The 144179-nt window shown below is 43.0% G+C and overlaps 1 protein-coding gene across 1 annotated transcript; it reads right to left on the minus strand.

Moving 5' to 3' along the window:
- Nucleotides 1-44878: 44878 nt before the first annotated feature.
- On the minus strand, nucleotides 44879-112752 carry KCNU1 (potassium calcium-activated channel subfamily U member 1). The gene is made up of 28 exons (XM_067568425.1): nucleotides 112582-112752; nucleotides 110644-110769; nucleotides 109462-109523; nucleotides 105572-105662; nucleotides 103854-103965; nucleotides 102325-102400; nucleotides 101398-101473; nucleotides 100077-100247; nucleotides 98340-98431; nucleotides 97679-97789; nucleotides 94929-95034; nucleotides 93872-93954; nucleotides 93256-93325; nucleotides 92072-92227; nucleotides 90313-90419; nucleotides 89881-89949; nucleotides 86842-86928; nucleotides 86603-86703; nucleotides 66823-66914; nucleotides 62948-63172; nucleotides 62586-62763; nucleotides 54997-55074; nucleotides 51868-52007; nucleotides 47781-47975; nucleotides 47176-47327; nucleotides 46926-46947; nucleotides 46141-46235; nucleotides 44879-45106 (listed from the first exon to the last, which is right to left on the minus strand). Exons 1-28 carry the CDS (start codon nucleotides 112750-112752, stop codon nucleotides 44920-44922), a joined length of 3231 nt encoding a protein of 1076 aa, XP_067424526.1. The 3' UTR covers nucleotides 44879-44919.
- Between the last annotated feature and the right edge of the window lie 31427 nt (nucleotides 112753-144179).

The following is a 144179-nucleotide window of genomic DNA, read 5'->3' on the forward strand; positions in this document are numbered from 1 at the left end:
CTTGGTCCCGTGAGGCTCAGCTTGGGTGTAAAATTGCAATAGGAGCTTTTGTCACTGCTTGTCCTTTGGGATGCATCACGTTAGGCTCCCGGCATTTCCTAGTCTTACAGCAGGTGGCAGAATTCTCCCCTTCTCAAGGCTTCAGAAGGAGACGGCAGGCAGCATCCTGGGCTCTCTGCAAACCAGAGACTTTCAGCTAGCAAGGAGGTGGCAGATCTTTTTCATTTGATTTGTTTTGTAACAAACCAGTGGCGTGTGTGCCCGTGTGAAGCACAGACAGAGAACAAAGGCAGGGGAGGCTTCTTAGCAAACCCCAGACCCTTGGGCAGGCCTTAAAATGGAAAAGCAATGGGACCCTGATATTTCCGATCCAGTGGTGAGTCCAATGCAAATGCCATGGCCAGCTGGTGGATGATCCCGCCTGGGAATCAGTGCTCTTGCAGTCACCAGGGCTAATGTTCTGCCTAACGAATAACCCACATGCAGGTTGTGAATCCTTCTACTCACATTGGTGAAGTGCTTCTCACAAGAATAGCCGAGCCATTGATGCCAATACTTGGGAGGTGGTGCATAGCCAGTGCTCTTGGACGCAAATACTCGCTGGGGCCAGTAAAGTCAGGGTCTGATGCTCATGCTTAATAATGCCTTAGTCTGATGGATCTCGGTGGATCTCTTCGCTGCTCTCTGTGAGCAGGGGGAAGCAGAAGTGAGACTTCCCCAAATAAAAGGAGGTGAAACTTTGCACTAATAGAGGCTTTTTTAAAGTGAAACAGGGGAACCTGACAGCGTGTGAGTTATTGTGCAATAATTCACAGCTAAGTGTCTTCCCAGGCAGCTAGCAGGACATCTTCACAGCACATAGGTGTGAATTATTTAGCGCATGGGCAATGATTAATTCAGCCATAAGTCAGGCTATGAGGCATTGTATTCAAATGGCTTCCAGGGTGAGGCAACTAAAGAAGATTAAAGAAAACCCAAGCCACTTGTTGTGCTATATTTTTAAACCAGAGAAGTGAGGAGTGCAGTGTTCTGAGCATAGGACTGGGAGCTCCTACCCTGGGGCTGCAGCTACCACTGTGACCTCTGAGAAGTTACTGCACCTCTCTATGGCTCAGTTTTCTCATCTGTAAAATGGTCAGTATAATACTTACCTACTTCACAGGGCTGTGGGTGAGATGAATTAGCTAAATGTGAAGGATATACAGCTTCGAGGATGAAAGTGCTGTTTAGGATTAGTATTATTATTAATGCATGCATATGCTTTCTGCAAAAGAGCAGGATGGGTGAGTGGTTATTGTTCCAGCCTAGAAGTCAGGAGTTTGGGGGCCATTTCCCAGTTCTGCCACGGGTTCCCTGCGTGACACTGGGCAAATCACTTAGTCTCTCTGTGCCTCAGTTCCCCAACTGTACAATGGGGATAATAGCACTGTCCTACCTCAAAAGGAGGAGGCTAAATACATTAAAGGTTGGGAGGCACTTGCATACTGTGATCATGGGCTCCATATAAGAACCTAAGCTAGATCCACAAAGCATGGATAAATAGCAGAAGAATGGCATCCAGCGGCAGACGAAAAAAGCCCATTAAGAAGTCAATAGGAGTCTGTCAGTTCAAATGAGACTTTATTGACATGGCAAGCTATACCAGCAAGAAAGCGACAGGCTGCTTGGGTATCTGTGAGAGGAGGGTGTGACCACCCTAACTGAGAGGAAGGGGCTGCTGACTATGAATAGGAGGCTTACTCTTATGTTTATTGGGTAGAACTGTACCAAAGATGAACTCTGCCCATCATGTTTCTTTATGGAGACCAGCCAAAGAAGCATGAATGAGGGTAACCCCACATTACCCTGGAAACAGAGCAATATATTAATTTCTCTCCCAAAGGAGGGTGAGCATAAGTCACGGACCATGAGACAAAACACCATTTGCAAGGCTGTGTCTGCAACCGAGAGATGGTCAGTGGCCTGCTGTTCCCCTCGCCATTTGACTGTTGCTCAAGTTCACATTCCCCGTACCCCACGCAGACATATGAAACTCGTCACTCAGACATCAAAGGCACTTTCCCCTCACCCTGCTGCAGCCGTGACACATTTTTGGCCAAGCATGTCACATCAATAGACCTCGCTGTCAAGTCGGGTTTGCGAACAATGGAAGGATTGTGCAGAGTGCAGCGTGGGTGATGGGCAGATCACCAGGTAACCTGATGCAAGAGCTATAAAATATCATAGAGATACAAGCAACAGGCCTGGAGACCAATTTTGCAGAGAAACTTGTGGTTTATAGCGATTTTTTAAGTATGTATTTTGGAACTGACCCTGGCACAGGGTTGTTTTGGGTTTCCAATCCTGGCCTTAGCTTAATGTGTAGATTTCCTTAAACGGGTGCTGTATGTCCTTGTTTTCTCCAAATACCTCCCTCCCTGCTACATTCTCTCTAGCCTTCCCTTAATCGTTCAGAGACAAATGGTGGCCCAAGTTCTGCTGCCCTTAGCGGGGCCAGACTCACCCTGATTTCTGTAGGGATGTGTTAAGAGAAGCCCGCTTTGCTATAACAGTTTGCCATTCAGCAAAGGATCTCAACGTGCTTTTCAAACATTAGAGAGAGGAAGTCGCAACATCCCCTTCCGGTGAACACTAACGTCCCAATTTCAGATATGGAAACTGAGGCACCAGGCGATTCATAGAGATTAAAGCTAGAAGGGACCATTAGACCATCTAGTCGGACTCCTGTATCTCACAAGCCCTAGAATTCCACCTGCTTACCCCTGTACGGAGCCCAGTAACTTGTGTTTGCCCAAAGCTTGTCTTTAAATGTTTTGATCCAATTCAAATAGCAGAGCCAGGAATAGAACTCAAGAGCCCAGTCACCAGCTCTAACCATTAGACCATAGTCCTTTCTGCTATGCTGTGCTGAGAGAATACCCAGCGTGGGCGCATTGCTGCATGGAGAGCTCTGTGCTAAGACTGAAGAGAAATAGCTTGGAGAATTAGAGCTGGGCTCTAGACTTTTTAGGTCACTGGTTCGATTGCATCCAGGGTCAGCGGTAACTGGAAGTTATTAACCGCTAACGTTTTCTCCAGAAGATGCCCCAGGGTCATAATTTGCGGGAGTCAGTCCATTTCGGGGGGTGGAAGAACTCGTGTCATGTTTGAAAATGGCACTCATTAGCCCTTTTATTGTCACCTCAGCAGAGAGACTGGGGAGCAGTCAGAGAAGGGCTCCCCCTACCCCAAACGCTCTTCCCCTCAGAGGCAGATTTTCCAGCCCAGGACTGAGCCACGGCCCATTTCATAACTGCTTAGGCCATTCGAAAGGGACTCCACTCCCCCAGAGCTATTGGTGCAGCATGCTTCACCGGCATGACACTCACTGAATGACCTGGGTGTCAATTGTGCCTTGAAGACAAATGGTAGGAAGGGGCAAATGAAGCACTGCTCTGTTCCACGGAGAGCACAGGAGACATTCTACCTTAGTGCCTGCTGGAGCTCACCAATTGCAACAGGTGTGGTAGAACAATTTGTCACACACCTTTCCCTCCTTATCCCATTTCACACTCCCTCTGTTCCCAGCCACTGCTCCGGCTGTTTACCCTCCTTCAGGGGATCCCTTCCATGACAGAGCAAATCAGTAGCAGCCTCTGAACTCTCCCCAATAACAGAGGTTATTTTTTGCAGCTTTTTCCACAGGCTGCAAGGGCTTTGTGAGGGGTTGAATCCACACACAAGGAGTAAGTCACTGCCCTGAAGAGCCTACATTTTAATAAACAGGAGAGGAAGAGGGTCAAAGTGACTGAGATCACCCATGGTTTCATTCATACAAGCCCAACCCTACATTAGATAGTAATGCTTTTCATCTCTAAACAACCTGGGCTGGATTTGAACCAGCTACGTGAAGGTCAAAAGGTGAGATATCCCAGTAGCTGCTCCTTCACAGGGGTGTTGTGGGCAGTTTTGGTGGGATCCCATCGTCTGTGCATCCTTCCATACCTCTCTGGGAATATTACAACGATGCCAAGTATGAGTGGCTAGAGATGAAGATATTAAGCATGTGTCTCTGTCAGTTATGGCCATTATCATTAGCAGACTAACTACTATTCCCTATATATTCCTTTTAGAATCGTTCACAGCTGAACCATTTATAATGGCTCAATGACTATGAATGCAACATTTATAACCATTTATACATATGAGAGTTTGGGACACATACATCTTTCATTGCAAGCACACAACTTCCCATTAACACAGTGTTACACGGAAGCGCATGGGGGCAGGGGGAAGACGACCCCCAGTTTGTACTGAAAGATTGGGATATTATTCCTGTCTGTTTCCTAAAACCTATCTTCAGAAATCTCTCCTCTTGCCACGGGCAGCCCTTTCTCTCCAGACACGCACCTCTTTAAACTCTTTATTCTTTCATTAACACTGGAAAAATGCAGGCTGTTACATCTGTTAGCAGAGATAATTTTAGACAAATACAACTTCTTATCAAATAAGCCTGCAATAAATGTTTCATGAACAGAACCCTTCAATAGAACTCCCAACACTAATTTAATGAGAAGTATCAAATGAATTTTTTTTAATTCTGATATCTCCCCAGAGACAAATGATACTTTGCAGGCCTATTTTTAACAAATGAATTATTGACTTAAACTGGCACAATTAATCACAATATAATGGGATCAGGGGATGTTAGAGGCTCATTCATCACAGCCGATGATGAGTACTGACTCTTCCAAGAAATGAGGCTCTTTAATCACTCCCAGATTAACAGCTACATGCTTTCAAATTTCAATCATAGGGAACTGGCAGTGTGGAATGAGAAAAGCCCACTTCAGAAGGAAGAAAGAAGGTCCAAGGATTCCTCACGCCCTGACTGAGCCATTGTACACAGTCAGAGAGAGGCACCTGACTTCCATTGAGAAAAAAAAAAAAGGAGAGATTCTAAATTATGCTCAATTGTTAAGAGCTCACGCTTGCCGCCGTTACTCAGGCAAGCAGTTCTGCTGAGTTAATGAGCAGTGAGCACACTCCTGCCATAGCATGCTGCTCATCACCACCCCTTATGGGAAAGCCCTATAGAAATTAATAGAAAAGCCTCTTAATTAATCCTCTCCTTACCAGAATGTCCTCTCTCTGGGTGTTGGGAACTACCGTGTAGGATTTACTATGGAATTCTATCCCCTGTAGTCCATGTAACACCTCTGATGTGGGGGGAGGGGGAAGCTGATTTACTAGATACCTCCCCATAAATGTAAGTGGCTCTTCTCTAAGCAGTAGAGGTGCACAAATAGCCCGTTCCTTATGCTTCTTCAGCTTTAGCCTTCTCTGACCTTTGCTCTCAGGAGCTTCTGCAACACCATAACATACCAAATTCCCCTGCCTTTGAGGTAGGTGCTCACAGCCCCCCTCTGCCCACCCTCCGGTGTAAGGCTCCCTGCAGCCCTCCTACTAGGAACTGCTGTTAATCCTTTGTGGCAACAGCATAGCAGAGCTTGGTCCCTCCCTCCTTCCCCTGGGTGCCAGCCCCAAAGCTCTACTAAGTGAAGCAGCAGCCTCCTTCAGCTTCTATATCTGTGCACTTGTCACCCATGCAACTTCCTTTCTATCCCCTGCGGGCTTTTTCCACTGCTCTCTATCTAATTCTCCATGCTGCACCCTGAGGGTGCCATGGATAGCTATTCTTATACTAGGCATTGCATCACATGACCCTCAGTCACCTGACTCAGGCACAGGTGCACTCTTGGGCCTTACCTCCTAATAGACTGAGTTCTCATTGCAACAGGATGGCGACATCTGGTCCTTTGTAGGAGGGGGACAGGGCTTTCAGGCTGAGATCCCGTGGTTCGTAGATTCCTAGATTCCAAGGCCAGAAGGGACCATTGTGATCATCCAGCCTGACCTCCTGTATCACATGCACCACACAGAACTTCCCCCCAACTAATTCCCAGTGCAGATCTTTTAGAAAAACCTACAGTCTTGATTTAAAAGTTGTCAGGGAGGGATACTCCATCACAGCCCTTGGTAAATTGTTCCACTGGTTAATTACTCTCTCCATTTAAAATGTGTGCCTTATTTCCAGTCTGAATTTGTCTAGCTTCAACTTCCAACCATTGGATCGTGCTATACATTTCTGTGCTAGATTGAAGAGCCCATTATTGAATATTTGTTCTCCATATATACTTACAGACTATAATCAAGTCACCCTTTACCCTTCTCTTTGTTAAGCTTAATAGTTTGTGCTCTTTGACTCAATCACTATAAGGCATGTTTTCTAATCCTGTAATCATTCTTGTGGCTCTTCTCTGTTCTGTACATCGCTGAGCATAGCATCAGCCCCCTGCAAATATAACAATGAATTCAGCACTGCCAAGGTCACATTTTTGGCCCAGGTTCAGCAAAGCATTTAAACCCATGGTCCAATCCCAATGAAGTTCCCTTGCACTCCCTTTTAAATGCTTTGCTGAATCAGAGTCGAGGCTAAGATTTCTAGCTTTTGTGATTGTATCTTAATAAAACACCTGGAGGTAACAGCAGGAGCACCCCTCCCAGCAGGGGTGTGACATGCGGTCATTTCACAATGCTGGGAACTGCAAAACCTATCCACTCTGCAGACATCATTAGAACCAACTAAGTGGAACTTCTATAAGAAATATTTTAAAAGACCTTTTAAGTTTTAAACCTTTAGTGGCAGAGACAATTAAATTAACAGCAATGGCATTGAGCGCAGACTGAAAATTCAGAGAAAGGCAAATGTTATGGGAAACCAGTTCTTTGTTTCACTTCCCTGCCATGGCTTGAGCTCAGGGTTCTGTGTTTTCTCAGAAACAGCTAGTGACATCCCAAACACCTCAAGTCGAGCTGTTTCCTGCACTCTGATCTGCTCGAGGAGCTCGTGATATGATAGATTCTTGCAGGGGAAACACAGGGTAGTCAGCTTGGGCCTTCACAGGGAAATAATAGACAAATGAATTCTGAGCTATCCGGCTTTAAAAGGAAAATTCATTTGTATTTTGGATTTACGATTCCACTCTCCTTCCCCCAGTTCCTCTCTAAAACATACATAGGCACATAAAAGTTGCCAGACTGAATCAGACCTAAGGTCAGTCTAGTGACATCTCTGACAGTGTCCAACATCAGACGTTTTGGAGGAAGGTGCAAGAAACCCACACCAGACAGAGCTGGGATAATCTACCTCCCATGAAGGTCTCGTGAGGTTGGTTTAAACCCCGAAACATGAGATTTTATCTCCCTTCCAGCACTCTATTTATCATTGTTCATTATTCCTCTTATTCATATAAACATCCAGTTCCTCCTTGATTCTTGCCCCAAATCTTTTCCCACCACCTTGGTTAAGCGTTAGGAATTTATGGATCAATCACCCAACACCGAAACCAGTGGGATTTTACCACGGATCTCAGTGGGAGCAGGAATGGTCCAGAGCGCTGGGGGCAAGAAACCACAGCATTTGGGGCCCAATAGAAGGCCCTTTCAGAAGACTTCTGCATCATTCAGAACTGCGAAGGGCATAATGGCAAATGAACTCCATCCCACAATGCAAAGGAGCACGTGATTAAATGAATGGCTGGCACTTTTAGAACCAATAAAAGGAAAAGTTCCTATAATCTGTAAGAACAGCCTTTTTATTGGGAGGAGAGTGGGGAAGGGGCTGGGAAAGTTCACAGAGGTATTGGATTGTGTCAGACTTTTCCAAAAGATGTCATTGTCTGCTAGGCAATAAGCGCAAATGGGAATGAACAGACACGGCCCATTTGTAATCTCAAGCATGCTGGAACCCAGCTCCTGGGTCTCTCGTGGCTTTCTAGTAGCCAAAAAAGTTCTCTTTAAAAAAAAAAAAAAAAAAAAGCTAGGCCTGTCACAAAGGTAGAATTGATTGGGAGGAGGTCTTTGTTTTATGGCTGGTGGGAGGAAATGGACTGATATTAACAGCAATGCTGGGCACATTATCATCCAGTGGTTCCATTTAACAACTTCTCACAACACATGCAGTTTACATTATACTATCCTGCACATGTAGCCTTTGGCTGGATCTATCCTCCAGAGCTCAGAATTTATGGTCATGCAAATACTCATAGAAGGGAGTAACAGGCACACTAAAGAATGAAAAGGGAAAGCTTTCTTTGTTTCTGCCTTTAGATCATGTTAACTCTACCCTTGCTGGGATGCAGAGGGACAAAGGCTGTTGGTGTTTCCCCCACCTCTGTATCAGGGAATGGAATTTCCTGGAAAATCATGATCTATGCACAGATGGACATGGCTTTGATGGAGGACTGGAGCTTGGCCTCTTAGAAAACGATATGCTTGCCACAAGCATATGAGATCCACAGAGCAGAGCAAAGGGCCTCCTTCTTCTCCTTCTATTATAGTAGAGCCTAGAGGATTCGAATTGGCGCATCATTGTGCGAACACATGCTGCGAGTCAGATCCTGTCTTGAAGAGCTTACAGTCAAAATCAGCAAGACAAAGAAAGGACTGGAGAAGAAACAGAGGCGTAGAAAGAAGTGGCTTGCAGAACAGGGTTAAAGTCAGGGATAGAATCCAGGTCTTCTGATTCCCAGTTCAGCATCTTATCTGTTAGACCAGACTGCTGCCACATGGACTATACAGTAAGCCTCTGTAGGCCACATTTAGCCTGTAGTTATACTTTGCCTATTCCCAATATATAGGATTTGGCTGCTGGTAAAATTATTTAATCAGAGACACTGATACACATAGCATCAAAGAACATGGCTCAACCCATGGCATTGTGGAATTGCAGACTTAATAAAGGAAAGAAAAACAAACAAAAAACTTTGTTCAAAGACCTCCATTTCACATTAGGGCACAAACAATATATATATAGCCATGCAGCAATCTGTCAGCTGTCAGCAAAAGCTTTGCTGGAAATTAATTTTCAAGTGCAATTTCAGTAACCAGTTGATTTAAAGACCTGGAACAATGGAAATGAAACAGATGTGAAGTGGACCTGGACAATCCTTTATTGTGTGTTTTCCATAGCAAATTCCAGTCAACCAAGAGAAAAAAAAAATGTACCTAACACATGTACCTTTAGAGTAAGTGGGTGTAATTTCATATTCTGGTCCAGATTCTCAATTGCGGTAAATGGACATAGTTCCACTGACTTCAATGAAACTATATCAGTTTACACTTGCTACGGATCTGTCCTTCTGATCCGAGGAGTAACCTGTTCTGAAAAAAGAGTTAAGACAGCAAAAAATGGGATGCACTACATACTCAGGTCCTACAGAGATCGCCATCAAAAAAGGGTTGGCATTTGTCAAAATAACCGTACCGTGACAGCAGTTGTTCCCTGAACTTTAAGCACATGTAAGTACCATTGAAGGTGATGGCAATATATGAAACACGTTTAAGTTCTTTGATGACTTTGATGACTCAGGGCCTGGGATAATTGCATGGTATCTATCACCTATGTCGAGGTTTTAGTGACAAACACTGTAAACTACTATGTATTTTTGGGGTGAACTTTATAATACAGGAACATTAACCACAGTGCGGTTTAACTATTATTACAGTGTAGTTACAGCAAATTCTAATTTTTGTTTCATTTAATTACAACTTTGTATTACTAATTCGTATTACCAGAAGCTGAAATTTTACCAAAATGCTCATAGACTTTTGTTTGTTTACGAAAAACCCAGTTGTTGGTCCTAGCCCCATTCCAGTTGTGTTTTTGTGAGAAAAAACCATGGAGAAAAGGTACGGCCGTTTTTGTGAAACATGAAAACTTTCAACAATGGCAACAAAAAGTTTGTTATTGAGAAAAGATTTGTATTAGACACTTTTTAGTTCACAGCATTTTAGCCCACTCTACTTCCCATGTGTTTGTACAGGGCTTAGCACAATGGAAAACTGATGTTAATTGAGGTCTTTGGCCGGGAGGGTAATATAAATATAAATGAACATATTAATAATGATGATTAGCTAAGCTGTTCACCCAGTCATCTTAAGTTGGCTATCTAGGCCAAATTCTCTGGAACTCATAAGTGAATTTTTTTACTTTTAAAGTGAACTCCTGAGTTCATAGTTTGTACTTTTGCCCTCAGACGTGCGCATTCAACTCAGTTCATTGGGATATACTCATGCATGTCTTAGTGCAACGTCTGAGAAGATCTGGGATGCCCAACCTGAGAAGCCCTTTAATTCCATATCTTGGGTCTGGGGCACTGTTTATGGAAAACCTTCAGCCTGACAGGACTCATGGCCCTGATTCTGGTCGTATTTATGACTTCAGTGCAGTTATTCCTGATTTATGGTGGTATAAGTGAGATCAGAATTGGGGCTCAAGTCAGTTGACCTTCTGGGCATGCTGCAAAGTGTATCTGGTCAACCATGCTCTTTTCTGTGGGGAGCGAGTTGTGAGGGGGAGGTTGTATTCTAAGAAGATCCTACTCGTTGGCATTTTTGCCATGATCTGAAATTGATCTGTTTTTGCATGTGAGTTTTTAATTATTATTATTTATGCCTCCTAAAGAGATGAGAATAAGGCGAATTGTAGAAACACTGACAAATTAATTTTATCAAACCGAATGTATCTGAGAACAGAATTTAGCCTGTGAAAACACATCACAGTCCCTAAAAAGCAATGTAGGAATCAGGACCTTGACATAATTTAGAGGCATAATAGTGATCAATAAAGGCAACAAAAGACAATTGGAAATCGTTGTTAAAGTTGCTGCTACATGATTCTGGCAAACAAAGGAAGGTCTCCACTGTCAGCAGTGACTGACACTGACACTGTCTGCTGCTAATCGATACCCCCCTGCATACATTCTGTTCTGGCCAGGAACCAGCTGTCCCTTTAGGGGTAGCTGTCCAGAGCCAGAGAAGAGATTGGTTGAAGAATTAGGCAAACAGGACTTAAATTCATCTGTAAGCAGGTGTTAAGTGAATCCCTCGAAAAAGGACAAGCTCCATTCCTTTGCTGGCTTTGGGATGAATTAGTATGAATTCATAATCCATAAATCCTGATGGCAGCAGAACAGCATCCCTCCTGTTGTTATTTATTTTGAGATTTTCACTGGGGCAATAGCTTTACGTTTGACATTTATATAGGTCACAATGAGCTAATAGCCATCTGCCATCTGGGGACTTTTATAATGAACATTGCAGAAGACTATGAAACAATCTCTGGCATTTCCGATTTGAACATAAGCTGAAATAGGGTTGATCTTTACAATATGCTCCGCTGTCGCTCTTCGGGTTTGCATTAGTCATTTGCCTGGCCTTGCTACAGACGCACGAACTCACGCAGATGGGAAGTGGTGGGCTACAGCATTTTGTACTATCGTTTAATCGCTACTGGGGTGAAATAACACCACCTTGTGTTCCTACCTCGCACCTCTCACTTAAGGGGTCCCCAAGTGTTTCACAAATACTAATTAATCCTCACTGCACCCCATGATGTAAGTACTACAGGACACGCTTTGAAAATGAGATGCATAGAGGTTAAATTACTTTTGCAAGGTCATACAGTGAGTTTGAAGCAGAGGCCAGAATATAACTCAGAGATCCTGGTTGTCTGAGCTAAGTACTATGGCGATGGACACACCATAAAACACACACAGAGAGAGGCACAGGCCATTGTGGAAGCTACTGAACACAGCCACACTGAGCTAAAGGGTAGTAAGTGACAACTTCATCTTAGGCTTGCTAGTGTAGGGCCCAACTAATCTTTCCAAAGTTCCTTTAACTTTAGCAGCATGACTTTCCTTCCCAGTGGCATCTGCCCACTATTTTCCAGCCAGTTGGTGAATTCACCTGGTTGCATTTGCATCAGAAATAATCATATAAACCATCTTTTGCAGGAAGAACAGAGCTGTGTGGAATGTCATCCCCTGAACTGGACAGCCGACTGAGATACGGAGAATTACATCCTTCCCTCACAAAGCGCACTAGGCAATGTTTAATGATGGTAAGTTGCTGTGACAACGTTGCTGCTCCAGCATATTCCCTTGTGTTCAGATGTAGTGTGGCAGCAACTTTGCCTCAGCTTCCCCAGTGTTTTGGCCTACTCCAGCCCCCTGGCCGGACCCCTTTATAGAGTCCACCCACTTTTGGGACCTCAGGGTCTTTACCAAAATCAAAAAAAAATATGAAAATAATCTCACCTTCAGCCTAGCTGGCCACCACCCTGTCACTTCTGCTCATCTAGACTGCCCTCCTGTCTGACCACAGGCTTCTGTGCTTCCATCAAGCCCTGGCTCAGAGGTTGGCACACTCCAAGGGTTATGCCTGGAACTCCTCAGGGCCCTTGTCTCCAATCAGGTTTCCAGATCTTCCCTGGAGAAACCTGTCTGCTCCATTCCCCTTCTTCCTCCCAACTTCTGGGCTGCAGCCTTTTTGAAGTCCTGCACCCGGGTCTGACAGTCAGTACAGATGCAGCCCAGAAGAGGTTAACTGAGTCTCTGGATGTAAGTTAATGCCTTTCCAGCCAGGACAAGGTTTATACACCCAGTCACATTGATTTATGTATCTCATCCACAGGACAGCACTGCTATCTACCAGGTTGGAGAAGGAGAGTTGCTATTGCCTTCCTTCCTCTCCATAATGTAATGTATCTCGGTATTTTTCTAACCTCTAGTATCAGAGCACCCTGAAGAGGTGCTGTCCCATTTTACAGATGGGGAATTGATATACAGGGAAGGTTACGTAACCTGCCCAATGTCATACGCAGAGTCTGTGGCAGAGACAGAAATGGAACTCACAGCTCTTCAGTCCTAGGCCAGTGTCTGAATGACAAGGCCATCCCTTCCCCTAGTACAGGCTGTTGTCAGTTGTTAGTTGTTGGTGTAGGCTGCGTGCGTGTCTCCCTCGCGTAGCTGCCTTAGCTCTGCAGATAGCCGAGACAGCGTTCACGATCGAATGAATCAACATGACCACGGATTAGCTGAGCAGCGAAGGCACCCGGGCCAGGTTTAGTGCAGTTGAAGCACAATGAGAAACAAGCTATTGCGTATCCATGGGTACACTTCAAATACGAGTGCTCCGTTACAATCGACTCAGCACAACTTAACGGCGGGACTTTCCGTTATCCCCTAGGCTGGACAACATCGTTCCCTCCGACACCCTCCTTTAAAGACCGTTACAGACAATTTCGCTCTGCCCCCTTCGACATAGGTTGTTGCCACCCTCTTGACATCGTCTAACACCACCCCTCACCTTGTACTGGATGGTTCAGGCAAAATAACTCTTTTGTCATCTTCTCAGACATTTCTGGCCGTCAGAGTGTCATTTCAGGGGGTCAGATGGCCCTTCTTGTCTCTTTGGCATGAGGCTGTCTCGGTCGGTACTTTCTGCACGGCTATATATTTTTAGTAATGGGTTGATATTAGTAATATTTTGGAAATATGTGTGTTTGCAGTATCAGCTTTTTCTCCATGCCAGTTTCAGTGAGGTCGTAAGTTTACAGCCTGTCTCCTGTTCCTGGCTTTTTCCACTTAGGTGTTATGTCTCCGCCTCTTCTGCCAGGTTGCAGGCCTCAAGCTCTCACTTCTTACTACACAGGCATACCCTTTATTTACAATACAATTGTGCAAAAGGCCTCAAGGTACTCAAACAGTTGAGAATATCCCATCTCGATTAGTCCCTTTCCAAAAAGCGTTCTGCGGGCCAGGCCTCTTTTAATGCTGCACGCTCCCTGTGAGTTCCCTGAACGTCAGCAGGCCTCAGGGTAATAAATTACATTTGTCTCTGTCTCAGCAACAGCAGCCTGACCAAATCCTCCGCACCACGATTCACCTCTTGATGAAATGCCTGTTTCCTGGTGCTGAGATCTGTGAAAATTGGTCTTTTCAGTTCTCCCTCCTGAGGGACGTGCCTCAGCGAAGCAGCCGGGAGCGCTTTTGATCAGATGCACATTGCTCCCTGCTCCAAACCGACGCCTGATCCTAGGGTGCCACTTCTTTGAATTTTGTCTTCTAAGGATGACTGAGGAGAACATTAGAAATCCAATCCTTCCTCATGGGGGAGGGAGTGAGGGGAAGTCAGGGCGTGACTGAGCACTGACCGTTTTGACCCAGTCCAACAGGAACTCAGGTTACAGAGCGTCCTGCGCTGGCTGTGATAAGCATAAATCTTCCATGCTTCAGCTTTCTGTAAAGTTCAGGAGGTGACAGCTTAACTAATTCAATGCTTGGCTGCTGCTCACTCATGTTCTGATTCTATACGATACAGAAAGAAGCCTATCCTCCTTCACCCTCCTGCACCCCTCCTGTCTCCCCGTTTCTGACTTGAGTGGAGTTCTGCCTCATTTGCACCAGCTGGGAATCTGGGCCCGGGGAGTTTATTTTGGATTCACATTGGTGTAAAGAGCACGATCTGGCCCACTCTGCTGAAGTGAGCGTAGTGACTTCAGATTTACTCTAAGTGTTGGATTTGAGAAGGCCAGAAAAAGATATGTTAGATTTACCCCCACTGCCTTCCCCACTGTAGAATCTCAAACATACACAGACCAAGGTTATTCTGTGAAATGATGTTAGTTCCTTTCAGCATCTCTGGTAATGAAACACAGCTAGGCCTGAGGAGCGCCTCTGGTATTGTTATTAATGTCCATGTCATAACTGCTTCCACAGGATTTCCATTACACCCCCGGCTCGCAACGTGCAGAAGATGCCAGAAGCTGAATCTCGGCACATTTCCCCCCAGCTCTGTCTCTGTATTACCAAATGGGGAAGGAAAGGGACTGCAAGTTTCAAATTGTTTCACTTCATGAATTTAAAAAATGATGTGAAGGCCAGGGGAGTGGAAGAGAAGAGAAGAGAAGGGTAAATTCCCAGGTCTGACCATACACCTTTCGTCGTAGTTACTCCTCAGTTTGCTATATTCCCCTTTGTTCTGCTCTCCATCTTGGCCCTGCCCTGCAGACACATAGGTGCTCTCCTGCTTTCCCATCTTCTCACCATGCTCCACTCTCTTGGCCACATCTAACTTGCAGCTTTACAGGAGCAACCCTGGTCCTCCACATCCTTCACTGCCCAGCCCAGCTCTGCTTTGTGGCATTGGAGGGCAAGCCTTGCTGTCCCTTAGCTCCTTGGCCTCTACTCCCCTGTTCTGCATCACAGGAGCTCCCATTGTGTACTTCCCACACTTAGCACTGGCTCTCCTGTAACGCAGCATCAATCACAGTTATTCTAACGTGCTGCCTTTCTGCATTTCTGCTTGTTCCGACGTAACAATCTGCTTCTTTGATCAGTGGAATACAAGCAAAACTAATCTTAAGAAAACAGGCCCCTTTGCCTCCCCCTCCCATCACACAAACCCCAGCAGCCCTCAGGCTTGCTAAACCAAAGCAATTGTGATATTTAATTTTATTTCCTTTATTTGCAGACTAACTGTTAGGTGCTGGTTCTGATTAGGGACCTTCTGAGCAGGAATAATAATTTTAAATAAAAACATGTTGCTCTTTGGAGGGGAAAAAATCCCCAACAACAACCCTTAATGATTTTGAAGCAAAGTCTTGGTCAAGGGAAGCGAGAGGCCCTGACGTTATGGAAAAGGCTGTGTTAAGCCAGGTGACTTGGGCAGAAGCCTTTCTTTTTAGTCTCATAGCTGCGTCTGGCTTTGCAGGAGATCAGGTCTTCATTTGTGGATAAAATTAGTTGGCTGTATAGTATATAAGGAAAGATACAGGGTGAAATCCTGGTCCCAGTGAAGTCAATGGCAAAACTCCCATGGACTTCAATCAGGAAGGATTTCAGATAAGTGTTGGGAAGTCCCAACCCAGAGATGAGTCCAAGTTGATGTAATTTATAGCTTCTTCTGACCCCCTCAAAACCAAATTGTGTTGTCCCTGAGATTAGGGTAAATCCAAAGTCATTGTACTGACTGCAACGGAGCGGGATCTTTACACCAGTATAAATCCAAAGTAACTCCATGGGCCAGATTCACAGCTGGAGCAAATTAGGCATAACTTCAACGTAGTCAGTGGAACTATGCCACTTTATACCAGCTGTAGATAAGGACCATTTATTGCAGTGGAATTACTCCAGATTTACAGATTTGGCCCAGTGACTCTGGAATTACACCTAAGTGAGAGTAGAATCAGACCATCAATGTGTAAATTAATACTACTTTAGGTTCTCTTTAACTTGATTTTGATTAATTTCCATTCATGAGCACACCGCCTTTCACCTCTGAATTTGTCCCACTGAATCTAAGCAAGCTGGTGTAATTTACATATCCAGGGTCCGTAAGAAAGAGGTGCAAAAATAATTAATGCCTTTCTGCACTCGGGATTGGCCATGATTTAGCAAGTGGTGGCCAGCAATGGATATAGCTGAACCTATGCTGACTACTAAGCGTAGGCAAGGACACGTGCAATGCTTGACCCCCCAATAAACTCAGGGAATCAAACCCTGTCTTGCCTTTACCTATATTTTGGGTTCTGCACTGATTGCTGCTCACCTGGGCTATTCCTGAGTGCAGATAAGGCCCAACAGTTGTGGTGAGAAAACGCTCCTGCCTTCTTCCAGCCCTATTTGGTGTGTAAATTACACATTAAACTGACCTCAGTAGCACTATACCAGTTTACACTGCTCACACACTTGTTGTGTTGCCCTGATGAATCACATCACTGGTGCGTGTGTACAGAGCACTGGGCACACGTGGCTCCAGGAGGACACTGAGCAGTAATATTTCCTTGTTGGATCTGGGGAAAGTTCAATATCATTTTTTAATCTGATTCAGTTTGGGCATGGAATCAGCCACGTCCAGCATCCTGACTGCACTTCCCCATTTAAGGCAGCAGCTCCTGTCTATCGTGACTCAGGGTTGCAGAACTTTATCTTCATTTTCATCTCTCTGTCACTCTTGATTTTACTTCTTTCCATGTTTTTCCTCCCCCTTCAACTCCTTCTAAGTCCTCAAGGCTTCTAGCCATTCAGTGTCAGAACTATGTCAGGGTTTAGCTCCCGTTTTTCAGGAAGGAGTTACTAGCAGCACCTTACATGCTTTGGGGTCAGATTAAGCAAAAGTGGCAGGGAGATAAGAGCCAGCCAGACCTAATTCTTGTAGCAGAATTCAAAAGCTGCTGCTGCTGACACTCTAATGGCCTGATCCAAAGCTTGCTGAGAAGTTTGATTCCATACAACGATCTTGAGATTGGGCTGCAATATCCCGAGTTAAACCAACACAGCCAACTGCCTGACATGGTTTTATTATGCCTTGTTTTGTTCCTCTTCTTAAAGTAACAACGCTGTATTGGGGTCATTATTTTGTGGGATGAATGTCAAGACATTTAGGCTCCACTTCAAAGATTTTGTTAATAGGACTAAAAAGGATTTCATGAAATGGAAAGATTTGGGGATAACTCGACTAGGGCTATGCCAGAAGAGAATTTGGCCCCTTTTTATCATGTCCAACTTTCATATAAAAATAATGATAATTTATGATTTGCATTGCTGTAGCACCTCAAAGCCTGAGTCATAGCACTGTACAAACACCAAACAAAAAAGGTGTCCCTGCTCCAAAGAACTTACAATCTAAGTAGCTTTTCGAAGCACATTTCTATTCCTGCCCTTGAAAACTGTCTCTTGCACAAGCCAATTTTGAAATCAGCCTTTGCTTCAAATTTTTCAGTATAATGTGATTTCACTGGACAGATGTAAGAAACCTTAACACTGCAACACATTCAAGAAAGAACCGTAGCCCACTGAAGTCAATGGAAAAACTCCCATTGACTTCATTGGGCTTTGAATGGAGCTTTTATCTCATAAACCAATATTCTCGTCTAATTAACATTTTCAGAAGTTCTAGTGGGGGACTTTAATATTGCCCCACAGAATCTGAACACACGAAAATGAATATTATTTATTTGTGTGTGTTGTGGTAGCACCTAGGAGACTCATTCCAGGATTAGGACTCCATTGTGGTGGGCACTGTTCAAGCACAGAACAAAAAGATGGTTCCTGCCCCAGAGAGGTGAACAGACAGTCAAAGAGACAAGCATATTTCTGTTTCCAGCAATGCTAAATGCAAATTTCTTAATTTTTTTCAAATGGCATAAGTGATTAAAAGCCTATTAGATGCAAAGAAGTATATCAGTTTTTGTAAGCCAAAGCACTACAAGAAACACAAATTATTAGTTGGATTTCTTTGTTCAGATAGGGGTCAAGATTTTCAAAAGCGACTTTAGGTTACTCTATTTTGGAGGCTCAGCTTGTGGCATATTGAAAGGGCCTGCTTTTCAGAGAGCAGGTGCTGAGCACTCACTGAAAAATCAGGCCCCTTTAAAGTGTCTCCGGTTGGACACGCAAAAAATTAAGGCATCCAGAATTAAGTTACTTTTGACAGTCTTGGCCAGGATGTTTATCTCTAGTCGATGCCCCTTTAATGCTACTGAATTTGCCTTTATTCTTGTATATACCTGTAAAATTCAGAGCTCAAATCCATGAGCTCCAGATAAGAGGAAATCTGGGTACTGCACTACTGCTTGTGTTATTGTACCTCTCCCAGTAGTCACCGCACGAGTATGACCACGGCAAATGCTGATCAGTGAATAACCTAATCAAGCCATTAAAAGAAACAGAAGCCCTCTGCCCTGTTTGATTTCTTTCCATAATGATGTAAAGTGCAGTTTAATGAAGTCAAAGTGGTCCTGGGCCATTCTTGTTAAAGCCGTTTGATACAGTGCCACTGCTCTTGTTCATTACCTCCCTTCAGGTCCCTCCTCTGTTGCATTGTAGTGCAGACTTTCCAGCATCGTTCTCTGCTGCGGCGGCCCCTTGCCTGCATTTTGTCTACATAAATTAGACCTTGTGAAGCATATTGGCCTGTCAGGGGACTAGGAAGAAACTGTATATTGTTTCTGGCATTCCCGGGCCCTTCTGCCCCTGACATCTGCTGTGTTTGTGACAGGGAATACATTCCTGACTCATTATCCTGGCAAGCGGAATCCCACCCTGACAGCACCATTAATCAGAATCAAGCAGTCCGGCAAATAAAAAAAAATAATAATAATAAAGAAAGAAAGAAAAGAAAAGAGACACTTTCTAACTTTCACTTTTGTGTCATTCCAGTGTCTGGACAAGTAGCAATCTATCTTTCTGAGTGACAGATGTGATGGATGGCATTATTTATGCTTTTGTGTATTAAAAGACAGGTCTGGCACTGACTTGTCACTCTACCAGAGGTTTGCAAAAAGTTTAAATTTAATTGAGAGAAAAAAGAGGGCAGAGATCAGATGATGCTGGTGAGAGTACATCGCCTGAAAGAGACAGGGATTGCTCTGTGTGCGGGTGGACACAATGCTTATATGGGTGACTGTCCTTACGGGTATGGAGATTTATATGCATCATTGTGTCCCTGTATGGGTGTCTTGTATATGGGTAGGTGCAGATGTTGGCATATAAGGGCATGGTCTTGGGAGGGATGAATCAGTTAGAATGTGAATTAATTTATATATAGATGTGGGCATGCACGTCTAATTGTATGTGTGCATCTATATATATGTACACACACAAATGCATACACATAAATGTACAGCTATGTATGTATGTGAGTGTGTATTTGTGTACATTTAATTATATGTGCATGTGATTGTATAATGTGAATACATACATATGCACTATTTTATATGCGTGGGTATTCATATGTATATGTAAATTAACACAATGTAGATTTGCTCTTGCTCTTATACACACATACTTTAACTGATACATATATCCAAAGAATACACACACCCATAACATATACCCACATCCACATTTGCCCAACTATATGGAGAAACCACAATGTTGGGCTATGTCCATATTCTTTTCCCTTTGAAAAAATCTCTTATCTCTGTGCCTTGGAGTGTGTTAAATTACCAAACACTGACACAATTCTTTAAATGTAATTTACTTTTTATCATTTATGGCATTTAAAAAAATAAATGTGCACTTAACTTGGAAAATTAAACTCGACTGGTCAGTCTCGTTCTATTCAGTTTGCATACACACAGACAGAAAGGCACACACACACAGAGTTTCAGGTGGTGTAAATCAACTTAGCTTTCTTGACTTCATTGGAACTATGCCGATTTACACCATCTAAGGATCTGGCCCATATGTATGTATACTACATCTACAGTACTCTGTGTATATGTACACATATATGGAAGTATGTTTCCAGATGGGTACTATATACAATGGTGCGGCCATGAATATCTAGGCTAAATTCACTTCAGGAGTAAGTGGGTGAAAGCCCATAGAAGATTTGGAATGAGCTCACTTTTGTCAGCGGTGAACTGGGCTCTGAAGGCACGGGGGAACTTGCCTATGTAGATGTGTTTGCAGTGCCACACCACATTAGTGACAGAAAGAGTCTCTCACAGGCTGCCTTTCATTGTGCAGAGTGAAGGGTGATGATTTAGCTGGCCCTGAAGACCATAGGCTGGGATTTTCAAAGGTGCATAAGGGAATTAGGCACCCCAAACCTTTTAAATTCAATTTGATTTGTCTGTCTAACTCCCTTAGGCACATACGAAAATCCCACCCTGGAGCACGTATACGAGATGGCTGAATTCAAAGTAGGAGTCCAGTTCTTCTCTGATCTAACTCATTAATTACAGTGAGCTTAGGCCACAGATGAATTTGGAACCCATTCTTCACCTCCCTGTGACATATACTGGGATCACACCGATGGGAATCGCCTGAATTCTGGGATACTGGCTGCAAGGAAACTTTCAGATTCACAAAGGAGCTCAGACAAGCCACAGCTGCTGACTGTATGGAGTTTCAGGTAGGGAATATAAAGTGGGAGACACACTCTGTGCAGTGAGGCAGGTGTTGTGTGCATGGCGCTGTCTAGAGAGGTATGTGAATATGGGGGGACACACGTATACAGTTCTTGGTGGGCACTGTCTGAGTGACTGGGTCAGGAAGTACATTGATGAAGACATGTGGCTCTCTGTAGTGTACATTACAGTACAGCATGTTTGTTTGAACATGACACGTCTCACACCAGGATATTTTCCAGCACTGGATGACACATGGCTCTGACCTGAATAAACATAAAATAACAGTAACATATATTTATTACCCTCATTATTTATAACTTTTTGCTCTTGGCTATTTTTATTAACATCTGCTTCGGAACCTGCCAGCCAACACACAACATTTGCTTTTAATTAATACAAGCTTTCTTCCTCTCTGCATTCTGGCTGGTTTCCTTTTCCCCCTCCCAGACCATTGGCTCCACCAGCACAGTGACCGTAACACCCTTAGCAGCCACGACAACACCCACTCCTGTGACTGTAAATCCCGGGGCAAGATCCCAAAGTCTGATAATTGATCCTGCAATCATGTTGAGTCCTCGGCCCAAATGGCTAGTTATCATCTGCCTTCTGAAGTCTTTTTCCCTTCCAGAAAATAAAACATTTACGGGACACGAATCCTTTCCTTATCTCCTGGGATTTCCCAATTTGTCTTTGTTACACTTCTCAGGTGGGACATCATATTTCCAGCTCGTGGTTTGAATGTTGGAGTGTGACAAACAGGCATGAAAGTCATCAATACTGATGAGTGCTCCCCGTTGACATTCTGAACGAGGGTGGGCCCTGCTGCCGTGCGTTGACCACATCCAAAGAAGTACCACTTATGGGATGACATCACAGAAATGCTAGCCAATGAACAGTCCTCTTGCGATGGCAAGTTGTGATGGCAGAATGGCTCAGTTCTTTCAGGAACCGGAGCTTAAATTCCAGCTGGAGTTGGTTGGGCTCCTTTGAAAATCCCAGACTATGTTCTCGGAGGAGAAGCCCATTCCTGCATCCAGATCCTCACGCAGCAGGAAGACGCCTGACTGACAGATGCTTCTGAGATATCATTCAGCAGAAGTTGGCTGGCCTGAGGGGCAGGCTGTGGCTGGTGGAATGATGTCTGGTGGGACTCCTTCCCCCTGGTTCTCAGCAACAGAAGTCGGGCTAGTTAATGAATGTTAAACAGGAAAATACAATAACATTCCTGGCTAGCGAGAACAGTCAGAGATGGAACAGAGATGAGGTGAGTGAGGTAAGATCTCTTATTGGACCAACTTCTGTTGGTGAGAGAGACATGCTTTTGAAGGCTCTGTGTGGAGAGAAGTTGGTCCAATAAAAAACATTACCACAAATGCAAAGGCTTAATATTCTGGGACCAACATGGCTGCAGCTACACTGCACAGAGAATGAACAGGGCAGCGATAGCTAGCTAGCTAGCTAGCTCATGTAGTCATAGCTGGAAAGGATTCTGTCTCTTAATCTCTAAATTCAACCCTATCAAATCTCACTTTATCTATCCCACTTCTCAGTCTCATTATATCTGACTTCTTTGGACTGTTTCCTGCACCAGATACACCTGGAGGTGGATCCAGAGCTGGTGTAAAATGTCACAGCCCCACTGAAAACAATGCACATGGGTTGAGGAGCTGCCACACGAACTGCAGGGCCTAAGGAAATTGAGCACTTACTTTTAAGTATGGTGGTTGCAATGTTAAATTCTATTCTGTCATCCCTCAGAACAGCAAAGAGGAATGCACCGCTGTCATATGGAAAACATGGTATGATGATGGACAAAATTAAATCCCAGCATTTGGACATAAACCATGGTAACATAAAATATGCAAAAAATCAGGCTTGGTTTTCAATACTGAAAACACAAGGCTTCTCTTGGCAGACTGCAGAGAGGATATTAGTTAGATTCAGACATGGTTTTCATTGTTTTATTGAAGGATAAATACTTGAGTGCTGAGATATTCCAGACCCATGCGAATAGTGTGTGTGAATCACATCACAGAACACTGTGTGGATAGGAAGGGCCTAGCCATTTCCCAGAGAAGGGCTGGGGAAGCCTGCAAAGGTTCAGGTGTTCTATCCAAAACTTTGCTCAAAATTTGTTCGACACTTTCATGTCTGAAACCTCATAAGAATGAGCTTCCTTGACAGTGCTGGGATGAAAGATTAGCACATTGTTCCATTGTGTGTCTTGTGAATCTCTTTAGTGGCTGGTCCACATAAGAGGATAATAGCCTACTACTGCTTCCAGCTAAAGGAGTTGCTCCTTAAGCTCCAATAGTAGAGGCTTCCACTTTTAGTTCTGAAAGTCCATCGGTTCATTCTATGCTGATGACTCATCAAGGTGTTACTCAGGGTTCCTCGACCCAGTAGCTTTTAGTCTCTGCAAGGACATAAGCCAAGGGAGATGCAGTGCCTTCTGTCTGCTATCTGGCTGTCATAGACAAGTCAAAACCAAGTGCTTTTACTTCAGAGCCTTTCACTTTTTTTAGCCTCCAGCACCCCCAGTGGAATGCCTTTGCTCAGAGTCTCTGCCTTATTAGTCTCAAGTACATACAAAATACAGCAGGTTATGAGAGTAGCCCAGACTAATAGTTATTCCACAAGTCTGAGGCAGTCTTCGGGTGATTTCAATCACAGATTTCTGGATGGCCAGTCCTTCCATCTGCACCTGGAGATCTTGCCAATATGTTCACGAAGCAATCCACCTAACTCAAACTCACTACCTCCCTCTTGTACCCCAAAAGCTACAGAGACATGTCAATCAAAAGAACGTTGCCTAGCTGAACAAACACATCCCTCACTGGGCTGAAGCAGGAGTTAGAGACACGTCACTAAAAAGAATTGTTAAGAAGGCAGTATCTCACGCTATAAGTCTAGCAATAATTCCCCCCTAGTTGCAGTCTTAAAATATATCCATACTCCCTGTTTTTCACAGACAGCTGCCCCAGCGTATACAGATAGAGAGAACGCAGAGTCAAGTTCACTTCACATGTTCACTGTCTATTCCCCTCCGGCCTCCGCAGCTGCCTTGGTTATGCTAAGTTTTCTTGCCAAGGCCTAAAAATGGTTAAAAGCGGCAAAATCATTGGTAGTCCATCCCAACAATCAGCAGTGGTTTGGACACCTGGCTGGTTGCTAAAACGTCCCTGTACAAAGGCAAAGGGTTGCTACAGCAGTGCCATGGCTTTTTATGGGATGTTTTGATATTTCTTGCACCTGCTGAGGCTGGGAGGCACATGAAGAATGAGGTGAAAACTGAATCCCTAGTGAAATGTTAACCAAGCTAATTTACATTGCAAACCTCTGAGCTGATTTTGTGACTGATGCAAGTTTTGGAAAGTTTGGGCCAGTTCTTATTGCATCATGAATAACTCCTGAAAGGTGCGGGAGAGCTCTTGGGCGCTTAACTAAATATAAGTTACCTAGATGTAAGTGGCCTGAATATCAGGGTGTTGGCTCACAGGTCCAACTGAAGTCAATGCGAACTCTAGGTGTTCAGCATCTCTGAAAATGAGGCCACTTATTTAAGAGTCCAAGCTAAGTTAAGGCACCTAGGGTTGAAAATGTTGGCCCAAAGCGACACCACAACTATGTGGCAAAACCAGCAATAGAAGCCAGGCGGGCTGTCTCTGGTACTCTACATTAACAGGTAGGTTCTACTGCCTCTTTAACTCAGAGCGGTGCCTTTCAGGAAACATTTATAGTGTCAATAATCTAGACCAATCGTTTGGAAAGAGAGGTTCAAATGCACATTTCCATGAGCAGTTTAGCTGGAATCCTGATCAAGAGCTGGGCTCACTGCGTGACTCAAGCATGCCAGCTGCAGGAAACCATGGCAGGGTAGGGCAGGGCTGTGTCTGGCACAAGGGCATCTCCTTCCTACATGGGTGGGACATTTCGGACAGTTCTTTCTTTCTCTAAACTATTGGAAGGGTTTGGCCACACGCCCATCCTGGCTGTCATTAAGGAGGGGCTGAGGGTTTGGGCTCTGCTAATTAGGTCTGTTCATTTCTTGGAGTTCTTAAGCATGCATAAAAGTAGGAAACATTTGCTCTTCCCTGGCTGTCAGCAGGAAGCGGTACTGAGCTGAAAAGTTGGGCGACAGGGAGGGTCCTGCACGAGGGAATTTCCGAAATAGCTTTTATTCTTCGATTCACTCGCTCATTCTGCTGCTTCACCTCCACCTTCTCACGTTAGTCAGGCTTGGCAGAATTCACTTGCTCTTTGGGACAAGTTTAGCAGTGGTGCCAGCAGGGGCTGTGTTGTGAAGCTAATGGACTTGCTCAAACTTATGGCATGGATGGTAGTCAGAGCAGAGTTAGATTAAAATAAAATAATAATAATAATAATTAATTAATAACTAGCTCTTATACAGCACTTCTGAGGCACAGAGAGAAATCCAGATAGATAGATCTGACTCAGTTTCCCCATCTCTACAGTGAGGATAATGATACTGACCTCTTTTGTAAAGCACTTTGATATCTACTGATGCAAATCACCATGTCAGAGGCAGGTATTATTATTACTTACATAAAGCTTTACAGACTTTGGTTTAAACTCTCTTCTGAGGATAATCCAGGCCTTTCAATCCCACCCCATTCACCAGCAGCTATAAACCAAAAACGTCTTACATCATTCAGAAAACGAAGCTTAGCTAAGACGTACAGTGATCCTCCTGCCCCCAGCCCTGCGTGTGAAACTAACCTAACTCCTCTGCAGAGGGTCAGCATGCAGCGTGTGCATACTTTAAGTCTCTTGATGATTTGGTAGCCTTTTATTTTGCACTGCCGTACAAGACTGTTTAGGGCAGAGGTTATTCAGGCCAAAAACTCAGATAACCTGTAACACTGACTCAATCTTCATTATATTCTCCTTCTAGAGACAATAATTATGATGCACTAAGGCCCGAGCCAAAGCCCGCTGAAGTCAATAGGAAAACTCACATTCAGCAGACTTTGGATCAAGCCGTAAGAGGAGCCACAGGTCTGAGGCTGGCTGTCTGCACAGTTGGATCGTCATCCTGTGGTGTTTGTTGTTAGCATCACAGCTCCAAGGGTACCCGACGGAAGGAGGTGAGAATGCATCTAAAAATCCAAGCAAATGTAATGCAGCCAGAGCCGACACAGAGCAGCATCTGCCTCACCTAGCACTGGCAGCACGGGGCCCCATCCACCACAGGAGCACTCTGTTTCAGTCCCCGTCCCTCCTGCCGCTTTCTTGACCCACACCCACCTGCAGCCCCACTCCTAGAGGTGGAGAAGCCCATTACAACCTCTTAGGCCCTGATCCTGCAAACAGCAATATCTGTGCTTTACATTACGCAGGCGAGTGGTCTTGTTGAAGCCAAGAGAAGTGCTTATCTATGCAAAAGTAGGTGCATGCATAAACCTGCCAGAACAGCCAATGGTCTCCCTAATCATTTTTTGTGATGTTCCATTTTTTAACTCCACATCTGTTGTTGCAAAAAACCCTCTCCAGAGGGTCCTACTAATGTGCACATTGCTCTGGCCACACCCACGTGCTGCTCTTGTATACAAATCCCCCTCGCTTCCATTCCCAGTTTCCTCCCCCATCTCCAGAAGTGATTTATGACCTTTTGCACAGTGTAATCTGCATTTCTATCACCTGCCAGTGCTAATGGAGCATGCAAAGGCCAGGCGAGATTGGCCAGTCTCACGCATTCACTTTTCTTTTTCCTCTTCAACCTGCTGCTCTGCCAAAAAAGTGAAGGGCTGGAAGCTGAGAATCACTGATGAGCCTATGAAAGTGTTTTTTTTTCCCCTTGGGAAAACATATTCCCATTCCTTCCTTCTAAATCTGGTGTCTGATCTGCACACTCTCCCTGTATTGACACGCCTGTTGCTCTTTGCTAGCATCCTTCTTGTTGCAATAGTAGCTCCACATGTAAAATGGTGCTTTCTGGTGGCAGGAAGCTGTGCACTGTATAGTGATGTGAGTTTAACACAGACGTGGGATCAAGCCAAATAGACGCAGCCTGGGTCTGGATTTCAATGTTCCGTGGTGCTCATGTCCAGAGATCCAATACATTGGGGCACAGTTCCAGAAAAGCACCTAAGCAAACGCATCATTTTAGGGACTTTAGCCATCTGATTTCTACAGAACTATTCACATGCTTAAAGTTATGCATGTGCTTTGCTAGATGAGGGCACTGCTCCACACTTAGTCCCTACTGCAGCTCTGAGACTCTCAAGTAATCAGAAATCATGCCAGGTTTCCCCTTCCCCTGCAAAAATAATGAGATAGGCTTAAAAATCATGAGGGTTTGTTGGGTTTTTTTTGTATGTTGGTTTCTTTTTACTTTCCTTCTGGGTTTTGAACCTTCAGGGCTTATGTTTCCAAGCTTCTCTCTATAACCAGGAGGGTGGGAAACTAACGTTTTTTTAACTGAAAGCTGACATTCTCACTATAAACTGGTGGATCCAGTCGTCAGCATGGGCAAAATAATCAGCCACGCCGAATTCAGTTTGTAGCCCGTCCCTCAGGGCCCTGTCTTTGCCAACACACACACAGACAAAGGGAAACACGGAGCAATAACATAAAAACAGTCGTGTCCCTAACCAACGCTGTGGGAACTGCTGACCTCCCGCAGCTTAATGGCCAGAACCATCTGCAGCCTAGGAGGGACCACAGGGCCTGCTGAGCCTCTCATAGACTGTACCCATCGAACTAGCTTTGCCTCTTGAAAAGGGGGATAACCAATATGAACAGAAAACCCCTTTCCATCAATGTAGGAAGCATCTACATGATGGCTGTGCAGTTGAGCTGTTTAGCCACTGCAGTGGAGACACACCTCTTGTCTGGCTTGTCTATTTAGATTATAAACTCTTTAGGGCAGGGACGTTGTCTTACTATGTGTTTATAGTCCCAATGAGGTCCCAATCTCAGCTGATGCCTCTAGGTGCTACTGAACAAAGAAATCATAACGATAAACGGTTTTTGATAAGGGTAAGTTATCAATGCTTGCACGTGTTAGTAAAGTGTTCGGAGCCCTTCGGATAAGAGGTACTATGCAAAGCCAAGTGCTATGTTATTATTACTGCTATTGACAATGGAAATGGCAGCACCATAATGAGACAACAGCATCAAGTCTCTGGGAGACAGAGGGTGAGGAGACGCTAATGCATGCAGTCAAGTTACATCTTGTAGTATTAGAGTGTGCTTGTGTGAGTGGTTCTGACATCTAGAACATGAACCAGATGTCCCCTTTCTTATCCCATATGACGTAGATGAGAGATATGGATTAATTTATGTAGAAAGGATGGCTTTTTTTTGTATTGCTGAAACTCTGGGTAGCAGGCAGGGTGGCAGTAGTTAATGACGGCCTTTTTGTCTTAAAAAATTCTAGAAACAAGCCTCCCCTTTGCTCACCAACCTTTCTTCACCATCTGCTCCACACCCACCCTTCTCCAGGGAATATTCTATTGGAATATTTAATGCTGGAGAATAATGAGGATGGAGAAATGATGTTATTTTCATTTTCATTGAACTTATTTGCATAGTTTTTCAGGTTTTCATTGAGGCGTTGGTTTTTCAAAAAACAACATGTTTTGGTTGACAAAAAACCGATGAATGTTGGGATTTTGTGGGTTTTTTTTTCTTCAATGGCTGCGCAAAAACTGCAGATGAAGACAGATACTGTCTCATACTAATTTCTGTTTGTCCAAACTCCAGCCAAAATCCACCCAAAAAAAGTTTTCATGGTTTTTTTTAATCACATCGAATGATGAACCATTTGTTTGGGAGACAATGGGATCTAGTGGCTAGAGCAGTGGATTCATGGGGTCTAGTCTAGTCTTTGGCACTGTGTCACAGCATGACCTTGGGCAAGCCATATTCCTTTTCTGCACCTCAGTTTCTGTATGTGTAAAATAAGGATTATTATAGTGGTAATACCAAGGGATATTGAGAAGATTAATTATCTAAAAGTTCTGTGAGATGTTAGGAAGGAAGAAAGATGGCAAAGAATTATTATATCCTTAGCAGTTGTGGTCGCACTAAGAGAGAAGGATTTGGGGTTGATAAATGTTCATAATTTTCATCTCATAATTACCCATAATGCTCTCACAGCTGGCTTCTGAGCTCAGGGATACACTCAAGTGTGTGTTTGGGGTGTGAGAGGCTGGGGATTGTGGTTATGATGGGCTCTTTTCTCCCTTTCATTTAGAACTGGGTGACATTCCGTGTGTGAGAGAGAGAGAGAGAGAGAGAGAGAAGCAGATTCAGTGACAGCAAAACATTTTGCTAATTTTTGTCAATTTCATAAAGTTATTTCATTTAACAAAAAACAAACAAACAAACAAAACCAAACAAAAAGAAACCCCCCAAACCCACAAACCCTGCAAAATTGTTTATTTCAACATTTTTGGAAAGGAAATAATTGGATTTTGTATTTGTATTAAAAAATGCTCCAGATCAAAGTGAAACATTTTGTTTTATTCCAAATGAAGGTTTGAAAAGATCACATTTTTATTGGTAAATGTCAATAAGAAAAAAAACAAATTTTAATTTAAAAATACAGAGGCCATTTTCAACCACTTATAGAACTGGTTGAAATTTTTCACCAACCTAAAAATATTGACAAGAAACTGAAATTTAAAAAGAAACAGTAAACATTTTCAAAAAGTTACTGTGAAATTCTTAATTCTCCCCTCTCACTTCCCGCCAATCAGCTCCAGTCACCCCTTCTCTGAGTGCACATATTCTGGCGGCCTACTTTATTATTTGTATTCTAGTAGTACCTAGAGACCAAACTGGGATCTGTGTCCTATTGTGCTAAGTAAGTCCTGTACACACACACATACGTATCATAAAAAACATGCCTTACTCAAAGAACTAGACAGACAGATAAAGGGGGTGAGAAAGGAGTATGATCATCTCTGTTTTATAGATGAGATGTTGTCACAACCAAGGCTAGTGGTCAGAGCAGGAGTCAGAGATGAGCCAGAATTGGGAGACACCAGGATCAGGGATCACGAACAAGGCAGGAACCAAGAACAGGTCAAGAAAGCAGGTATCAGGCAAGAAGGCAGGGTCCAATGTAGCAGCCGGCCAGGGATTCACCTAGTTCTACAGACAACTTCCTGTACCTCCTTCTGCTTTAATAGCATGGCAGGACCAATCGTTGGTGCCGGGTGCTCCTCCATTCAAGACACCCATGGGCATGGCCCCCATATGGGTGGGGATTCCATTAGCCAGTCAGCCCACGAGTTACTAGCAAGCTGCTGGATGGCAGCTGGGATCCGAGGGTTGCCTACAGACCCCAGCACAAGACCGGTGGATCCTCACATTGAGAGATTGAGTGGCTTGCCCAGGACCACACCGGGAATCTGTGAAACCAGATCTCTTGAGTTCAAGCCCACCCTGCCTCCTTTTGTAGAGATGCAGTTGATTTGGGGCCCAATCCAGCACAGTGTTTAGATCCCCCCGCCCACTGACACAGGGGGAACTGAGGGCGCTCAGCACCTGGTGGCACTGAGCCTTTCCAGGACTGTACATGGAAAGCGCAAAAGCCCCTTCCGGTTGGCATCTCACCAAGGCATTCTTGGCACCGCAGTCTGCACTGCTTGGGTTCTGAGTACCCACCGCTATCAGTGTTTTCCCAGTCCCACATTGTCTGAATATGAAGTGATTCACCGGAGGCTGCCTGCTCTCCACATCTCACCCATCCCTCCCCCCACACGGCCATTTTCCAGCACCTTCCCCATGTAGCACGGCTCCCACTGAAACCCTCCATGCGCGGCCAGAGCACATCTCTGACAGGGGGTAAGGGGAGAGGACGGTGTGTATGGGGGAGAGGGGGAAGATTCCTACACAAGACAATGCTCCAGAAAAGCACCAGTGTTTTTGTTTGAGCAGGCGGAGCCTGGCTGTGCTGAAGCCTTCCTTTCATCACTGGGTATTAGGCCCAAAGCGCTGCCTCTTTGAATATGTACACAGCACATTCCATATCCTGTCATCAGGATGACAGATTTGTCAGGCTTCTCAGAGGCCTGGCACCCGGGGTGCAGAGCAAAGCCGGCTTTTCAGCGAAGAGTGCATACAGCCTTTTTTTTTTTTTTTAAGGGAGCATTCTCCTCCCACTCCTCCTTCCCCACCGTTTCCCCTCCCCAACCCGAACGAGCACTTCTTTCCGTAATGGGTTTTTTCCACCTGGTTGACTTGATGAAAGGTTTATGAGTTGACATTATGTGCGAGAAGAACAAAGCGAGCGTGGGGATGCATGCGTGTGCAGGGGCGGGGGTGGAGGGAGGGCTCAGCTGAGCTGCTGAAAACTTTATTACAAACTAAGAGACGTTCGGAGCAATAAATCAGTTGGATGCTCACTATTAACAGGCGGAAAATACCACTGAGGAATTGGTTGGAAAATATGCAGGGCCTTGTTTCAGAGGTGCTGGACACCGAAAGCTTCCATTGACTTAGCACCTCTGAAGACCAATGAGATCGAAAGAAAGAAAGAGAGATTGCTATACACCCATCTCTGAAAATCAGCCCCTTTAGTGTCACAATTTTTACATCCCAAAACTGAGCCATCCAAAACCCTGTTCCCTACTCACGTTTGAACATTTTAGGGTATATATCTCTGCATCCTGTCCTGAGGTGACATGATCCCAGTCCGTGTGGAGATAGCCGAAAACCCCCATTATTAATCAGCTAAGAACAAGAACACATTCAAAGGAAACTCCTGCAAGGGAGACAAAATTTAATTAGCCAAGTGGAATTTGGCTAAGAAATCAGAGCTAACAAAATCCTTACGCTTATGAAAGGTACCATAAAAGCCTGGTCAACCAAGAGCGCCCAAGAGCATGGTTAAACCTTACTGGGATAACCTAAGCCCAGCTCCTCTAACTAAAGCCAGCCTGGAACAGCAGCTGCGGTGAGAACTTGGAGCTAGCTTGGAGGGTGTTGCCTGTGACACATTTGCAAATAAAGGAGGCTCCAGTAGGGTAAATATGTGCCATTATTAATTAAGCAGGAAGAATTTGCAGAAGGTTGGTGGTTGGGAGGACCATGACATGCTTCGCACGGCCTCATGCATGGGCTGCTCCGTGACAACTAAGCAAGGATTACCTGGCTTTGTGTCATGTTAGAAACTAGAGCCTCAATCCAGTTTTCAATCTTCCGATAGAACGCGTCCTCAGTATTTGCGATCGGTGGTTTCGTAAACTCCATAGGCCTGCCTCTCATCTCACTTCGGCTGCTGCTAATTAGGGCTAACACTACCGAAATCAATGGAGTTGGACTGGTTGGAGGGAGAGGAGGTAAAGGCCCCTGGTGTCCCCTTACTGTGTCATCTCAATTACTCTGAACTTCATCCTACTGTGGAAAGCAAAGCAGCTCCCATCACATTTTCCCGCAAACCCCTGCCAAGTGCCAGGCAATTCCGCTATGTGTGCTCATTGCTATTTCTCCCTCTACACAAAGACAAACAGGTTTCTATTTTAAACTCTAATCCATGGCTACCGCATGCCTTTTGGAGAGTGGATGTCCTGGAAATGTCACTGCAGAGCAATGTGCTCAAGGGATTAGAGGGGGTCCACTTTGCAAATGACACTGGGCAGTCACAGGTGTTACTCTGGCCAGAACATCGGGTGCTGCTGCCCAGGCTTACCTTGCTGGATTTTTAATTAAAAACACAAAGACAGACTCCTGAGAGGTGCTGAGACTTTGCAAATTCCATTGGCTTTGAGTTATAGGTGCTAATCCCTCTAAGGCTTTGGCCCCAAACAAATAAAACTACATTCCTCTCGATCACTCAGTAGGCATTTCTGCCTCTGGGGAGCTGAGTTCAACTGTGACTTGGCTCTCAAGTGAAAATATGTTTGGTGTTTCCAGCCTGGCTGGATGTGGACATTGATCCACATGCCAAGACAGCCACACGGTTTGACGTGGCTGGGCATCCTTCTCAGGAAGAGGCCCAGACAGAGAACAGCCATGGGACATGGTAGGTCAAGATTAAGGGGCACTGGTAGAGCTGGGTGTTGAGGCCCTGCATTGAAGTAGTGAGGGGTGTTTCAGGTCATGACTTGGGGTACATCTACACTGCAAAATGACCCATGGCAGCAGGTCTCAGGCAGTGTAGACATTTGGGCTCAGGCTGGAGCCTGGCCTTTGAGACCCATCTCCTTTACCAGGCCTCAGCGCATAGGCTTCAACCCAAGACCATACGTCTACACAGCCATTTTTAGCCCAGTAGCACAAGCCCTTTGAGCCGAAGTCATTTGAGTCGGGCTCTGGGACTTGCTGCTGCGGGTCTTTTTTCTTTTGTTTTGCAGAGTAGACATACCCTAAGAAGCATGGGCAGTGCTGTGGGGAGGGGAAGTTTTTTCAGAATCTGCCTGAACTCTATGGGCCTGATTCTCCTTTGCCCAGCATCTTGTATTGTCATTTACACCTGCACGCAGGGGATGTAAGACACTAACACATCCAGATGGTAGCATTTTACAGAAGAGTCAGCCTTGACACACACTGCAGATCAGAGGAGAGTAAGGTTCTATAGGCAAAATTGTCATTTTTGGATGCCTAACTTGCAACAGCTTAAAGGGGCTTAATTTTCAGAGGAAGTCTATTTTCCTGCCTCTTGTCAGGCTAGATGATTGTTCTTTGAGCCGAGATTCCTGCCTCCTGTATATTAGTCAGACCAAATGCCTCTTTAGTCTGGGATCCAGTGGCGTAGCTACTGGTGGGCCACTTTGAAAGCAGGCCCACCAAATCAAATTTTAAGCAATTCATCCTGCGTTTTTATCAGCCTCTGTTTCACTTGTGACACAAGGCTTGTGCCCATCCGTGTCAATCACAGGGCCCGCCAAAGAATCAGTCCTGGCTAATGCATTGGCTAAGGCCAATGTCCATCTAATACAGTACCTCACACTTTGCTTTTCCAGACCAGATGATCTGCCCTCCCTAGTCTGTCACCCTGCTTCTTGCTGGAGCTGATGAAACCAAAGGGCTGTCTAGAACGTCATCCTGCTTCTGGAAGTGACCATTACCTGAAAGACGCCGCAAATATCAGCCCAGTTCTCAGCTGTGTGGGAGGTGAGGCTGGGCATAGCAAGGCATCCTTCACTCACATCCCAGTGTGCTGACAGATTCCTGACTCTCATTTCTGATTTGGCAGCCTTAAACCTGCGTTTCCCTTTCTCTTGATAAGGAACGTAAGCCTCAAGTTTGCTGACTAATGCTAACAAATGAGGTCAATTGTTGCTTACTGGAATCTCCTTTCAATGGGGGGGGGAAGGAGTTGACAGCAAGAACAATGTGTTTGTTTGCAGCCTGTGGAGGCTGCCGGGAGCATCTGTCATCAGAGGAGCTACATGTCAAAAGGGGATTTCAGGCTCTGAGTGATTCTCAGAATAGGAAGAAGGAGAGAGGCATGTACAGACCTGTAGCTGGACTGCTGACGTGTCTTTGGTGGAGCTTTCATCTTCCCCATCTCTTTGTTTCCACAAAGGACTTTGTTCCATAAGATGTGGTTTTTAATGATGAGAGTTGTATGTACAATTAGTGGTTTACCTGAAGGGAAACTGAACCATATAAATAGGCATCTTTTCGCTATTCCCCACCTAGACTAGGCTGGAGGAATTCTCTTTTGATATTTACCGAGGTGGAAATGGACAAGGATGTGTTTGAAGATTCAATCCAGCTAGTTAATTTTTTACTGGAAGAGGGAGTTTAGCAGATGTAAGTGCCACTGGCAGCATCGTAACTGGTTAGGTGAGAGAAAGCCAACTAGCAACCACAATGTAGGCCAGAGAGGTGACATCAAAGAGCTAGCATAGAAGTTATTTGAGTGCCTCTGAAAGTAGTTTGGAGAACAGAGAAGTAACCAATGTCTCAGTGTAAACTCAGGGCCAGATATGCAGCTGGTGGAAATCACTGTAGTTCCTTTGACTCTGCTGGAGCTATGCTGATTTACACCATCTGAAAAATGGGCCCTCAGGTTCTGTTTCTGGTTCTGCAGGATCCTATGTCCTTGCAAATTATGCACATCAGTTGGGGGCACTTCTGTTAATCATCCTTTCCTATGCATTGTGGCTCCCCGCACCAAATGTTGACATGTGGCCTGGTTTTCAGAAGCAGCTGGGAATCCACAAGTGCCACCAAACTCAACCGGAACTGTGGGTGCTCAGCACCTGGGAAAAGCCAAGCCAGGGAAGCAGAAGGAAAAAAGAAAGCCAAAATGAAAAGGCTGGATGGAGAGCAGCAAAGACGGCTTTGCCTGGGAATTAAAAATAAAATCCCCTGCATTATCTAAATCATTCCCTTAGGTGACGGGGTTCCACTGGGAGGTAATTGACCCTGATGCTGGGGTGGGTGAGCAGTCTGCCTCATCCATCCCCTGGCACAGCCCTGTTGGCAGAGGCTATTGCTTCATTAGAAAGCAACAGTGAGTGTTTTCAGTTCATCTCTGTCTTCTGCTGGGAAGAAACATCGTTAAGTGCCCAGAACTGACCAAGGCTGTACACATTCAAATTGCAATTCCTGTTATTAAAACTATAAACTGTGAGACTATTAAAACAAGGGCAGGGGCTGGAGGGAAGGAGATTTAGTAACCCTTTGGCTCTTCTAATCTCATCTCAATGTCCCTGCAGGGATTTCAGATCATGTAATCCTCTAGAATGAGCCAGTTGGGTGGCTAGTTTTCCCCCTCTGGCAGACAGGCCAATAAATAATAACTGTCTCTCCTTATGTAAAATTCTTCTCACTGTAAATTCTGTTCTTTCCTTTGCTATCCCACTCCCATAACATTGGAGGCTCCTTTATGTCCACAATGAGCATCTGCCTTGTGCTAGAAAGAGAACCGAAAAGGCAAGCGGTTTGAGCAACGCTGGTAGGGACAGCTCTGTACCTTGGTCTAACGTTGTGCAACTACCATATGCCTAGACAATGTTGCAGTCTGCAAATGTTTTAATTACTACTGTTGTGTTTGTTTGTTTGTGTCATGGTAAAGCCTAGAAACTCCAGGCCAGGCTGCGTGCTAGCTGCTGTTCAGAGAAGGACAGTCCCTGCCCCAGAGAGCTCACAATTTATGGTCAGATAGGGCACAACAGACAAATGGGGGAGAGGGTTGAGAGGAGGAGGTAAGAATAGAAAGAACAGAGTTTAGTAGAAATCAGCAATCCCAGCAAAGCAGATGTTATCATTTAATGCTGTTTGGAGAAGCTTCATCCTGCCTATGTGGATGTCTGTATGCTTCAGAGGCAGCATACGATATATTGGCCCGATTTTCTATGAATTATATAGTGGGAGTAATGATTTCTCAGCATCTTCGAAAATCAGTCTCAAACAGCCCTATGGAGCTCAGAGCATTACCCATCTTCCATTTCACATCTCTCTCTCTGCAAATTCCACCTTTAAACATCCCTTACCCCTTGCTCGTGTTTCCTTGTTCTTCTCTTCTTCTGCTTTTGGCTTTGGAACTCACTTCTGAGAAGAATGAGGTGATTATAGGGAGTTGGGGGAATCAACCAGAGGGAACTGGCAGGGGTTATAACAATTCCTCTGACTGAGGTGTTTGGCCCATTATTTGTAAGCAACATTTGCAACTTGGGGGTGCTGATTAGATTCCCAGCTGTTTTTTAGATAACCAAATAGCAGCTGCATCAAAAACAAATTTTTGGCCAGGAGGCTACAGCCTATCCTTTTGGGTGCACACCTTGCTCCTGTGAGCCATGGATTTCACTGAACTACCTTCAATGCACTCCACACTATTACTCCAGTGGAGTCACTCCAGATTTACTCCCGTCTAACCAAGAGAAGAGTTTAGTCCCAGGGTTCTAGGATCGTTTCTGTTGTACCACTGCGCTATTATGGAGACATGAATCTGAAGGGGCTGAGACGATAATGAAGAATGTTTATTTTGTGTGTAACCCAGCTGGCTGATTCACTGTGTTTCAAATCCCTGCAAGTAAATAAATGAGGGAAGTCTGCTTTCCTCCTCTACACTACAGCGTGTATACACGGGTGTTATTTCGTGTATCAGATTCCTGTACAAAAGACCCTGCCAGACCATTAATAATCTGGAGAAACACCTTGAAACTTGACTCAATGAGGGCACATTGCAAATGGGCTCTAATGGCTTTTATTTCTCATCCCTGTCATCTCAGATCTAATCGGCCACTTTCTCATTTTTTATCTTAGCTGCTCTCCTCTAAAATCATCCAGCAACTCTTCCCTCAGTGCTGTGCAGAGCACAAGGGGGCTGAGTGACGGTGTCAGCAATAATTTCTTAGCAAAGAAAGGTCAGATGTATCATGTAGCACTGAGCAGAACCCCAGAGGAGAGAGGATCTGGCCAGTGTTGGTTGCTTTCTACCCCTTTGGGGGCCTGAACCAAAGGGAGGAGAGGTGAGGGATTTCTCCTATAAGGCAAATATCATTCAGGCCATAGAAGGGCTTTTCCCCTGGAAACAGCAGCTCTCAACATTTTTCATTCTGTGGCCTTATAGAAAAGGCTTCATGGAATGTGAAAGGCCTTACTGGCTACAAGAATGGGCTTCCAACAGCAACCACTGCGGTTCAGCCCAGATCTGTAGTCTAGAAAAAAATAATAGAAAAGGATCTGAACTGGATCCCTGGGTACTGACATGCCTGAGCTTTAAAGTGGGTCAGAACCAGAAACCAGTTCCTGCTCCTTCCTCCATGTCTGAGCTGAACTAACCCCCTGATCCAAACATCCCTGATCTTTGCAGGAGGAAGGGGTTCAAAAGCGGGAACTTGGTCACAGTTATGCAGCTGGGGCACCTGTTTATAAATTAATAATACAGCTCAGAGTTCATAGTATAGCCCTTCTAATCTGCTGAATGCTTAACAAATATTTAATTAAGCCTTAACTTGCCTCTAGACAAACCTGGTTTGAATTCCAAGTGTGAAATGAAACACCAAACCAGACTATTTGCTTATAAGTTTGGGTTTCACTGAGAACATTTTGCATGGCTCTAGTAATTACTTAAATGGGATCTGGGCCCGGGGACTGGCATTAGCACCTCTAGGCTTACAAAGGGATAATTAATTACTGTAAATGGTCAAGGTCTTGGGTCTCCATCTCACAAAGCAACAAGCTTTTTAGATTTCTTTAGAAAACAAAGCAAAGGCTATTCAGTTCTCTTTCCTCTGGAAAGGAAGAGCCCCCACATCCCTTAAGAAGATATTGAACAAGTATTGCCCGCGTTGCAGCATATGAACTGGGTTCTGGATAGCACCATGATCTGATCAGATTAGATTTAGGGAAGCAGCCACCTGAGATATACAAGTGCTACAGTATGTGGCTCTCAGAGAGATCATATCGCTTAAACCCTTCCCATTTTAGCCCACCTGATATTACAATCTGTGTAGTGGTTCCATCATTTCTGTTTTATTTGGTAACACAAACATTGATTTAAGAAATATTTCCCAAGCCCCCATTGGGAATCTGACTTGGTTTTCACAGACAGTGTGTGCGCAAAAATGACTGACGTTCCTCTATCTCCTTCCAGAAAGAAGACTTTTGACTCAAGGTTGTATCTTTTTTTTCTTTTCACTCCTTCTAAGTATCTCTTTATTCACCACTTTAATTACCCAATCATAAATTTCTTTAGGGCGTTACCTAGAAAGAAAATTAGCATCAAAGCTTGGTAGTAAATTCACGGGCTCTTGGAGCACGTCCAAGCCATTTCACCTGTGATTAATTAGATGATTTTTTTTCTTTAAGTGCCAGGGGGATGGTGAGTTCTTTAAGCAGTTACATGACTGCTGGCAGCTCAGCAGGTATGATTGATGTATTAGTCTAGTGTTTGGGACTGCAGCTTCTTTTTGATGTGTGCCTATGTGTATGACAGCATGTTTCTGTTTGTGAACGTGAAGTGCTGGTGAAAGGCTAGACCAAAATTTTCAAAAATGGGCATGTAAACTTGGGCCTTTAAATCCATATGTAAGCTCCTAGATCAGTGTCCTGATTTTCAGACGTGCTGGGCCATCAGTAGCTCTTGTTGTAAGGGGAACCGCTGGCCGCTCAGCATTTCTGAAAATCTGGACACTTAGTCTGGCATAGAAATATGGGCCTACAGCTGAGATTTTCCAAAAGGACAAGGGGTTTTGGATGCCCAACATGAGACACTTTAAAGGGGCCTGCTGTTCAGAGGGTGGGTGCTCAGTAACGAAAAATGGAGGCACCCAAAATTATTAGTCACTATTAAATGCCTTGGTCCAAACTTTATGCAGCTGTTTCTGAAAATTCAGGCTCTTATGTCAGTGTGAGGGGGAGAGCACCAGGTTTTCATGTGAACGTATATTTTAAAAGCCAGGAGGGATTCAGAAGTCCCTGCCAACGTCTGTCTGTTTCTACCCAATGTCCTTGAATAAAAACACACAAACTTCAACAGGAATGCACCAGGGGCTCCTGGCACAGGGACTGGCCGGGGTGGGAGAAATGCCCACAAATACATAGAGATTAAGTTCCCAAACAGGAACAGAACTGAGTCATGGCAGCATTTTTTTTTCAGAAGCCTCCAGGAGTGTAAGGCCAGTGGGGAAAGAACACTAGGAAAAATAAACAAAACCTGTCAAAATATGGGACTTTTCAAAAGTCATCACTTCGTCACAGTAGCAACATATTCTGTCGCAGGAAGGGTTAACAGAGCACTGGTTCCAGCTCATGGTGACTGGCATGGTTTCTGCTTCTGGCTAAGGGTGAAAATGTCACCATGTTACCAGAAAGAGTGATCTCTGTTAGAACTCAGAGAGTAGCTGGGAGGGTCAGGAATCCCCAGAGCCTATTTTTCATGAGATTCCACAAGTCAAGTGTGCAGGCTCGAGGTGTTTGGAAAAGCACCTCAACTTGCAGAGAGATGAGCCAGGGTCTTTGATGGAACTTTGTGTGTGCAGGGTTGGAGCAGCGGAGATACGGCTACAGGTTTTGCTTCTGTTGTTCTGGCAGGGTCTGGTACCACTTGGTGGATCGTGGTCTGTAGAGAGCTGGCTTCTGATGAGGGGATTGGAGAAGCTGGGTGATTGTTTGAAGGCCAGAAGAGGGGGGTCGGGAAAGATTTCTCTCAGGATGTGGTCTCCACCGATGATGGGTTGTTTTTGTTTAATGATACCCCGTCTGGGATCCAGTGTGGGGTGGTAGGTGAAAACTAGGCGTGCAGAGTCAGTATGTTTCACAGTTCTCATGGAAATAATGAGCAATGAGAAAGTAAGCCATTTTTTCAGTAATAGTGTGCTGTGACACTTGTCTTTTAATTTCCGATTTTGTAAGCAAGTAGTTTTAAAGTGAGGTGAAACTTGGGGTATGCAAGACAAATCAGCCTCCTGAAAGGGGTACAACAGTCTGGAACGAGTGAGAGCCCCTGCTCTGGGTGAGAGTGGCTCAGAGGTGTAGCTCCTACTGCCGTCTACCATTGCAGGCTTAGTGCTCTCAGACGGGTGAAAAAAGCCCAGTTGTATCAGAAAATGGTTCTTCTGGCCCTTGGTGAAGTAGCTTATCTCCGCAGGAAGTTCCGGGGCCTCTCATTGTGCCTGTTTGGATGATAATGAAACTCCATGTTAATAGCCACCTCTTGTTTTTTCAATGCCCAGCTGGCCTCATCTAACATGTATAGAATCTGTGATTCTCATCCAATATCTGCCAGTCAGCACCTGCTGCATGCTGCCCTGTAAAACCCAACACAGCGCACAGCAGTGACACCCCTCACCACTCCCTGGACTGGATTACAGGTGATTGGGGAAGGGTGGAGGGCCTGGCGAACAAGTTACTGGCCAAAAAACACAGAGGCAGGTGCATGTGTGTATGTGTGGGCATGTATGTTTCCACAAGTATGGGCTGTGGATGAAGGAGTTTGTTGGATCTGCACACGTGTGAGTGTGTGTGTTCATGCATGGATGTCCATAAGTCTAGGCAGTGTGTAGAGCGTGCACACAGCTGTGTGTGTGTAGGTATGAATGGATGTCCTTACATGAGTGGATGAGCGTCGGTGCAGGTCTGAGTGAATCCATGGTGAATTTACAGGCACAGATGCCCAGTTGCCTGCCCACAGATGCCAATTCTTCACCTACTAGCCTGAGAATTGTCTGTCGCCCATCCCATCGGGTGGCCCAGGGGACAGGACACACACATCTGGGAGTCGGATGACTTTCTCTCTTTCCCTGGCTCTGCCACAGACCTGCTGGGTGCTCTTAGGTAAGTCGCTTCCTCTCTCTGTGTCTCAGCTTCACCCTCTGTTAGAAGGGGGCTGTGATGCTCACACCTTTGCAAATTGGTGCAAATTGTGCAAGCGGCTACACAGGAATTTCCTTAATGTGCCCTCGCTGCCAGCCAGCCAGCCCTGAACACGGCATGGCTTCCAATGTGGTACTCTTAGCCACGCGTGCTTTTCACCAGAGGGACATTATGAATGTGTGCCTGGGGACAGGACTGAGGCAGGCAGTGTTCCCTGAAGAGCTGAGTACTTTCGTAGCCCCTCGTCTCTAGGATGGGCTCTTTGGAAGGCTGCCAGCCCGACCATCTGGAATAAGAATGAATGAATGATCAGGCACTGTCTACCTAGACCAGAGGCTGAGGACTGAGTGGGAGATCAGTAGCATGGTCCAGGAGCAGACAGGGCACTAGACTGCAAGCTAGGGAGAAGTGGGTTCTATTGCCAGGTCTTGGTGGCCTTAGCAAGTCACATCACGGGTGTTTCCTCTCCCAACCTTTTTCCATCTTGTCTGTTTAGACTGTCAGCTCTTCGGGACAGCCTCTCATGCTGCATTGTCACAGCACCTGGCGCAATGGGCTTCTGATCTCATTTGGAGGCCTTTAGGTGCTACAGTACTAGCAGGAAATAACAAGCTGCCTGTCGCTCACAGAGAGGACCTTTGCAGTTTAGGACAGAGGCAGATCAGCAGGGCAAGGTCAGGGGGTAGGGAGATTGCACGTTTATTGTCTGTCCTGTGCCTACTTGGCATTCACTCCCCAGGGCTTGGAGTCACTGGCTCTAAAACACACAAAAACATAAAATAAATAGACACCAACCAATACATTAGAAGATCCTGTAGCTGAAGATTCAAACTTATTAGCTTCAGCACACACCCACACACACACAGGTCCTCTCCTACACCTTTGCTTCTCACAGTTTGTGACAACAGAGACTATTTCTCACTGGAAAAATGCAGCATTGTTGACATTAATAAAAAAAAAAAAAGTCCCCTGCTTTGCCTGAACAGCAAACGCCGTCTTGATCAGCTGTCTGAGGCACCTCATCCGTACAAAGCATTTAAACCCGTCTAACATCAAAAGTAAGGTAAGACAAGTCACTTTGATGCTCCACAGCACATGCCTAACATGATTATTGCAGAATCTTCCTGGTGATAATAGACTTATGCAAAGGAGTCCTTGACCCATTAACGCTTTTACCTTTCCTAGATTTTTTTCTCCCTTCTTTCTCTCCTGCAAAGCAGAAATACATTTGCACATAAATGACACCCAAACAACACGAGGGAGTAAGCAATGGAGAAGCCACCCAGTCCCCTCTCCTGAAAAATCCTGGGATAAGAAGTCGAGTGTGTCAGGTAAGACTAGATGATCATAATGGTCCTTTCTGACCTTATAGTCTATGAGGTAAGGTAGGTGGAAATATGCCACAGAGGAAAAGGTCCCTGATTTGAGATGCATTTATTCCTTTTTCACTTCCCATTATCACCCCTCTATCTTCCAGAAATCTTATGACTGTATGAAAAGAGAAAGTCTATCACCAAATCATCAGCCATGCTGATGACTGACAGTCCGACACCTAAGGAGCCCTCAGAGGCAAGGTACAAAAACAAACAAACAAAAAAATGAATTCAGGCTTCTCTATTAGTTGGAAAGAAAAAGGGCCAGATTCATGCTAGGGTTATTCCAGTTTTGCACCATGCAGTGTCACCCTGTGGTGAACTGAGCCTGGAACGTTTCAAGTGTCTTGCAGCGAGCAGGATTACATGATTTGCCCTGATCACACAAGGTGTTTGTGGCAGAGCTGGGAAATGAATGCCGATCTCCTGAATCCCAGTTCGATTCCTTAACCTTCCTCTCGATAATGGAGTAAGCTTGGATCTGTCCATTGCATAGGCCAAAAAATGCTGCCACGCTTTTTCTTTTAGTTCAACCTTTTTCCCCCCTTTCCCCTTTAAAATAAAAAAAGGACCGAAATTTTCTTCCTGAGCTTCAGGGATCGGTTAATTGGATCCCCAGTAAAATTACAGTCGGCTGCCTGATAATGATTGTAAATGACAGAGACTATCAGGTTTACCTTGTGATGTCCCTGGGGAGCTTGCAGTTAGTTTAGTCTGAACTCTGCTTCAGCTGTTCGGGCTCCTTTCTTCTCTGCATGCGGTGGCTGGATTCAAGCTGCAGTCTTTCAAACCTAATTAGTGTTAGGGGAAGAGGGGAAAAAAACTACACCCTTTCTCCTTCCCTAGGCTGACTTTGTAATGTAAGGACAGAGCCTAATTTATGGCACAAGTTTCTTTTGGGTTTTTATATTTCATACCAATATCTTCAGTTGTGTTTGCATGAAAAGAGTATTTTAGAGAACTGGAATCTTTGAGGTCCTTTCTCCCTCAGCCTGATAAAGAAGCACTAATGTCCCAAGAGCTATTGATTTTGTAGTTAATAGTAGCTGTTCCATGCATTGCTCAGCAGAGCTTCAGGTATCTTCCGCCTCCTATTAGAGAAAAGACATTATCATGCCCATCCTGGTGTGGTATTAACCTTTGAGCTGGTCAACATCTTCAAATGTCAATAACAATTTACAATCCACCTCTCACCCAAAAAGCAAAGCAAAGCAAAGCAAAACAAAGAAACAAAAAAAAAAAAAAGACAAAAATTCCCCCCACATTTTGATCAACTCTAGAGTTGGTTGGCATTTTTTAAAATTTCATACTTTAAAAAAAAAAACCCAAAACAATCACATTTTGAAATGTCAAATTTTGAGGAACTGGGAATATTTTCTGGTGAAAAGACATGATCCTCCAGCCTTTTTTCTGAGCACTTTAGCTGTCGGGGGTGTTTTGAACCTCTTCATTCAACTCTCCTTTGCCCAGACCCTTAGCCCTCCAGTTGACCCATTTATTATTGTTGTTTTTTAAACTTGAGAAGAGCAGCTTGCCAGGCAAGGAAGCTTTTCCATCTTGGAACAAATGGCACCTATGAGATGTGGATGACCTCTCTCCAGCAACAGGTAAAATATACTTGTCACTAATAACAGGCTCTTTCTTTGGTGGCCATTTGGAAATTAATTATGAAGACGACAATTGGTGAGACACAAAGTGTCAGGGCCAGTATAAGCATAATCACCGAATTAGAAAAACATCTACAGCAGCAGAATTTGCATCTTGTATACTCATGAATCCATGGAGCTTTGAGTTTCCCTTACGAAAAGAAAAGCACTAAGATTGTCACCACCCTGCCATCCTGAGTTCCCGCTGAAGGTCAGGTTTAATCCCCTTTTATGCACCATTCTTTATACCCACCTACTTCTGAGACCATATTTGATTAAGTCTCGGCCACTTGTCTATACTTGGGCATTTGGGCTATGTATTTGGGCAGTCTGACTATTGTCGGATGGGCTTGCACAGATAGAAAATTCACTGTTCAGGGCCGTTAAGGAAGTCTGGCTAAATACAGCCTTTGTAGTCTAACAGACTATCACACGATACATATTCTAAATCTTCTAACCCAAGGTTACTTACGTATGCTAACCTGTAGTAGGCCTACTGTGGCCTCATGTTATTACCACTACCAGGCCTCAAGCTAATTACTTGGCGTTAGGCCTACTGCAACGCCTATTTGAAAATAATCGTGAAGTTTCTTTGGCTGCTCCTACTTTGCATGAGAACTTGAGCTTCCTTTGTGCTCATTTAAAATAAGAGTTAAGACGCTTGCTAAGATATAAATGATTATTTCCCTGATCATTTGAGCTCAGGTCATGGGTCAAAGGTTAACACGGGCGCCTAACTTCCGTAGGCACCTTTGAAAATCCCAGCCCAAGTGGCAACGCACCAGCTCATGTCAGTGTTTTAGCATTTCAAAGTGCCTGCTACATCCCTAGGAAAAAATGACCAAGAAACTTCACTGTGGGCTCTTAATAACCAATAAATTATTTTTTATTTCCAGGGAGTACGTCACCGTCTCACTTCCTGCTGCTGACCGGAGCTGTCCGTTTGGCTCTGATGCCCTCCAGTTGAAAGATCCTCCTCACAAACTGACAGGGCACTAGTTGTCGAGGTGCTGAACGGAACAACACAAAACAGCAGATCCGTAGGCAACATCTTGAAATTGCTGGCGGGCCGAGCAATCACACACCTGGGAAAGCACCAGAACATGAGAATCTAACAGCTCTGTGGTCTCCTTTAACCTTTGCTAAGCAATACTCAGGATAACTAGGGAATAGCAGCTTTTTGCAATGTCTAACTGCACCTGAAAAATCCTTTTGAATAATTAGAAGAGGCATATTATACGATACCATTCATAGGGCCTTATTCTGCCCTCACTTATAACTAGGAATAAGAGACACATTTTTAACAGTGAGGTTAGTTAATCACTGGAAGAGATTCTCAAGGGATGTGATAAATGCGTCATCACTTGAAGAGTGGATGTCTTTCTAAGAGAGTTGCTCTAGTTCAACCAACATTCTTGGCTCATTGCAGGAATCATGGGCGGGATTCTCTGGCTTCGGTTATGCTGGAGATCAGATTAGGTGATTACCGTGCTCTCTTCTGACTTTAAGATCTATAAAATCTATGAACTTGGACAACACCTCTAACATCACATTCCCGCTTCTCACTGACAGCCAGTGTTCACATGTAAAGAATAGTCAGACATTAAATGAGCTTCATGGTCTCGCATGCTAACCCCTAGTAGGCAATGTATCCAGCAGAGAATCAGATATATCTAATGGTCTCTGTTCAGGGGATACCCAGAGCAATAACAAGGATGCTTATCTTGACTCAGAATTGGGAAGGGGTCCAGGATTAGGATATCATGGAGATACAGCACTGGAACAGATGGGGTTGCTCTAGTTTAAGATTAAGGCTACCATCAGAGCTGCAAATCAAGACTGAGGTGTCTTGTGATAGCCCCGTGAGGGCTCCATCTGCACTCTTGCATTAGATGGGGGAAGCTTGCCGGACAGCTCCCGGCACTGTGCATGTTGCTAGCAAATGCTGTGACTCCTTCCTTTTCATGAGCACTCTAATTGGTTATACTTCCTTGCCCACCATCTAAAAAAATTGCTGCATTATGATTATTATTAGTTAAACTGATCTTTTTTTGTATCTTTCTTGCCCAGCTCAAGCTGAAGTATCTATAAAACACAGTTTCAAATGAAGCGCACTCCCCTATTCTTGTATGGATTGGGCTCTTCTACCAGGCGGTAGATTCCAAAGCAAAGGATTCCAAACAGGTCCAGTGCTTTGCAGTAAATGTCTCCAAAGGAGTCCTGCAATGAGAGAACAAAAAGCACTCTTAGTTGGAACGGACTGAGGTGGGGCGTTCAGCCCTCTTGTGAGATCAGTCAATTAGCTGAATTATTATTGGGTATTTCTATAGCGCCTAGGAACCCCACTCTTGGACCAGAACCTCATAGTGCAACGTGCCATACAAGCACAGAAGGAAAAAAAGGACCCTGTCCCAAAGAGCTTACAATCTAAGTAACATGGAGTAAGGATGTCTGACAACCTTAGCCACAGATTCAGATTCAGATCCAATTTAAAGAACCTGAATTTTACATATGTCAGCTCAGTCTTACGTCTCTACCAGAGCATGTGGAAATCGCAGCCAGAGAAAAGGCAAAACCAAAGAAATTAGGCCCTGATTCAGCAAAGCACATCAGCACGCTCTCAACTTCAAGCTCTTGCTTGAGCTTAATAAGGATGAGCATTGCCTAACCTTGAGAGTCATACTTGCCTTGGTACATGCCAGGTTTCCTCCCTCCATCCCCCTCATTGGTCCCTCTGGATTTGTATGAAGGAGACAATAATTAACACTGGAGAGATGACCATCGACTGCAGTTAGGGCCAAAACAGGCCAAGTAGCTTTGGAAGAGAAAGAGGCACCTCTGTGCCAGGCTCTGGTCAGTAGGCACCAGCATTTTGGTAACATAACGACGAGAGAAGTTGATAGAGGGTGCTGCAGGTGATATTTCACTCAGACTTTCAGCAGGCCAGAGTGTCAATATCATATTAGCCAATATCCCAGCTAGACAAGTGAATCATGGGATATTTTGTACCTGGTCACGCTCTTATTAAAGTTCTAAAATATCTTCCTGTAAAAATAAAGGAGGGTTCAGAATGGACAGGTTATTGTCGGGACAGTCCCCACTTGCCACTCAAGGGCTGTCCGGGGGCAGAGTCTCATGAGCATCTGAATATGAATCAAACTCTTGATCCCGCATCACTGCCAGCCTTTCCGATTCCCTAGATTCGTGATATTGTTTCACGGGCGTGGAAATGGTGCTTGTTGCCGTGTAACCCTCAGGCCACCTTGCACTTGTACGCAATGGCATTGGCATCACGTGGCATAACACCAAAGTCTGAAGAAGCAGGGAGATTTATCCCGTGACGCAGGTGTGGCCCAAACCAAGTGCACGTGTATTTTAGTGGTACTGGAGCAGTTCTTCGGCTGGTGTAAATAGACACTTTACAGTCAGCTGAGGATCTGGCCTACTGTTCCCACGTAGTTGTAGAAGTTGGCATCACATTGCATAGCTGGTGAGACTGGATCAGGGAGGAGATATTTACTGACTGCACTTGGTAACCAATTCAGTGTTCAGTGCAAGCTCATGAAATATTTACCTCCATAAAATACTGAGATACAGGACAGGTCATATACACAGGTTAGTCTGTTCACCCTGCTGCATTGAATAGTAACATGGGACCTGACTGTACTCTCATACTGGGTTTCCATTGACTTCAGGGGAGTTACTTCTAATTTGCACCAGTGCGAGATCAGAACCAAGCCCACAAAGAGCAACACTATAACTCACCAGGGAATCCGTGAACAGTCTCTTGGACAGTGGCACAAGCGCAAGTTTGCACCTCGCTCGGGGCGCCATGTACATCATGCTGCTGGAACTGCCATTGAGCATATTCTTCTCTGCCAGCTGTTCCTCCAATTCCGGGCTTGTCCCACCCGTCACCAGAGTCTGGAGCAGAGCCAAGACGTGGTGGTTACAATAGGTCTGGAAAGGAAGGCCACAGCAGACAGGAAAACCTCCGGTTTATATCAGGCTGACAAAAGTAATTACCCCTATCACTTTAAGATGGAAATGACCTATGCGTCACCTCTAGTGAGTCAATCCTTGCTAGTGCAGGATTAGTCTCCACAGTGTCTGCTCCAGTGTTTTGACTAGACCTGGTCAGAAAATGGGACTTCTTCCCCCCATCATTCCCCCTTCGCCGCCAAAATTAGATGAAAATGAAAAAGAATTCCTGTTCTGAATCAGAAGAAAAACCAAAAATCTCTGAAATGTTAATCAACCGGAAATCTGGGGGGGGGGGGGGGGGGGGGGGAATGGGGAGGGGGGGGGCAACAAACTGGGGCAAGAGAAATGTTTCATTTTGATATTGAGCTTTTTTTATTTCCTGAAATGCTTTTTGCTATAAATTAACTTAAATTTCCAAACCAAAAGGTGTTTGGAGTAAAAAATAAATAAAAATGGAACACTTCATTTAGAAAAAGTCAAAAAGGGACATTTTGGCACATTTGAAACTTATTTTTTTTTTTTTTTCCAAAACAGGAAATTCATTGAAACCAACCCTTTTCTGAGAAAAGTTTTGCTTTTGATGAATCTGTATTTTCCAATGAAAGAATATTTAGTTGAAAAATTCCCATCCATCTCTGATTACAGTCTAACTAGACATGTCAGACAAAGGATGAAAGGGGAAACAGAGGCAGCAAGAGGTGAAAAGACTTGGCCAAGGTCATACAGAGGTCAGTGATCATGCCAGAAAGAAAGCCCATGTCTTCTGATTCCAAGCCCAGCGCCCTAATAATGTGGCTATATTTTTTTAAAATTATGCAGGACGCTTTAGCTTCATGGGCCCTCTGTTTTGGAAGAAGACTGGTGAAGATGGAACTGACACATAGAGCTTTCAAAATATCCACCCAATGAGTGGCAAAATAAAGCACTCACTAAGTTTATAGTCCAAGCTCTGCAGGACACAGTGGACCTGCTTCTCTACTGCCCTGTACTTTGTGAACTAATTTACACCAATGCATAGTGGGCAAAAAATGCTACTAACTCAGAAAGGTAGCTTCTGAAACACACTCTTCACAAAGTGAGTAACTTCACAAGGAGAATCAGTGCCAGCCATTTAAGATAGAGAAGGAGGCTCCTGAAAAAATTATAAAGCATACCCAGAAACTTTAGAAGACACAGGGGGAAAAGACAACCAAATTTGTGCAAACTTGACCAAAAAAAAAAAGTGTGTGGTTCAAATTCAAAATTGGGACCAAAAAATAGCATTTTTCTTATAATGTATCTAAACTGATTCCCTTTGTCCATAAGCTCAATGCATCAAATAATGTAATTTCTACTCTTTCTCAAAAACTCATTTCTCACATGTAGCAATCTTGTGGAATCCATCACCTGCATTCTCATGAGGAAAAAGTAAACAAGCTGTGGAGAAGGAATGGTATTACTAAATCCAAGCTAAACTCAAATCCGCTTAAGAACATATGACCACGTTGTCAGGCAAAAGGCTGTAATGCTGTTAGAGTAATTCTCAGCCTTTTAAAGTAAGAAGCTATAGTCCAGGGTTATTCTGAAGTAATACTGCTCTAGAGGAATCTGCATTTTACATATTTAACCGAAGAGAGCTGAGCTATCTAACGTATTGTTGCTGTACTTTTTGACATCAAAAGGATTGTATTTCCATACTTGGGTGAATTAATAGGATTTGCGTGTCACCCTCATTTTGTACTTTCTTTGCTCAGTTCTACTGTAGAAGTTTGAAAGGGGGAAAACAACTAAAGAGATGTGCAAAAGCATATGCATGCAGGCACGTTTCAGTGTGCATAAAATGGGTCTCCAAGCTCACTGTAAAAGAGCCAAGTTCTTATGATGAAAGGGGGAGACACTACCGACTTCTTCCATTATTTTGTTACAGCCTGAAGAGCCACTGCATAGGACAGGACTAGGCAGGCTATGAACCCTTTCTCACATTACTGAGCGGTTACCCAGTTAGTCCCATCAATTCCATGTTGGGTGCTCAGCATTATGGAAAATCCAGGTCAATTGTAGGTGGTGAGCATTTGAAAATCTGGCCCTGCATGTTCTTCCCTCCTCCCACCACCATGCAAGAAAGCTGCAGCAGAGCCATTATTTGAACTCTTTTCAGTGTCTTAACTACAAGACCATCCTCTCTCTCTTCTCGCACTATATAGCTCCTTTCTGCCCAGCTTGACATTAAGTAGCAGATGAGAGACAGAGCCATTTCTGCTTCAGACTTCCGAGGGGGCTATGTTTCACTTGTCAGAATCTACAGTAGTTGCTTTTCCACCCACTGGCCTCTCTTGCACCATCCTTTCCAGTTACAGGAAAACAACAAGCCGGCTTTCGCGCAGCCTCAAAAACCCAGGAACTTTCTGCAGCTATTCACAAGGATGGGAAAGCTGAGCTGATGTTTAATTGCTGAATGCTTTCCTCTCTTCTTTAATCTCATTCACTTGCTTTTGCTTTTCCCAACCCTCTGCCTGACCCTGAAGCTGCTAAACAATATCTTGTCTCTTTTCCTTCTGCCCTACATTTAAGGGCCAGCTGAATCTAATCAAAGACTGCTGAAAAATCAGAACTAAGAGAATCAGTCCAGATCATTCCTGGACTGACTTGGGATCTGAAGCCTGAGTGCAGTTTTATCCTTTAAGACAGGTCATGCTACATCTCAAATTACATTCATACTTGACACTAGCAGTCCTTAATTACAGTCAGGCTGATTGACATATCAGTGACTAGCAGCAACATAATACTTTCCCTAACACCGCCTTCTCAGGAGAGCATAACTGGACTTGACACTCTTTTTTTTTTTCAGACTGCTTATCCCTTCGAGAGGTTTGCTGTGTATTTATTCAATTTCTTTAAAACTGCCGCCCAAGCAGTATCTTGTTACACCTGAATCCAAAGCAAGTCACGTGTAAGTTGACTGGAGCACAGAAGGTAGTGCGGGAGGGAACGTGGCACAGTAAAGAAAGAAGGACAGCCAGTTGGGAAGATACAGGATTATTATGATTTGAGCTGCTGTCTTGCTGACAAAATGTTGGCTTAACGGCCCCACACTTTCCATCAGTGTCACTACCATCAATATCACTCACTTCTGTCAGCGATCTGACATGAATACGTCATAGGAGTGGGGAACGATCATGTTCTCTCTGCTCTCCTTACATTTTCAATCCCATATACCATATTAAACACATTCTTAAAGATACAAATATTCTAAAGAGATGTTGCCAACAATTTTTGCAGGTTCAAAAGGTCAACACTTTTTTAAGGGTCCTAATCTGATGTGTCTTGCAAACATCTCTGATTGTAGCAACCCGGGTGGAATTAGTCGTACACCTAAATCCTTTTGTAGAAAACATGCCATAGGTTTGATACAAAGCCACTGAAGTCAATAGATACACTCCCACTGACTTCACTGATCTTTGCAATCCACCCCCAAATGAATCTCAATGCTGGTCCCTGATGGACATTCCTGGAGAACAGAACATAAAAATGGCCATACTGGGTCAGACCAATGGTCCATCTAGCCTAGTAACCTGTAACCATCCAACAATGGCCATTTCTATGGATAACAGGAATATCTACAGCGATAAGATTTTTAGAAGAGTTTTGGAGAGCTGTAGACACTCCTGCACCAGGGAATAAGCCAATCTCTAACTAATCCCATCATTACCTACTGCAAGGTCTCTTGCACCTTGCTCTGAAGCAGCTGTTATTGGCTCTGGTTGGAGACAGGATGGGAGACTTAGTGGATTTATCCCATATGGCAATGGCTATGTTCCTTGATCAGTTGTCCCCGTCCTAGGGACTGGCTGTTTATGAGGCAACTAGTTACGGAGTCTGATGTACTCACAGTGGACAAGAGAGAATCCAAAAAGCTATCTGAGAAGATAGCTCCACTGGAAACGGTGGTGGTAAGATGCAGCTTCTGTCCTGGGATGTGAGGGTCGCTATTAATGTGCTGATCAATGAACTGGATATTTGATGTAGCTTCTGTAGGACCAAATAAATAAACAAATAAAAGAAGGAACACGAAAGATCTTAGAAACACTGTAGTTACCATATCAACTAACTCATCATCTTGTCTCCTGCACTAGCCAGACCCATTGCTTAAAGCTTATCACACCAAAAACCCATACCTTAGTGACATAGGGTAAAAGTTTCCAAAACACCCAAGTGTCTTAGGAGCCAAAGTCCCATTTTCAAAAATAACTTAAAACTTAGGCTCCTAAGTTCCCAAGTCACTTTTTGAAAATGGGACTTCGGCTTCCCAGTCACTGAAATGTTTTGGAAACTTTTACCTATAATGCCTCAGTATCCTGTGGCACTGAGTTCCACTGATTAATTACACATTCATAAAAAAGAAGAAAAAATAGCTCTGTTTAGATTTGTTGAGTTGAATTTTTTACATCTCCCCCCCCCCCTTAGGTCATGTGACATGGTAGGATCTTAGGCACCCTCTCAGTCTTGTCCACATTGAAGAGCCAACAGATAGTTCTTGAAGAAATACCCATAGTAAAATATGGCATTGATTTAACTTTCTGTTCTATTTTTAATAGATTGTGTAAGTTCCTCCAAGCAGAAGACACCTGCTGTGCTGCTGAATGTACTAGGTGTATCCTAGTATTCCAGCGATGCCAGTGTGAATTTTGATCAGTGACAGCCACACAGCTGGAGCAAGACAGAAAGAGCAAAGGAATTAAGACCAAGAACCCATTTCTGTGTAACCTTTCTGTGATTACTGATTAATATATTTTGTGTCCTGCAGAGCTAGGAGGCATTCGAACAGATACTTAAAGCAGGTGACTAACATTTGCCAGTTTCACATTGCTGTTAAAGACTCCTGATATCCGGTGACGCCGGCATTATCACCCAGCAATGTTTTCTGTACATAGAAATGTAACCAAACCTAGATTTTGGGGGCCAGACCCTCAACTGGTATTGCTCCACTGATGGGCCCTTAAGAGTCTGGGTATGAAAACCGTGGACTTACTAGCATAGATTGAAGTAACTTGTTTTGGTTTTTTCCCCATTCTTTATGATTTGGGGGAGTTGTTATTTTTTCTATGTTCTTTGTTTCACTTACTGGCAAGGATTTCTAGCTGCCATAACTCCAGAGGAGCGTCCATTCATCTCGCTTTGAGGGAGCAGCCGAGCAAATCAGAAATGTGTTGCATTGGAAATATTAAACTCTGCCAGCCATTGAGACATTCCACCAGCTTCAATGGGCTTTAGATCAGACTGAAGGCAAGTGGCTGGTTTGGCTAGTTCCTTTCCTTGAGAGACACCTCTTCATCTCCGCATAAATCAAGGGAAAGCAGCAGCCTATCAGAGCATAATGGCAGTAACACAACCTTCCAGATGTGGGAATGATCTCCCGACAGATATAGCCATATCTGATTCCTGCATGGGCGCCCAGGATCTATGCTGGCATTGCAAACCCGTGTTTCTGTCTATCACAGCTCAGCAAGTGCCAGGAGATGACATGACCCTCAGGGGCCAGGGCAGCTTTGTACTTGACTGGAATATCAGCACGATCTCGTAAAGACCAGCCAAGCTTGACAATTGTGAATCAATCGAGATATCATATTGCTGATGGAATCCTGAGGAAACCGCTTAGCTGCTTCCAATACAGTGGATCTGAGTTCCTGGCGAGCTTTTTTTTAACATGGAAATTGGGTCTGCTGCTGTCTTCTTATGCCTGTGTGGGAGCTGGCAGCCTGCAATGGGCTTCCTTTGGTAGGTGGCAACTGAAGAGTTCCTAGGAACTTATTATTTATCAGTTATGTAGTGGTAGCTCCTAGAGGTCAACACATTCAAGGCTCAAACCACCTATTCAAACAATTTCAGCCATTCCTACTGCTGTGATAGTCCTGAGAGATTGTTACAGATGGACAAGGAGGAAGGGTGGGTCATGGGTTCTTGCTCAGTTATGAACCGGGGCTGGTGTGGTGGTTCTGGAACTGACAGAACTGTCAGTTGTGAGTTGTGCAGTTCACAAGGCACTTTAAGCATCCTGCCAAACAAAACAGTGGCTGCATGAGTCAGGGTCCAGTCATAACGACTAACGACACACTATGCTAATTTGATGAGCACTGCCTTGTGTCAGCACGCTAAATGGAACTAAACAGACGCATCCCCAGAGACCAGCAGCCCAGCCGTACCACTCTGGTGTCACACAGCGTGCTATCCGTAATCAGTTAATCACTGCACATGTTTCTAATTAATGGATTTAGTATGTAATCACCAGGGGTTGAAGATAAAACAGCCAAGAGTAGCATGAAAAAGCTTTGTGGGTCGTCTCTGTTATGAATGTAATCCAAAGTGCCTGACAATATAGGATGTGAAGGACAGAAGTATTCACTGGGTCTGATAGCAAAATGCCCTGAGCGCTCGAGCTATCTTCAGACTAATATGGACCCCATCACAGTAGTGTCTGAATCCCTCACAGTCGCTCTGAATGATCTGCACAGCACACCCATGTGAGGCAGGTGGTACTTAGATCGCATGGTCTTTGGTGCAGGAACTGTCTTTTTGGATAACGGGCTGAGACCACAAGGTGACAGTCTAGTACAAATAAGATGAAAGAGGGAAGTGTTACTAGTCCCAGTTGTACAGACGGGGAAACTGAGGCAGAGAGAGATTAAGTGACTTGCCCAGATCACAGAGGGAGTCTGTGGTAGAAACAGGAACTGAACCTGGATCTCCTGAAGTCCAGGTTAGTAGCATAGCCACCAGGTCACCCTTTCTCTCCTACATAGACTCACTACACACTGAGAACTTTGTAACACTTTGTTATAGGTTTTTCCCCCCCAACTGCTTCAAAGCCACCAAATTAACATTTAAGTTAACCCTTTTAGTGCTCCTTGGACATGCAGTGCTTGTTGTTTTCTGTCTGTGCATTTTAAAAGGGGCCTGGGGTAAATAAATAATGCAGTACGCATATCGCTTCTGTGAAATTCATTCCCAAAGAATAACTTACTCAGCTCTGTGATGACGGGGATCCTTTTATAACTTGGCTCTGATTCATTCTCCAGTGTTCTCACTCTGCCAACTGCCTCTGTCAACAACAACATGGGGAGAGAAGAGAGAGGTAAAGGCAGAAAGATGATGGTTCAGAGACTGACAAGTGCAGAAAGGCACTTACGTGAGCTTAAAAAAATGTCATTGTCATGTAAAAATCCCAAAGCACTTCCTATAAATGGAAAGTTTCTTGCCTCGGTTTGCTTTTCCAAGGTGCATTTTATTCACTCAGAGCTTCAAAGGATTAAAAAAGAAAAGCTCTCTTGGGAGCTGCTTATTGACATCATAACTAAAATATAATTACCCTCTGTGGAACAGCGGTGCTAGTAATAGCGTTGTTAGGCGCAAAACCCCTGGTAAGCCAATTTGCGCTCTAAGGGCTTTTTCCCTTGAAGGAGGCTGTAAATAAATGGATAGGACATGTGCAGCAAAAGGGAAAGTGGAAAGCAAAATGGCCTGCATTTTGGAACTGAAGATACTAGTCTGTGGTTTAAGAGAGACCTACTAAGGCCTCCAGGAAAACATTAGTCCTGATTATCCTCTTACTTTACACTAGGTGCATGACTTCAATGGAATTATTTCTGATTTACACCAGTGTCGGTGAGAGGAAAACCAGGCCCATTTTATTTAAAGACAATTTTCGGAATCTATGCTAGATTGTCTGCTTTTCCCTTCTCTTGTTTTGGTAGGATCTGATTCTGTCTCCCTAACTTATGTTCTGTCAATCAACATCTGAGTGCTTATATTAGTGCCCATCACTGTAGTATCTGGGTAGTTGACTATTAATTGGATTACTCATTGAGTAAGGTATTATTCAAAGTAAAGGTGGTAGAATCCAAACTATAGTAGGGGCTCTGACTAAAAGCAGGGTCTCTTTTCAGTCAGAGAGAGGATATTGGATAGCGGATCATCTCTCTTACAAATCCTGTGTAGAGTGATTGAACAATCCGGGATAACAGACGTGTTCTCTGGATCTGGAAGTAAAATGCATTGAACCCTCTCTCTATCTAGACTGATATGGTCCTATATGGGCCGCCGGTCTAATGCATTTGTACAGTTCCTGTGTTCCTAAATTCAGGTGACAGAAATGCCGAAAAACCACTTGAAATGTGGGGCACAGAAGCACTCTTAATGCAGCACAAAAGGCACTTCCTGGACATGCACTGCCATTTCTGAACATCTGCTGGTGATATCAACTAAATGCCTGAAAATGAATTATTGCCTTTATTCTACCTTCCCATGTTCTGTGGTACCTGATTTGAATGTACGTCAGATCATTGCCTGGATACATTTTCCTTATGTCAATATTTTTGCTACCAAACAGTACACAGTACTGTACCTGAAATCTTACAGACTGGCAGGGTGCTATTACAAAAGATTACTTAATTGTAGATTACTACTGTACATTTGAATTTCAATAGCATATTAAGCTGTCAGACTTAATTACTGTTATATATTTAGATTATGCCACAGATTATTTAGTTCAGTACCTAGGTTTGCCAACCTGTTCACTTTGTGACATGACAGGGTGATAATTACAGCATTACTTGAAAAGCTAAAATTTTCCATGGGAAAGAGTAGGAGTCCTTGGCATCAAAGCTGACCCTGCTAAATGGTCATTCTTGTGGGTGTAAGTACTGTTTACCTCTGTGGGGTCTGGTTCACTAAGAGTTTTCCAGTGGTACACCCCTTGGGACAGGTAATGTTTAGAAAGGATCTGGTGGACTTGGATGGAGCTGTCTGAAATGTTCATGATGGAATCCAAAACCACAAGAAACATGACTGGCTCAGGCTTTGTTACAATCGCCAAACTCACACCATGGAGCTGCAATGTTCGCTTAAGCTCCTGAACTTTTGGGGGGAATCCAGGACTTCCACATCAACATCATGACAAATGTCCAACATTTGTAAGCTTGGGGATGCTGCAAAGTTTCGGGAAGTGGAGCAAGATCAGTAAGGTGGCTAGACGTCAAGCCGAGGAATTGAATGGTCCATCCGCAACTGAGGAATATTGCACAAAAAAGTCTAGCTTCTAATTGTCTTTTTAAAAGTCAGGAGAGCTGCCACATGACATATTTAAACTGGTATTTTAAATCTGTCCTTTCTATACCTACTAGCTCCTCATATTAATATGATGCTAAAGAAAGCCCTTCATAGTCTATGCTCTCTCCTCCTATTTCCCAGACCAATAGTTACTGCCAGCCAATGCCTTTCTACCCTTGGTCCCTGAAATCAATCTGGGTCATACCAGGGGCAGGTCTTCATCAGTCATTGGTTCTCAGGTATGAACTCCACATCCCCTAAAAAAAGAGAACCTGCATTCATGGATGTGCTGCAATCCCAGTTATTTCAGATGGACTAATTTGGACCATTTATTGGTTCCCCTGCGCTTTGCTTTAGTTCTGCTTCCCTATTTATCTCCTGCATGTCTCATCCTTGACCGCAACTCTGTGAACAGTTAGCCTCAATCTATCCTGTGCGGTATTTTTTGTTTTTGTTTTGCAAATCTAAAGCCATACCAATGCAAACCCCCCAGTGTAGATGTGCTGCACTAACATAAAACGGAGCTTGTGCAAGCTAGTGCAAATTACCGGAGTAAGTCACCATTGTTCGTTGCAACAGTAGAAGCCCTGATTTGCACCAGGGGAATGGGTCTACATCACTATTTTCATTTCAAGCTTCCAAAATATAACCTGTCTATCCTGTGCTCTGGGTACCTCCTCCACACATTACAATCACTGAATAATCAAGTGGCTGCCTGTAAACACATCAACTTCTTCCTCCAAAGAAGAGATAGAGGCCCCTGCATGAATGGTTTTGCCAGCCTCACACCACCTGAGTTTGTCCTCTATAGCCCTGGGCTCTTTTCTCTTTGTTTTCTTTTCCCTATTCTATTTGCTTCTAATTCTTTTACTTGGATTAACTCAAGTGAGCAGAGCAGAGCAGAGCAGAGCCGAGCCGAGCCGAGCCGGCCGGCCGCCCAGCCAGACTCCATCTCAACTTCCCTCTAAAGAGAGGGAGTAGAAACCCCCTTCTTTATTTATAACAGGATCATCACTTTGTTGCTAACATCACTCAGCTGTTTCACCTGGAGGTATTCCCCTGAATTATTGCCACCTGAGATAATCTCAGTAGCAGGGAAGCTTCTGCTCGAACTTTATTGCAAGAGATTTTTAACCCCTTCCGCACCCCACACAGTGCCCCTGCTGGAACAATGCTAGTAGGGAAAGAAAAGATCAGCCCTAGTTTGCACTTGGGGCCAGATTTTCAAAGGTATTTAGGTAACTAAATATGCAAATAGGAACCCACTGGGAATTTCTGAAGCAGGTTAGGCACCTAAGGTAGGATCTGTGAAAGGACTTAAGCATTGCAATGCTGAGCGTTACACCACCTAACTTTTAGGTGCCTAGAAAATCACAGGTACAGCACTGCAATCCATAAAACCAGGGTAGGCGTCTAGATGCCCTACACAATGAATGGGGGAGAGATGGGCGCCTAAGAACGTGATCCACAAAAGCCAGCATGCCAGGCAGAGAGCTGCCTAAGATAGCCAATGGGAGATGCTAATGAGAGGAGTGTGTGGTAGCCCCCACCCTTCTCGCCGAAGAGTCAGAGAAAAAGAGGGAATGACCCTATGGTATGGTGGTTAGGGATCCCCCGGGAAGGTGGGAGAGGACCAGTCCCCCTATTCCAATCACTCTTTTGTTATTTATTCACAGAGGAACAGCTTCAACAGGAGACAGTGAAGGCACCCTCCCACATCAGATTATCCCATAGCTCAATGGCGAGTCCCAGCTCCTGAGACGTGAGACACCCTCTGTTCACATCATCTCTCCCCACTGATGGATGGCTGGACTTGAACCTGGGTCTCCCAGCTGAGTGTTCGTACCACTGAGCTAAAAGTTATAAGGGGGTGACCCTTATCTCCTCCTCCCACTGGCTTTCGGCTGGGACCCACTCCAGGAGATGTGCTCAGAGACACTCTGAGCTGGACTCGGAGCATGGAGCAGCAGTGAGCACGCCCCCCAGGGTCTAAATCACAGGCACTGAGAGAACTTTTACAGTGGCAAGTTAGGCACTGAGTCAGTTTAGGTGCCTACAAAATTAGGTGGCAGCCAAGCGGGAGATTTGTGGATCACAGTGCTACCCCTGGGGATTTAGGCACCTAAATCTGCAGGATCTGGGCCTATAATTATAAATAATTACAGAAGCAAAGAAGAAAGTGGGCTGGCTATTTTAACAGCACATCTAATGAACCTAGAAAGAGGAAAGAGCTAATTTGTACTCCGAAGGTGAATCGCTAAACAGATTTAATGGCTGGCTCAGGAAAGAGGAAATGCTAGTGTCTCAGCCTTATTTCGTAAATGTATCTTTATTTATTGATGATAATGTTCTTTAAGTGAATACTGCTTTTCTGTCCCCAGAAAACAGTGTAAATCTGAGAAATGGCCTTAATTGCATAGCCAAGGATTTATGAAACTGGGATTGTAGTCACTTTATAGATCCAGAACTCACTAAAAAGTGAGTTAGGCATCAGGCACCTTATAAATACCAGAGTGAAAAGCCAAAAATAGATAGAAAGGAATCATGCTGGGGAACTTTATCTTTTGTTAGTCCGACGATATCAAAGCTGTTGGACCAATGGTGATGGCATCTCTTTCCTTTTATTCAAATCATTGTTTTAGAAATAACTGATCGCAGTAATGAGTAATAATTACAAGAATAATTTGCATTTCCACATTGCCTCTCAGCCAAAGATCTCAAAATATGTTGCCAACTTTAATTAATTTGGCTTCACAACAGTCCTATAGCTATTATTACAGAGGTGTAAAATTGGGGTACAGAATGGCTATGGTAGTTGCCCAAGGAAACACAGCAAGTCAGAGGTGGGCATAAGAACCGGCCTGATGCCGAGCTTCTTGTTCCAAGCACAAGACACCACTCCTTCCCTGACCCAGAAATAGAACCCAGCAGCCCTGACTCACAGTTCCCTGCTCTAACCACTAGACCACACTGTCCGTGAGTCAGAAAGAGAACTCAGGAGTCCGGATTTTTAATCATCCAGTCTCTAAGCCGTACACTAGCTTCCCTCCCTGAAACAGAACCAAGGGGGCCTGGCTCCCATTCCTGTGCTCTAACAACTAGCCTTTCCCCCCCTCTTTAGAGACGCAATCTGATTCCTTATATTCTTGTCAGCATTCCCTGCCTCTCCTATTCTGGGGCTGAGCATTGACTGAGCTTTTCCATTATCCATGATATAAGACTTTTTGACCCTCTTGGTCATTTTAATGAGCAAGGAAATGAAAAGCATCTTATTCCACTTGCACAGCTTCCATGGAACAAATCTTCTTGTCCTCTGTCCATCTTCTCACAGAGCTGCTGGACAGCGGCATGGTTTGAAGAAGGATGGTCTTGTAGTTAAAGCCCAGGAGTAGGCATCTGAGATCTATTCCCACACTCGTGCTGACATGATGTGTGACCATGGACATGGGCCCAGATCCACAAAGTGATTCAGGCTCCTAATTTCCATTTAGTCCCCAATACATGAATTCCCTTGTGGACCTGGGCCAAGTTGCATAACTTCTTTGTGCCTCCATTTAAACAACTGTAAAACATTGCTAATACCCATCGGCCTGGGAGCTTGTTGAGGTTAATTAGAGTTTGCAAAGGGCTCTGAAATCTTCCGATGGACAAAGCTATAGAAATATTTCCAAGAGAAGTGGAAAAAAATGTACTGGAGGAAATTGCCCAGATGGGATAGGTTGATTCCATTTTTTTTCTCTTTTATTGTTATTGCAGATAAGGGGTTTGTATTCTGCTAATCACAAGTGTAGGCAAAAAATGCTGAAGGGAAGTGAGCCAGTGATTGATAGAAAGAAATGTCTTTTTACTCCTGTAGATTCAAGTATCTAACTATCTATCTATTGCCAGACATATGTATAAAGATCTATGTACTGTGTCTATATGCATCTATTATAGATACAGTGATATAGATAAATACACACACGGTATCTATATCTATCTATATGATCAATATATAGATCTGTAACTATAGATCTAACTTTATATCTATGTACAGATTGCTTTTTAACTAATTAATCTGTTTCAGCTACATGTATCTCTTGCTTAAATATCCCTTATCAGTCACTTTTTCTTCTTTTCTAATCCTATATTCATATTTTGTCAATTTATCATTTAAAAAAGTGTCTCTGCCTCCCTCTAATCTTTTCTTTGGCACAGCCATTGTTTTAAAAGCCTTGTGAATGATAATAAAGTATGGGGAAAACACTTAAGAGAGTCATCCATTTCTCAGCCCATTTTCAGTTAATTAATACTTCTCCTTTCCCAAGAGGAGGACAAATCTTGGCTCCTTTGCCCAATGAAAGGAGGAAGAAAGATGCAATAAATATTCTGCTGGACTGGAGTAGTTTTGCTTCCATGGCAGTTCTGTACTACAATTGCCGTTTAGCTGAAAACAGCAGCACCCACCCACACGGGGAAACATACAAATCTCTTACCTGTGTTGAAGGTTAGGGAGTGTGCAATGCATCTGCCACTGCCCATTAGCTCCATTCACATGGGAAAGTAGAACTATTGAAGCTTCAGAAGTAAGCATAGGATGCACCCTTCTGTCCTCATGGTCAGAAGGTGGAAACCCAAAGTATTGTTCAGAACTGCAAGAGTCATTGATGTATTTATCTTTGGGAGGGATAGGCCAATGACCAGAGCAGTGATAAATGAGGGGGCAATGTCCAGAGGTCTAAAGAGGTGGTGGAGAAAGAGAGGACACAGATGATTCCTCGTAACATTTTTCAATTTGACTTGGTGGCTCTCTGACCACTTGAAGAATAGGTCCCATAGACCCACTGGTTTTCCTTTCGATTAAACACCTGCTTCTGAAAGCAGAAAAGTTTCCTTCTCCCCACTCTCTGAGTCACCCATTACTTAAGATTTCTCTGTTTTTTATTTTTCTTTACCATTATTTTATGCCAGGAGTTTCCTAAAAACCAAATGATGGACTGTGGGACATCTGTGCCCCCGTGGTTGTTAGCAGCAGTGGTAGTGGATATTTCCCCAAACACACTGCCCATTGGTGACAGTCGCCTGCTTCCTGATTCTCCCTGACCCTTGCCAAGGAGTGGCTCTTCCTCGGTGTCCCTCACCTCAAAGATGCAAGATAGTGGGAACTGCCACGTTGCATCCCGTGATTCCTACCAAATCTGACACCAGTATTAAGGCAGACAGAGGGCAATGGCTGCATTTTTGCTTCTTCATGTTGGACAAAGCAAGACAGGGGTTGTGGCAAGAGTTTTAGTCTCAGCCTACAATCCGTCATCGGTGGGACCTTGAAAAACCGCAGAATTGCCCACCAGAGTGCATATAACCATTATGGATGGTACTAGTGCAAAGTCTTGACTGCTCTCAATGAAAGATTAGTTCCGATTTGTCCTCTTCCAAAGCTGCTGCTTGAGAGAAGAGACAGATTATTTTGTTTTCCCCTGCTTCATCACATCAAGGTGCTCATCTACATAACTGAGATGTTCTTACCTCTCGAGGTTGAGCTGCACTTAAACTGCATGGACCGGATGTTAAGAGTGGCTAAAATGCTTTCTGTGTCCACCAGCGTTGGATTGGTGGAAGCCCTCAGGTTAGAAGACAGGATGGTACACATGGTGCAGCACCTTATGTTAACTGCTTTCAGGTCTCCACACGCGAGAGCACTGCCCTGTCAAAAATGGACAGATAATCTGAGTTTCCGAATCAGAGCAGGGTGAACATGAAAGAGTCCTAGGTTTGGTTCAGATAAGCGAACAAATTTCAGGAACTTCTTCAAATTTCCTCTCACCAGTGAAGGTTAAAAATGGTGTGTGTGTGACAGAGAGAGAGAGATTGAATAGAGAAATTCTTACCGGGAATAACAGCAGCTTTGGGAAATTCTGGATAAATTTCCATTCTCTTTTCATATATTCCAGAGACCCAACAAAGACAATGTCTTTCAGCTCCTGGTAGGTGAAGTTACTGGCTCGTAAAGGCATTACAAAGTTCCGCAGTCCAATCAATGTCGAGTTAGCATCTCCAAAGATACATACCACGATATGACCATGCAAAAGTGAAGTAGTTTGTCCCTTGCGCTTCTAAATTAAAATAGAACAGATCCCAAGTTGCTAGTTTTTTACATTTTTCTTCAATTTTAGGAAGACTTGGACCATTTCCTTGTTGGATAACATCCCTGGGATAGAACCAGACTTTGTATGAAATGAAACAATTCCTCATAAGACCTTTGGGTCCAAACTCACACCCCTGAAGTTTCAAAGGCAGGAATACTACATGGCAGAGAAGACAGCTTAGAAGGGTAAGGGGAGCTACACGTTCAAATCCCAGCAGGGCCTGCTGAGTCATACAGTCTTCTGAGACAGCAAAATAAACACCAGGCAATGTTGTGCTGATCAGCCTTTCAGGCGAGCCCTTAAAAAGGAAGGGCCAGTTAGCTGTGCATGGACATTCAAGATACAAGGGCTCATTCACTAAGGGTTGGAAGTTCACCTTGAAACTGTGGTCAAAATCCCGTCCCCTCCTCTTTTGTGAAGTGTGCTCCACTTAGTACATATGAGCAGCAAATTCTAGGAAGCTTTCAACGTCTCTTCCTTTTTCTCCTCTGTTGTGTCCCCCTCACTCTCCTTCCCTTCAATGTCTCTGCTCCATCCGTTTCTGTCCATTTATCTGATCTTCTTCTAACCAACCCACCCCTCAAATAAACAAATAAATACATACATTAAATGATAGAATTAACATGACACCAGCTGCCATCACATTGTTCTCCACGCTATGTCTGCTACCCTGCGTTTGTGCAATGCCTGGCATGAGACTCCACTCTTGCTTGGCCTTTAGGCACTACTGCAGTAAATATAATTAATAACAACTTTGGCCTATTTGTTATTTCCATAGAATCGTATTTATTCAGTTATGTATTTATTATTATTTTCAGTGTTGGGGCCCCATTGTGCTAGCCAAGGTACAAACGCAGAGAAAGACATGGCTAGTCATTGTTTCAAGAAGCATGCCATCTCATTTAAACCACTGAGACCAGGGGAGAGGCAGTGCAATCATGTTACGGAATTTGTTCCCCTATTTTTTGACCTGATGTATATTTTGGTGTTGCATTTCTGGTCATGTGATGTCACGTTTCCTTGTGACACGCTAGACCATGGTTTGCCTCATCCTCTCTGCATGACAAGATGCCCAGTAATGAGATGTTACTTGCTTGGTACATGGTCTGTGTCCACATTAAGCCGTCAAGAGCTGTCAATGTATGTGATATATGTCCATGCACACTTTAGCCAGTCAAGAGGTGTCAAATTAGTAAGTCCTCACAACATTCATCCCCCAAAGGCTTTTCTTTCAGAAAAACAAAAGCAGTGTGTCAGAGGAACTTTCCTGATGAGAGATTACAATCATAAGTAAATTAAATGATTGTCTCTCACTAATTGGATTAGTTTATATTGAATAATGAAACTTTCGGCTGTATTTAATGCAGCACGCCTTAAGTCTAATGATTAGTTTGCTGAATGGAGCTAAACAATTCAAATAGGAACAATTGTAAAAGCTGTTACTGCTGGAATCTGCGGAAGGAAACATGCAATTGCTAGAACAACAGGCACAAGGTTGGTATGATAAGTGAGCAACAGGGACTGGCGGGAAACGTAACGTCTACAGCTTGCGGTGTCATCCCCAGCTTGAAGAATCATCCCTGTGCTAGCTCTGAAAATAGAGTGTAGCATGAGAAACAGGAGGGGCTCGCTCGCCACCCTGTACATATCTGACTGAGATGCTAGGTACGTACCTGGGGTGGCTAGCGTTCCAGGCCCCTTGCTCTGCTACAGCAACAGTCTATTTTCAGCACACTAGCTTAATCAGAGCTCCCACGGGTGTGATTCCTCGAGCTGGGAACCCCCAGCTCCAAGGGTTTGAAAATGTGACTTAGGCGCTTTGGAAAATGCTACCCTTGGGTTATCTGATCGAGGCCTCCAGCCCTTTCGGATATTTACCCCCTTTCTATTTTGGAGGTTGATGGGTTTTAGGATCCTTTTACATGCTTAGGAGGAAGATGCTGCATTTCAACCAGCATGAATTCCAACCTGCGGCAAGTCCCCCAGCTGGTGGAACAGCTTGAACATTCTGTGTTTCTGATTAAATCTCTGATCACCGCATTGCAAGATTTTGGTTGCCTCCTCTCAGCATCCTGGCAGCTCAGAGCACCGCCTGCCATTTCTAAATGGAATTTTGTTCTTTTAAAAGATTAACACTTACAGTAAATACATTAACTAAAAAAAAAAAGGTTTAAAGATTTCCACACTGGTAAAATCAGAACACGGGAAGTCTTGAAATTTGCAATTAAGTCATTTTAAAAACAAAATATTTGAAAATCACTTTCTCCTTTCCCTACCTGCCAGGAGTCTCTAGGCAGCGAGGTGACCCCCAGTCCTGACTGCAGAAGAAAGGTCTTGTTGGCTGGGCTGGATTTAGGGGCAGGCGACCTGGGGTGCTGGGCTTGGGGCATGCTGGGCTGGCAGTGCTGTTTTTGGTGTTAGTGGCGAAAGGGGAAGAGAGACTGACATCGCTTGCTATTTTATCGCTTGAAAATTCCATTGGCCAGTCTTTGGATCTCTCTGACTCCATGCTTCAGTTCATGAGGTTCAAAGGCGAGAAAAGCGACCTTTTTGAGCTAAAGGACTAGGGTTAACATTCTGAGGCTGTCACCTGCTGTAACGCTATTTAATACTGGTCCACCCAAGGTTGATGCACAGGTCAATTTCTTGATGTTAGTACTTTTTAGTTATTCTTAAAATTAAAACGTTTCTATAAGCTGAGAGGAAACTATTTTTTTATTTGCTGATATATGGCATGAATAAATACAGATTTACTGATCCTAGCGTGCAAAGTTATTGCCTTATGTGGCAGGGATAAATCATGCATCATGAAACGGGCTACAAATGCAATAAAAAAGAAGGTATTCGAAAGTTTAACAAATGCAAGGGAAGCGCCAAAGACGCTCCTCGCCTGGCGTGCTATTTGGTCTAGAGCCAGCCCTGCTTGTTATATTAGAGCTATATCACAGAGAGCCCCTTCTCTGTGCGCCCCAGGATACCGTCTAGCCCTGGAAAGGCTGAGGTTCAACGCTCAGCTTAGCCACAGACGCCCTGCGTGACATTGGGCAAGCCACTTACCCTCTCTGAGCCTCACATTCTCAGCTGTAAAAGGGGATAATGCTTCTGTGCCTGTCTTCTCCATTCAGAGTATACGTTCTTGGAGACAGGTACTGGCTCCAATGTGTGCATGTACAGTGCCTAGCATGACGGGATCCTCAGCTTGGCTGGGGCGTCCAGATGTTACTGTCATACTAATTATAATAACACCAGAGGGAGTGGATGGAACCATCCTCAAAATGGTGCAGCCTGTAGACACACCCATCCCTTGGCTGCTTCAGGAGCCCATATGTGTCCCTGAGGCTCCACTCCTTTCTGAGCTTCCCTCAGGGTCCTGTAGCTTACAAACTGACCCCAGCATAGATCAGTATCTACAGAGCACAGTTTATCCCTCAGAGAACGAGAACCCAAATAAGGCTTCCCTAAGTGAGTGAAGAGTGCTGGTGTGAATGTGTCTTCGGTTCTGAGTGCACAGTGGGTGCCAACCTCTGCAGACAGCAGAGCCCTTAGATATTGAAAAAGCATTCCCCAGAAGCTGTCATAACAGTTACATACAGCATAGCTCATTACACCACACCTACCAGGACAGCCTGTTCTAACGGGACCGCCTCACACCAGTGGAACATTCCTGTTGAATCCAGCAAGTCATTGCTATGCTCTTCTGTCGTCACAGCTGCAGTCCTAAATAGACAAAGCAATTGATCAGCGACATCACAGCCCCATTGCAATGGCGGCAGTTTATTCACACTGAAATGGTCTTTGTACCTGTTGGCAAGAAACCATCATTGTTTGACTCCTGGCTAGCCTGTCCCACAGCCACAAGGAGGATCAGTTGTATGGAGCTGTACACTCCACGCAAGAGTCCTGTCTTGTCCCTGCTGGTAGGTGGTTGCAGTGGTGGTACAGCAATTCAGAGAACACAAGAGGAGGCTATTTAGATGATTTGCCTTGTTAATGTTGCATGGAGCGTGAGTTATACCGACATAAATTGCTAGTGTAGACCAAGCCTCAGTAATCTCTCACCTGGCATAAACAGAATTAGCAAGGCGAAGTTAACGGAATGGGAGGGTGTTGCAAGGGGCAGGAGGGAGGTGTGGTGGGAAAGGGTGACATTCTTTTATGAGGCTTGCCGGGCCTTTCTGAGTCAGTTTATTTCCACAAGAGACCTCATCAAAGACCAGGCCGAAAGTTCCATGTGGTTTCTGCTAGCTCACCAATCTTAGTTTAAGGAAGTAATATGAAGCCCAAGGCAGTCCTCATTAGAATGGATTGCCTTGTTCTTTTTAAATTAACATGTTTCCAGGTTTTATAAACATTCACCCATCACGAGACCAACACAAAATATAAAAGACACAGAGGGTCTATTAATGGCACTGAGCAAAGCTGTAATGACTACAGCTTGCCAAGCAGCCCTCAAGCCTTCTCTGCGACATGCTCAAGACATTAGAACATGTGCTGGGTTTAATTTTAATCAGAAGTCGGAGAGCTGGCTCCATTGCAGAACCGCAATGCCTTCCTAACCCTCTTCCCTCTTAGCTAGCACAGTGTACGGAACGTAGGGATTGCCAGGTGGAGCAGACCCAAGGTCCTTCTAGTCCAGTGTCCCATCTCCAGTAGCACCAGATGTTCCAGACGAAGATGCAAGAATCCATCCCCAGTGGCAGATATGGGATAATCTGCCCTCCATAATGGTCTCACTTCAGAGATTGACTTAAACACTGAACTATCTCTTCCAAAATTAATTAGTATTACCTTTACAACTCTAGATATTATTGCTATCTATTTAACTATCTATTCCCTCTTTGAGTCTTGCTTAATTATTGGCCTTAATGACATCCTGTGGCAGTGAGTTCCACTGTCTATTATAGGTTGCATGAAAAAAAATTCCTTTTATCAGTTTTGAGTTTTCCACAGTCCAATTTTATTGACTCTCCCTTTGTTCTAGTGTTATGAGACAGGGAGAAAGTCTAAACTTGCTTGTTAAACAGGACTGTCTATAGTAATTGATATATCTGGGGGAATAAATTAACCAGTGTCCCTTTAACTCCTGCCAGGATATCTGTACAGTCCAATGCCAAATAGAGATAGTTGTATCCATTAGCCACACTGGTCCTCCCTAGTACTCAAGGCCTCCTTCTCCCTGCTGCCCAGATAATGAATGTCCCAGCCAGTGATTAAATGGTATTTTAGCAAGTTGGAGACAGTCTTCTCATAAGTCCTTTTTACTCTACTCAGCTCTATCAATCAATCAGTGCACTCATTTTCTATCATAATAAAACCATCATCTATAAACACAAGCTGTCATGGGTGACATCTCCCTTCATTCTAATATTATAGGAAACATATATGCCTTAGAGGAAACACCTGTTGGAACCCTGAGATGAAAGACAAGAAAAAAATGCAGGAACCTCACTTCATCATAAAGGCATCCACCTGATGTCCTTGCCAAAACCAAAGGGATTGTGATTCAGCTCACCATTCTTTAACGAAGGTTCCCTTCTGCCATATGCTCTGCAAATGACATGATCCTTGCAGAAATCTGCTGTCCTTGGGAGAGGAATAAATCACCCTACACAGAGATCTTAGGAATTTGAAAGTGGGGAAAAAAGCCTTACTGGCATACAGACGCTTAGAGCCAGATTATCGAAAGAGTTCAGGGCCAACTTTTTGAGAGCTTATCACTTACTCTTGGGGCCAAATTTTTCAAAAGAGCTGAGCATGCTGGGGGCTGAGCTTTCCTGAAAATCTGGCTTTAGGTGTCGGAATGGGAGCTGCTGTATGCTGAGTGCTTTGGAAAAGCTGGGCCTCATTTGATGCCTGAATGAGAGCTGAGCTCTTTGAAAATCCAGCCACAGTTCTAAGTGCTGAACATAGCCTCACCTGACACTGCTTAACCAAGCTGTAGAAAGACTTCTGCTTTTAGCTCCAGAGATCCCCAGTTCAATCCCCTGTGTCAACCAGGATGGCAGCCGTCACAGGTGCACCAGAGTTGAAATGACAGGTAGATAGATAGATAACTAGGGCATGATGGTGAAATTTGTTCTTTTTGGATATAAACTCACACAGTCAGAATTGTAACAGAAGCCCAGCAGTCACGTCTCAGTGAATATCGGGTTGGTACCTCAGCTCTGAGGTGCACTAGAAAACTGATAAATGGAACCATAAGGTTTCAAACTTCACACGAGAACTAGTAGAAGTGATTAACAGCTGTGTTTAGCATTACAGGACAGGGATGGGAGGCCTTTTATCGTATCTTCAGTTGCCAACAGCTTCCTGCTGATAAGCTATCTTTAAATCCTTCACAACGTCTTTGCGAAGCTCTGAAATCTTTTTTTTTTTGGAATCCCCAGTCTCCAGCATTCTGACCTTGGATATTTCAGTTGAAGTGAGTCTTGTGTCAGACGTTTTGGTGTTTGCTGAGGTCTTTGCGTACTTGAATTCTCTTAGCTTCTGCAAGCCGAGAACCTTTGCAAATCCTTGGCACACAAAGCTGCCTTCTGCCTCCCAGGGTTGGAATGGGAGAGGTAAAGGACAGAAGACTGAGTGCAAAGCATCCTACCATTAGCAGCGGATGGAAGAATTTCTTGATTATGCCTGAATGACCGACACACACTGTAAATCCCTGAGCTGCTATTGCAGAAGATTTCAGGAGGAAGAAATGTCTGGGTACCTGAATGAAGCAGGCAGGTTGATTCAACAGCTGGAGCATGGAAAGTCCGCATCCCACCAGCACAACTGGCCCTGACATCATTCCATTGTCTTCTGCATGCTGAGGCCTCCTGAACTGTTTAGTGCATGGACTGCTGACTATTCAGTTCACATCCCATTTGGGAATCCTCTTTATTGTTTTTTTAATCACTCCCAGACGTTGCTCAGCACATATGTTACTCTTATCTTTTAAGGGGGAGTGGGGCTTCACACACAAAGCAAAAATCGCCTGTGCAGGTTGCTACAAAATCTTTCTTGAGTGGCCATGGCTGCTTGTGAGAACACTCCTTATTCATTGTCACCACTTAATTTATATCGCTTCAGTCATAATGGATCAAAGTGTTTTACCTACCTCTCATGGAGCTGTGAGTCTTAATTAATTAATGTATGCAGAGGAGCTGTGCCTAATTGCAAAGTGTCATTATTTATAGGATTCCAACAAACAGTTAACAAACACATCTGGCCACAAGTAAAAACCAATCTAAAAAATAAGTGTTTAGAAAAAAAAAATACTTTAATTCTATCCACTGACCCAAAGAATTCCTCTAATACATGATCAGCTAAGCCACACTTAGACAGCACCAGCACTGTGCCAGCCTCTTTGTGTTCAGCTATAATAAAAAAGTACTTTGCAAGCACAAGGGCTAGAAACTTTTGTTTGAAATGGAAGCCAGCGCCTTCTGTAATAACATGGCTGCAGGAGCTAGGGCTTAAAGGAAAACACCAAATGTCACAAGATTTGAGATAAAATCATGAATTGGCAACTCCACAAAAACGTGAGTGCCACAACAAGTGTACAACAGGTAACACCGCTGCACTGTTGAAGACACGGGCTAGGAGGTGCTCTAATGAGTCGTTTCCACCGCTAAAGACTGTGAAGCTGTTTGACCTTCTTTAGTAAGCCTGTCATCTGATCTATATGTCCCTTCTCTGCTCTCCACGCTAATTAGTTTCCTCGGAAAGGTTGCTAACACTTTACTGTAAAAGGACGCATTGTGCAGCACACAGATAAAAGCCAGGAGCCATAACTCCAGTCCTGACGCGTTTAGTAACACACGATTCTCACAAGAAAGCCAGGCGCCTCGGGGCAGATTGAATTCGTGTGTCCATAAATTGTTTGAACAGAAAACAGTAGCTCTTTATGCGTGGGTGTCCATTGTGAGATCTCCGCTGAAATTCCCAAGGGTTACTTAAGACCATTAAAAATGCAGCCCCTCCTGCACCTGTATAGAATATATTGCAACTGAGAGATGGTTTAAAGTTGCAAACCACTGACTCGGAGTAGCATCAGCTTTAGGACTTTGGGGGGCCCCTAACTAGGTTAGTCTGGGAGCCCCCCTTACACAATCAATTCACCAGCTGTGACATCACCAGCGGTTGCCAGAACTTCATGATGAAGGGGTATTGTCCTGATGCAACACTGTGTCAAAACTACTGTCACCTTTAACTCTCCTGCTGCTGGTTCCTTGCCTCCCTCCCACCACCCTGTGTTCCAACTTATTTCATGTCATTGCACCACTGGTGAAATTTAACCATTTTCATTGAGGTGGGGGCAAAATTCCTTTCACTCACAGCACAAACTTCCGAAGGTGTGCTGGTGAAGACGTGATTTGGTTTGCCTTCTGGTGGAAGTTGGTGAAAAGCCCATATTTGGCTGGTTTTACACTATGAGAGAACTTTACACACAGCTGTACTGATGGAAAATGAGCACGATATTTACCGTGCAAAGTTTTGGATTCAAGTCCATGGTCAATCAGAATGGGGTGGATGCTAACTTTCAAACAGGAGGGCCTGATTCTGCTATTCACACTTTCAGTGGTGGCTTTTCTTGACTACAGTCAGGCTGATCAGGAAGTAAGGCACTATTCAGCTTGAGCACGGGTGGTAGAATTTGGCCCCTAATTATTTGATTAAAGCCTCAAAGCATTCAGTGTGTAGGAAGGAAAGTGCTGAACTTGGCAAAGAGGGGAAAACAAATGAGGTCATTATGACGAATAATTTCTGATGACAACCTTGTCATTTTCTGAGAGTTTCTCAACAGTTCCCTCTTTTTTTTTTTTTTTTGCTCACTGCTTATCAGAATTTGCATGGCTAGTTAGCAGGTAAATTTAATTATCAGCAGTGTTTCTGAACAGCCTGAGGGGGGATCAGTGGAGGGCAATAGAATCTGTTCTTGAATTATAAAATTGCACAGACTCACACATCTGGAAGCCATCGTGGGACAGATCACGGTCTTGTAAACACGTGTTGAGTGTTACGATATTGTACGAAACACTTCCAATCTGTCAAGGTTTGCAGGAGAATAGTGACTGGGAACATTTGGGATCATTTGTGATTCAGTGCCATCAGCTACTTCTCCCCACTTATCATGACATTATTAATAGCAAAGTAATCTATGGAACCAGAACTTAGATTAGTCAAGATCTTTGATGAAAGGAGTGATTTTTCACTACAGCTGATACTCAGCAGAAGCTGGGACCTACCAACGCAGCAGCATACCATGTGATTTTTAGATGAACTGATACTCTAGCATGTGAGATGGACTGCTTTGAGTCCACCCTTCTTAAAGCTAGACTATTCCTGTGAGGCCTGGCTGGCATGTAGCTGCACTGCTCCAGGAGCAGCCCCGGGAGGAAATGTTCCTTCTTTGCTCACCCTTTGCGCCCAGGGTCAAACAATCTGCTATTGGCCTTCACCACTATCCCATTATTAGTCCCCCTCACAGCAGTGGCAGGAAAAAGGACACAAAGCCTTTATACCCACCCTGTTCCCTCGCCTCTCTGCCATTGGGGAGGAGGTTGTTAGTGCAAATGCAGCACCTACTCTCCCACGCACACAGGTGGAGAAACAGGGAGGCCATGTAGGGGAATGTGTGTAGGGAGATCTAATTTCCCTCTATGGCAGGTTGGGCCATAAGCTGGCCCTTAGTATTTATTCAGTCCTTACCCATAATTAGCTCCCATTAAAGAGACAATCCTTACAGTCCTGTGCAGAGGCTCAGCGTATGTGCTCTGCACCTCTTAAGCCTTCAAATTTGGCGTCAAGTGGAACCCCAGGTTATTCTTGCAGTAGTGCTTAGAGGCACTAAATTGAAATCAGGGCCCTATTGTGCTAGGGGCTATACACACATGTAATAAGAGACAGCTTCTGTCCCAAAGAATTCACCATCTGATAGACAGTGGCCTGTCCTACACTAGAAAATTAGGTCAGTTTAAATTCGGTCAGGGATGCGAAAAATCCACTCTCCTAAATAGCTTAATTATGTCCCCCTAAGTCTCCACACAGACAGCACTAGTCTAGGTCAATGACAGAATTCTTCCGTCAACCTAGCTACTGCTTCTTGGGAAGGTGGATTACCTATGCTGATGGGAGAACCCCTCCTGTTGGTGTAGGCAGTGGAGGGAGATAGCTGTGCCACTGTAATGTTTTAAGTGTAGACACACCCAAAGAAAGAATCATTGTCCCCATTTTATAGATGAGGAACAGGAAAGTCAAGTCATTTTGCCCCAAGTCACACAGTTTGTGGCAGTCCTTCCACTGCCTTATCCACAAGTCCTCTCCAAGTGGCATGTAGCTGTGGTGCAGGCTTTCGACACTGGGATGGATTGAATCCAATACAAAACAACCATATTCTCTTAGGTAGACATACATGGTAGAGTAATGGGTCTTTGGACTCAGTGAAACAAAGAGGAGTTTTGTTGGGCAAGGATTGAGCACAAAGGGTGAAATTCACCGCACATAAGGCCTATACACAATTTAAGTCCTGTTTAAGCCCTATTTTGAGTTCTTCAGTGGTGCACAGGCCTTGTAGCTAGTCCTTTGCACAGGGGTAAGTTCCTCCCAGGCGGATTAAGGAATTCAAAACTTGGCCCTGTCAAAGAGGTTTCCTACCAGTATTTCTCACATGCTAGAGCACCAGTTCAACTAACAAAATGTGGCTGGCTTGTACTCCAAGGAGCTCATAGTTCCTTGTTAATCCACTGCATACCTGTTTAACTCAAATCCCCACACAGCAATTAAATAGCTGCTTTTTTTTTTTTTTTTAAATGGATCATTACAATGTGATTTATGGCATTTGTGTAATTGTCAGAATTACTGTAGGTAATTCAATTATGAAGTGCATACTGCCAGAAACTTCAGTCACTCTCTGCATCGTCATTAAAAATCAGGAGCTGACCAAATTAGAAATAGACTGGTTTGCACAAGTTCACAGGGAAAGCTAATTATGAAACTTATCCTTATGCACTCAGAACTCACACAGGCAATCATGCAAATTCTTAAAGTGTTATACTATTGTACAATGTGAAATGGAGCTAGCGATATATGGGTGGGAACAACTCTCATTACATTGGCCACTGCAACTTCAATTTGCATATCAAATGTGTGCCTAAAACCCATTGGAAAGCTTGATAATAGGTATGGGAGAAGGGAATGAAGAGGTTTAGGTGCTTTCACATGAGATTTGAAAAAAAAGGGAGGAAAATGCAGGAGTAGCAGAAGTTGCAGAGAGGAAGGCTCTCAGCTCTCTCTCATCAACAGTGGCAAGCTTGAAAGAAAAAAAAATAGAGCAAAGCTGGTGCTGATAGCATAAAGAGCGAGAATGGCAAAGGGAGCTGAGATAGATCATGTCTGTGAGATTGGCTGGAATAAGGCCAAAGGCATCTTTAAAGATGAGGAAGGGAGATTTGTAGTGGACTGTGAAATGCATGAATAACCGAGGAAGTCAGCAGACAGCAGGGGTTGAAACGGCACCAAAGCTGGTTGGGAAATTTTGGCAAACTCCCGTCAAAATATGTTGATTCATCAAAGCTGAAACTGTTTTCAGAAAATGGTTTGTTTCGATGCGTTTCTTGACTAGACATTTTTTTGGAAAAAAAGTTTAGATATTGTTGAAACGTCCCCTTTTGACAATTTTTCAAACAAAAATTCCAACTTCATAGTTCATGATGACTTTTCCTTTTGAAATTTAAAATAATTATAGAATTTTAATGGTCCAGATTGAAACAAAATGTTCTTAAATTACCTTAAAAAATGTATTGGTTAACCCAAACCATTTCCCACACAGATGTAGCTGTCACCTCTTGGTACATGACATTCTGCATGTCCTGCTGTCTGGAGAGCAGGGACAAGAGGATAAGGAGGCCAACATACAGATTTCAGCTGAGTTTAAGTCAAGAAATAAATTGTGGTGGAATCATGGTCCCATTGCTTGTCAGTGGCAAAACATCCATTGACTTCAATGGGGACAGATTTTTACCTCCTTGTATTATAGCATGTCTTAAAAATTCCACATGCAAATGGAGTTTTCTCATTGGCTATTAGGCAAAAATGTGGTACTTGTAAATGAGATTCACTTACTGGTACCAAAACACATGTAATCAGATCTATGAAAGGACACTAAACTAGACACCTCTAGACAGTTTTGGAACTTTTTGCACATTTTTTGTCACTAAGTTTCATACCCTACCACCACTTGCTCCAGGCTATCATGTATTATACACTGGTTGTTGAGCTGTATTGATTGAGTTATCCATAATTTGAAAAAGACGTCAGAGCTCCATGATCAAGACCCACCTGGTGCTGTGTTAGAATAATAAATTAGGATGTTTTAAAAAATTCATTTATGAAGGAAAAGAGGAACTAACATAATGTTGCTGAAGATTAGGTTGAGTTGTGTTGGGTTCCCTTCTAGGATTCTGGGGACAAGGGGTTGTGGAGGAAGAAAGAGAGAGAGTACAGATGAATGTGTATCACTTGAATTCTCCAGTCCAGACAAGTACAATGAACTGCATGTGCATTTATCAGCTGATCTTATCTATCAATTCATCTAATCTATCATCTTGACACAGACAAGGACTTTTTGCTAATACGCATCAAGAAGCATAGGACTCCCCTCTAGGATAAAGAGAAGAATGCAAAATAATACCTTCACTTTCCAGAATACAAAACAAAAAGCCTGCCTTAGATCAGGTTCACAAATATTCAAGAAAAATGGATCATTTCACATGACTCTACCTGCCCCCTTCACAATCTTTCCCCCATCCTCCCCACACTCTTCATTTAAGCTCCTGGGGAGAATCAGATTTTCAAAACAATATTTGGGAAAATGTAGATGAAATAAGAAATGGCCTACTAAACATTTTCCAAAAAACCCCTCTAAAGGGTTAACTTTGGAATTTTAAGAGGGATGAGAAGTGAAAAACAATTTCTAAATGACATTGGAAGGCCCAACATTTCCAAGACCAAAGAGATACAGAGAAGCATCTGAACTTTTCTTCTTTATCCAAATGCTCTTAGGTTGGGCTATGGTTTTAAACACCCACTGACATATCTATCAACAGAAAAACAAAGGGAAAGTGTAACTTGTTTAACTTGTAAGTTAGGTTTTTCCCCTGACTAAAACACAGGCAGCTAAACTTTCCCAGAACCCCCACTCCTTCAGGGCAAATGCCATGTAGGGATCAAAAGCACACTGTGCACGCTGACAAAAAGGATCTTGCTTATTGTAACAACACTTTCTCCACCTCTATCTATTCTCCCTTTTCTTGAGAACACAGTTTTACACTTGTCCTTCATACAAATAACCCAAGGGTGAGAATTATTCAGAAGGCTCGTGTTTGACACCCCATCTGTTCATTTCTGACAGCGATATATAATGTAAGGCTATAAAAACTTGAAAAATAATGCAACATAAAAAGGGATTGACTCGGCTCCAAGAGGCCATAAACGGTAACAAATACCATGGTATGATTTATTTCATGCTGTAATCTTTACAGTAAGTCATCTTTCAGACATTTCCATGTGACAGGTTTTAATAATATTAATGCCCAGAGCAATCCAAATCATCGCCAATAGACATATTTATCAAGCTGCCAATCCAAGTAAATGAAATTCTATAAGCAATAATGTAACATGTTTAAAGGAAGCTAATAAAACAAGTCAGCAGAGAAATATTACTTCAAAGTATTCTCTCTCTAGTCCGGCCTTGGATGTTATACAGCCAAAATGCAAATCTTTCCCCTATGTGATTTATTGCTCCAAAAATACCGATGACCTTTTCGCTAGCTCCTGCACGGCCCCTCACACACATTCATAAAGATCGCGATGCATTCTGCCAGATTAACTGAACGCTGGAGTGCTTAGCATTATTGCTTTGTTTTGCCTCGCCTTTGGATTGAGATGTGATGGGTAGCATCAAAGAATAAGATCTTAAATCTTTAAGATTTATTAAAGACTGACAAGCCCTAACGCAGGCTTCGCAACTCAGCAGGTATTTATGAACAATTATCCAGATGCTAGATAAGTTTCAATTAAAGAGGAACTAAAATTTGGTTCTTCAACCTGGTTTTCCCCTTCATCTAATTCAGTTTTTATTAATCCTTTGTTTGGCTAAATGATCTCTCATCCGAGACAAGATGGGAATCAGAGACGGCACAGTCAAGCAGCAATATGGGATCTTATGCACTAACATTCCTTAGTATCTATCTAGAAACATAGCAGGAATGAAAAACAAGAGTCAACAACTCAGCAAAAAATACACCATTAAATTTGTCATGCCTATAGGCAAGAACATGTGGAAAAACCATGTCTAGTAAAGGAAGTGTATTGATTGAAAGACTCATAAGTGTCTCAGGATCCTAACAGGTTTTTATTCTTTCACTTGTAGCCCAGCTATATAGCATTTCTTTTCTTAAATGGTGCTAGTTAAATTAATTTCCTGGATATAAAGACTCACTTCTTGGGGATCTATTGTGTGTGGAAAAAATGTGTGTTTGAGTTTTGTGTGTGTGATTTGAGAGAAGACATCTTTAATCAGAGCTCTGCATGTTTCAGCAAGAGCTGGGCCCCGTGCGTATTTGAGGCCTTATAACTCTGCCCTATTCCATTCAATTCGACCTCCTTGAAATTTTCTGAATTTCAAGTTTTTGATGAACTTTTACATTGAAAATTCAATTTTGACAACTCCCCTCCAACAAATATAGACCCGAATGTTTTGTTAAAAAACCAAAAATGGAGTTTTTTGAGTAAATATGGAGCTCGTCAACATTTTTTGAGCAATGAAAAAGTTTGTTGATTTTGACATTTCAAAAGTTCTGAAAAAGTATTAAAATGATTTGAAAATTCCCGAGAAACTTATTGGCTTTTAAAAAAAAATTCTCTCTCTCTCTTTCTCTCTCCTTAGATGGAGCCCATTTCAGTGGTATCTGAGCACCTCTTTGTATGGGAAGCTTAAAAGTATGTGCCTTAAAAGTCCCTATGTCTCTCCAACCTTCTTAGGAAGGGCTCATGTGATCTCTAAGTTCTTATCTACATTTGTAACTGCACTGGTTTAAGCATGAACAGTTCAGTACATCCACACTAACCAGAATGAATTGGTTTAAGATCCCTTGCATATTCCCTTATGCACAGCAGCACTGTCACTAAACCATTTCAATTGAAATGCCCTCTCGCCATCTACCCCACAGTTCTCCTCGTAGCTCCTAGTCGTGGTTCTTGAACATTCTGAACAGCGTCTGGTGCACAATGTGAACCAATGCAGTCAGTCTGTGTCCACATTTGCACTGCAATGGTTCAAGAGGAAGTGGCTTCTAACTCTGATGCAGCATAGCATGCTCCAAATGTTACGGAGCCAGTTTGGAAAACTATTGGAGCACTTCTGTCCATGAACACAAGGACTGGCATTCCAAAGGAGCCTCTGGGAGCTAAGTAACTGACTCCCATTGAAGGTCACTGGGAGCTGGGCTCCTAATTTCCATAGATCCCCCTTTTAAAATGCCAGCTGAGGTGCAAAGGGTCCCTAGTTCAGTGAAATTTCAATCTGTCAAGACGAGTTTTGGTCCAGGGCTCAAGCCTGGCAGACTCACGTTCCACCGCTTGGTGGCCAGGGCAGTGGCCTGCAACATGCACAACCTGTATTTATTTCCCTGTTGTGCAGGATTTGAAGCAGAGTTTGTCATCCCAAATCTAGCAAAGCAGGGACTTAAACATGGCTCTCCTACATCCCAGTCCAGGCCCTTACCATCGGGCTGCAGAGTGTGAGAGAGAGTCATTCTTTCATTAGACAGTCCAGGATCAAAAAGCTCAGGCATAGTCACTCAATTCCATTTTCACAAAGACAGTCGGTTTTGTTTAATTCCAGTGCAGAACAAAGCCACATTTGGAAACCTGGAAAGTTACTTTACGGCTGTATGGGGTGAGTTCAAGAGGTAGTGCCCCCACGTGGTAAACAGTCACACCTATGAGGGATGGTTTGCTTGCAGTTCACCTGGCAACTCACTCATCTCTTACTGGTGGCTCCAAATAGCTGCATGTGCACCGCAGTGCCACATGCCGGGACTCTACCTCAGTTGGCGTGCTACACTTAGCAAGAGTAGTTAGTGGTGGCAACCACTAGTGAAAGGCATGTCTGGATCTCCAAATGCATGCCAAGGAGTCAGGGTCAAACCCTTGTGGAATATTAGACAATAGAAATCGAATGAAGGATAGCAAAGACTTCATTTGGCTGCATTGTCACTGCTGAGAATATGGACGTGAATGAAAGAAGAGAAGAAAGTTATTGGAATAAATTATTGTCCTCCTGACAACTCTGTCTAACAGAGTGTCTCTCTGTTGTGTGAACCTGGGCACATCATTTCACCTCTCTATGCCAGCAGAGCCCGCTAGTGGAGATGCAGTATAGGCAGACAGAAGGTGTTCTTCTTCCGGCATAGATACACCACCTCCCAGAATGACATAAGCTAAGACAACAGATGCACTCTTCAGTTGGCATAGTTGCGTGTACACCAGTGGTTTTGCCAGCGTAGCCATGTTCACTAGGTGGCATGATTTTTTCACATTCCTAGATGACACAGCTATGCCAGCAAAACTTTGTTGCATAGTCCGAGACTTTGTCTGTCTTCTCTATTTAGACTGTGAGCTCTTTTAAAAAGGGACTGACTCTTACTATGTGTGTATTCAGTGCCTAGCATAACAGGGTCCTGATCTCAATAGGAGCTTTGGCGCTATTACAATACAGATAATAAATACTACTACTAACTGTAACATTGTAAAATGTCATCCCATGGGAAGCAGTGGAAGCCCAATCCCTGGTGACATTTAAATCTAGACATCAGAAAACATAGTGTATGGTACAATGATGACTTCGCTAGATGGGACATCATTGCCTTTTTTGTGATTTGATGGTGTGGGAGAATCTTGATGGGGAAGGGAATTATTATGTATTTGCGTACTTGGCTGCATCTTCAAGGGATTACAGAACATCTCCTAGTAAAATTTGTGTTCCTTTTCGTTAAATGGCAGCAAAGATCTCAGGGAAAAATAAATAAATAAGAAATATATAATCCCCAAGGTGTAATGCCAGTGTATGGAAACTCACTTCTCTTGAATATCTCCCTCTGGCATAATTGACTTTTCATGCACATTTTAATAACGATATTTCGGCAGGTTGTGAGGTTTTTTGGTGTGTGCGTGTGTGTGTGTATTATGTTGTGGGGTGTGGGGGGAAAAGAGACGTGTTATAAATCTAATTGTGCTTTCACTTATATTTAACGAGTCAGCACAATCTATCGGTGCGTGTATATGTGTTTACTATGTAGTTCCAATATTTACAGCTGACCTGACTGGTTGTAGGGCAGGAGCAATGAACAATGTTTTATTGTTCCGATACTGCGTAAGTGCTGGGGACAGCTGCAGAGTTACCTAGAGGAGATCCTGGAGTTTTTGCCATGCCATTACTTGCCTTTGTTGTCAAAATAGAGAAAAGGATTGTGGGGTGGGGGGGGTATTTATTTATTTATTAAGATTTGTTTTCTCTAGGTTTCTGGTGTTCATGAGATGCTAATGGACTTTGATCTCAAGCCTTTGTAGAAGGAAGGTGACAAACATTGGTTGGGTCCCTCCCCGGCCAGGATCTTGTGTACTCCCCATAAGTCCTTGTATAACAACTCTGGCCAATATGTGCTTCATCCCCATATAGAGCATGACTCATCACAGTAGAACAGCCTACTACTGCTGCCAGCTAAGAATCAGACAGTGATCCCCTTACTTATGCTAAGTACCTTACACCATGAGCAGTCCCACTGAAGGTCAATAGGGTTTCTCTACACTGACTGCGGCAAAGTCGCCACCGTCAGATCAACCTATCTGGACCGACTGAGCGGTCAGTGAAGACCCGAGAAGCTGAGGTGTGAGAAACGGGGTGTGCAGGGTTGAGTTGGGCTTTTACAAGGCCATTCAATTAATCAAGGAAGGGAGAAGCCGTAAACCATCCACTGCAATCAAAACCAGTAGCAATGCCACTAGAAGCAGGTGCAAAGGGTTTATAATTCCATTTTAGAACGAAATGCCTGGACATTCTCATCTCTCTCACCAAATGCTCACCGCCACAAGACCAAGACCAGGAAAAGCTCTGAATTTCTTACCTGGCAGCATAAACCGAAGCAGGAAGAACCCCAAGAGACCTGGAATTTACTGGTTCTTGGTCTGGAATATACATTAATTCTCGGGGATGCCTCAGCTTGTCTGAAACAAAGGCAATGAAAAGGAATTTGCCTCTCTTTATATATCCCTTGATTGTATTTATATGCTGATTGCAAGTGGCCACAGCACCATTTGAGACATCTGCAGGGGCTTAAAAAATGCTCAGGAATGGGGCTTTGGGTAATTGCTTAGCCAAACAACTACACAACTAATAAAGCACAGTATTATATTATGATGCATATGTCTAGTATGTACATGATAGCCTTATAAATGGCTAATACTCCATAGATATAAGACTCATGGCTTCGTTCCAAAGGGTTGTTCAAATAAACCTTTCAGTTTGTAGTTTTTAGGGGATGCAAACTGAAAAGCTAAAAGTAAAACTCACACAAAACTGCCAAGTTTCGCCCCCCAAAACAGATGACCCTGTCATGTATCCTTTGGCAATGCAAACTGCACTGGCCTAATCAGACTTTTCCAGTGTCTTTGGTACTTGTCCTATTCGGTGAAAGATGAATACCTTTACCATACTCCTAAAGGCTTGTCTGCATGAGGACACTCGGGAAAATTAATCCAAATTAACAAAGGTGTGGATTTGTTAAAACCTGTGTGGACATGTTTATTCAGAATTAAAGTAGCCTTAACTCAGGGCTTGTCTGTACTGTGACTCAGTGTGAACTATGGGAGTATGAACTGCAGAATGCATCAGTGTGTTGCACGCTAACTGCTTCATGTTGATGCTGGTGGTGTGAATCAAAAGGTACCTACTTCTTGGTAACACAGGCCTATTTGAAAGAGGACTGTGTTAACTCATAGCTATGTGGTATTAACCATGTATAAGGCTATCAGCTACATACTTTACATATGCACTATAAAATAGTTCACCCCAAGAGCATCCACCTGGGGCTGTTAGAATACGGCTCACACTGTTGTCCACACTATGGAGCTGCGCAGAAATAGCCTGATCAGTTTAGTTTAATTCACTTCCAAAGGGAAATAAAATAAACCAAATGAAAGCCACTTTATAATTATGTCCACATGGATTTAATGCAGTTCAGCTAATTCATTTAAAACATTGGAATGGGTTAATTTTCTTGAGACCTGGCATACACTAAAAAGTTATATCCCTGACTGACATAGCTATACCAACGTAACTATATCCCAATGTAAACACAGTTATGTCCATGAAAGAGGACTTCCCTCAACACAGCTAAATTAATTTGGGGGAGGTGGTGTTCTTGCACCAACAGAAAAATCTTAAATTATGCCAGTATAATCTCAGTGTAGACATATTCTTACTGTTCCCATGTAAACAAGCCCTTAGGTCTGATGGTATAACACACACTTGCACAGCCTGTTATGCCTTAGTGTTCAATTGCTATTTGCGGGATGAGAGTGGGGGATTCTCTTTACGTGTGAGTTAGGCTTAGATTAGAGAAAGAGTTCTAGACAATCTCCTCCATCTGATTAAAAATAAAAGTCACAGAGGGAAAGGTGAATCTGTTTTAGGTAGTTTGCCCCATTACTGATGCACTTGTCTGAGCATCTCAATCGTGAATGTTTTTATACTCCCAGCACCCTTGTGAAGCAAGGCAGTGCTATTATCTCCATTTTACAGATGGAGAAGTGAGGCACAGAGAGCTCAATTGTATTGCCCAATGTCACATACATGGAGGCTGCAGCTGATCAGGGAAATGAACGTAGACCTCTAAAGTCACAGACAAATGCCCTAACCACGGAGTATCATTTCTCTGAAGAAACTGACATTCCATCTAATCCTCTCTGGGCTAGACCCTGAGGTCCTTCCTGCTAAGTAACAACTGTGCAAAGGTCTCAGGATTTGGCCCACTGCTTCTCAGCTTCTCCTGCTCTTTGTCAGTCTTTGTCAGTCTTGTGGCCTGCCTTTTCCTATCACTGTCGGAGCCTGACTGGAGGCTCAGCAAAGATCTCCACGTTACATGGGTCCAAACAAGTCCAATGTGCGTACGTGGGTGGAATTTTGACTGGAGAGGCTTTCAGATCCACATATCTCTTCCTCACACAGTCTGACAGGTGAGACCTCTCACACGCCCTTTGTTTCCTTCTGATGTTATAACTCCTTCCAATTTGTTCTAATCCAGCTGAAACATCTCATGAGTCGATACATACTCCTGGCAGAAAATGGACATCTTTTTGCATCGGCTGTTTGTCAATTTTAGTAAGCAGTAATTGCACCACACACATATGTCAGAAGCAGGTGCATTTATTTCTGGTAATAAGATAGCTCTACCTGCAATTCTACCCTCCTCTATTTACTTACAGTGCCCTGTCTCAGTGTATCCAAGTGACTGATGTTTCCTTATCTGGGGATTTGTTTTAAAGGAGGTGGGTGGGAAAGAAAACAGCTCTCTGAAGACACAGCGTGCAGCTGTCAGTCTTTACATGAGATCAGGCTTCATAAAAGTATGGTAAGCCAGACAGATATGGTAGATAAATGTAAAAACAGCCTAACAACTTCAGGACAAACAGACATCTGAGAAATCGCTTCAGGCTGGCTTCATCTTAAACATACCATGGCAACCCCAGATGGCAGAAGGTTATGTTTTACCAATAATTATTGGCAAGATTTAGGTATTTGGGGGATAAGGCAGGAATAGCCCTTGTCTCTGATTCTAACACATTGCCCTTTCCTTTCACAGCCATGTGTACTCCAATTAAATGCTGACACTATATGTCATACACAGTGGGAAAACTCTTGGCTGCTTTAACTGAAGTTCAATTCTCTTAGGCTCCTGCATTAGTTTGTAGATTCCATTGAAGAGAATGGAGAGAGGCTAATTTACACCAGCGGGGCATCTGGCTCATGATTCTTTAACTCACTGATTAAGCTACATTACTTTTTCCATCACAAGCCAAAGCACTTATTTTTATGCAGCGTTTTGTTCTAATACATCCAAAAGCCAAGGGGAACTGATGGCAAGTTCTTATCTCTGGCAATACTTCTGATTCCTCTGAAGCAACTGTTTCCTTGCAGTGTATCTAGTGCAAAACTGTAGCTTTGTAAACAATGGTTTCTTAATAAGCTACATTTATATTAAAATCCGACCTTGTCCTTTCATCCAACCATGTAAAATTGTACAGAAAAGAAAAGGAAAACCTACCAGGTGTGAGAGCTCTGACAGCATCAGTGTCTCTCCCTCTTTACTGATGACTCTTTTTGAGATGCCTTTGTATTACACAGAAGCCTCTGTTCTGCGAGGCAGCTGGCTTTGGGGGTAGTTGCATCTATTTTAATAAGTATATGGGACTTAAAATGGGCTACAATTTCTCTTTGTAAATGACATTCCTTTATGGAATCCTCCAGGTGTCAGCATCCTTGTGTTTTTTCATATGGTCTGTTTTGCTGAGCACTCTCTATGAATGAGTTTTTTCTCTGTCTCAGCCCTGTGCACTTCAGCCAGATATTTAATAATGGGGCTTGGCTGCCATCTACTGCTGAAAGTTGATTTAATTTAATATGTATCTTTTGTGAGTGTGAATTTGCTGAGTGCTGATGTAAGATACCTGACCGACAGCTCTGTACGGCAAAGTCCTATATCCAGGGAACAGACGCGGTGGCTGAAAATTTCAAAACAGTCTAAGAGATTTACATACACATTCTTCACTGAAACTAGAGGATTTAGACTGCTTTGAAAATTTCAGCCAGTATTTGTAGCTGCCGTGCGTGCTGCCCCAGACGACCCCCACAACAGACCTCAACATTATTCAGAGGAGAACACCTTTTTGGGGATAGGGGGGTATCACAGCTCCCAGGTCTTTGAGGTCACACTGGTATAACGCAAGTTGTGCTTTAGGAAAACACAAGTTATTGGAGTTCAATATAGAGATAAGTGAGTGCATTTTGTGATGTACAGTGATACACTGAGTGCCTGTGATATATAGAAGGTCAGATTAGATGATGTAATGGTACTTTCTAGCCTTAAATTCCATGAATCAATGAAGCAAGAAGGATGTTAATTAGTAATGAGCAAAATGATGTGCATTTTGGCATGGACATGTATCCACTAAGGAATGAACTAAGATCCTTAGTACCGAAAGGCTTAGTACCAAAAGGCTGAATGTCCCATTACCAGTCCCATGGAATTTGGGGTGGGATGGGAATTGAGCCATTCCACTGTTGCATTGACATTATCATGAACAGGAGTTTTTCCCATGCAATCTATTCTTTCCCGATCTTTCATATAAAGTCCTTAAACCTTGTAATACATCTTTGCTCAACCTCAAATCCGTCTTTGTGGCCCTCATCTTTTGTATTTCATATTCTGATGATGATAATAATATCTAATATAGGGCCATATTCTGACACCCTTACTCATTGTCATACTCAACCTGAACTTAGGTTAATTCCCACTGACTTGAATGAGAGTTTTGCCTGAGCAGGAATTGAGTACAAACTGAGTGGGACCCTCTGGTTTTATCCTGTAGCGTCTTTCACTCCAAAGCACCTCACAAACTATATGCATACAGAACCAGTGAGATGCAATCACCTCAGACTCGAGCTCCCAGATTAAAGAGCAGCATCCCATGCAAAGCATGACAATGAGTGTAGGGGAAATTCTGGCCAAGGAGATGTGGCTCTGACAAAAAATGAAACAGGAACCTTTAAAGTCCAATTAGAGTAGATGGGTCTTTTGAGAACTCGTCTGAAAGATCTGTAACTCAATAACTTGTATGCCATTCAGTTTCAATCTTTCAGAAGGCAAAAGGATTATGTTCAAACCTATGTTTTCAGAAGCGCAGGAAATAGCGCAGGGATTCTCAAACTCTTTTGCTGGGACCCCCTTTGAAAATATTTCAGGCTGTGAAGACCGCCCCCCCCACCACAAAAAGTGAGGACCCGTCCCCCCATACCATGCCACTCTTACTTCTGTGTTGCTGGTGGGGGCAGCGCTGCTTTCAGAGCTGGGCATGCATCCAGTGGCTCTTTGGCCACCCAGGTCTGAAGGGCTCAGGCTGTCAGCTGCACACATTGCTCATGACCCCCCTATAATAACCTGGTGACCCCCTGAGGGGTCCTGACCCCCAGTTTGAGAACCCCTAAATAGAGGGTAGCTGGGTAATTCATACCTGATTCTTAGGTTATTGAACCATCCTCCTCTTTATTCTAACTGAAACCCAGTCTGAACAGAATATTACCTGTAAAGGCTTTTGTCCGAGATTTGCTTCTACAGTGACATTTTTTAATCAGCTCCGGTTTATCGATATCACTATGGCAGGCTTTACAGTAAAAATGAGCCCTGGATGACAAAAGCAAATCAGGAGAAATTGGATTAAATTTAGCGGAGTGGAGGAATAGGTCCGAAGGCATTTGTTCACTCCTGAAAGCTCTACTTCTCTAGAACTTTTTTTTACTGTAGAATACAATGGAAAGTTACCTTTTGACTTGCACCCTGGACTTGGCAATAAAAAAGCCCATTGTGTTTCGATGGAGTTTTATCTGCGCAGATGGGTTGACCAGGATGCTATTGGAAAACAGTTTGGAAACAAAACAAGAAAAAGTCAAGTTACCGTTCGCAGATTCCGAGGCCAGCAGGGATCATTGTGATCAGCTAGTCCGACCTCCTGTATCACACTGGCCATAGAACTTCCCCAAAAAAATTCCTAAAGCAGATCTTTTGGAAAAACATCCAATCTTGATTTAAAAATTCTCAGTGATGGAGAATATACCACCACCTTTGAGAAATGATTCCAATCGTCTGCATCTATTGGGTGAGGTTCTTTGGCATGTGTTCTGCAAGGAGTCAGAGTAGATGGTCATAAAGATCCCTTCTTGCCTTATAATCTACAAGGCACTTATACACCGCCCCACCATCACTGTCGTATTCGACTTTCACAGCACCCCCATCAGGCAGTGAAGTGTTACTCACTCCATTTCACAGATGGGGTACTGAGGCAGAGAGACTGACTTGCCTGTGGACACATGGGGGAGTCTGTAGCAGAGCCACGACTCAAATCCCAATCTCCTGAGTCCCAATCTAATGTTTTAATGACAAGACCAATCTTCATATAATTGCTACAGTAGAATAAAGTTTGGGTTTTTAAAAAAAATGTTTGTTAAATTGTTACGTTTATAGGAAACTGACGCTTTTTGTTCTCAAAAACTATTTAAAAACATTTATTTTAATTGAGTGGATAAATTCATAGCCTGGCGGCAGTTGCTGAATATTCCAGATATATCCAGGTGCACCCACTGTGTTGCTGGGTATGCCAAACACTTCCCATTAAAGCATGCCTGCTGTGCTGCTAAAGGTATGAGGGAGGTGTAGGTTCAATGCACCAGCTGTGATGCTAAACATGCTATTACATGCAGGGGAAAAGACACCTGAACATCGCAGGCACATTCAGGGAGCACGCACCTGCTGTGCTGCTAGAAGTACGAGGTACATCTAGGTAGAATCCCCCTGCAGTGTTACTAAATTTATTAGATACACATCGGCAGACTTCCTCAGCTGCTGGATGTGCCAGTGACATCCTAACATCCTACTGATTTCAACCCCGTTTTAATGGGTCTTGGCAGTACAGCTGGAGCAGGGAACAGCTACATAAGGATTAATCTTTTCATTTCCCACCCAGAAAGGAAGAGGATACACCTCCCCTCAGCTCCTCCTCCTCTTTAGTTGCTTAGTTACCTCTGAAGAAACAACTGAGACAGAAGAAAGAATTATTAATTATTAATTATTATTATTATTATTGTGGCAACATCTAGCAGCCTTGGCCATGGACCAAAGCCCCCATTGTGGTAGATTCCGTACAAACACAGAACAAAAAGATGGTCCCTGCCTCAAAATGTTTCCCCCCCCTTTCATCTTCTCTTTCTCATTCCAATTATTTCCCTACAGACATCAGAAGCAGGAGATTCACCCAGGGACTGACTCTTAGTGGAGCTGATCACCCACAACACTCACTGACTTCACAGTTGTGAGCATGCAGCACCTCTGGAAATCAGGCCTGTGATATCTCGAGCAGTTTTCTCTCTCCTATGTCCCTTTGTTTTGTTGTCAGTGTTTCTTTTCACGTTCTCAGCAGTTTCCCCAAAGCAGGCAGACGCTTCGTTTACAAAGGCAGAAAAAAAATAATTGCACTTAACAAACCGCTGTTTTCTGGATAATTTCGCAATGTTTCCTAAGGCGACGTCTACTCTTGCACTTTTATCGGTAAAACTCTTGACCGACATAGGTGTCACTGACAAAAGTGCTGGCGTGGACAGCGCTCTGGTGGTGGGAGACGCTCTCCCACTGACCTAGCTACTGCCGCTGGCTGGGGTGGTTTAATAATGCTGACGGGAGAGCTCTTTCTCCTCAGCATAGAGCGGCTACACAGGAGACCTTACAGCGGTACAGCTCTGTAGTGTAGATATAAGATCTATAGCATTGGCTCATTCTCCTTATTTCAGCCAGTTCCAGCGTCCCCATTAGGGTGTCTTGCATTTTATCCTTAGAGCAGTTAGGAACCGTTATATGGCTCTGGTCCAGATCAGCTTCCGATTTTAGCAAGTTCTGCTGTCAGCACTAACAGACTATACCTTTCATATTACGCTTCATGGAGTTTTGGGATCTTGGCAACTCCTGAGATTTCTATTAGTGATGGAAAGAAATGGGCTCAGATTGAGCTCGGTCACCCCAAATCTAGGTGACGCATCTGCAGTTTGCACATGAGATTGCAGGTAAGACCATGAAGTGAGGCATAAACTGCTGAACACTTCCTGTTTTCATGTGCCTCTCTCTCTCCATGGTCATCCTTGTCATGTCACGTGGCCTTGTACTGGCTGGGAAAAGGACCGCTATGTCAGTCATGATTATATAATCGTGCTACGGAGAGGAAGTCACATATCGATTCAGGGGACCTTGCCTTCTCCTCAACAGGAAGAAAACTACGACCCTCTTTGTGCCCAAACCTAAGAAGTGCTGCCTGCCATCATCTGCCATAAAGCCAGTGGGAAATAAGAGTGCCCAGTTGCAGGGTTGGCTGTAAAAAATTTCTGAGGTTACAAGGTGGAATGAAACCAAAACCTTTTGAAATTCTATGCAAAAAAATAAAGTCTCCGAGGCTGGGCCTATAGACGTGGGCTCATGCTATGTCTCTAAAAATAGCCACGTAGATATTCCCCCTTGGACTGGAACTCAGGCTCTCAGACCCAACCCCCTTCGCCATGTTTCAGAGTCCAAGCTCCAGCCCAACCAGGAACCTTTACTTGGCTGCTTTAAATGCTATAGTGCAAGCTCCACAAGCCCAAGCCTGTAGGCTTGAGCTTCTTGCTGCGGTGTTTTTTTGTACTGTCGATGTATCCTAAGTGGTTCGTAGGCCTTGTGCTAGCCCTCTGCCCAGCAGCAAATTTCATCCAAAGTGGTTTGGGAACAGTTACCACATAGACAAGTTCTTGTTAAAAGAAATGAATCGACAGTTTCACTAGTCACCTGTTTCCATGAATGCCAGATCTGAATTCAATTGCGAGCAGCACAAGGTCCAGCTTCACAAAGCACAACCTGGGGAAAGGAAACAGGCCTGATGTGGATTAGTTAAACTACATTAAGTCCCTGTGTAGACACTTCTATTCAGAATTAGAGTGGCCTTAATTCGGTCTATTTTAATTCACTTTGGAAGTGAATTAAGTGAAATCAAATTAAGGCCCTAATAGTTCATCTACACAGAGAATTATTCGAGAATTCCTGATTAATTCCATGGGTGGACATTCTGGCTCTGGAATATGAGTTTCCAACCTATGGAGTTAAACAGGAATAGTTAATTCACTTTAAATTCACACCCTACCTTATTCTGGATAAACTTTATTGTGTAGACAAACCCTAAAAGGGAAGCAGGGGAGTAACACTGAACTCTGTTCTACCTACCGGCAAACGTCTGGAAACGTCATGTCCACAAAATCATTGGAGAGCCAACGAGTCATCACTTTATAGTCATTGCCTTCAAAAACGTTCCTGTGCCGTAGGCCTTTTCTCTTCACCTAAAACAAATAACCATGGAGTAAATGTTGTTTTGCAAAAGAGGCAGTGTAACACTGGCTGCCTCTGGCCACATGATTATATGTTAGTGCGGCAAACCGGGCAGTTACTAGAACGCAATGACCCCCGCTGGGCTACTGCAGCAGCCACATGAACAGCATTTAGAATAATGGGCCAAGTTAAGCCATAAATCATTTGGATGCTTCCCACGTATATGTTCATTGCGGCTGGTTGTTTATCAGGGCGAAAAATGGAGAAAGTCACACAGTGACAAAAAAACCCGCAAAAAAATCCCAGGGTCAGGTAATTTTGAGCAAAATAGCCTTTACTTTGCTATAACAATTACTCTATCTACCTACCTATTGTAGGACTGGTGTACTCTTAAGAGTTTTAGTGATAGGTATGTTGGGTATGGGTTGATTTTTGCTGGCATAGTTGTAGTAGAGAAGCCAGAGAAGTCAGTATTGATTATTTTGGTTCCTCTGTTGGAATAAGCTATACCAGCATAGGCCCTTTAAACCTGGATACCTGTATCCATCTTATGGGCATTGCTGCTTTAACTATACCAGTATAGTTAAAAAAGCCAAATTCTGTAGTGTAGACAAGTCCTTAGGGTTTTATACCGCCAACTTTTTTTGCTGGGACCCCCTTTGAAAATATTTTAGGTTGTGACGACCACCCCAAAAGTAATGACCCCCCCCCCCCATGCCATGCTACCCTTATTGGCATGCACAGGGGCTGACCACTCGCGACACCTCCATAGTAACCTCGCAACCCCCTGAGGGATCATGACCCCCCATTTGACAACTCTTGAACTAAAAGGTTCCTAATTCGCATTAATGTAGTTCTGTTTTCCTTTTAGTTCACACCCACAGAGTGCAGTCGGGGAGTTACATCAGAGCAATTGGTGTGCAATGCTTTTCATTCCCCTGTAGTCCAAACTGTGGGGCTGTGTAAACAAGCCCTAAGCCTTGGTCAACACTTAAAAGTGAACTTAAGTGTGAACACTTAAAAGTTCACACTCCTGAACACCATAGTCATGCTGGCCCTAACACCCAGTGCAGATGCAGCTAGGTCAATGGAAGAATTCTCCCGTCAACCCAGCTGCCTTCTCTTGGAGAGAATTACCTACAGTGCAATGGAAAAACCCCTTCCATCACTGCAGGAAGCTTTACTCTATGGCACTACAGTGCAATAGCTACAGGGCTGAAGTTGTGCCTCTGTAGCACCCATAGTGTAGACATGGCCTAACTCTGTAAGACTAAACAGAGACAGGAAATTAATAAGCACAGAGAGATCCTAAAGTGTGGGAAGCAGAGTATGAACTGCACAGGATGGAAAAGCTCACATCAATCCGTTCAAATCAGGAATAATTCCACTGAAGTCAGCAGAGCTATACTGGCTTGAGAGGAGAATCAGGATCCATACCTTTAATCATGCTGTAAAGTATTATTGCAAACCTATGATGCTATGTTCAAGTGTCAAATAAAAATCGTCTATTAGGTTACCTAGCTTCCCCTGCCAAATTAGGTCCCAGTTTGATCAAGAGGAGCCTGAAAATACCCAGGCATTAAAACGAGTGATATATGCTTGTCAGATAAGATCCTGTAGTGGTCATCCACATTATTTGGACAAGTGAAGGGCTTACCATGGTATTCTTTCTCCTAATGAACAGGGTCCTTAGGAGTGTGGACAAGCCTGGAACCAAGCAACTCTGCGCTATGAAGCCTAGTTTTAGTTCAGCAAAACAGATGATGCTGTCTCCTCTCCGCCAGTCCCAGTTGGGGATGTTTGACAAGTATACCTGTCTCAGGATACGATAGTGAATACAAGTGAGGATAAAGACAGGCAGGTACATGATGTTCCTATAAAATAAAACTGTCTTTTCTGTCTCCATTTTTTTTATTTTGAAAAAACGTAATTGAAAATTTCAAAACAGCAATAAATAGTCTAAAATGTTCTTTACTGGTTTTGTAAACAGCTCTAGGCCAAGATTTTCAAAAGGGGCTAGTGATTTTGGGTGCTACTTGACTTGGGTTCCCTACTTGAAAAACCTTAAAGGGGCTAAGCACTTTCTGAAAATCAGGCAGTTTTTAAGAGACCCCACTTTGGGCACCAAAACACTGTGGCACCAAATATTGCTATTTTTTAAAATCCTGGATTGGCTCCGATCATTCTGAAATCTAGCCCAGTAGGGACCCCGCACTTTGCCATAGAGGATCAGTCTAACTATCCATCTAGTTTGGTACTCCACATCTGGCTGTGACCAAGGCTTGAAGTTTTGCTGGAAAGCAAAAATAAATCTCTGCCAGCTGAGCAATGCTTCTGATGGGGCACAGGACACAATGCAGAGTTAAAAAACACTAACTACAATTTTTTAAACAATAGCCCTTTGATGGCACGATCAATGGGCATGAGAGAAGATTCAGAGGGGTAGCTGTGTTAGTCTGTACACAGCAAAAACAACGAGAGTCCTGTAGCACCTTAAAGACTAACAAATTTCTGCAGGCATAAGCTTTCGTGGGCTGCAACTGGCATCTGACGAAGAGGGTTGTAGCCTACAAAAGCTTATACCTGCAGAAATTTGTTAGTCTTTAAGGTGCTACAGGGCTCTTGTATGTTTAGAGAAGATTCAGTTATCATCATTTGTCAGTCAGTAACATTAAGAAACACTTGATATAGTAGTAATGGGAGGAGCAAGACATAGAGGGAGAAATCCTGGCCTTATGGAAGTCAAGTGGAAATTAGTCATTGATTTCAGTGGGGCCAGGATTTCACTGGTGATAATCAGCACTACAGGAATATATTAGACAGACGAAGCTACTGTGCTACCTTGTTATGAGACTGGATTATCTGTATAATGACTCTCGTCTTTGGATAGTGGTTCTTGACAGACAGCACCCTGCGTGGAAAATAGACCTGTTGGCTAATGTGCCTTGTCTGGGCGAAACAACCTCAGGTTTCAAAGTCTCACCATGGTGGATTACTGCATAGTATAGTGAGAGGGGAATGGAGACCTGTCAGAGGTATGGGATGGCGCAACTGACCCCAGGAGTGGAAAGAGTTGTGCATGACCCATTTCTGGCTGGTAAAATAACTAAAATTTCCTGTGGGTTGTAATGCTTTGGTCTTCTTTTGATTGTTGGGTTTAGTGTGCAGATGCTGGATAATGTCGGTGGCTTGTGATATACAAGAGGTCAGATGGGTTGATCTACTGGTCTCTTCTGTCCTTAAACTCTGTGACCCTGGAGAAGGACCTGAACCTAAGCCCAGAGCTGAAATCCCCCACACTTTGGGAACATTTAAAATACAGAGCTGGAGCTCATTGCTCTGGGTGAACTTGTGACAGGGTAAACATGTTCTGCTTCTGCCTGTGGCCGCTTATTGCATTTGCAGGTGCTAACAGCAATCAGATACAGAAAGCAAATGCTGGAGGATCTCACCCTACCTCATGATATTGGAAGTGTCTTCAACATAAGGGTCCGAAGAGCAAGTATCTGCTAGGATCAGACAAGCATCTGCAGAGCCCATCTGTTTCTCAGGAGAGAAAAGCAGACTCAGGGTTTGGTTCCACGTGAAGTACAATTATCCCCTGTGCTTAGCTTATTGTCCAATGTCTTTACTTAAAAACATGTCCTGGTGAAAGATGTCAAATTCACTGCTTCTTACTCTAAAATCTTCTCTTCCTTCACAAAGAGCTCACCGCACACACGGCAGCACTGCAGTCTTCCCCAGCATTGCCCTCCCAATGTACTTCATAGGTCAATATTAGGGCATGACAGGATACATCAGCCTCTATAGCCTAATCAATATTTGGCCTCTCCAACGAGATTGCTAGTTTCTGTTGTGGTGGAAGTTTTTATTGAACTGGATCGAGACCCACCAAACTCATTTCAGATAGGCCACCAACAGCAAAGATTAGGGCTGGATTAAAGCCAGTGATTTAAAGTGAACTAGACCCTGTCTTTTTTCTTACACTGAGAAATTTTACTCAGAAGCTTCAGTATTAAAACAAAAAATCAGGTCTCCAGTTTTCTGATCACTCATTATCCAGCTGTGAATGAGAAACAAACAAGACTCATTCTGCCAGTTGTTTTAACTGTTGTTCACAACATCAACGGGGTTCTTAAAATTGCAAATCCAATCATTTAAATACAATTTCCAAAAAATGCTACACTGCTTAGAATTGTTTTTATATGCTTCTCTTAAGGTCAACTGGTCACAATTCTATTTTGTCATTTTCATTTTGTCATGTCAATGTTAGTTTCATTTTCCATCTTTGCGTGTCTTAATATGTTTGGCTCAAACATTTAGCACTAGATCCTTCCACCCTTATTCACATTGAGTTGCACCTTACTCTGCAAACTGTTCCATTGTAAGAGTGCTTGAAGTAAAGTTCTAATCAAGATGAGCAGCGGCAGAATCTGACCATTTTGGCTGGAGCCTGGGTTTTCAAAACTGTGACTCATGGAAAGAAAAGGGTGGATGGAAAAAAGGGGTCTTACCGCAACTCTCTTCAGATCTGCATAGTTCAGTACAGAGCCATGGAAGAAAGTGGTATAGGCAGAATAGCATTTGAGTACAGTTTCCAGTTCCAAACTAGGAAGAGTTCTATGAGATAAAAAATCCAGAACAGAAGAAAAATGCTGATCAGCTCCTAATAGTAATGTTCTTGACCTTCTCCCAAAAAACATGTGCCGTGTTTATGTGCCATTTTAAAAAATCTGCTTAAAAGGGACACTGGCAGGTCAGTTAAGGCACGTAATTCAGGTTGTATAAAGCTTAAGAGTCATGGAATTTAAATTTCAGTGAACACAGTTGATTTTTAAAGAAGTACTATTCCACTAAAGGGAGTGCAGCTCCATTTTGCAGCTTTGTGCTACTGCACGAGAAGCAGAAAGCAAGACTTGCTAAGGCCCTGATCTTGCACTTTGTATCCAAGTGGAACCATGAATCTGTTTCTCTCTTCCCTGTGCACTTCAGGTCACCTCCTCCCCTTAACTCAGCTGTTATTTTCTTAATTCATCTCCAGACTCTTATTTACTATTATTCCAAATGCAAGAGATACGACCCACCGTCCCCTCACAGATTAATAGATTTTAAGACCAGAGGGGATGTTGATATCATCTAGATGATCCTGTATAACACAGGCTAGAGAATTTCACCCCATCATCTCTGTATTCAGCTTATGTTTGGCTAAAGCCTATCTTATAGAAAGGCACGCAGTCCTGATTTGAAAAGAAGGGATGAAAAATCTACCACTTCCCTTGGTAGTTCAGTCCAGGGGTTAATCACCCTCACGGTAAAAAATAATGCCTCATTTCTAATTTGAATGTGTCTGGCTTTAAATTCCACTCACTGGTTCTTATTATGCCTTTCTCCACTAGATTAAAGAACCTTTTAGTACACTGTACTTTCTCCCCGTGAAGATATATGTACACTAATCAAATCACCTCTCAATCTTCTTTTTGATAAACAGATTGAGCTCTTTAAATCTTTCACTTTAAGGCATTTTTTCCAGTACTCAAGTCATTTTTGTGGCTCTTTTCCACAGTCTGTCCAATTCTTCAATATCCCCCTCAAAATGTGAGTGCCAGAACTGCATGCATTACCCTGGCGCCAGTCCCATCAATGCTGCATAGAGAGACAAAATCACCTCCTTTCTCCCTGTCTCTACTCCACCTCTGAAGATCTGGTTTCAGAAACATGCTGGACAATCTCAGCCAAGCAGAAGTGGGTATTTGATAGGACAATTGATTTGGAGTGTCTGATATCTTTGGTCACATAGCAGCATAGTTGCATTCCCTTTCATTTTGCAAAGCTCAGTAGGGTTGAGTAATTTGTAATTGAGTGGAAGAAAAAACTCCCCACAAATGTAAAGATATTGTATGTAAAAAATCCCCAGAAAATACCAACAGGTATTTATTTGACTGTCTAACTTTGGCAGGACTTAAGGCTGGGTGTCTGTGACTCTTCCCAGTGCAACCAGGGTTCTGTGGCACCTTGCTAACACCCTCAGCTATGCCTACACAAGCACTGCCTTGCTGTCTTTGTACAAGTTAGCAGTAGGCACACACCAACCCCTGAGTCCTCCGAGCATCCCTCTGGAATGCCCAGCCCCAGTTCCACCGAACACTTCTAGAACTCTTAGATTCACTACTCCCAAAGGAATAGTACACCCTCGCTTGCAGGATTCAGCTTAGGATCCCCACTGTCCTCACTGTGCTTAACACAGAGCACTTACATATGTGAAAACAAGGATACGTTTATTATCGAAGACCAGCGATTCAAGTGATAGAAAAGAAGACTATTGGAAACCAATCGTTACATATCAAACAAAATCATAACATGCTTTTTAGAGCCTAAACTTAACTTATAAGGCATTCCCCTATCTCCTAGAAGATAGCTCACCCGAAGTCTTTCTCCCAGTGTTTTCAACCAGGTTGGCTGAGATCCCCCCATTCATGAGATTGAACCTGACGGCGGCTTTCCTCACAGACTGAAGGATAACCATGGGTTCACCTGCACCCCACATATAATTCCAAGAGTTCATTGTCTAACCCCTAAATAGGATCACTTCTGGTGGTTTTGTTGTTTCTGGAGTCCCTGTAATTTACTGATTAGCATTTTCCTCAGACTGTAAATGGGCATCCATGGTGAACCATACAATACTTAATTTGCACATGGCCAGCCACAGAGAGATAAGTGTCTCTTCCCCCCTGCATGACAGGACTGTATGGATCACCTTTTGGTGATCTGCCTTAACTAACAGACCTAGAGAACATATTTTTATTACATATGCATAACTCCTCACTTATTTTCCATACATACACATCACAGTGGTTTGATGACCAGTGGGAGACAGGCTTTTACTAAAGGAATTAAATTATATTGTCTGACAATAAGTAGATACCAGACCCTGGGGATCCTTGTAACCTTTATTTACCCCTGTGCCCTCTGCCAGATAGTTCCAAGAGGTTCTTGGGTCACAGAGCCTCATATAGAGTGAGTCCAAAATGCAAGATACACTCAAATAGGAGAACATTTTTTATTCTCATTAAACACTTAGCACAGAGAACATTTTATCGTAGAGCTTTCCCAGGTGGGAAGTTCTCACGTGACTCTCTGCTCTCTCCTATTTCCCATTAATTAGTTATACAGAGTGACTTCCCTTACCAATATCCACCAGGCAATAAAAGTATCATCTAGCTCCCACAAACACTGCGTTTAGGAAATATCTCATGGGAATACTTACTCTCCAAGAAAGACAATCTCAGTGCAAATATCTCCCGTGTCCTGGGCCAGGAAATTTCTTAAGAAAGCTGTCGCACTCTCCAGAGTGATATCACCGCAGACAACAATGTATCTATAGAAAGAGATTCAGAGAGCTCTCTGTCATGTTTGGAACCTGTAGAGTGCTTATTATAAACATGGCATTGTATGTAACAACTAATTAGCTATTAGATGTCTCTGTGTGCTGTACAGAGTTCTGGACAGCGTGTGGTCCTAGGTAAATATGGCCAACAAAGTTGGAACTCAAATTGTGTGGAATTTGAAAAATTTCAATCAGTTTTACTGAAAAATAGAATGGACTAAGCACTGAAGAATATACTAGAACAATATTAATTTGTTTGAAAGGGATGGGCTTGTTAAAATGACAGGCCTCTTCTATTTATATTTCCTCTTCTTTTAGAAATAAAACTCATACTGAAGAGAGCTGTTGACTACCAGATGTGCACTCAAATACTTTGGTGATGAAGGGCAAGATGGATGGATGGATAGATAGAAAGTTTCAGGATTTGTTTCAAGTTATTTTGTGAAGATTCATATCACTTCTTATTTCCTCTGATCTAGTTTGTCACCTATCTACTAGGTGTTCTCTGTTCTGCAAAGACAATATAAACAATCAGACTTACTTTCTCCCTCTCACTATCTCATAGGATTCTTCGTATTGTTGATTGCCTCCAACGATATCCACAATTTCAGGGATAAAATTTGCAAACAGGACCTACAATGTCAAGAAATACAATCCTGCTTAGCGCCATCTCTGCTTTTCCCCACTGTCCCAGGGCTCTACTCATTTCTGGGGCCCCCTTTGCGGTTGTGTCTGGGGATCAGGTCTGCCCAATCTGACACCTGCTTCCTTTAATCACGTATGCCGCGACCCTTCTTGCTCTCTAGGAGTTGCAGTTCTTACTCTTCATGGCTTGGCCCTCCAGTTAGATCACTGGGGTAACAAAGTCTCACCAGACCAGTTGTCCAGGTGTCATTCCAGGCAATTTTCCAATTCAAGACAGTGCCACTATCCCAGTGGCTAGGAAACCAGGACCCTCCCTCTGCAGACTTCCTCATCCCCCACACCTCTGGATAAACCTTTCCCACAGGGTCAGAATCCCAGAGCTGCTGTTCCCTCTGGGTTTCCTCCTTCTCTCCTCACTAGGTCCAGAGAATGACTATAGACCTCCACACTGTAGCCCCCTTCTGCTGTCTCTTCCTGGCTTTATACAAACCCTCACCTATTGCTGGCCAGATGGGCTCCATCTTTAATTAGTGCTTGTCAGTGAAGCCTAAACTTCCCCCTCTCCCCCGTGTACCACCTACCAAGTTAATTAGCCCCTTCTGAGCCACCTTAACCCCTTCAGAGGTAACATGGAGTGAACACCCCAGCACACAAACCCATATCAGATTTCAGAACCTAAGTTGGGAGTCATTATGGCAGCTGAGAATTTGCTTGGTATTCCACAACCATTGTAAAGACTGGGGGGAATATCCATTGGGTAAATGTGGGATATAAGGATATAGGAATTGTCATGCTGGTTCTAGGGGTCCATCTAGCTCAGTATCCTAGCTCTGCCACTGGCCAATACTAGCTGCTTTAAATAAAAGTGCAAGAAACCCTGCAGGAGGCAGTTATGAAAGAGGCAGCTTATCCCTCACCCCTGCACTACAGTGGTGGGAGGATGATCTGGAGGATAGGGTACATAAATGGGACTTAGAAGATTTGTGTTCTGCTCCCACCTCAGTCATAACCTCTCTGTGTGACCTTGAGCAAATCACTTACTCTACCATTATGTCTTAATTCCTCGTCTTTAAAATGGGGATAATAGTCGTCTACCTCATAGATCTGTTGTGAGCGTACAATTCATTAATGGTTGTGAGGTGATCAGATACAACAGTGATGAGTGACACACAAATAGATATTTTTCCTAACTCAGATTTTTCAGAGGTGAAGCATGAGAGTTTATATTAAATGCTTGCAATTTAAAAAAAAAATACGTACTATTAAAATCCTGGGTATTCTTGTGAATAGGTATATAGCCAGTCCCTTTTTGAATCCTCCTATGCTCATGAACTCTATGATATCCTGTGGCAGTAAATTCCACAGGCTAACTGTGCATTGTTCAGAAAAATATTTCTTTTTAGCTGTTTTAGATTTGCCACCTTTGGATTTCACCGACTGTCCCCTGGTTCTTGTATCGTGAGAAAGGGAAGTGAGTGCAGTTTCCTGCGCTGCTGCTAGTCTTGCCAACATCTTCACAGGAGAAACGGTGAACCCTGAACTAGGGTGTTGGCATTCAAATCAGCTTACATCTTGTCACTGCATAAACTCCAGAGAATTGGCCATGTGTAGAAAGCAGATAATGGTTGCTTACCAAACCACCGATGATGAAGAAAATCATGAAAATACGACCCAGGGAAGTTTTAGTCACAACATCTCCAAATCCAACTGTTGACATGGTCACCATTATCAAGTATAAACAGTCAAAATAGCTGAGGTACTGGGAATTTTGATGGTTGACCCAAGGATCTCCAGTATTCTCCACCTGCCAGATTTATAAAAGGTAGGGGAGGGTTTGAATCCAGGATTTTGGTTCAGGTCCATCTCTAATTAATGAGTATGTCATGGATCCATTTCAGCCCATTCTGAAAGGGTCAGTGATGTCTCTTGGGAAGGTTTGGTTGAGTGGTCAATCTTGCTGCTGTCTCTCTCGCTCTCTGTTTATTTTCCCATGAATGAAACATGCATTTTTCTTGCATTAGGATCTGCTGCTTATTTCTTAGCAGAAATCACAATAATTCTTTGCTATTGACATTCCAGTTGGATGATTTGCCAGCTGCCCTGTTTCAATATGTAAATATATAACAAGGCTTCCTTCCTTCACTTTCATTTGTCCCCAGAGCCCGGGAACTTTTTTGCCAGAAAGAACACAAATGAAATGTGTCCTGCTGTAACTACATCAACATAGCTAAACCCATGTAAACCCCTGATGTAGACATGGTACACCATCGCAGAATTGGGCTTGCACCAGTGCAGATTAATCTGGTAACATTGTTGGTAACATCTGTTGACTTTTCCCCAACAAATCAGATACCTCTCTGTTCTGTTCTTTACTATAGTTTCAACCAATTTGCTTGGTACTGAAGTTAAGCTCACTGGCCTGTAATTGCCGGAATCGCCTCTGAAGCCTTTTTAAAAAATTGGCGTCACATTAGCTATCCTCCAGTGAAGAAATTGCTTCCCTATTTTCCAATTAAGCTGATTTGCTAATTTTAGGCTTGGTCTACACTTAAAAGTTATGTCGACATATGTCAGTCAGGGGTGTGAAAAATCCACACCACTTACTCACATAGCTATGCTGACTTAATCCCCAGTGTAGATGCATATTTGGCATTGGAAGAATGCTTCCATCTACGTTGCTACCATCATTTGGGGAGGGGTGTTCCTACTCTTCATTGATATAAGCTGCGTCTACACTACAGGGTTATGCTGGTAAAGATACGGCTACATAGCTATGCTGGTACAATTTCTGTAGCATAGAAATACCCTTGCAGTGGCCTTTCAGACCAAAGTCTACTCCCATCCCATCTCTCCCCAGTAAAAGTCTACATTCTCCAAGCAAAATATACATAAAGAATATGCTTTTGCACTGTCTTATGGTTACCTAGGAAGGATGTGGAGCTGACTGTACATACCAAGTGAATAAATCCTGCAGCTGTGAGCCAGGTGCTGAGAAAGGCAGCTAACAATTTGGACAGCTTGATTGAATTACTGGGAAAAGAAGAGGGAAAGGGAGGTGAAGAGCTTAGGAGATGCTAGAGAGCTAAGAGCTATAGAGAGGCTCTAAATCTAACTTAGAGTTTGACTCAACTAACTAACTTAAGAGTTAAGAACTAAGACTAAGACTATAGGAATTATAAGACTATAGAAGACGTGAACTGTAGATCAGACTAGAACTAAAAGGAACTCTGTAGATAGAACTGATTTAACATGGTGGGTTGCACCTCTTATAACTTGAGCACTATGTGCCCTCCTTCCATGTCCAAACTTAACTTCTTTACCCACAAAAAATCAGGGTACACTTATTCTATAGGCTGGCATGTTTGTGTGTATTAATGACATATCCATACCTTTTACAGACAGTTAGCTCATTTTCACCTCTGACCTCACCATATTCTTTATGGTGTACTCATTAAGTCTACAAGTGTATGAACTGAGGTAGCCCTCCTATTTTAATGCCTCCTGACTTATCTAGGAAAAAGGTCACCAAACATATATATATACTTTATGCTTTAGCTCATCATCACTTTTGTAGGCTCAAGGTCCCGAACATATGTATGCTAACTTGCCTTAGCAATAAAATTATTATAATAAAATAAACAATTACATTCATAAGAAAAGGTATATATATGCAAGCAAGTGGGCTAGTCCTATGGGCTACAAGTCTAATCGTCAGCAAAACTCCCTGTTGCTGAGGCATGGAGGCAATATAGTGACTCACAGCTCTGGGTAACCTCAGCGGTGTATTACACCTACTTCCTCCATTTCCTAAGCCAGTCAAAATACAGGAGCCAGGAGGTAATGATTCACGGCAGACATCCCATGACCAGGCTTTGACTTACCTAGTCTTGGTGATCTTGAGAAACTGCAATATTTTGGGAAGTTCTAACAATCTGAGTGCTCGCAAAAACCGCAAACCTGCAGGAAAACAGCACAGGAAGAGGACAGAGAAAAGCAATGTTCAGCAACAAGACCACATCTGTATGTGTGAGCGTGAATGGTTTTATCTGTGGCAGATGTCCTATCAAAGTTGGCTACAGGACCACACACCTCTTAAGTTCAACTTAAGCTCTCAAAATTGGTCTTGTATTATGAGAAAATATAAGAACTAAAGCTCCCATATGTGTATCTTTAAATCCACAGTACATGCACACCTTGTATACTGCATACAGTTCTGGTTGCCCCATCTAAAAAACTGTATTAGAATTGGAAAAGGTACAGAGAAGGGCAACAAAAATGATTATGGGTATGGAACAGCTTCCATATGAGGAGAGGTTAAAAAGACTGGGATTGTTCATCTTGGAAAAGAGATGACTAAGGGGGGATATGATAGAGGTCTATAAAATCTTGAATGGTGGGGGGAAAGTGAATAGAGAAGTGTTATTTACCTCTTCCCCTAACACAAGAACTAGGAGTCACCCAATGAAATTAATAGGCAGCAGGTTTAAAACAAACAAAATTAAGTACTTCTTCACCCAATGCAGTCAAACTGTGGAACTCGTTGCCAGGGGATGTTGTGAAGGCCAAAAATTTAACTAGGTTCAAAAAAGAATGAGATAAGTTCATGGAGGATAGGTCTATCAACAGCTATTAGCCAAGATGGCCAGGGATGCAACCCCTGCCCCATGTGTCCCTAAACCTTCAATCCCAGAAATAGGGTCGCCAATTTTGTTTGGACATATTCCTGGAGATTTCATCTCATGCCATAATCTTTAATTAAAGATTAATCTTTAATTCCTGGAGACTCCTGGACAATCCTGGAGGGTTGGCAACCCTTCCCAGAAAGCAAGACTGGATGACAAGGGCTGGATCACTTTATAAATTGCCCTGTTCTGTTAATTCTCTCTGAGGCGTCTGGCACTAGCCACTGTCAGAAGACAGGATACTGGGCTAGAAGGACTGACCCAGTATGGCCATTCTTATATACTTATGTATCTTGAGGACCTAAGTGAGGCATAAATGAGGCTCAGGCTTTGAGGATTTCACGACAGAATGTGCAAGAAAGTCAGTCCATAGTGGAAGTACTGTATTCTGCCATCTGAATTCCTCCTGAGAGTAACACCTCATTCAGAGGCTCAGATGCTGGATGGGCATGGTATGAAAAGCTAGATAGACAGATAAACATGGCTGAAGAAGAACTTAAGTGATGCATAGAGCTTATGTCAATTCTTTTCATGGAGGAGATGGGAGTTGAGGTTACCCTTAGGGTCTAATTCTGCCCCCACTCTGACAAGAGCAATTTCCATAGTGCAGGAAAGTCAAGATAAGAAGACACCTTCACCTCTTTGAAGTAAAAGAATCCTGATGGGGGCCTGAGAACAAAGATATGAAATAACCATGATGGGGAAATGGATCTTCAAGTCCTACTTACCGAGCCAGTTCCTCTTTAAATAGTAGGAAACACAGACTGGAGGGATGGTGAAGAAATCTACAATGGAGTTCAGCTCGAGCCAGAATCTCAGCTTGTTATCTGCTGCCACAAACTACAGGAAACAGGCAAAGTCAAAGAGCATGAGGACGGCGTGAGACTGAAGCACATCAGAGCACAGAGGAGACTGGATAGTAAACACAGAATGAGGCTGCTTTTGCAGTATGCAGCCAGCTCTGCTCTTTCTCTCTCTTTGCCCCTGTGGACACCCAATGAACTTTTCCCATTTTGTTTTAAAGGAGAGCAGCTTGAGGCAAGTTCACCCCAATGTAGCTGAACTGCACTGATTTTAGTGGAGAATGGATTTACAACAGGAGGATGTGGTCCATCATCTCCCAGTCATAGTGATGATATCTCTATCTCCTTTGACATCTAATTACCCATCTTTTTTTTCTAAGGCACATATTGTCATGGTATCTAAGTACTGATGACACTGAACTGGAAAATCCAATGGTTGGTAAAACCCACCATCATCATTACCCAAATCTGTCATCAGGAAAATCCTATTTTCTAAAGATTTTGCCAGAGTTCTAATGCCAAAAACTAAGACAAAAGGGCATTTCACGTCAGTGCAGACAATGGTATCTTAACAGATACACACTGTGATTCACTCCATGCAAAGGTGAATGGAAGAGAAATCTGGCTAATTGACTAGATGGTTTGAGAACTCGGGGAGAGGAACACATAGTTTATGGTGGGAGCTGCAAAAGGGTTTAAGAATTTATGAAGCTGACGGAAAAGGCAGATTAAAAAACAGAAAGACAGAAAATTGTTATGGGCCTTAGTTACATTTGTACCATGGCTACAAAAGTTAAGCTAAGGCAATCAGATCTCATGCTTCAGAGCACAGCCATTGCTATCAGAGTAGGAAGGAAGTTTCCCTCCACAAAGAGTATTGTACAGTCAAGTCTGGTGCATTAAGAAGTTATTCACTTTCAAGTGGGGCATCAGATTTTGCTCACTGCCACCAATGATCTAAACCAGTATGGCAAATCCTTGGTTCCTAACTGGCAGCAACATGGTTCAGAAAGGAGATACATCTATCTTAGTACTTATATGGGCCCTCATCACCATGGTCCCTGAGCCTCATAAACCCTAAAGACATTTCATTTGCAACACCCCAAGGAGCTAGGGAAGTATTTTTTTTATTCCCATTTTACAGAGCAGTGAAATGACTTGCCTAAAGTCGCTAAGAGAGTCTGTGGCAAAGTTGGGAATTGAACCCAGACCCTGAGACCCAGCACATGAAATACCATGAGACCATCATTCCACCATAGTTGTTAATTCTGGCGAGAGATTCTGATAACCTTGCTCATGGCAAATAATGCCTTACTCCACAAATGGGATGAGAGTGGAGTAAGGTACTATGCAGTGTGAAGAAGGATATCAAAATCTAGCCCTTTGTAATGATGTCCCTGGTATTAGGGCTTATTCCCTCTTGTTATCAGAAATGTCCAGTCTCTCTTACGTATTGGAATTTGAGACATGAGTCTGATCTCACACCAGTTCCATACTGGTGTAACCCGATTGATTTCAGGGGATTTAATTCTTGACTCATATTGTAGTGAGAGGAGAAACATTCCTATCATGTTCTCTCATGCTGTTAAATTATTTCCAAGTACTTATTATTTTTACTGAGGTTGACTGTAAAGTGTCCTTACCCGTAATCCGAAATAGAAGAGGAAGAATGCATTGAAGCTCATATCTACAGAAAGGGTGTTGTCTGTGAAGGACTGGTAGTACTCTACTGGGCTAAGGGAAGAAGAGTCATCGTCATTTGCATAGACATTGCTCTTTTCATGCAAGAATCTCCAAACGCTTCACTAACTAATTTATTTAATGCTTGAAATATGCCTATCAGTTAGGGATTATTCCTCCATATTTCTGATGATTCACAGCCTGATGCAAAGCATATTAAAGTCAATGGGAGCCTTTCCATTCATCTCAATGGGCTTTGGATCAGACCCAAAATGAGACACAGGGAGATTAAGTGATTTGCCCCAGTTCACGCATGAAATTAGTGGCAGAGCTAGGAATGGATTCCAAGATTTTGAGTCCCCTATTTTAACCCCTACTCCTTCGTAGTGTTTAGCTTTCCGTAGTGCCAACATCACAGAGAGTCACTGGCAGGGTCTAACACAAACAAAGTTTAAATATGTGTGCACCCACATGATGTCATTGTCCCATTTACACACATAGGCCCTGATCCAATATCCATTATAGCCAACACAGAAACATTCAACTGGCATTGGATCTGGCTTTTATTATGGTTGTGGAATTTTCTGAAACCATAGGTTAAGAGCACAGGTGATTTACCAAGCTATTTAAACCTCTGCTTTCTCAGGGAGTTAGGATGTGTAAACTAACTTCAGGTTTGCATTAACATTAGTGAGTTAGTAAAAGATTAAATTGTTTTTTGAGTCAGGCAAATGTATGGAAAAGCTTAATTTGCATATATTTACATAGCATTTTATTAGACACTTAGTTGTCGGGTATGTTTACACTGCAAGCAAAGGTGTGATTGTACCGCAGGCTGGCCTATCCGTGCTAGCTTTCAACTAGCTAGTGCAGATAATGAGAGTGGTGAAGACCTGGAAGCACAGGCTTCAGAATGGGCTAGCAAACCAAGTACATACTCTGGCTCCTTGGCAGACTTGTCCTTAAGCAGCTAGCCTGTGCTGAAGCCTGCATTGCCGCATCTTCACTACAGTTGTTATCCACAGTAGCCAATTTAAAGCTAGCAGGAGCATGCCTACCCGCAATACAATCACATCTTTACGTGCAATATGAACATATCCTTACAGTGAAATCTGCCATTGTCTTCAGTGGGGCCAGGATTTCACCCTGAGAGAGCTCTAGATTCTCACACCTGCTGTCTCTGGCATGCCACCTATGCCAATGTTGGCCATGAGGGCTGCCTTAGGAGCTGTCTGTGCTGGCAATATGCCAGCTGAAGACTCTTCCATGTTGGGGGCATTCTTAGATGGAGAGATCTGGCCAGCTAACCTGGCTTTATAGGTCAATCAGTGTAAAAACAGTTTAATTTCTAGCATGTAATTCTGTTCATGGAAAGAAGAGTGTATAAATTGTTGTTTTTTTCCTAGAAAAGAAACTCTCTCTCCTCTGTAGCTACTCCTAGCTGTTTCTGATGTCTTGGGACTAAACACAATATTGGATTGCACTTGATGTATAATTCTGCTTCTGAGGTTTACCCTTGCTGATTGAACTCACTTCAGTTTGTTCCAAAGCTTTTATATTTTATTTATTTTGTTTTAACATTCCATTTTATTTTCCCAGTGTTGTGCACCAGTCCAAATAAAGTGCTGAGAAAAGAAACACTGTTGTGGCATATGAAATTGATCACAAGGCTTTACATATTAATATCTTTTTACTCCTGAGCACTTCCTGTAAGATATATGTATTTTGATGAAGATTGATGGAGGCCACAGTACTTTTTCCTATTCGGTCTAGTTATTTTATTTCTGTCAAATTGTTTGCAAGGGCCAGATTTTCAAAAGACCTCAACTCCCATTTGGCACCAAAATAAGAGACCAGATTTTCGAAATAGTTCAGCATGTTGGTCTCTGAGCTATTTTCAAAATCTGGCCCCAATTATGGGTGTTGAACACATGAAGATCTGGCCCTGAGATCATTTGAAAAATGTAGCTCCATGGGGGAAAAGAAAAAGGAATTAAGTTTAAGGAAACTTGAGCAGAAGAATGTTCTAGGGATGTTTTCCTTTTCTGGTTACATTATATAATTCAGTAAATGTATTTATACTGAAATTACAGTATAATTACGTTTTAGTTATGCTTTTTTAAACCCGTAATTATTACTAAATTTGCATAGCTGGAAGTTTAACTATATAACCGAGTGTGTGATTATAGTGTAATGTATCTGAAAGCTAAAAGTTGATTTCATATTAAGTATGAAATCAGAGAGATTATAAAGCATAATTCTGTAATGTAGTTAACTTCTGGATACATAAGTAAGCAGCAATTAGTTATTGTAACTACAATGTAATTACAAGCATTTAAAAAGTATAGTCCATTTTCTTTTCCTTTTGCCCTGGAATATCAAGGAATATCTCTTTTCACTTGTCATTACATTTTTCCATTCAACCAGATTAAATTACTGCTGTCTGTTGTGTGCGTCTTCTTTAGAATAATGAACCTTCTCATTGGTCAGTTTCAATGGGATAACTCAAAGAGGATATTATTATTATTTGACTTTCTAGACCAGAGCATGTCGCAAAGAACACAACTGCATTTCTATAGTGTCTTGTCCTTATAACAGCAAGTACATGTAAAAATAGCCTCTTCTTTCTCAACATCAGATCTGTTGATTTTTATGGATACAAATGGGGATTTACTCTTGTTAGCAATTCTGATCAAATGCAGCTGTGCAGGAACTAGGTGGCTTCTATTCTGCCTCATGCGTCATCAACAGAATCATCAGCTATCTTCTTTATTGCTGTGGATGGTGTGAGAAGCAGCTGAATTTTGTCAGCTACATATTATTTAATTTTTTTGTTCCGGCGGTTGGAAAAAAAGATCATGTTACTCTTAATCGGAGTCAACTTGATTTGGAGGTTGCTATGAAAGAATCTATTAATATCTGTCACGTTATTTATATGGCCCCTCATCACCTTAGCATCTGAGCACTTCACATGTGCTAATGAATTTATTCTTACAACAATCCTGTGAGGTAGGGAAATATCACTATCCCTGTTTTGCAGCTGGGGAACTAAGGCACAGACAATTTTAGGGTCAGAGGTTCAAAATTGCTCAGCCACCAGAAATGAGGTCAGATGACCAAAGGTGATTCCAGAAGCCCAGGTGGGAGCTCTAGGGTGCTGAGCACTGTACTTCTGGGAATCTGGCCACTTTATTTAGGTGGGAGCTGATATGAAAATCTGTCTCTAAGTGACTCAGCAAAGGCAACAAAGTGAGTCTTTGGTAGATGTGGCAATTGAACCCAGAACACCTGGGTCCCATTTTTTATTTTAACTATAAGGCCACTTCCTCCCTAAAATATGGCTGGCATTTTCAAACTAACCTAAGGGAGTTAGGCACCCAATTCCCATTGAAATTCAACAGGAGCTGGGTATGCAACTCCCTTAGGGTATGTCTACATGGCCGGCGGCATTGTCGGCAGTGCAGGATGGATTCTGCGGGATCGATTGAGCGGCTGTGGAGACCCACTCAATCAATCTGGAAGTCGATGCTGTTAATCCACCCCCCCGCAAGAAGAGTAACGCTGCATCAACTGGAGGGCGTTTCCCGTCGGGGCAGCGCAGTGGGGAAGCCGGGGTAAGTAGAAGTTAGGAAGTCGACATAGCTTGCGTATCTAGCTAGAATCGTTTGTGTATCTCCCATAAACTGCCGCCAAAATCCGCCGGCAGTGTAGACCAGGCCTTAGGCTCCTTTTGCCTACATTTGTAGCGTCAAGACCACCCTTTAAGAACATATATCATTTTGGGCTTCCACAACTTGTGCCCGTGTATGAGGAAGCAATAAACCTTTTGGATAAATACTTAGATTCTACTTACGAGGCACAGTTGATAAAGTAAATGATGAGGGATCCAATACTCAGTAGGAACACCAGTATCACCTAAAAAACATAGGCATCAAGCAGGAGATGTCATGTTACTTGCCTGTCTGAAACTGACAGACTCCAAAAGCACATCTAGGACACCCCCTGTGGCACTTATCTGTGACTTTGGGGAGAAAGTCAGGAAACAAATAATAAGTTATCTGATTTCTGTAACAAAGTTGGGAAATGGGTTTTAATTTAGATAGAAACAACAGAGACTCAGATGGTGTAAATCGAGATAGCTGCAGTAAAGTCTAATGTATTATGCCAATTTACCAATATCTAATGCACAGAAGAAGGTCAGATAAGTAAGGCAATAAGTTCTGTTGACGAATGGCAGTAATTTGACCCAGCACTTAGGGGAATGAAGGGAGACTGTTGATGGATCTTCTTCCCAGTGCTACATGGTCCATGTTTGTGCTTGATTTTGTTTAGTTAAAAATGTTTGTATGGCTTAGACTGTAAGCTTCTTGGGAGGGAGATGCAAAGCACTATGCACATCTAGGGCACTCTATGCAAAAAAGTCCCAGGTACATCTATGGATCTCTGTGGATTAAAGAACTGGGGAGATGTAGGTTGCTCTGTGCATTAATTTAGAATAACTTTTAGACTATGTTATTTACAGGCATTTCTACTGCCGTCATCATCATCATCTGCATTCTGTCTGGTCATGAGCAGAGATCATTGCCCTTTGGAAGCTCTTTGATGGAAGAAGCAAGTATGCTCAGTCTAGTGGAGTGACATTAAATAAATAAATAAATTGCCATCATCGTTGGTCCCTGTACTGACAGTCTCAGGGCAAGCATCAAATGGGTCATGAGGGCTGAGTCCCTTTGATTATCCACAGGACAGAGGGACCATGCAACCTGACCTAGCAATCTGCCTCCACCCTAACCTGGAGTGACCACCATTTTTACCATTTCTTTTTGCATTCCTTCTGCTTAATGAGACTTTTCAGATTTCCCTTGCAGCCCAATCATGTCTGGTTGGAGGAAACAACGGAGAATTGGTGTGTGTGGTTTGCTTGCACCCCACCAATGGGTTTTCACTTTGCCACAAGAGTCTCAGAAGACCTGTTAGACACTTAGGGGAATGAGGTGACACTTAAGGATGAAACCCTGCCAACCAATCCACTTACCAGCACACGTCCCACAGCTGTTTGAGCTGACAGCATCATCTCCACCAACTCCAGGAAGGCTCCTTTCCACCGAATTGAAATTTGCTTCTTTCTGGACAGCCACGGAGGATTGTGTGTGTGTGTCCCCTAAGAGCAACACAAAGAGTTTTGTAGGACGTGCCAGAGTTTACATGGCTTGCTAGAATAGTGAAAGCCACTGAATGGGATCCTGCTATGAGCATCCAGCACATTGCTATGGCCAGACTAGAACGAAAACCTAGTTGGCTTCTAGTCTGCAGCTCTCCCAGGTGAGCTAAGAGGAAGACTTCACTGGTATGGGCTGGCAGCAGCTGTGCTGAACTTCACTTTGCTAGAAGTCACTCTGTACAGACTCAACAGACCCCTACCGGCACATTACCACAGCATATGGGTTCATTTCTCCTTTGCATATGGTAGTCATGTTACTGCATAGTCATCTAATAACTGTTTGGAGTCTAATGAAAACAATTGTCAGCAGAAAATCAAACACACACAACTCACCCCCACAACACACCAATACTCACGTGAGTGCAAACACACAGCACACACACACAAATACTCATGTGCACACACTCTATTTTGCGAAGAAAACAGTGAAAGTATTTTTCCTGCAACAGCCACATAGCTTTATCATCATCAATAAGCTGTATAACTGTACAGCTTAACTGTGAATTAAACAGTATTCCAGAGTAATCAAACCTCATGATTCAAGGTATCAACTGACCACCTGCAGGGAATGGAAAGGACATTTTATGTGTGCCTTGGAATATACCAGCACTTGTTTGTTGTTTTAATGTGACCTGCAGGATTCACTTCTTTGTTTTTTAATTATATGTGATCCCAACATGTCCCAGGACTGGGGCTTTCATTGTCCTTGCAGCATCACTAACTGTGATTAGTTTGTCACATTAGCAGGCTTCTTTCTTGTCCTACAGTATGACTATTAATTAGTAGAACAAATACCCAATGCAGATTTATTCTGTGGGTGGAAAACAGTGAGCATCTCATCCCACCACAATATTCAGACACCTGCGTTTTAGATCTGATGGTTTATTAGTTTCCTTTCCTTTAACACCCTTTTTTGGAGCTTCTGGTCTCTGTGTATTACGGAAGATGTTATGGTGAGCCCTGTTTCTTTTGCACTCACAGTTTCTCAGGTTCTAGAGTCAGTTGCAAGCCAGCACAAAACCTCCTATCTGCTCTAGCAGCCAAAAAGACACCAAATCACAAATTAATTTAACTCTTTGGCAAACAGGGATACCTTCTGGCTTGCCAGGATCACAGGTGTACCCTTCATTTTCTGCCCCTGCAATCCAGGATTTGATAATGTCATATCATCTCTTCTAAATGATGGAATGATGTGGCATGTCCCAATGGTAAGAGGTTGTATAGCTTCTTACTTATGTCATACTATACTATCATTTGAATTCTTTTGAAATCATGTTGTTAAGCAACCTGGCCTTGTAACATGAACACAAGCTTCTCAAGGTTCATTCATTATTCATATTAATGCATTCTGTGGGTGACTGCATAAATGTAGTTGAAAGAGATAAGGCTGGGTTTTTCAAAGGGAGTTAAGAGCCCAAACCCCACTGAAATTCAAAGACATCTAATTTCCCTTAAGTCCTCTGAAAATCTGACCTGGTGTGCATGAATGTGTGTGAGAGAGACAGATCAACTGTGTGTGTGTTTCTCAGTTTAATAATCATACCAAATGGCCAAATTTTCCCTTGAGATATGCTCTGCTCAGCACAATACAGCAGAAGATCTAGTCAGAGAAGGACTTTCTAATCCAGAGCATAATTATTAGAATTCTAAGTTCTTTTGTAGCCAAATGTAAAAGGCCCCAGACTTCCAAAATGTAGATTTTCCCATGTCAGCACCCAAACACGCACTACATCAAGACGACTTTGCATTTACCTTTGTTCTGCGAATACACTCTGAGATGAACCCATAAGCATATTTGGCTACCCTGGCAGCTAGTATGAGGAACAGGCCTCCTAAAAAAACTGACAAAGAGGAGATGATAAAAGCCAACTGGACGTATTTTGTACAGTGGGTTCTGTCCTCAGAAAACTCAGTATTAGTCATAGCCCTCTGCCTGCTTCTTTCTCAGCTTCCTCCAATGCTCAGCTGTGGCATTCTAAGATGGACAATGCTTTTTGTAGTATCATTGTGACATCATTATCAACACGCAGCACGGTGATGTCAGCGCTGTTACAGGAAGAGAGGAGGTGGAGATGCCAAAGATGCACCAGGATCCAGGACTTTTTGAATTTGGGCCATCTCTTATTATTAGGGATACCGATGTATTCATCTTAGCAGTAGTAACACTTTGTATTACTGTTCATTGCATAAATAACAACTGGCTTTTTCACTGAAAACCTTTCAAACAATTCTCTCATAAACACTGATCTTCTTCTTAATAAATAACATTATGGAGAGAAGAGATGGTCTTGTGGTTAAAGAACTAGACTAGCTCTCAGTAAATCAGAGTTCAACTGCTGGTTCTTGCACACAGTCAGTATAAAAATGGCCATTTCTCTCAATCTCTCTGAAGACTTTGTATTTTAAAACAAGAAGTGATTAAAAGGGCTCAGATGGCAAAAAATGATCAAGGGAACTCTTTTTCTCTTCTGTCCTAAGATTGGTTTATTAAACTTTTTCATGAACATATTTTAACAAGGAAAAAAAACTAAGTTCCTCTCTAGAACTCAGTTTCATAATCAAGCAGAAAAAAATGGGAGGCAGATATGAATGACACTGGAGAGATTGCTTGCATTGTTCTTGTAGCTGATTTACTTCCAGGTTATGAAAGAGACAAGGTGGGTGAGATAATATCTTCTATTGGACCAGCTTCAGTTGGTGGACGAGACAGAGACAAGCTAGTGAGCTACACAGAGCTACTTTTCAGGAGAAGATGCCATTCTACCTTTCTGTCCATAGGTGACAGCATTTCCTCGGTGATTAGCCAGCATGCCATTGCGTTCAGATACAAGAAAGATTCTTTGAACTGCTTGTGTCATAGGCAGGCCTCGGACAGAGGGGAAAACAACTGAAGAGGAGCAGCACAATATGCCATATTCAATAAATTGCTCAATAAAAACAACAGCCCATCTTCTTCCATTCAGGCCCAGCCACCACATCTGCAGCTGCTAAGGTAGCTGGGTTCAGATGCAACCAGTTAACTCAGTATTTTTTTTTAAATTTTTTACTCCATTGAAACATAATTTCATCAAAAGCTGTAGGGCTCCTCAAGAGTTTTAAAGTCTTTTATGAAGCTTTCAGATGAATAATGCAATCAGATTCTTCTTCATGCAATCAAGCCAGCTGAGTGTAGAAGTGATGATTTCTCCTGAATGGGGGAATGCGTGCACATGAAACCAAATGGCAAAATAACAGCCCAGGCTCGTCGTCTGGTGGGTACAGAATACATTATCGTGGCCTTTAAATACAGTCATTATTTAATACTCTCCCGCCCCCATCCAAGTGCCAAAAGGGGATTGTGAGTGATTGGAACTAATGGGACGTGTTTTGAATGGTGAAGACTGTACTTGGATAGTTTGTCACCTGGCAGAATTGTTATTTGTGTATGTGCCTCTAGACTTTGACACACCACAATTACAATCAGCTACCCATCGAAGACTCCAAAATACTTGAGCCAGAAACTGAAAGCTGTTGAAATAAGTTCCCAGAGGGAGTTAAAAAGACTATTGTTCTAAGCTGAGTAACTTTCCCCTGGTTTTGCGTATTTTGTTCACACATGCTGAATTTGGCTGTGTACTCCCAACCTCGCTCCATGCCTGCCTTTTCTGGAAGGGGTTTGGAGATCATAGGTTGCAGAGAGTGAGCAATCCAAAATTGTCCGAAGTACCGACCCTGCTCAGAACTGCCAGGTGTGGGGTCTACCATCGCCAGAACTCTCCAAGTGGAATTATCCAAGGGTCAACCTCATCTGGTGGCAAGATTTTCTGTGTCCCCCATGCATATTTCCACAGCTAAGGAGGCACTGCTTGGACAAGTAGTGAACTGTGTACGGTATATACCCGGGTACATACACACATGCTTCAGCAGTGCCCCACCATCCAGATTATTGTTTATACTCGTGCTGGGGTGGGGGCACCGTTATATGTATCGCCAGGAGTAGTGTGCAGTGTAGACGTGCCTTAAGAGGCTGTCCTGCCATATGGAGGTGCTGCCTCTTGGTGGCAGCATTCGCATGTTTTTGTGACCAGCCGGGTGAAGGGCTGGCTAAACACAACTCCAGCTCGTTTCTCAGTCATGTGTCTCTAGAGCAGAAACTAGTCATTCACAAATCACAACCGCTCAACAAGAAAACAGAGCTGCAGAAAGGAAAGAAAGTGATTTATTAGCATGCAGCAGTACACTGCCCTGTCTTCACAGTGACAGATACACAATCCAGGAAGGGGAGCTCACCAGAGAGCAGATTTTTGTTTTATTTTATTTAAGTAAATCATAGTTTATGCTTCACTGATGCGCACACAGAATTAAATATATAGAGGAAATGCTCTGGGACATGTCATGCAGCCCATTTCCAGCAGAGAGGGAATGAGATGTGTGTGCAAAGTGCTGTATATACATTATCTAAGTTCCATAACCACCTCTGCTGGGCAATAACAGAATTATCCTCATTTTTCAGCTGGGGAAACTGAGGAAAAGAGTGAATCAATGCCAACAGTGAGTCAATGGGAGAGCTGGAATCAGTTCCAGGAGCAGAGCTGAATGGCAAATGGTTTTCCTGTCCCACAAAACATTTGAGAGTTTGAGAAAATTTCCCATCCCAAATTTGGAGGAAAAGTCAAAATCTCGAACATTTTCACAAAACAAAAAATGTTTCCCTTCACATCGCTCAAAACATTTCCTTCCAGTTTTGATCATTACATTTTTTTTCTTTACTATAATTAGCTGAAATTTCAAAACAAAAAGTTTTGATACACGTTTCAACTCAAAAATTTTTTGAAAAAAAAAAATAGTGTCCAAATTGTCAAGATAAAATGTTTTGACATTATCTAAACAAAATGTCTGGTTTTCCTGTTCAAAACAACTTCAGTACAGCAGGGGGAATAGAGCCCAGGTCCTCCTTTCCCAAAGCCACTGAGCCCCACCAGTTGGGCTAGAAGAGAACTGCCGTTAGGTGCTTGCACTATAGAACCTATGACCCAAGCCTACCAAGGGACTTGTATGCCCCTGTGCACTCACAGAAGACACAGCGTTCAGCACAATCCTCTGTTCTTAAAGAGGACATTAGAGAGGAACAAACATTTCTTTATAAAACAGTTTTGGAAAAAGAGAAAATAATTAAAAAAACCCCAACAAAAATCCCCCCAAAAACCCGCCTGTGCTGCTTTTTTTTTTTTTTTAAGCAACACAATGAAGCCTGGCCAAACATAAGTGGAACTTGTATGCTTCGTTCTTTCTTGCTATTTATTGGGGTTACTGGCAAAGCTCTAGCTCAGATATTACATGGACTCCATCACAGAAGCATGTAAGCACTAGTGCAACACAGCAAAGAAAGTTTGACTCGTGCACTCAGACCTGCAGAATGATGATTACCATGTGGCACTCAATGGTGCAATGTATTCCTGAAGCCAGAAGCTTAACAAGATTCAGAAAAAAATAAGAGTATGTCACAGGGTGAGCAAGGAGTGGAGGCCCAACTCTGACCTGCACATGATTCAGGTGACCAAGGATCATGCATTGGTAGCCTGGAAGTGATACCTACTATTTGAAGGGCTTCCTTTTGCATAGTGAGAGAGACCGGCAAGGAGCAGGAAGTGTCAGGACTAGAACCCAGAGAAAGGGCTGGATGGATTGGTAAATCTTGAAAGGAGGCTGGCTGGCTTTCAACAATCCATAGATTTTAATAACAGAAAGGACCATTATGATCACCTAGTCTGATCTCCTGTATAACACAGGCCAAAGAATCTCTCCCAGTAATTTTTGTATCAAGCCCATAAATTCCATTTGGGATATAGCATCCAGTCTTGATTTAAAGGCTGCTGGTGATGGAGAATGGACCACTACCCTGGAGTACATTGTTCCAATGTCTAATTATCCTCACTATTAAAAACTTGCACCTTATTTCTGGTCCAAGTTTATTTAGCTTCAGCTTTTGGCCATTGGATCTTATTTTATCTTTGTCTGTTAGATTAAAGAGCCTTCTACTATCAGAATTCTCTTTCCCATGTAGGTTCTTGCAGATTCTGATTGAGTCACCTCTTAACCTTCTCTTTGATAGATTACATAGATCGAGCTCTTTAAATCTGTCACTAAAAGAAAAGTTTTCCAGACCTCAAATCATTCATCTGGCTCCTATCTGAACCCTTTCCAACAGTGCAACATCTTTTTTGAAGTGTTGGCACCAGAACTGGACATACCATCCTAACAATGGCCTCACTCACGCTAATGGATGGAGCTGTAAGCTTATTAATAAACTAAATCCTTGAAAGAGGAGATTTCATTTTGGAATGCATTAACTGTGCGGTTGACTGGGAAGAATGAAAGTTGAGGCACTGGGTGCTGGGACTGATAGTGATTAAACTTCTGTATGGGTAATGAGAACATCTGCAGTCAAGGAGAGTGGATAAAAGCAAAAAGGAAATATAAATTCTGCTACTTCAGGGAACAAGCAAAGCATCAACCGAATGAGGCTGGGAATAGCCTTCTCCTATGGGCAGGTTATGGTATAATTATCCATTGCATGCACAATTCTTGACAGTGCTGGCTACCGTTAGTGACAGGAGGCTGGACTAGATGGACCCATAGAGTAACTCCTGTGTTCCTATTAGATCAAGAGCCAGGACACACCCTGAGGGCAGCAGCAGAAAGTCTGGGCTGAAAGACAAAATCTTTGTGTCGTCTTTGTGCCCTCTCTCCGCTCCCAAAACTCTCCAGTCAAGATGTGGGGAAATTAAATGGGGAAACTGGCTGCAGAGGCTATACATTCCCAGCTCAGTCTCCATTTTGCATAGAAGAGATGTCCATGCATGAACGTGATGCTCTTCTCATTCCTGCCTGGTGAACTGCTTCTGCTTTAGCTGTGCTACGAACCTTCCAGGTGCAAAATAAAATGGATCGGCCTGGAATTTGGATGTGAATGAGTCTGGCTGCTTGCTCTAGGCTTCCAATTTAATAAACATGCATCTCCACCTAATGAACAGTCTGTCACTTCCCTTTAATAGAAATCACCTGCTCCTCTAATAACCATTAAACAAATTGACAGTGCAATACCCAGGCCTTCACATCTTAACATCACCTGCACCAAAAGGAAAATAGCCTGCTGATCTCTCTTCAGAAAGGCCATTATTCTGAATAATATGAGAAACTTGCCCGATGTGACGGAGGATCAAATGCATTTGCGTGGAGAATATTCAGTGCGGCATATATTTTAGGAATGAGATAATTTCTCATTTTCTCTTTATGATAATAATAATGCTTCATGTTCCTGCAGCGCTGCGTCTCTGCCAAAGCCAGCCGCCAGCAGCTTTATAGGCTCTGTCTGAATGAGCAGGTGGCAACGGCTGCACCTACTGCTGAGACGCAGCTGTCTCTGCAACGGAATGCAGCACGGACACAAAGTAGAAGAGTGTCTCCTACGTAGGGATGTGGTAACACTGTTGTGGACTGGCTAGAGTGTAAACAAGCCACTGCCCTCTACTGGAAGGAATCTGAATTGCTCAACTGTATGTCATAGGCCCTATATTGCTAACTGCTAAGGGTTGCTGTCTTTTAGCTTAGCTGGTTGAAGCCTGTGCTTTAAGGAATGGCAGGAACTGAGTCCCATTCTGGTTGTTCCCATGACCTCTTGGAGGGCACAATGCGAGAGGCATGGAGACCGCGGGTAAGCCCTAAGATCTTTTCAAAACTTTCTGATTTGGATTATTTGTAATCAGGTCCAAATCCCCAAGATGGCTTTGAAAATTTCAGTCTTCTATTTTCATTAGAAAAGCTAGGACAGTGGTCTCCCCAAGCATTGCTGAGAGCTCCACGGGTTCTTTAATGAGCCTATGGGGTCAGAAGCTCCGTCTTGAGTCTCATCCCAAAAATGGCAACTCCTGGACATGCCAGCTGCTTGAATCTCAGTGCTCTCGATATGGCCTGTCTCATGATGATCTGTTCCTCCTCCATGCACATCTTAAACCCTGTCCACTGGTCTCTGGCCTTGACAATCTCCTTTCAATTGGTCTTCAAAGCTTCCTCAGCCTCAGCAGGCATTACAAAGGGATACTTGAAGCTAACAAAGGGTTTTAACAGCTTTATGCAACCTCCTTGATTGGCTCAATCACACTGATTTGGAAATCACGTTTTGTCTGATGGGGGCCTCTTAAAACTAACGAGGGTACAAAAAATGTCAGGATAATAGGAGACTGAGTGCTTAAGGGACAGTGACAGACGTAGCTCAGAATTAGCAGCACTTTTCAGGCAGCATAGAGAAGGACTCTCGAAGAAGGAGACTGGACTGGGAGAAGTGGCACTTCAGAGACAGGTGCATGGCACCTCTGGATTCCAGAGTATGGCTCACAGCCTCCTATTCCTTTAACTGCAGGCAACCTGGGGAGCATCTGAGGGAAAGTCTCCTTCCTTCCTTCGCAGCCTGCCTCTGGAGAACAGGGAAGATTCAAGAGATGAGCCTTGCAAAGGATGGCACAGGGATGAAACAGGCTCAAAGAGAAGCTTCTATCTAGAGGTTTATAGGGCCCTTTTCACAGTAGTAACTGAGCACCTCACACTCATTAGGTTTTCCTGTAAGCTAGGGCAGTGCTATATCCCCCATTTTACGAATTGGGAATGGATGCATAGGGTGGATTAAGTGATTTTCCCAATGTCAGAAAGAAATCTGTGGGGGAGTGGAATTAAACCCATATCTCTTGAGTCCCAGACTAGTGGTCTGTCCCCATGACCATCCCTTCTATCCTGTTGTAGTAAGAATCTGACTCTTCTCATGAAACTCACTTTACAGGAATCTAAACTGATTTCTATTTTTGCCTTCACCTTTGAGTTTTATGGGGTTTCTACCTCCAGTGTCAGTGTCAAGCCAAATTGCCACTTGCTTCATTATTGTGTGCTCATTGCATGGGGCTCATGTATACTCAGAGCTATGATTACATTCCATGTATCCACTGCGGCACCCCTTGAAGGCACTGCAGGAGGTAATTTCTCTCTCTCTCCTCTTACACCTCTAGTCTTCAGTTGGACCCTCTTAACTCTGTCTTAAGTCTACAGGCTCTGGAACCTTCATATGCATACAGTACCTAGAGTTCATGGATAAAAGGATATTAATATTCCTTTCTGATTATTGCTAACTTTTTTCTAAAAATAGCACCGTTAGTATAAAGTATAGCACCTTTAATACAAGCACTTTACTAACACTGACTAGCAATCTCCCTGTGAGGTATTGTTTTTCCCCTTTTACAGATGGGGAAACTGGGGCATAAAGAGGCAGAGAGAATTGCCCAAGCCTATGCAGTGAGTTAGCAACAGAGCCAGGAATGGAACCCAGGAGTCCTAACTCCCAGGGCTCAGTTCTCCATCACCTTGTACTTTGTCTTTCTTTTAAAGTGTCAAAACATGACCATTCTGATCCAGTAGCATCTCTGTGCATGGGTATGAATGAGCAAACAAAAAGAAAGCCAAGGGAGAATCAGGCTCAGAGAATGCTGCTCTGTTTGACCATCTCCTCTAACCCTTCCCTCTCCACTTCTTCACAGCAAATTCACAATAGCTCCACTGACACAGGACCCTCTGTGATTGTGGGTTTAGGCAGAATTTGCTTCTTGGCTTGCAAGAAGAAGGACTCTGTTCCATGGACAAGAAGCACAGTTTGACTTGGGAAACAACATACCATATATTCTAGTTATTCAATTAGCTGGGCTGGCAGGGAACAATCGTAGACAATTATTACAGCTTTGACTTTCTTACTTCTCTCTTGAAGTGAGCCAGATATCTCAATTGGAAATCCCCACTGCTCTAATAAAACTCTATATATCTATTTTTTTTCCTGGCAGCATATTGAAATCAAGCATGCAGTGAGGCCTCCAAAGAGTTGATATTAAATGTTTCTTGTGCCCTCCTCACATGGCTAGTTCATACAGAAGATAACAACCTACTATTGCAATGAGGTAACAGAGTTACTTTGTTAGCACGCTTCCCTATCATTTAAGCTTTGGTGCTGAGGGTTTAAACCCCGTTGATGACCTATGACAGAGGTTATTACGATAAAGGAACCTCAGCAAATAAGGCTCAGTTATCTGTTCCAGGAAAAGAGAAGGGAAGTATGGCTACAAGGGCCCCTGATATCCTTCTGCATCCAAAAAATACCCATAAATTAATATAGGTCCACATTTAAATATCCCAAAGAGATCAGAGTGAATCAGTTCATTTTAAGTCAGTGTTATTAGTGGGATCTCCATTACTTTTCCCAAGCCAATCTCTGATCTCACCAGGCCAACTGGCAAACAGTTTGTTAAATAACATGGCTTCAAAGCAGTACAGATTGTAAAAATGATTAGACCTTTGGCTTCACTGATGCTGATGGTACAATCCAAAAGAGGGGCTTGCTGATATTTTGTTTAGTACTGGAATACCTGTAGAGGCACATGCAAGGAATCCAGGAGAAGCACTTTAGCTTTTACACACATGAGTCTATGTTATTCAGTCTCAAAGACTTGGCTAAGCAGGATCATGTCTCCTGAGTGCTGGCATAAGAGGTCTTCAAGGAGCAGAAAGCAGTACTGGTGACTCAACAACCATCCTCTGTCAGGACTCTTATAGAATTGGGCCAGCAGGCTGGACTGGAGGTAAATGGTGCAGCACCATTAATTTCAACAGAGCTACACCCGTGGAGCTGCACTGATTTACATCAGTTGAGCTTCCAGCTCCGTAACCCGACTTTTACACAGAGTGACTTGAAACTTTAAAAGAACCCAAGTTTCACATCAGGTTCAGTTTGAGATTTAGGATGAAAGGCTGAGTTAGTCCTTTTAAATCAAACCCCTTTCCCTACTCCAGAGATACTGGGGGAAAAAGGGGGTTCAAAGGAGATTAATGTAGTCAGGTGCCCATATGTTACTGAACTGCAGTGGGAGTTAGGGTCTTAAATCACTTAAGTCGCTTCTGAAAACCTCCTCCATTATACTTTTGTTGGTCTTGCTATTCACTTAGAACAGAGTGGTTTGAAAGAACATCCATACACATAATGATTTGTCCTGCTACATGTACTGCTATAATAAAAAACCACAACTTTACACTGGATATAGGTTAGTCTTACCAAACTGCATCAGACAGACCAAGATTAACATGCCTAAATGATACATGTGTTCTAATTAGAGAATGTAATCACCTCAGGCTGACTCATTATTGCTCCCTTTATGTTTATCATTTCAGCTGCATTAGGGTCCCTGGCAGTTCTTTTATCTGACTTTTATATTCAAGGGCATCAGGTTTTTAATCACTGAACACCTCAAACTCTTGTTTCCAGGGAACTTTGAAGAATAATAATTTTTCTCATGCAAATTTTTTGTATCCCAGAAGCTTGGGTGTAAAATCTTTAGTCTCTGGCCACTGCACTCTTGTCAACAGGTCTCCCCTGAAATCGGGGGTGGAAAAGTTGATCAGAAAATGAGGAACATATATATATTTTTAATGTTTTTTTCCACAGATTTTCATCAAGTGTAACCAGTTTGAAAATTTCCAGCCAGCTTGAGGATCTGTCTAACCACAGCTAAATGTCAAAGCTATAGAGATTTTCATGAGACTGAGTCCGGGGTCCATTCCTTTTCTTGGCTAACAAGGACATGTAGCAGCAATTCACCAATGATTGCAGAGAGAGTGGCAACTGACGAATATTTCTCCTGAATCATTCCAGTTTTCTTTCAGGCACCTTCATGCTCAGACCCATGCTGCCCCCCTGTAAAGCTTCCCACCATTTATCTTGTACCTCACCTCCTGCCCGTGTATTTATTTTAATCTCCTGTTACTGTCGGTCATATCTCCTGCAGAGACTGTACATTCTTTGGGTCTTTTCGTTACGTGTGTACGATGCCTGGCACAATAGCATCCTAATTTCTCCAGTGGGCCTTTCCGAGCTCCAACATAGGATTAATATCTGTTGTGCTGATAAATTTAAGACCTTGGTCTGCATAGGACTCTAATGTGCCCACCTGGCACCTTTCACTTACACTAACTTCGGTGAAGACTAAAAAGAATGGCCTGGAAGAGGGAATTTGTCATAAACAACATATTATGGTTAGATCTGATACCTGGTTCCTGTTTGGAAGCAATTTTTAGACTTGATTTCCCCAGAATTTGCCAGGTACTCGCAAACACAGATTAAATCTCACACATTAATCCAGGTTTCATATACACGCCTCAGCTTCCTGTATTATTCAGAATCACTAGACAAGGCGAGAGGCTTTGGAGCATACAAAGTGTGGGCAAAGCAGAGGAAGCTGCTATCAGTGGTTCAGGTGGTGGTTTGGAGTTTTTTTTTATTTTATTTTTTTTCGAGGATTGGCGGTATTAAGAGTGATATATATTCTGTCCATTTTATTCAAGAGAAATTATATTCTGTATTTCAGCCTTTTCTGATTAATGCTGGAGGGAAAAGAGAAAATTTTCTTCTCTACATTGTGGAGCCTAATCTTATTTTTCTCTTTTTTATTTGGCACTAATGCTAGAGTTACTGACAGAGTTTTAAACTGGTTATGAAAAGCAACCTATTTGTTAAGTACATTCTCCCCCCCCAACTATTTTATATTTCATTGAGAAAGACTCAGAAGATCAGTTTCAATCAATGTGTGAATGTATATGTATATATTTGTAAGAATATGTATGAGTATACACATGCATTCATTTTATGCTTGTATTTGTTCAGGTAGGCATATGTATTTGTGTGTATATATGTACATATGCATGTGTTACATGGTTATGCCTCTGTGTGTATGTGTGTGTACACACATATCCATGTTTATATATGTGTATGTGCATATATTTGTGCATGAATGTATATGCATTTGAGTGTGACTATATGTAAGTGTGTGGATACATGTGGATACATCCATATATACCTGTATGTATAGTTTACCTGAGACATAATTTATTTTGTGCCTTCCTCATTCATGACACTAATGTCAACTGGCCATTATGAATTTAAGATTAAAACCTGAAATATCAGAAATATACTTGTAGAAGTTCAGAAAAGACTTGGTGAAACATTTCTCATGTTCGTTGATACATGTATTTATTACGTGGCTGGCTTCGTGTGGTTCTGAGGCATGCATAAATTTGGCTCAAAATACAAAAATAGCCCACTATCCATCTTTCTGTAGCAGGGAATGTAGGTTCACTGGTGCAGGTAAGATGAGCCCTGGGGGAAAAAATTGCTTTGCAGCTGCTTGCATAAAGCTGTCAGCAGATGAAACGGGGAGGTTTTTAAGCTCAGAGACCGAGAACCATATTGATACCAACTCGTATAGCAGGAATACTGATGAGAAGCCATATCAGGGGTGTGGATGGAGCCAGGAAGTCCAAGTGTAGACCTTGGAACTATGCATACATGTGAATCCAGCAAGCTGTAGAAAACCACCACAGAAACCCAGTTCAATGCAATTTCTAATGATAACATTTCCCCTTTATTTAGGTCTTTCATCTAAGGAGCCCTCCAGGCACTTTGCAAATGTTTAGGAGCCGCTGTGCTGCATTTTGGACTCCTCATACAAGTACTTACCAACAGCAATAAGGGTTGCACAACTGAGCCTTGAGTAATTAACCCTGACAATATTTTGTTATCCCATTATACAGAGAAGGAAACTGAGGCACGTGGTGGTGAAGCCATGTGTAAACCTAAGGGACAGATCCAGGAACAGAATCCCTGGAATCCTGGCTGTCAGTTTCATGCTGCCACCACAGCTCTTTCTATGGCAATGGAAGCTTTGCACAGCTGGATAAGGAAGAGGCATAGTGGGGAGGTCATGATTGGGTTGTATAATTTTTCTGCAATTTTTCACAGAAACCTGTGCTCAGACACAAACAAATAGAGGCAGCACTCAAAGAAAAAATTCCATTAGCAGCAACCAAGAGCTATGGGGCTACAGATAGGTACAAGGGGCTGCCAGTGCAGAGCTGTTTGCTTGTTATAAAACTAGTGACTCCAAAGAACTACATGGCTCTGACACCACAGAACTCCACAGCGTAGCCTGTACTCTGTGCTCAAAGATATTAATCACAGACCAAGTGGCTCAAAGAACATGTGTCCGAGGTTTGAAAGAAATTGGTTACTTGTATTAAAATTGTGGTTGTACCTATGTCTGCACTTCTGTCAGCTGGGACCAGAAGCCAACATATCAGATCTGGTCATCTGGTCAAGATGCTCTTGTGATTATCACCCTCCCTGGGTGACATGAATGTGTGCCACAAAAGCCAAAATATAAAACTGTCCACGTGAGATTTGTCTACCTTTGACTTTTCAACCAAAGATGTTCTGGATGCTTTATACAGACCTAAATCCTGAGCCTTTGGTGGGAGGCTCATCACTGTGGCTGGTGCTCAGATACAATAAAAAACGTAGATAGATAACTTTATCTGAAACCCCTACTGCATACCGTGGGTTGCTCTGAGGAGCTCACCATCCAAGGCTAAGAAGACAAAAGTGTATGTAATGGGAGAGGTCATGTGAAGCTGCTTCATTCCACACGGAAGCAGAGTCTCCATCCAGCCAGTGTCTCATTAGGCCCCACAAAGCAATGCTGGCAGGAGTGGGTGAAAAGGTGTTCTGCTTCTGGGACCCTCGCAGTGTTCTGGAGCCTGAGCTCCAGCCAGACCCTGCAAGTCTACACTGCAAGGAAACAGCCCCTTTGCCTGAGCCCCGCATGCATAAGTCAACTGGCACAGGCTAGCCACGGGTGTTTAACTGCAGTGTAGACATACCCATTGGGTGCAGCTCTGTTGATAGCTGCTCCTCACAGCACAACCTGATTCAATAGCATTCATTTACATTAAGGTGTTGGAACGTTGTCTGCTGTTCTACTGCCAGGCCCTCTTTACCAGTTTATCACTGGGGTTTTTTGTTGGTTGGTTTTGTTTCGTTGTCAGTTTCCTGTCCCTTGCTGGGAATAAATATTTAGGCTATAGAGAACGAGGCCCAAAGAAAGGCTGCAAACCTATACTGAAGAGTTCGTCTCTGCTGAGATTCACTGTGTTAGAGGAACTCAGTTGTGCCCAGATGCTGCAAGTGACTCTGAACAGGCACGGCCCTGTGGGGAATCACTTGCAAGATCAGAGCCTCAGAGGCCAAATTCTGGGCGCACAGCTGGAAAGGGAGGAAAATACATGTACTATTATTGAACCTTAGTCCCCAAATAAGATCAGAATCCCTGTGCTAAGTTAAGTACAGACAGAAAGATCCCCCATCCTGCAAACAGTTGCACAGCCAAGTCTGCAGCAGAGCCAGGAGCAGAACCCAAGAGTCCTGGCTCCCATTCATGTGAGCAGCCAGCAACAGAATTATGGTAAATATGTAACATGTCAATAAGAGCATTATGACCAAATGTGAACATGCAAATATTGACCCACTGGCTGCATTTAATGCAGTCTATATAGGGTCTTATCCAAAGCCCATTGAAGTCCATGGGAAGACCCTACACAGTCTGTCTTTGAAAATCATTTGATTGAGCTGCATCAGTTTCTCTGTAAAGTGAAATGTCAGTTCTTGAGATCTATCTATCTATCTATATATATATATATATATATAGTGTACAACTAGTGCTGGTTTTTAAATTTTGTAAGCTGCCTGGCATTTGAGATTGGTGCTACAGAAACTGAAATCTATCAATCAATCAGTCAATAAAAGGCACCAGCCTCCTTCTCCAGCACTGTCAGTCAGGCAACTTTCACCAGGACCCAAACAGTCACTCTAAAAGAAGTGTGTGTGGTCAGGGGAGGGGGAGAATTGTTTTTATGTAGAAATTAAAATCGAAACCATCCCAGAATGTGCAACCTTCTCTATTCCTATCAATTTCTCACCATGCATTGTGCATACCCTTGCTTTTTTCAGGTACAGTGACTGACTGTCTACAAATTTCAATGGGACATTTATTTCACAGGGGACACCAGTGTAAATCAGGAGCAATGGTCTCAAGTTGCAGTGGGGAAGGTCTAGGTAGGATATTAGGTTGGATATTAGGAAAGGCTTTTTCACTAGGAGGGTGGTGAAGCACTGGAATGGATTACCTAGGGAGATGGTGGAATCTCCATCCTTAGAGGTTTTTAAGGTGCGGCTTGACAAAGTAGTGGCTGGGAAGATTTAGTTGGTGTTGGTCTGGCTTTGAGCAGGGAGTTGGACTAGATACCTCCTGAGGTCCCTAATCTTCTATGATTCTATAACTTCCATTGACATCAGTAGGTGATGATTTCACACCAGAGGTGGGATAATTGAGTCTTAGTGTAAATGAGAATTCAGATCACCCCTGTGAAAACCAGGGTAAGCAGAGGAGAATCAGGCTGTGTGCCCTGAAGGAATGGGGTGCCTTTTTTATTACATAGGGACTCGATATTTTCTGGACTTTACCCTGTAAAACAGTTGCCCACCAGGACTATGACATTTTCCAAAGCCCTGACACCCTTGTTCCTGTGAAAAATACCATGGACTCTTTAATGACTCTATTGAATGGGAGGCTCCTTGCATCACATATCATCTGAAAGACCATCAGCAAATAATCCTGCAAACCAGTCACCATAAAGCAGTTCAGTGACTATATCATGCGGGTTACATCACTTAGACACAGGCTAAACCACAATACTATGCTTCCAGCCAAGAATTCTCCCTGTTATTAGAAAATCAATTACATCTTCCAATCTGGACTGCAAATATCAGAGGTGACTAAGTACCCTGCACTCAAGTTTGTTCATAAACCTCTCTCAGCAGTAGGATCACCACAGAGGCGATAATAAAATTTGTAACCGGTGGTTTGTACACATTTCAATATAATTTCCTGCAATTCAGCCTGGTGAATGGCAAACAAATTTAAATCATGATAAAAGCCCAGGCAGATGCTATCCATAATGTTAACTGCTTGTCATACGTGGAGATGTATTCTGTATCCTTTGGGAATGGCAGTTCTCATTTCTCCTCACTGCTAAAGCTGTAACATTTAATGTCTCTGAGCAGGAACTACAAGGTATTCTACTCAGATGATATGTTTGCTCAGAACCGGGGTTTGTGGTTTATAATTTTCCTTCCTTGGCTTCCTCTTTCTGCTTCTCCCTAGTTTTACAAGGACTCTCTGCTCTTTTTTTTTTTCTTCCAAGCCTAATCAGAAAAACAATAAATCACTCCTCCTGCTCTGCTTCTACTCCTTTACACACACACATACACAAAGTGCGTGTTTTTTTTTCCCCCTCTTGCACTTATGCCAGTTGATGCTCCTCTCTCCACCCAGTCCCATAAACTAAGGCCTTCATAAATTAAAGCACTTAAGCATGTGCGTGTCTTTTAAGTATGTGGGATTGGGACTACACACGTTTAAGATTTTATACATATATTCTTTGGAGCCTGATCCAACTGCCACTGAAGTCAATGGAAAAACTCCCACTGGCTTCCAAAGGTGTTGGATTAGGGCTGTGTAAAGCAGATTTTCCAAACGAGTTCACTCAGTACATTGAGTGCTGAGCTCTTGAAAATCTGGTTGTAGGTGATTTACTGGATAAAGGCCTAAACAGAATGGGACTAGGACTCTGGACACAGGAGACTTCCAAAGCACCTCTGGGTTCGGGTGTTGATTCACTGTGTATGTGTGTCATTCTTTTCTCTGTGTAAACATTTTAGCAGTGAGACAAGGAGATACTGTCCTGCCGGAAGTGTTGTCATTTATATGAAACATGAATCTGAGGCTTTGGCACCTGAAATTATTGAACATCCCGTGGTACTTTTTGGAAGAATAGGGGGGTTTGCCTGAGTGTGCCAGCCAAAATCTAGATAACTGTAATCTTCCTTAACATCCCCTGCTGCTGTACTTTCAAATGGATAGATTATTCTTCATTTCCTGTCCTAAATTGTTGCATGGCATTGTTTCATTCTGTTCATACAGGGATGTTTTGAAGTTAAAACTAATTAATGTTTGCAAAGTGTTATAGCTCTTCAGATGGAAGGTGCTGTACCAGTGTAAAACGTTGTCTAAGTAGCTTTGATGACTAGCTTTTTTGTGCATTGCTACATCCACTCTGGGTACATTTTGCAACTTAGCATGTCAGGTTCGTGCCACAAATTGGCAAGGTAATGAGCCAAAGCGTGGGGTCAGTAGTGAGGGCTATGCAATACAATGGTTTGCCCTAGACAGCGCTAGCATGGATTTTATGTGATTAGTAACTGGAGCAGAACATTTTCCCTTAATCTTCCCTTTTTTCAGAAGGTATTTATGTTGGGTCCATAGGCTTAAAGACTAGCCAGAATCTGGCCTCAAGGCTGCATCCTTAATACAACAAAGCCTGATAATTGATCAACAGCAGTGGAGTTGGTTGCCCACGTGCAGAACTGACTTTCTTGCTCACGCCTGCGATAAACAACAGAAGCATTTGCATTAGTTAAAGTTGTGACTGGTTAGAAATATAAAAAAATCAAACTAAAAAAATAATAATCAGATGCACTCGGGATATTTTCTGGAAGCTCCTTCACACACCTGCAAAGGAAGCAATGGAATTGTTCCCAGGAGAAATGACTGTGCAGCCTGTGAATATATTTAGCCTTCCTCACAGACTTGGCATCTCTGTGCCTTTCTTCATAAATAGCAGGCACTGATAGATCACCTAATCTCTATGCACATGGGGCAATTATTGGCAAAGCAAACTATTTATATATAGTCTTCTAGGTAGATAAGATTTGATTAGATTAGGTAGCACTTGTATCCTGAAAGATATATAGCCAGGCTTGTTAACAGCCAGTTCCAAAGCCCATTGAAGTCAGAGGGAGTCTTTCTATTGACTTTAGTGGGCTCTGGATCAGGCCCTAACAAGCTAACACAATCCACTGGGATCCCTTGTATTCTTACCTGTCACAAACCTGGAGACTTTATAAGGGGTCAGTGGTAAAAATGTGTATTTCCGACAAATGCTGTAATGGTCTTGGATAGCAGGAACATGGAGCCAGATCTTCAGCCAATGTAAATTGATATAGTTTCACTGACTTCACTCCATGCCAAAAGTATCTTTTATTATATGATGATACTCTCTTTTCTTTTCTTTTTTCCCCCTATATGACCCAATTTCCTGTCCACGAGGAAGAGGGAAACAGACAATCCTAGTCAGAAAGTGGATTAAAGGTTCATCTGATTCCACTATTTTCATTTTAGGCAAGTGCCTGTAGGTTTCTTGGGGGGAAGTCCTGTTGTTGTATTTAATGCAATGGCTTTATGCCTTAAATAAAAGGGGTGTGTGTATGTATCACAGACTATCGACACCATCTGGCACCTGCACACTAAATCAAATAACCAAAATTAGACCAAAGTATTAAGCCCACAGGAAACTAGACTATTAGCGGACACAAGCAGCATATAGGAGGGACCGAGATGCCTGAGGCCCCCGCAATGGCAGTGAAATGACTCCGTGAAATATAGCCAGATAATATAACAAGTGACACAAACCCACATGCTGCAGAAGAAGGCAAAAAACAAAAACAAAAAAACCCCGCAAAAACAAAACACAAGTCACTGTCAATATGACCTGGGGGAATATACCTTTCCAACCCAACAAATGGCAATCAGTTAGATTCCAAGTTCCCCACAATGGTTACATGAGAAGCAATTCAGTAAATGAAACTCAATTATGTAGAAAAAAAGAGCTAAGAAATGGGGTTACCTACCCAGTGCTCTAGTGTTTCCTTTTGCTTGGAGGCCCCAATTCATCACGGAAATTAGAAGAAGATTTGCAAAGACACAAAGGGGAGCTAGGTGCACAATTCGCATTGACTGACAATGGGAAATAGGCAGCCTAACTCGAGCTGGTAGGGAAATGATTTATTTTTTTCCTGCAAGAAATGAGAACACATTTTCTCACCCAACATTTTTCATGTTTTCATCAAAATAACAAAACCTGAACATTTTTCAATGAGAATTTTCAACAAAAATGGATTTGTAAGTGACTAGAGGGCTTTGTCAGGGATGGTGACTAAGCAGAATCAGTGAATATATAATGAAGGGGGTGGAGCCAATTGGAAGGAACCAATGCTATGCCAAAGTCTGTTTCAGACGCTTGCTTCTGGGCACAATTTACTGGCTAAGCAGAAAATTCCTGAGTAACACAAAACTAAGCAATTCCTCAGTTCCTTTCCCCTTTCAGCCCTCCCTTTAAATCCCCTACTGGGCATGTAACAGGCAGGCAGCCCTTAACCTTTTCCTGGCTGTTTTACCCTGTCACAAGCCAGCATTCTCCCAGTGATACTCATGGCCTCAATAAACACCTGGGCACGTCAGTCCAATAGCTGGCTTTGGGTTTTGTCGCATTTGAGGGATGCAACCTGACCACATTTAAAACTCACATAGACAAGCATCCCCACAAGGGGACATTTCACTGAACTGAAACATCTTTTCGCTAACAATGGTTGGTTAGAAATGACAGCTATTAAAAACAAAAACAAAAGTACAAGCAGCAAGAGGAGACGAGAGAGAAAAAACAGAAAAAAACAAGCCAGCTGAAGTGTGCCCTGCAGAAATTCAGTTTCTTTGGTTAGTGCTACAGAGCACTTCAGAACCGCAGAAATAAAAGTTATGGTAGTGTTAGCCTGCAGTACAAGGGGCACTCACTGCTTTCCCACTGCTGAGGAGGAGGTGGGGGATAGACTGGGTGAATACAGCTAGTTAACTGTTCGTATATTTGTATTATTATGTTTTCCTTGCCTTTTCCCCCCCCCCATCTGCTGTGGTTTTCAAAGTGCAGCACAATGCAAGCCCTGTTAGAAATGAAAAATTAGCCAAAACTAGAATGTAAACGGCCTAACAAAGTTAAACACATATAGGACTGGATAACTTGGACTATTTCTCTAATGAAAAACACAGGTGTGCTTTTACATAGAGATAGTTAACTTGAGACCGCTTTCTTGATGTAAAATTCTAGTGGAAACAAGGTGCTGTAGTTTTTACCTTGATGTAGGTAGTCAAGGTAAATTCCACGTGGTGGTGGTGTAGGGTTGACCTTGACTACCTACAAAGAAGTAAAACTACCTGTGCCTTGTCTCCACTAGTTTACATTGAGATAGCTAACTCGAGTTAGCTATCTGGATGTAAAAACACACCCCTTTTTTTTAGTGATGGCAAACCCCCAAGAGTCAGTAATGGATTATAGGGTCTTTCTCCATTAGGCTGATGGATTTAAGTTAAGACTGGTGGTGATCAAAATATCTTATATGGTAACTGTATTGGCCCATGTGACTGGGTCTTGGTCCAATTCCTAGTGGACAAGTGCCCCTGTTACATAAATTACTGCCCACCGAAATTAACGCTGTCTTTGACTCTCAATAGAGAGTCTCAAGACTGAACGGGCATGGAGATTGCTCTATATTTGTTCTGCGGGGACAGGCTGTCCGTCTTTCATCCTGGAGTTCTCAGTTCGGTGATCCTGACTGGCACTCTTCTATCGAATGCTCACAACCTTTGGAGTTATCTGAGGCCCCCAACCCCTTTTAGTCCCTGCCTTCTAATCAAGGGGATGTTAATAGTTGTACCAAGCCATGCCCTGCTTCAGGGGCCTCTTCTGTTTTCCTCTGCAAAGGTGATATAGGCGGGCACCTTTCACTGCTCCCAAGGCCCCAATTTTGCAACCCAAATGGGAGCTTTGCTGTTTACTTCAGTGGGAGCAGAACTGGGAACCAAATTCACAAGCACAATTTAAAAAAAAAAATGAAATGAGCAGGTGGAAAGAGCTTGCCATTTTTTTGTTCCCATTTTCTCTTGATCACTTTTTATTTTTCAGAGCGGCAGGAATGAGAACCATTATGCACCATCAGCGCTAATAAGATTATGTAATTAATTTAACTAATGAGAGAATCTCTAAATGCGTTTTTTAAATATAATTATTAATTTTTTATGTGGTTGCCTAATTTCCTAGGTAAATACCAAGCTATTGACATTTTGTAAGGCTCGCATTTATAAATAACATATTTCCAGTATGCTAAACTTAATAGAAGCCTCTTAGAAAACCTATTATACTCTTTAATGTAATATAAAGTTTTATTACTTTTTAGTAATTACAGTGTTTGTTTTGCAGAATTAATTACCAACTGGCTTCAATCTGAATGACTCATTATTCCAGCCTCCTCCTTCCCTTAACTATGAGTTCCAAATCCAGATCATTGAAATAATTACCGGAGATTAGAAGGAACAGGTAGTTTTTGTGTGTGTGTTCTACTATATTTGATAATCAACATATTTCCTTATAAAACACTCCAGCTGGAATTAGATCCTTGGGCAAGAAATTTTATGTAATAAGATTGTTAAAAGAAGAAAGGCAAGATATCCCTTTTTTAAATGCAGGTTGGAAGAGTATACAGGACGTTTGTTTGTTGACTGCTGTTCATGCATTTTGAGGTCTGTTGAATCGGGTATGTGAAAAACCTTTGAGAGCTGCTGATGATTGTCTATTATTATTGTTAGCATGTTATTATTGCAGACTCTCAACCAAGGATCAGGGCCAATTGTACAAGGTGCTGTAGAAACACTTTTGAAAAAGTCTCTGCCCAAAGGGTTTACAATTGAGCCCCAATGCTACAGGGAGGACCATGAGGGAAGATTCTTCTGCCTGTGTGAAGCTCATGCCCACATAAAGACAAAGGGATGCTAGTGTGGGTTTAATTCTTTCCAACCCTTAGCGAATTCCAACTCGGCCTTAGACTGCCCCATGTGTACATTACATGTGATCTGTGAGGGTCACATATTTTATGAACAAATGGTGCCTAATAAAGTTATATGAATAAAAATTACACCTGCATTTAGGCCCCAGTTTGGGAAAGTACTTAAGGACATGCCTAAATCTATCCCTGTTCACGGCAGAACTTGAGCATGTGCTTATTTTTAGTTATGTGTGTATGTCCCATTGACTTCAATAAGCACGTGTTTAAAGTTAAGTGTATGTTTGAGTGCTGAATCAGGATGCTCTCCTGATTCAGAGACTTAGCACATGTAGTCCTTTTCATCTGAGAATCTCAAAGTACTTTACAACCATATGCTAAGTGTTACTAACCACGCACTCTTACAGATAGGGAAACTGAGGCACATTACTATTATGTGACCTGCTCAAAGTTACATGGCAAGTCAATGTCAAACACAAAACCTGAAATCTTGATTATCAGATACTGGCCTGTTAATGAGACCACATTCATCTTTGTCTCAGAGATTCCCCTGGAATCTATCTTCCAAGCGACATCAAAGACTAGCACCTACTCACAGGAAGCAGGGCCTGGTTGCAAGACACATTGCAACCAGCCTGTGTGGTAAACTAACATCATAGATTGAAATTGGAATATTAATCCTAGTTTAGGATATGAGTTATCTTGTAGTTAATTGTGATTAACTCCTTGATTTATTAATAATCTGACTTAGATTCACTTAAAATCTTACTATAATCAATAAACTTAATTATTTGTTTTATTTAAAACAGGGCTTGTGGGTTGAGTGTGTGCAGAGACCTCACTTAGAGTGACACAGCTGGAGCATATCAATTTCATTGATAAATTGACGGACAAATGTCAATGAGCTTGCAGGGCACAGTGTACAGCACTGAACCCTGCAAGACGGCAATTCCCGGGGTTGCATCAGGGACTGGAGTGTTTGCTGGGGTGTATCCCATGAATGGCTGGTCAGAAGTGCTCTTTCACTAGGCCAGGGACCGATTACTCACAGGAGGCTGGGTATGGGCTGACCCTGGAGTGGGTGGTTCACACAGCAAAGCGGGGTAAGTCAGGGCCCAGGAGTGAGGAATTGGGGTGACACAGCTACACACCAGCCAGGATTGCGGGGGGGGAGGGGGAACATCACAACGTGATATATCTGTTTCACCTTCTCCTTGAGAACTTGGTACGAACCCACTTGAATGCAAACTGAGCAACATACATGTGCACACATACATACACACGCATGCACATATGTATGTGTCACTCTGGCCCTGCATTGAACTTAAAAAAAAAACCCAGTTACACACTGGCCAGAATTTTCAAAAGAGCTCAGAATCCAGAACTGCATGTTGAGGACATTTGAAAATCTGATTTTTACTTAAGCGTCTAGTTGGGAGTTTACTTCTTTTGAAAATGTGGTCCAAGGTGAATAAAGTTATACACATGTTTAAGTGTCTGTAGGATTGGAGCCACAATGATTATTTCCAATTACACTAAGTTTCCAAACCAAAACATTGCTTACATTTTTTTTAAAACTACAACCTCAACAACAAAACAATTCTGCACATTCCTGGAACTAGACTCAAACCTCTTTCTCCTGCTGAGACCACAGATCATTAACATTGTTAATGTTCTCACTAAATCTGTTTGGAGAATGTGACAAGTCTAATTTGTTACTGACAGACCAGTTGGGAGTATGTTTAAAATGCATCACTCTTGCTGTTCTACCCTTTGAATGGATGTGTGGTTCCTGTCAGGTAGACTTGCTATTTTGTTAAAGACTATCTGTTATTTCATCAATCTCTTCAGCTGGCTCCAGAAGGGAAAACTTTGCATTCTGCTCACTTCCGTCCCTGCTTTTAGATTTTAAAGAGCTTGTCTTTCAAATACGATGATTTCAGCCCAAGGAAGGAAGGAGTACAGAAGCTTTTCAAGGTGGAATTTAGAAACCAGGGGGTGCTTGATTTTTTTTTAACAGAACTATTTTTAATTAAGTTGTAAAGCTAATTACCATAAAGCCAGATACCGTATCTGCTTCTGCACCTTCATTTTATAAAAAGATCTTATCAAGCCATCAAAGGGTTGATCCTTCTCCAGGGCTCAGAGAGAATGCAAATCTAAGTAGGTTGCATGAAAAATTAGACAAAGTCATCAGGATTCAGTTTCTGGGTCTTTGCTTTTCACCTGCAAAAAGGCTGTGTGGTCTCTTTGTCCACCTATCCCTCCATACCTTATGTGGCCCTCATCCTATAGTATCTGACTGCCTGGGACCATTGAATAACCCAGACAGTACTGTTGTCAATTAGGGTCCAGTGCTGTAGGCTCATTTAAAGGCACTCTGGTGGGTTGATATTTGAATGAGTAAGAGCAACATTATCTAAAGTTTTTGGAAGAAAACTAAGGCTATGTTTACATTGCAATTAAATGCCTGCAGCTAGCCCATGACAGTTGGCCTGGGCTCGCAGGGTTCAGGCTAAAGGTCTGTTTAATTGCAGTGCAGTCATTTGGGATCCTCCTCCTTATACTCCCCCCAAATGTCTACTCTGCAATTGAACAGCACCTTAGCCCGACTCAGACCAATGTCATATAGGGGATAGCGCACCAAGCTTCACTGTCAGGCAAGCTGCTCGGTGGTTACACAGGCTATGGACCCCAGCAGACCTGTCAGCTGCTTACACGCTGGGTGATGGACACCCTGATTGAATGCCCACACTAGCTCTTCATGGTACGTAGCTCCATTTCCAGTTTATGCAGAGCCTGCCTGCTACTGTGTCCTGACTGCGAGGAGCAAAGCACAATCCATTTTGAGTCGGCGCTAAGCTGCAGAACAAGCTACTTCACTCTCTTGTAGTTAAAGAGTCTGCAAAGCTCACCATAGAGATTACAAGGGACCAATGCTCTGTGGTCTGCGTTTAGAGGTCCCCCTTAATTCACATAAGGTGACATCATGACGCAAATCTTTGAATGTTAAGGTGGGTGCAGCCTAGTATAATATGGAGCAGATGAAACCTGTCTGGGATGCCTGATTCTGGGGAGCTTCACCCAGGTGATGAGTGAGCCTGTCAGCTTGATGAGCAGCCCAGCAGAATGAGCGATCTCAGTGTCTGTGCTAAGCAGCTGGTGTTATGAAAAGCAGTCTGAGGGAGAGATGCTTAATTTATAACACGCAGTTCGACCAAGGAGGAGATTTGCACACTTCTTCTTCTTGTGTCCTCAGACGGCTTCCCGCCACATCGGTGCACATCCGACTGCCCCATCACTGCCCTTTGACAGGTCACTGGAAAAGCATTCACCCTCAAGCAGCTGGCATTGCAGGAGATGCTTCATATTTTGATGCTCTCTGCCACGGTCCTAGGTACTGGGGCCAGTGATGTAGCCTCATTTGATCATCACATCTTTAGGCCGGCCAACTCCCATGTGGAGTTGATTAAGACAACGCCATATAGTTCACGGCTGACCTGCGCCGGGTGCTAGGCGCTCTGTTGGTGGGAGCCGGCACACACAGTCTACAGTGTTGTTCTTTACTCGTTTGCCAGCAATGAGCCCTTGTCTGTATGGGTGACAATGTTATGGGTTTAACGATGGCAAGAAAACTTTGTTGTGGCACAGCAGCCCAATTCAAAGTGAACGGGAAATACGTACCTAGCTGCACTTTCTGCAGTTGGAAATCTCCCCCTCGGGCAGGATTTTCAGAAGTCGTTGGTGATTTACAGTGCCTTCATTTTTGGACGTCCACTTAGAGACACTTTAAAGAGACCCTGATTTTCAGAGGATGGAGGACCAGCATTTCCTGAAAACCAGGCATTTTTACAGTGTCTCCAGCTGAGAACGCCAAAATTGAGGGGCTCAGAATTTAATAGTCACTTTTGAAATTCTTGGCTTCCAATGCACCTCACTTTCCTGTATGTAAAATGGGGGTGATGCCCACCTCACAGGGGATTGTTACAAGGCTTAGCTAACTAGACCAAACTTTCATATGGCACTTTTCATCCAGAAATCTTAAAGTAGGGGGTGAGTGTCGCTATGCCCACTTTACAGACCGGGAAACTGAAACCTAGCAAAAGGAAGTGACTTTCCAAGGTCACCCAGCACTGCAAGCCACTCACTGACATAACTATGAACAGAATCCAGGTCCTCTTGTCACACAGTGGAGTGCCTCACCCCTGACTGAGCTATTGTGCCTCTCAAAGTTTGCAAAGTGCTTTGATCTTCCCAGATGAAGCTCTCACAAGAGGACAAAGTGTATGTTTTTTCTCGTCTCTGTTCAGGGGCCCTCACAACTTCCCTATTTTTATGTAACCCGTTGTGCGGTGTGGGTTGCATATCTCTGTGCCTGACACATAGAGGATACGAGTCTGTTACAACTGATAGCTAGGGAATTGGTTTTTTAGCTCAAGATGTGAAGGCAGATGCTTTTAGGCTTGGTCTACTCACAGAGTTGTGCCATTTTAACTAAAGTGATGATGTAATACTGACAGTTAAACGTGCGCAATTTTGTGGGTGAATGCTTTTATGTTGATTTCAGTTTGGCTTATAGCAGCTTAGTTTACATTGGTATATTTACAGGTGCAAGCTAAATGGACATAATCAGTTTTAAAACAATATAAGAGATTCTACTCAGAGAAGTTATACTGGTTTAAGTAAACCATATTAAGTTAAATGGGCGAAACTTCTGTGTGTAGCTTTGGAGAGCCTGCATCCATTCTCTAGTGATGATCGAGATGATCGTTATTGCACGTATTCCTCCCAAGGATACATAGTCCCTGTTTCGTGGTATCAGAGCATAACTGGAGGAGAATGCATTGAGCATCAGCCAGAAAGGAAATCTGAGCAACGTGCTTCCCTCATGCCTTCCTCAGGAGTCAACTGTGTGCCACTCTTTACACACTTAAGAGATATTTTAATAGGTGACTCTGCTTAGATTTGTCTTCCTGCCGAGCTCTTTAATTCGGTCCCCTTTCACAGAACAATGCCTCTGCAAATTTAACAAGCTGAGGGGAATTTATGGCTTTGACTTAAAAGTTTTTAAATTGTTATTGCTTTTTCTTGTGGTTTTTCATTTAAACCAGTTTCAAACCTTGGGAGGGATTTTATAGAGAGTGATTTAAATCATTCCATCCTGTGTGTCTGTTACCAGAGCTGGTATAATGCAAGATTGTTACTAGCTAACAATAAGGGGAGATGCAGTCCATTGAATGGACCCATAAAAAGTGAGATGCCTATTACCCCTGATTGTATTGCCACACACTGCATATTTCATGTAACGCACATATTCTAGACCACATTATCCATCAAATATATCATGTCATACTAATGCTTAGCAGTTCTATTGAGCTAGTCACTATGGATTGCAAAGCGTTCTTCATTATCACCAACTAGCAGAAGAGGAAGCTGGGGACACAGAAGAAGATTTTCAAAGGCACAAAGGGCACAGAAGTTCCCAGTTTTCACTGAAAAGGCACCTGAATCTCAGCTGTGCCTTTGAAAATCCCCCTAGAGAGTTTAAATGAAAGCACTTTAAAGCAAGTCAGGGACAGAGCAGGAGTTGGAATCCAGAACCCTTGACTTTCCATGCTGTACGCTAGCCTCTGGACATCACATTCACTTTGAGAATAAATGTGTAAATGTACTTGTGTTTCCCACATGTGCCTGTGCACCTGTATGAGTGTTTACCAGCTTTATACATACATAGAATCATAGAATCATAGAATATTAGAGTTGGAAGGGACCTCAGGAGGTCATCTGGTCCAACCCCCTACTCAAAGCAGAACCAACCCCAACTAAACCATCCCAGGGCTTTGTCAAGCCTCACCTTAAAAACCTCTAAAGATGGAGATTCCACCACCTCCCTAGATAACTCATTCCAGTGCTTCACCACCCTCCTAGTGAAAAACTTTTTCCTAATGTCCAACCTAGACCTCCCGCCCTGCAACTTGAGACCATTGATCCTTGTCCTGTCATCTACTACCACTGAGAACAGCCTAGCTCCATCCTCCCTGGAACCCTTTTTCAGGTAGTTAAAGGCTGTTATCAAATCCCCCCTCATTCTTCTCTTCTGCAGGCTAAACAAGCCTAGTTCCCTCAGTCTATCCTCATAAGTCTTGTGCTCCAGCCCCCTAATCATTTTTGTTGCTCTCTGCTGGACTCTCTCCAACTTGTCCACATCCTTTTTGTAGTGGGGGGCAGGGTGGGGGGGGGGAGAAACTGGACACATTATCGAACGCTGCCTGGATAGAAAGCATGGGACTAGGACCCAGAAAATCCTGAGTTCTGATGTCTTCTGCCACTGACTAGCAGTGTAGCCCTGAAGCATTAACTTCTCTGTGCTCAGTTTCCATTTCTATGCTCCCTCTCTGTGGTGTTTTGTGGGTAGCTTGGTCAGACTGTGCCATCATGACCCATGTGCACAAAGGGGAAAGGCAAACAAAGCTGCACCCTTTGCACAAAGGCAGTCCCCAGAGAATAAGGGAGCATGGAGGGCTGGGAGGGAGACCAGGCCATTGCAAAGCTGGCTGAGTGTGCAGTAAGGAGTGTGATGAACCCCCTTAAGGGGTTTCACAAAGGGTGTGCTCCTCTTGCATGCCCAGGAGCTCAGGGAGGAATTCTGACTCTCTTGCACTGCCCCTACCACTGGGCTGTGTCTTAAAAGGTACAATAAAGCCATAAATGTTTGCACAGCACTGTAGAATTATACAGCACTTTGGATCAAACCCTGAAAAATGTTGAGCACCCTTTGAAGCCCATGTGATTTGCAAGTGCTCGCCCTCACCCCTGCCCTTGCCCTCCTTCCCCCGTCACCATTACAACAAGAACAAAACTATGTGCCTGATTCTATGAGTAGCAAGGCACCTACTGAGACATACCGATCCTCCTCAGCTCCCACTGGGCTTCGGTGGGAGCTCAGCACCATGCAGGATCAGGCCCAGAGCAAATGCAACATCCAACTTGCAGACAGCCCCCTCTTTCCTTGTCTCTTTTAGCTTCGCAGTTCCCAAAAATATGCAGCTCTTGTGCTATGAGCTGCTGGCGAAGATGAAAAGTCAGGATGTGTGCAACTTGTCATTTGCATGGACCAGCAGGAGCCTGGAGTGGGTTCCATTTTTCCCTCCCAGCAAAATTACAATGACTCCATAACTGCTCATTTAGAAATAGCTGTCATTTTTAAGCAATAAAGCTAACACTGAAGCAGATATTTAAAGTGGCCTCTAAATCAATCTGCGTAGTCAGTTTGGAACTTCTTACATTTTAAATACTTTCAAAATCTTAAAGGTGCCAGGAGCTGATCAGGAAAGATTCATGTCTCCTCTGGAACAGAAGTATTTACGTTAGCTACCGTCCCAATAATTCCACGGCAAGAGCTCCAGGCTGCCAGAAATACCTTCAGAATTCCCCTAGGAGTGATTGTGCGGAGGAAGGACATCAAGAGAATATTAAGCGTACACTACTTCAATATTTTTATCATATCAGCAGGCCTCTGGATTTCTACCCAACTTGCTATTTAGCAATGCTAACTGTGTCTTTCCATCTCAGTTACTCACTAAGATATAGTAACCTGTACCTATAGTTGCCTGATTTTACAAAAGCTGCACAGTTCCCAGATTACAGCACGGAAGTTACACTTTTCATTTTGTGCAGCAAGAGAGAGAAGCAGCTTCATTAGAGATTTAGTTGGGTTCAAAGCTCATTTGGAACTAAAAGCCCTATGAGAAACCCATAGTGAGAAAGATCTGATAGTTTAATGCATTCCTGCAAAGCACTATAATTCGACAGGAAATTGATAGGATAATATCATTCTCAAGATCAACTGGAGGGCGGCATGTTAAATTTCAATTTTAATGGTTGGTTCAGAGGGATTCAATTAGGAATGGTTGAAGCAGTTCAGAGACAATCATAACCAATGTGAAGCTTCTATGGAAACTCCAGGCAAACCTCAGTCAAAACTTCCAAAAAGTTTGGGAGAACTTTATTTTCTCATTTTTGCTTCTTGCTTCAGTTCAAGACAGGAAGTTGAATGGGCTGAAATGCACCAGCATTACTTCTTCTCTAAGAGATACAGTTCAGTTTTGCTGATCCCAAGTGTTTGAAAACTCTTTTGGTGGGAACCATGTGTGTGCTGTGTACTGTAATTACAGTAAATAGTTATATCATTAAATAATTATAATGACAACAAACAATGGTATAATACTCCAGGAATCTTTTACTTGCACACTTATCATAGAGGGTGCCATAGCAAATGATCTCCTCTTGTGATATCATGCAAGAACTTATTTCCCTTCCTCTACACCCCTGCCAAATAATATCCTTTTCCGAATTCATGCTCCTTTTTTCATGCTCATTAACTCATGCTATTTAGTCCTTGTTTGGCATGGAAATGGGAAATGTTGTTATCTGCAAAACAGATTTCTTCCCTCTAATCAAATCTGCTGTCTGAAAATTGAGCATTATTACTGCATTGTTTCCAGCTCTGTTTAGTGTTAGCCTGGCTGTGCATTCAGCCTTAAAAGCCTCTAGTTCAGTTAGTTTCTGATATCAGCTGTGCTTCCTCTCCATGCCTGGGGGAAAACCAGGTCATATAAAATAAGAAGCAACCTGAACCTTGGGCGAGAACTCAACCAAAATCTTCTCTCCGCCTCCATCACACCTCCTCCAAACTATGATTCAGGTGTGAAAGGTGTAGATGACTTTTCTGTCCCTCAAGCATTTGTTTTAGGAGCCCTATGGGGTCAGAAATGATAATAATAATGATAATAATAATAATAATAATAATGCTTTACAGTTACTTAGCACTGCTAATCGAGAGGAACAAAATTAATTAAGCCTCACAATATACCTGTTTGGCAGGGAAGTAGTATTAAAATATATTTAAAGTACATTTAGGCACAGAAAAGGCAAGAGACCAAGGCAAAAGCATCTAAGATCAGAGAGATAGAAACAGAACTCAGGTGCCCTGACTCCCAGCTTTAAGCACTAGATATATCTAACACACACATATTTTATCTGTTAATATATATGTGTGTGAATTTTCATAAGACATTTTGATTTTTAAGTGCAATGTTTCACCCCAGAAAAGGAGAATCTCAAAAATCCATCTTTCTCATTATCATCCAGTCTCATTAGAGACCCCAAATTACACCATTTTTAGGGGTATACATATATATATATATGTATAAAACAAATAAAATTAGGAGCTAGTTATTCAATACATTGGGCCAAATCATGCGTAACTTACTTAAGTGGTTAATTCTACTGGATCAAATCAGCTACACTGATATAAACCAACAGCCCATACTACGCATGACAATATCCCAACCGAAACCAAGCAAGTTTCCAGTGGAACCTTGCCTGCCAGGCAGGATTCCATCAGAAACCGGCTTGACTTCCTGACAGCTTACCTGTCTGGCTCTTTGGTAGACCATCTGGCAGGCAGCTGGGAACCTGGGTTTTCAGGCTCTTGGCTCCTCAGCTGCCTGCCTGATGGGAAGCTGGGAGCTTCAAAGTTGTGGGATCCCCAACTCCCAGGCTCATGACTCCTCGCCAGGCAGGGCTCTTTGGGTCTCTAGCTCCAGCACAGCCCACCAAGTGTACTACCATGGAATTAGGACCTCTAAGGCCCCAGGGTCCCCCGCTCTAGGGCAGTCCACCAAGCTGCTTTAGAGCTCAGTGGAGATCAGTCATTCCATTTCACAGAGAATTTCAAAAATTTTGGTTCAAGAATGAAATCTGATTTTGAAATAGCAAAATGCTCTGCAAAACAGAAGTAATGTTTTCCACCATGCTCTATATAGTAGCTTAATTAGTTATCATGTTTCACCCAAGAGGTAAATGTCTTTCAGGAACTGCTAACAAAAATACTAATTAGTGCCAAATTCAATGATGGCTTCTGTGATCTGGATACCTGTCCATGAGGAAGTGGACTAGGACCTTCTAACTCATTTCACAAAGGTCATCTGTCATTTTGAATTTTTAGCATTCAAGGGAGAAAAGCAAAATGTATTTGAGTCTGGTTGCAATACAAATGTAAATGGCTGTTACCTACCTTGGACCAAAAAACATCCTTGAAGCCTTAACAAGGCTTAGATTGTACAAAACACAGTATGCACTGTGATAAGTGTCATTATTTCCTTCTCCTTGTCAGGCTGTTACCTTGATCAACATACTCAAGAAAGGCGTAAAAGTAAATCAGGGCTGTGGAAGTGATCCCTTGGGTTAGGTTGGAAGGGAATAGAAGAGAATTCAGAGATTTGCCATTTGGACAGGCATAAGAAATCAGGTCTTTCTAGTATCACACACTTTTAATACTGACAGCTAATATAATAAGTCATTCCATAAATCCATTACTAACTATCAGCAGGACAAATAAATTATACTATCAAGCCATTATCTACAGTTCAAGCTGAATTCTGCTTGGTAATATCACTGCAGAGTAGGTGAGCTAACCATGACAGGCATTCTGAGATAAGCAGAAGGAATTCAAAGCAGCACCTGAGGATGTGTATCCAGCTGCTGTTTTCTAACCCTATTTTCCACTACACTTCAGGCAGGACACTAGAAATAGGAAGGTCAAAGTTTGCAAACCATCTTAAATGCGATTTTTTTAAACAAATCTACATACGTCTTCTGTAAACGCCTG

Source organism: Emydura macquarii, unplaced genomic scaffold (assembly GCF_026122565.2).
Source record: "Emydura macquarii macquarii isolate MOO-44397 ecotype Brisbane River unplaced genomic scaffold, CSIRO-AGI_Emac_v2 contig_2894, whole genome shotgun sequence".
In the NCBI taxonomy this organism is placed as follows: domain Eukaryota; kingdom Metazoa; phylum Chordata; order Testudines; family Chelidae; genus Emydura; species Emydura macquarii.

Excerpts from the sequence above, each read along its gene's own strand:
- KCNU1 (XM_067568425.1), bottom strand. The coding sequence starts at position 112,752 with ATGACTAATACTGAGTTTTCTGAGGACAGAACCCACTGTACAAAATAC. Across the intron at positions 101,474-102,324 it reads CTCAAGATCACCAAGACTAG|TAATTCAATCAAGCTGTCCA; the intron begins GTAAGTCAAAGC and ends TTCTTTTCCCAG. Across the intron at positions 92,228-93,255 it reads TAATCCAGTCTCATAACAAG|GTATACTTGTCAAACATCCC; the intron begins GTAGCACAGTAG and ends ATCCTGAGACAG.